This window comes from Athene noctua, chromosome 1 (genome assembly GCF_965140245.1).
Source record: "Athene noctua chromosome 1, bAthNoc1.hap1.1, whole genome shotgun sequence".
In the NCBI taxonomy this organism is placed as follows: Eukaryota; Metazoa; Chordata; class Aves; order Strigiformes; family Strigidae; genus Athene; species Athene noctua.
This window is the reverse complement of record NC_134037.1, coordinates 56,516,090-56,637,985: the sequence shown is the minus strand read 5'-3', so window position 1 is coordinate 56,637,985 and position 121,896 is coordinate 56,516,090. Positions and strand designations below refer to the sequence as shown.

The window sequence follows — 121,896 nt, the reverse complement described above, 5'->3', positions numbered from 1 at the left end:
AGCCATCCCCTTTTCTGTTTTTGCAATCCTTCCAGTTGCTGCTGTGTGCTGTGGTTTTGTGAAACCGCATGCAGATGTGTTTAAATGGTGGCACATGGTCAAATGTTTCATTTGATGAGATTTTATGTCCCTGACTTGCACGTGGGAGCAGATTAAAATAAAATTGCTGGAGTGGGTATTGCCTTGAACTGCTTGGCCTACCTCTTTGATGGAGGTTGCTGCCACTGGGGCAGGGATGATGGCATGGCTCCTGGACTGGGTCAGCTGGGAGCTGCCCTGAAATTTGAGAGCTTTCGCTCTGGAGTATTAAAATAACCTGAAGTTGGCTTCAGTTTATGTTAATGTGTTGAGCTGTAACCTTTGGCAGCCCAGGAGATGCTTCCCAGCCAATCTCTCTGGCTGTAGGGGTAGCACCTTCTGTCTGTGCGCTGGGGTGTATGGTAGAGGAGGCTGCCAACCCGCCTTGAGCCGACAATTTAAGTCTTCTGCTGTAAGTGAAGTGGAGCCCTAAAGCTCTGTGTCTTAGATCATTAGTCTGCTCATATTACACCATTTATCTATACGTATGCACAATCATATGCATGTTCACATACAGGAAAGATTTGTCTTTACAGATCATGATAATTTCAAGTATAAAGAGAATGTTAGTTACTTGCTTTGCTGGAAGTAATAATGTGCATTTTTTCTCCTCAGGATATGATAGCCCATATGCATTACTATCAGGGCTGATAATTTGTCTGTATATATTTCTATTGCTCTTAAAGGAGTTTGAAAGATGAATCCATAGTTTGTGAGGTGCTCTGAAATATACTGCTGTTCAGGTGGGGAATAGTAATAGAGTTTGTTTTTCTCTGTTACTCACTACACTGCTATTTTTCTACTCATTCAGTCTTTTCCCTTGCAGATCTTCCCTCTGTGCTGGTCTTTGGGATGAAGGAAATGATGTTCTGCAAGTAGAACTATAATATAAGGGACAAGGTTTATTAATGATATCTCACAGAATTTGTATCCCTAATTCTGTGCCAGGATACAGTTTTATGGAAGAGATGCACTTAAAAATAATACTTGATTCTCCATCATTTACAGATTTTACGAGCCCTCCCTTTAAAATTTGGTTTCTAAAGTCCATAAAATACTCTTTTCCTGAAGAAATCCTGAAATTCAGGTGGAAAATCCACAGGCTCAGATGACTGCTAGTATTTGTTTGGCCAATGTGTTTAGAAGGAACATAAACATGAAAGGAGACATTTCAGTGTTTTTTTTTTTCTTTGAAGGTTCTGGTTTATGGGATGTTACAGTGACACCTGGTGGAAAACAGTGTTGGAAGTCTAAGAAACATTTCTACATCATAAAATGAGTTGTTCGCTTGAACATGTTATTAACTATCTACATTGCAGTAATGGTTAGAGCCCGTTTGTAAAAGGTATGCATATACTACACATATATGAGTGTGCAAATGCTCACTTTGAAGAATTATCAGCATCAGTAATAGCAAATCATTCCAGTTATATTAAAAAAAAGGTTAGTTACATGTATTTGATAATAACCAAATTTCCTTGCCCTAAGAGCCAAATGCCAACATTTTTATATGGCTGCCAATTTCTTCTTCAGCCTTTTAGATGCACCTTGATTATATTCCTCACCAGATTCTTAACTTGATCCCTCCTTCTCCCCTCACAGAATCACAGAATCATCTAGGTTGGAAGGGACCTTGAAGATCATCCAGTCCAACCATTAACCTAACACTGACAGTTCCCAACTACACCATATCCCTCAGTGCTGTGTCAACCCGACTCTTAAACACCTCCAGGGATGGGGACTCCACCACCTCCCTGGGCAGCCCAGTCCAAAGCCTAACAACCCCTTCTGGAAAGAAATACTTCCTGACATTTAGTCTAAACCTTCCCTGGCACAATTTGAGGCCATTACATCTTGTTCTATCGCTTATTACCTGGTTAAAGAGACTCATCCCCAGCTCTCTGCAACCTCCTTTCAGGTAGCTGTAGAGGGCGATGAGGTCTCCCCTCAGCCTCCTCCAGACTAAACAACTCCTACTAAACAACCCTCCTACTTCTTCTCCCTATACATACCCTAACCAAGACCCAAGACATCCTAACAGTCAGTTAGTTCCTAAAAAAACCCAAACCAAAACAAAAAAGTATAGAATAATTAAATGCAATTAAAAGATTTTTTTTAAAAGCTTGAACTTAGACATATTTGTTTACCTGGACTACATCTAAGCTAGTAGTTTAAATCCATGCCAGTCTGCATTTTTAATCCTGAGTGACCACATACATCAACTGTTAAACTGCTAGAGTTGTCCCTGGCTGGTTTTGGTCCACATCAGTACTAGCCCAAATAATATCCAGGAACAGTTTGAAATATAGTAAACATTAGGAGCCATTCCCCACAGGTATTTCAGTCATGACTATCCTCTCTTGGAGTATGAGTGATTTTTTAAAAAGTGTGTATGTGGGTTATTCCATGCACCTGCTAGGGTATGAGGGTGGATACATTTAATTTACTGGTATAGACCTACTGGTCCTCAAGACCAAATCCTGAGGGTCCTAAATCTCCTAAAGATCTATTCAAAGCACAAAGTGTTCTACCTCAGGAAGAAATTGCAGCCTGTCACCAGCTTTGTCTTCAGTTTTGCTGCTCATGTGAGCTCTGATGAAGCTCTTTGCTAATCCATCTCATCTTGGCTAAAAGAGCTACTGTTTAAGCAGTCAGACTAAACTGGCTTATTTTGGCTGGAGCTAAGGAGTTCCCTCTTGAGCAGCTTTGCTTGTGGGCTGGAGCAGGGGCAGCATCCTTCTGGAGTGAAGTGACAAGCCAATGGGGTGGTAATTCCCCCTCACCTGTGTAGCTGAAAAGCCCTTAGCTGAAAGCTAAGCTCACCTTAGATGAGTCTTACTCTTGTCTCAGAGTTCCCTTGAGTAGTGTTGAGGAGGCTGAGATGCTGAAACCCCAAAATGCTTCCTAGGACAAGTGGAAGAAAAAGAAGGAGGCTGCTCCACAAAGCCCTTCCTTTCTCTAACCACCTTTCCGCCATGTGCTTGGCAATATCCATCGGCTGTCTCCAGCCTGGCTTAGCCTTTTCTCCTGCCTTGGTGCTTTTAACTACTTTCATCTAGCATGCATGGGCACAGCAGCACATTGGACTATGCTGCAGCCTGAATCAGAGAAAACAGCATCAGGTAAATGTTAACCAATTCACTTCCCTCGTTGCTGGGTTAGTATTAATCAGATTGTCAGCCTGCTTTATCCCATGACTGCAGGAATGTTTGCTGGACAAGTGGGTGGGGCTTGGGAAGGTGTGATGGAAAAGTGGGTCCCTTTTTTAAGCAACAATGACAGGATGTGTCAGTTTAAACTGATGATCAAAATGCTATGTTATTTACAATATTATTTTTATAATGCATAATACGCATGCCCCAAAATGACGTAGCATTTTTTTATATATACATATATATATATATATATGTAAGCTAGATCTATTTCCTACTGCAGTTCACAAAATGTCTCTGGGGATAGCTCTGCCAGTACAACAGAGATATGCCACAGACTGGGAGCTGGATGTATCTTAAGCTTGAATTCCCACTAATCTCTTTAATGTGAGTCTCCAACTTTATGTAGGACTCTTCACATCTCTTTAAACCAGATACACGATTTATCTGTCAGCTCCATTTTTCTTCCATGATACGGGTGCAAACTTAATAGTACAATTGTGCCCACTTATGTAGAGACCCCTAGCAGATTGGCTCTGGTTAGCTGTCTCTATGTTGCATCAGAAGGCAGACAAGGATCTGTTTTGAGTGGTATTTTGGTGTGGAAATGGAACATTTGGAAACAGTCATTAAAATAGAGAATTAATTAACATTTTTGTACTGACTGATATGAACTGTAGTGTTCTAACAAGGTTATTCATCATCACAAACAAGTTTTCTTAGTTGTATCTACTTGAAAATATTTAGAAATAGCTTAATCATAGTAGAAATTAGTATTAAGCCAGTTTTCTCTCCTCTTTCCCTGTTTCTGTGTTGCTTGGAGCACCTGATTAGAAGCATTGCATTTAGTTTCCTCTTTACGTTAATGATATTTATGTAAGGAGATACGCTGACTTTCATTGGTCAACTCTTTTGTTTCAGTGGTTTAATAAGAAACTATGAAATAGATGTTGTGCAATTTCAAGACAAGTACTCCAGGAAGCTGAAAAGTTGTTGGAGTGTAAACAAGGATTTAAAAAAATATTTAATAAACTGAAATGCAGAAGTTTCACAGTCGCATCTCCGTCGTCTAAGCTAAGAGGAGTTTGTATGGCCAAGTCAAGGAAAGAACCAGACTGACAGATGAAATTGTTTAAGTTATGAGGAACATTTTCCTGTGGGATCTCCCGCTGAACAGACTTGCTGCTTTTTACTGTGTATGGATTTCTGCAGTGTACTGTACTTTCCCAAAAAATTGTCAAAACTTATGTACAAGTAACCTGGTAAGTTTTGAAAAACTATACTTAATCTTTTGAAACACAGAAGGTTGTTAGCACTGTAAGAATTTTCTATTACAGATGAGCTTTTTCAAAATTATTTTGAAGAATGTTATCTGAGTAAAAGCAGAGTTTGAGAACTAATGTTTAACGTTCGAATTTGTGGAACCTGGTAAGGAGGATATCTCATTAACCAGATTGCATGGGTTTTCATTTTATACTTTATATACTTATGTTCCAGCAGCTCTTGAGATTACTATAAATGCTAAATACCCTGGAGGGTGGAGGAGAGAAACCTTTGTTCTTTCAGTTTATTCACTTATCAGTTTCTGTCTCATCTATGACTTTTCTTATGTAAACCTAAGAAAACTAAATTCACAAGAAATTGTCTGGGAATCTGTGACTTGCACAATTATAATGAACTAGTTTCAGCTTATTTTTTGAGTCTCATATGCTTTAAATTGTGGATATCTCTTTAAGTATTAAAGTAAGTGGTTGGATCCTTAATCTTACGTTTTCTTAGTGTTCCTTTGAGTAGTCAAGTGGAATTTATTATTTTTTCTTCTACTGATGCACAACAAAGATAATCAAAATCTCTCAAATCAAACAATAATTCTGCATGAGGCTTTCAGGAGTTACCTCCTTGTTTCTATTTGCCTGAAATGCTGATGTTGTTTAGAAGACCATGTACCTTTGCTCTGTATGAAGGACATTTTGTGCCTTGGGGCAAACTAACTGTGGAAACCTATTGCAGAGGACTATCACCTGCTCCATTTTATTTCATACGTTTGTCTGACAGTTTCTTTAAAACTATTTCTAACTCTTGCACCAGTGAAAGAGTTAATTGCCTTCCCTGATGGAAGTCTATCATGCAATGATAACTTTAATGGGGATCCTTTGATTTAAGCTTAAATTAATTCAGAATAAGAAATAAGTTGCTCTTCCTCTCAGCTTTGAAAGACAGGAAAATCGCATTCGTGTTCAGTGAATGTGTTGTGTAAGGGATTCAGATGAGAAAAATATAATCTTGGAGTCTGAGAGCTGTAAATCTTATTTTTCACCTCCAGTCTACTTATTGTGTTCACATTTGCTTTGTGACACCTTTGATTCTCACTACTGTCACGGTGTGCCCAGTTTGCTGAAAATTTATTCCTAAGAGTTGTTTTATTAAGGGTGCTCTTACCTGTTTGCAGGACAAAAGTAAGACCTAACATTCAGCTTCTCCAATGTTGTTAGATACATCCTCAAATCATTTGCACTTCACAGGTGGTGACTGGTTTTGCACACTGAATGATGTGGAAAAGCAGGCACCTTAGCTCAAGAGCACTTTTGGCAGGAGAGGAAGGGCGGTCACCATATGGCTGCATAAAATCCCTTCAAAAGGAGGCCAGACAAAAGGCATTTATCTTGAAGGAATGTCTTCCTGCTCCCAAGAGGTCAAAGGCACTTGGCTTTGTAATTTGTGCCCAACATATTTATGAAGCATTTGTTCTTGACTCAGTGAACCAGAATCAGATGAGAGCCAAATTCCTACCTCAGATAATTTAATCAACACCAACTGATTCTGACAATGTCTTCATTTGATGGTACCCTGAAATTTGTCACAAGTGAGAAGCTACTGGTGTGTCAATAATAAATTTCTTCAAGTGAGGAAACATTAGTCAAAGAAAATTTGTTTTACAAGAAACCAATGCTTTTATATATTTCAATCAAAGAATTCCGGGGAAACATTTTCACTTTTTGTAAAGAGGTATGTATTTCTTTTATAGGAAGGAGGACTTGGAATTACTCACCTTTGCATTGTTAGTGACATCATTGGAGCAGTGAGTAATAGTTTACTTTGTTAATTACTGGCATTTTATGTTACTACTCTTTGAATGAAATAGGTACAATGACCATATTGTCAAAACTTCACGGAAATGTGCACAGTTGCCTGTCTGGCATAAGTCAGTAGATTGTGTGCTTAGATTTGGCCCAAATTATTAAAGACACAGGTACCTTTTTTGTTTAAAGGTAATGTGTCAAGGGTGTGGATCTCTACAGAGTCATGTTTGCATTTGTGATCTATAAAGTTCATAATCATTCATTTTTGAGAAAATGAGTCAAAACTAGTGTTCCCTCCAAAATGCAAATCATTAAGGCTGTTTTACTGAGCTACCTTTAAACATTTAAGTATCTTATTTTTTCTCAGTGCTTTGATGGGAGAAAAAATAAGAGTTGTTGAAAATTTAGAGTTCTGTAGGACTTCAAATGGTTGTATCTATCTTGGGGGGCTCTTTAGCTTAACGTGAGCTTTCCACAGCAGCATTGTTGTGAGGTCTTTAGATGATGTTCTGCTAGTTAGGTTTCAAATGCAATTCAAGCTGGTGGTTACACATATTCTTTGAAGAGCAGTGGAGAATTCAGTCATCAATATTTTCCACAGAGACTAGTGGGAAGCAGATTTTCAGCGCCTGGTATGTAGTGAGGCTGGGTCATTTATGGTGCTGGGACTGTAAAAGGCTGTGTTGTCATGACAATACATAGCAAGGTTGACTCGCCTATTTTTGTTACTGTGTATCTTTGCTCAGTGTTATCAAGTCTTACTATTTTTTCATGAGGCTTTGCAATGCTTGATATCAGAGTCTCCTGCTTCCAAAGTTGTTACCTTTAAAAAGAAAAATGTACGTAACCTTTAAGAAGTGGATGGGACAGAATAAACAAGGTCCAACATCAAATTCAAACCACATATTTATTAGATCTTTGAGAACTCATGGATTTAAAGCCAATGCTTTGCCTGTTGGAGACTGGGGTGCTTGTGTTGAATGGCTTTCCATGCTGCTTGGCTGTGCTGCATACTGTATATCTGTTACTTACCCACAGAGAACAAGTGGTAAAATAAAGCTGGGAGAGAAGGAACACTGGCCACACTGTCTCTCTGGGTGACTCATTCCCAGAGCAAAGTTGAATGTGGTCTGTCTTAGCCAGGGTTTCTTCTGCCCCTGGAGCTGTGCATCAGCCCTTTCCCAAGGCCCGTGTAAAGCTGAGCACTCTCCCCAGGGGACAATCACAGTTTGCTCAGGTGTCCTGCAGTCCTTTTAGTGCTCTCAGTACATGCGAGGGTGTCAAGGTCTTTACCAGAGCTGAACAGGTAGTTGGACATCTACTGTTTTGCATAAACCAGTCTCTAAGAATGATTTATTTTTAGTTCTGCTCTATATTTGATTTTCTGTTGAGAAGGGCACTATAGAACATAACTCCATTACTGTAGTATCTGAGTACCTATAATCTTCGGTATATCTAATATTTTTATTTCAGAGTTGTAAGTGCTGTAACTTCCTATTTTATTGCTAAGGAAGCAGAATACAAAGGAGCTAAGTGATTTGGTCATGCAGAATGTTTTACTGTAGCTGGAAACTGAACTACTGTCCTCTCCGTTAGCACTGGAGTATCTCTTCTCTTTAAAAATGTGCTTTCAAAGTACTTTTTAAAGCCACTGTCTGTCTTTGCAGTGTGTACAAGGATGTAATTTCTGGAACGCAACAGTGCAAATCAATTGCCCACTGAAATGTGTGAGTATTGCCTTAGCCTTGGCTCTATAGCACTTGTCTCTAGTCCATCATATGGAAAACCTAAACAGAGAAGTGTTTTTATGAGAAGACATAATCTCCATATTTTCTTTCAGTACATTTATAAATTCTCTTTTGGGAAGTTAATAATTCTTGCTATAGGAGTTATCTGTAATATCAAAAGTTTTCACTGTGTTTGTTAAAATGTGGGGACATTTTACAGTTCATTAAGCTCTACTATTCACCCAGATTTTCAGGCAGAGAGAGAAATAACTAGTTCTTTTCAATATTTTACCCTACTGGGGCCTGTCTCAGAGTTGTATGCAGATGTAAATGAAGCACATGGTCTTTACTAGATTGGTTTCTTACTTTTACTAAACCAGATGAATGAGAATTAACATTGGTGTGGGACAACTGCCATGACAGTTTTCAAATTTTTCTTTTTTCTGGACCTCTCATACACCTGGAACTTTTTCATCCTTGGCATCATTTTAATGTTGACTTTCTGGTTTTTCAAGTGTGGGTTTTCCTTCTTTCATTATTTGACAGTGATAAAGTTTTGTAGTGTACTTTCACTGTAAGAAACTTCTAATTAATTGATACTATCTGTTTGAAACACTCTGTGATTATATTTATGCTAATCCTGCATTTTATTAATTTGTAGAACAAGACATACACCAGAGCATGTGAGGTAAGTTAAATGCTACCAAATCAATTAAAAAAATTACGATCTCTGTGATTACTATGTCCACAGAGTGCTAAGAAATACAATCTAATTGTTTTGTGCTCCCTAAAGCTGAAGAATTAGTTAAGTACCTGAATCCTTTCTTTCCAGCATGGTGGCTAATGACATGTTTTTCTTAAAAACTGCTGTGTAGCAAAGGATATTGCTTTAAAAAAAGCAGACCAATCACACCAGTATGGAACGCAGTACAGACCTATTTAAACTATGTTCCAGGCTCTCACAGGAGTCTTGTTGTATACAGTTTTTCATTAGTGCCATCAAAGATGATCCAGAGAGAATGCTTATTAAGGCTGGTATGGTACCAGCTTGGCAAGAAGTGGAAACAAGAAGTGGGAACTAGAAGACAAAACACACTCTTGACTGGGTAGAGGGTTTGAATGAAGTAAAAATGCGATTTAGTAAGGGGCAATGTGTTGCCCTTTAGAAAGAGATCTCAAATGGGGAGTGCTTGGTCTGTGCTGCAGATAGACTGGTGTTTATGGTGATAAGTATGAGACAAAAAAGTGCTGCTACAGAGATGGTGCCTTTCTGAGGCCCTTTTTAACATGAACATGGAGTGTAGGATGGGATAGGAACAAGAAAATTGCAGGATTGTGTTTGGGACTGTTGAGTCCTCAGTATGAAGACTGTACCCAGATGAGGGCAACATACTTCAAGAAAACAACAGAGAAGCTGGAGGGAATCCCAAGTAGAACACAAACCCATTGGCAAGCTGGAAATTTGATTGAAATGACTGATTTTTAAAATACATTTTAATCTGTGAAATTGTGACCATGACAAAGGTTTACAAATATGCTAAACAGTGGTTTTGGAGTGTAGGAACAGTCCAAAAAGTAACCAACTTTTGTAGAAACACATAATTAATGTGGGTGGTTTTTTGATGTTGTTTTTTGAGGTTAAATTCACTAACTCTGCAAGGGCTTCTGTGGGATTATCTTTCTACTGGATCAGCTGTCTGACTTGACTTCCCACATGGTCAGGCGAGCACCAGGGCAGTGCATGCAGAGGACCATTGCAGGTCCTTTGCAGGTTCTTGCAGTCTGCAGGGGAGAGGAGTGGGACTTTTCTTTGACATTGGCTCAGCTCTGTCATGTGATTACACCTTAGGACTGAAATCTGGTAGCATTGCTCCTGTTAGGTATTACTTTGCACCTAAGAACAGGGGAGTGCCACTGAATTTGCTGGGAATATTCACGAGAAAGGGCAGCAGTATCTGGCTCATACAGAGGCAGTTCTGGCTGATTGAGACTATATGAGGATTTTTTTTTGTTTTCAGGCAGAGCAGATGGCATATTTCCCCCAAAATTTCTAAGGAGTTTCAGTAATCCTCTTATCTCAAGCAAAAGTTCAATTTCTGGTTCAGACAAAGATAATAAGAAGAAACTAAAACATAACAAAACCCAAATGGTCAGAAATGCCTGGGTTAAATGAAGCAGAAGACACCATGAATCAGCATGTAATCTGGGAACAGTATCCCCTACAAACTAAACAAATCTTGGTTGTAAATGAAAGCTGCAGTGTACAGTTGATAACTGATTTATGCTAATACCCGGATGTTTGCCTGCTAACAGTCATCATAATTCACTTGCAAGTATTTATTTTTCTGAATACAAAAAATTGGAAAAAACTTTCTAAGTGCTTGCCCTTGGCACTGAAAGCCTAGAGGTGAGATAATGTCTATAGGAATATAATGCTAAGCAAGTTTTTAAATCCGTCTCAGCTGCAACTGTGTTGTCTGAATTAACATGCCTTATCAGTTTCCGTATGGTGCTGAAAGTGTATATATCCTAGAATCATGGGAAGAGCAATTAAAAAAATTTGCTTACTTAACATAATGAATTGCTTCTGGATGATCGAAAGGTGAATTATCACTTGAAAGGTGGCTGCTGTATGAAGCAAACATCAAGATTTTATAGGCCAAACGAACTTTCAGAATAAAATGAGGCCAAATAAAATGCCTATCTAGAAAAGATCAAATCATCACTCCTTAAAACTTTTGGCTTTCCAGAAGACTCAGTCTTGCATCTACTGAAATCCACCTGGAAAATGTTACTACCTCTTCTTAAATTCTCTACCTATAAAGCAAAGTAGCACTATATCTATGTTTCCTACCTCAACTGAAAACTCTTAGGACTTTTCTGTTCTTCAGATGTGAGTGTGGAAACTCACTGCCCTGGGGTATTATGTTTGCAGCTTGTAGACACAACTGTACCAGAAGGAGTAACTACTAACAAGGAAGGGTGAATCAGGCATGGCTGCTCTTACAGCTTACTAATGTCAACTATTTTGAAAATTCACTGAAAGTACATCTGTAAGAATGTGCCTCATTCATAGGAAATACGTGAAGCCTGAAAGGGTGAAATCCAACACATGGAACATATCATTAACAAGTTCAAAACCATTACTTCCTAACTGTGGTTGTCACTGAAGTCTATTTCCAACTTTAATGTAGCCCCATGTTTGTGCTTTCCACAAAGGGACCGTGTATCAGGAGGAAAACCCTAATTCAGTGCCCAGTGAATTGATGGAAAAGCTCTTGGGAAGCTCTTTGGAGTGATTTTGTGGTACTGCTATTTTTTAGAACGAATGTAATGATTTCCACAAGGTTTGATGTATACAAAACGTCCACAGGATTTGTATATATTTAAAATGTGTCTGCATAATTCTAGGAGAACATTTGCTTTTACACAAAACTAACCAGTGAATTCTGTACCCTATACAGACAGTTTCCTGTAAGTTTGGCTGTAGCCGTGCAGAGGATGCATATGGAGTTGAAGCACAGAGTACGTCTGAATAGAGTCCTGTCTCCAGTTCACAGTCTGATTAATTCAGTTTTAATATTATAGTCTTGTTATATTATCTAGATTTCTTTGAAAAAAGTAGCATTTCTTGAGTATTTTGATTCATCAGAAAATTACCATTCTTCTTTTTTTTTGTTTTAACAAATACAATGAAGTAAACTCTGATAGTAAAACTTTTTTTCCACCTCTTTTTCATGGGCATGAGACTTTCTGAATCCTGTCTCAACTGTTTAAGATGATACTTTGTTAAACACCCACCCTTGACCTGTCTGCTATCTTGAAATCATTGCCAAAAACTCGTGCAATTTACATGGGAACAGTTGGGCCAATACGGTGATATTGTAATAGGCCCCTTGAAAATCTCTTCAGAAATCTCCCATACCTTCTCCTGGTCTCTATTCAGAAGAATTTTACTAAGTACCTGTAACTACAAATGCATTTACACAAACACAGAGTTGTAGTCACATTTGCTCATACTGAGCTTGGCCCAGTTCAGGCTTACTTATCAAACTGTCTTTAAAATGTCTTTAAATGTTTTATTCTACAACATTTTCAGTATATTCTTTTGTGTGTTTTTATTGGCTTCACAGCTTTCAGGTGTGTAGGGTAATAGGCATTTACCCTTAAGACTCAGAGATTGCCATGAAAGGTCTTTCTTGCTGTTGTATTGTGTTTTTCCCTCAGACTACTTGGACAAGCCTAGTGCACCATTTGCATCTACCATTGGAAGCCACAATGTCACATTAGGGTGGAAGCCAGCTAACATCTCTGGGGTGAAATATATTATCCAGTGGAAGTTCAATCAGCTCCCTGGAGACTGGAGGTACACAGAGGTAAAGGGGACACTTCCTTTTACTTTTCAAGGAAGTAGCTGCTTCTCCGCTCTTCTTTTTATTTTAGAAAATTATTGGATTATTGTTAGGCACGTGAAAAAGGTTTGCAAAATCATGAGTAGCATAGAGAAGCTGAGAAGTGGACAATTATTCCCTGTTTCCTCCAGCAGAGGAACTAGGGACCTTGATGGAAACTGGCAGGTAGCAGGTTCAAAACTAGCAAATGAAGGTATTTCCACACAGAATGTGTAGTTAAAATGGTCAGCTGCTTCCTGGCACATGTAGATCTTAAATTACTAACTTTAAACTCCTAAATAGTAAAATTACTAAAGTTACTAAGTGGGGCTTGAAAAGTAACCAGACAAATTAATGAAAGAAATAACAGTTCTACTAAATGCAAACACTGCCATTGTTTTATGTTGAGTCATGCTTATAAAATTCCAGGACTAAGAATATTCAGGAGAAATATCACTATAGGCTTTTTTCTAATACCTTTCCCTAGAGCAATTTTTTTGGTTCTTATCAAAGACACAATACTTGGCTAGACAGACATTTGTTCTGACTCAGTAAGGTTATTCTCGTATTATGTTCTTCTGCGTCAGCTATGCACTTGTTATCTTGCCATCATCTCTATTGGACCAATTTACAGAAATTGGCAAGCTGGTGCCACGAATCAAAGGTAAAGATAATTTGCTAAGCAGGAAGTTCTTCTGAATTAATCATTGGTGAAATAATGGGGAACAATTACTTCAGACCATAAATATTTTAGGGTAACTAAGGAACCTTTGGATCTTAAACCTCTAGTATATGTATAAAGAGTTAAAAATATATTCTCCATAATATGTTATTATTTTAGCTTTTTTATCTAATTCTTCAAATTTACTATTGTATTGCATCCATCCTTCCATCTATGCAGTCATTCTTTAGATTTCGTAGTGTGTTCTGAAGAAAAAAGTTCTAAAAGGATGGAAAATCAAAGTCTATGATGAAAATAACTACCAGAATCTCCTCTTATTTAACCTTAGGATGCTACACTTTTGTATCCTAAATATGTATGTTGTTATATGAGACCTCTTTTGCCATGATAACACTCTGCATAGTAGCTGCACATGGAGGAAGAAAAAGCCTGATTGTGTCTGTGCATTAATCTAGGTAGTATCTGAAACTTCATATATGGTCAAAGACCTTCAAGCCTTCTCAGAATACATGTTTCGAGTAGTTTGGATCATTACATCTCAGCTGCAGCTCCATTCTCCATCTAGTCCCAGTTACCGGACACATGCTTCTGGAGGTAATGAATTGTACTATTAATTGCATCTTTCAGGACTGTGTCAGAAACATTTAGGTTTCCTTGTTGTTTCTTTCATAGAAAACCTTGATGCTTAATCTTCAGAATGACGTGCACGTTGTCTGTTGGGTAGCTGTGGAGACCAAACTGAAATATTACCATCTCTCTTTGTTTGAACTAGATTTAGGCTGCTTCCCACTTTCAGTTTTAAAAATGTGCACAAAAAAGTACATGGTCAAAATTGTGAGGGCACATTGGATACTTTTCTTCATGTTAACTTTTTGACTGAAATACACACATATTTTCCTGGACACCAAAAAAAAGTTAACCATTGCTGAAATTTCGTGCTGTACCTAATCATATTAGTATAAATTAATTAACAAGTGTGAAACTTTAAAATGTGCCTAAAAAAAGAAAAACCGTTAATGTCTTAAATGCCATCCCAGAGTCAGTTATTTTTGTCTCTTGCAGCTCCTGCGACAGCTCCTGTCATTAAAGATATTCAGAGTTCAAGTCCAAACACTGTTGAAGTTAGTTGGTCTCCACCACTTTTTCCAAATGGCTTGATTATTGGATACAACTTGCTCCTGACCAGTGAGAATCATGAACTGTTGAGAGCCTCAAGAGGGCATAGTTTTCAGTTCTACTCCACCTTCCCAAACAACACTTACAGGTATGAAAATAAAAAATAACCAACATGGCCAAGTTTGCAGTAGCACTTCTTGCCCAGATAGTACAGGGTATGCTTAGTATGCCTAAATACTACATCTGCACAGTTAGGCTGTTTCCTTATGTTCTTGACAACAACAAGGGTACCTTAATTGAGTTAACAGAGTTATTCCAGAAGAGTTGACTGCTTATGTGGAAGTCAAATGGGGAGAAAAGAAAAGCAATTTGATATAGTGCCAGAAGGTTGCATTTTCTTAGCTGTTGTTTTATGTTTTTGAAGCTTGTGTAGCATGTTTTCGGTATAATCAGGGAATGATAGACCTCTAGTCCTTTAAGCATCTGGAAAGATTCCTTCATTTTTATTAAACATGAAGGCCTCATTCTGCTTGCACTGGTAAATACAGACCTTTCTTTGAAATGAAATTGATTTGCTCTTCTGAATCTGAAACCCCATTTTGAAATTTAATTTAGAAGATTCTGTTGTTGTTCCAGCTTTGGGGAATTCAGATTCTGGTTGATTTATTTTTATTATAAATTTCCCACAGCATTATATTTAAATGGGTGTTTTCTGAAAGTCAAACATTTCTGTAGCAGCTGCCCTACTTGATAAAATATTTCTCAGGCAATCTTTCAAAAGGAACTTGCAAACTGAAACCTGTCTCTTCGGCTTGCTGTAGGTTCAGTATTGTGGCAGTTAACGAGGTTGGTGCTGGACCCGCTGCTGAAGCCAACATCACAACCCCAGAATCCAAAGGTACAACAGCAGCAGAGTCCTTATCGCTCTCTGTTCCTGTGACAAAGTTCACCTTCACTGGGCTGCTGTCTACCTGGCAGAAGAGAATAATATTTAGACTGTAAACAGTGCATGACAAGGAGTTGTACACTGAGGAGTCAACAGCATATCAGAGTCCTGTTCTTCAGCTGTTGACATTATTGGGCTATACAGTATGGTAACTTGAGATGCTGGTAGGCTCAAACAAATTTGGCCTGAGTTGCACTGCAGATGAAAAACACCTCAGTGGTCTCAGGTAGCGACTCAGAGGACATGCTTCCATTTTCTAGGTGAAAATTTAGCAGCTAACAAACAAATGTGTTTCTTCTAATAATATTAAATATTCACTGAAACTCTTTTGTCAAAACATCCTCGGTTATGCCAAATATGTGATATCATACCAATTTTTGTTGCTCTTTCACGGCTGTATGTATTTTACTATATTAACTAATTAATAAAGAGAGCAATGAGACACTATAGGTATCACTCAAAGAATTGCAGAAATATTAATTAATTGCCAGAAAAAGGTACATGTTGAGATAGAGCACAATTGAGAATGAAATCATTGTTACCGAAATGTATCTTTAGAAAAGAAAACAAAAGACGCTCCCCTCCTCCTGAAGAAATGCAGCTGTCAAACACCTGAAAACTCTTTAGGAAACACTTTAAATCTGTCTCTGAATCTCAGGTCTTCTGCTATGGTTAGAGAAATTGAACTTAAAGCTTCCCTAGTGCTTTTTAAAATATGACCTTTTGTTTTGGTTTGTTTTTGTAATAGCTCAGACACACTGATATGTCCTTATCTGAAGACTCTGTAGAGGTTTGCTCTAGAGTTGGCTGACCTAGAGCCATCAACATTTGTGCCATTTGTGAAATGTCCAGACTGGTACATCTGACTCTGTTTATTAAGTCAAGCCAATTACAACCAATTAATTTAAGGTAGAAAACAAACAAACAATCCTACTGCCCCCCAAAAGCCTCTGGGCGTGGGGAATTATCCCACCTCCCCTCACTAGCTGTAAACTTCAGTTGATTGCCCCTGAATGGCACTGGCATGCTCTTTCTCCCTCTGCTAATGTGAACTGGAGCAACCCTTCCTCATTTATCACGTTCAGAAATGGTGTTATTGCATCAGATACTGAGCTGTGTAGATCTGAGCCCTGAGAAGAGTCAGTGAAAGAATCTGATCTCGAGGCTAGATTGCAAGAAATGTCCCTGGAAAACAGATATGGGGTTGATGTTGGCCTCTTATACTGTGCTCATTACTGTAATGACTCGTGGTTTGTGCATCACGTGAGAAATACATGCAGCTCAAACAATGCAGATTATCCCGGAATAAATTAAGATGGCATTCGACCACAGTCTCATGATACCCCTATGAGAAAATGATATCTGATAGCAGGCAGCTGTTTAAACTAGAGGGAAAAAAAAAAAAAAAAAAAAAAAAAAAAAGGACGAATTGTTTTGAAACCGAAATTAGCCAAATTCAGTCTCAAAATAATGCACCACTTTTTAAAGTGAAGGTAACTACCTTATGTATCAGTTTAACAGGGGATGTACTAGATTTTAAGGGATGCGAGATTTGGAAGCAAGATGAGCTATCTTTCCCAGAGCTATGCATAACCCAGACAGAAGGGGTGGGTTTGATGTTAGTTACCTAGGCCTGAATAAGCATAGTCAGCTTATGTGAACCAAGCTCTCCTCCTGACTTTAAAATCTGTGACTTCATTAAAAAGAAAAAGTTACATTTATCAACTTTGAAGCAGATCATATGCCATTATCACCTTTATCTCTGAAAAGTACTTGTTCCTTGAAAGAATCACTGGTCAGCATGATGAAATGAATGAAATAAGCTTGGTTGCCTTGCTCTTTCCCAGCTCTGTAGGATAATATTCTAGTCTGACTGGGCTTTCAAAGAGGCCCAGGGTGGTTAAATATCCCACTTCTGCTGGATTTTGGAGTCATGTGGATGTCTTAGTGCCTTCATTTCCTCAGGAGTCCGTAGGGCCTCATTTGCTCCAGCTTACTTTCCTCCACCAGAGACTCACTACTGTTACAGGAAAGGATGGTGTGAGATGCGTGTGGTGCATTCTCACCCTGGGTGAGGAGCCAGAAGGCACTGCAATGGTGAATAACTCCGTCCGCTTTCAACACTCAAAGAGTTTTAGTCTGTCATTGCTAGTGTAAGAATATATTTGTACATGTACATATGTGTGTGCATGTGTATATGTAAGTCTCTTAATGATGTATCCGATTTAGCAACATTTTTCTTTGTGCTGCAGTCATCTATCTTAATTCTGAATGTCTCTGTTAGTTAAGGAACAAGCAACATGGCTCTTCCTATCCAGAAACAAGTCTTTAAGGAAGAGATACACACAGCATTTCCTCGAAGCTGCCCAGTGCCTGAATAATGGTGTTATACATGGCAACATTACAGGTAAAATCAGATCGCGCTCTCTCCTTTTCTCTCAAGTATGATTTAGATCTCTGTGTTCCCCGAGGACAGAATGCACCTCACCTAGCCTAAGACAGTATCTAGCTCTCCCTTATAGTGAGTGGGGAGAAATAGGAACTTTCGGGACATGAAATGACAGGCACTGAGAAGAAATGAATTGTTTTCCCCAGTGCAACCTTTGCTTCACAGAATCTAGGAAGATACTTCAGAGCTGGACTTTTACACTGTAGATAGCTCAACTGAAGTAAGATGAAGACAAAACAGATGTTTCCCTATGATTAATGGCTGTATTTTCTCAACATGAATATGGGGAAGTAGTTCAAACTTAAGAATTAAATTATACAAAATGTCAAAAGATACTGGCTGAAGAGTATGCTAGTGTGTTAGCTAGTCTGAGGCACAGAGCTCTGTAATGAGGCATTTAGTAGCCTAAGTCACCAGATAACCATGCTATCTCAAATTACTTACCACTTTAATATTTCTTATCTACACTGGTGCCATATTTGGTCCTTGGAGACAGTGTGGAAATCAGAGTTTATCTACCAAAGTTCACAGAGCCACAAAGACGCCAGAGAATGAAAGTTGCCCCTGACTAAATGCCTTTTGATAGTACAGAGGTGGCACAGATAATGTCTAGCTTGAATTCTAGACTGAATGGTGCTTTGTAAGGAGATGCCAATTGCATCTGTTTGTCCTGGAGAGGGGCAATCAGTGTCAGATGGTTTGCATATTCCATATCCTCTTTTTGTCTGATTACCTTTCTGAAGGACAATTGTCTATAATAATGCCACTTACACAGCAAATGGGAAAGTTTCCTTATTATCTGAAAGACTAGAAGTGGAGGAGGAAAACCGGTTAAATCTTCTCAATGATGTTGAGTTGAAGGCTGACAAATACTTCTTTTTAAGTTAAGTAGAAAAAGTAACCAAAAACCTGAAACTTATTTCTTATTTTATCTGTGTGCACATATCTTCCTATTTTTAGGAATTTCTGTGAACATTTATCAGCAAGTTGTCTATTTTTCTGAGGGGAATTCCATCTGGGTGAAAGGAGCTGCAAATATGTCTGATGTATCTGACCTAATGCTCTTTTATGCTGGCTGGGGGAATATTATGTCCATCTCGGTAGACTGGCTTTACCAGAGGATATACTTTGTCATGAATGAAAAGGTAGTGCTCTAGAGCTTAATTAATTTATTTCATTTGGACCATTACTGTAATTTATTTTACATGAGAAAATCTGATTTATATATAGATATGCATGCACAAAATATAATTATTATAGAAATATAATTTTTACTTTAATAATATTCACATATTTCAGTGTTTTAAAAAAGAAGAAAGGCTTGAATATCAGATCATCTTTAAAGCAAACAGGCTATATGGAACTCTGGCTCCTTGTCTTATTTTTCTTTGTAGGACATAAAAACTTCGGGTTTAACTGCTTTGTTTTTAAGACTTTCTTCACGTTCACCTCATACCCAATATAAGCAACTTTGTTCCTGTTATTTGGTTCTCCATCTAGCCTGTTCAGTTCCTATTCTGCTCAGGAAGGTAGTCAGATAACCTTCCTGGTTAGTGATTATAATGCCCTTCATAACTGGCAAAAGATGTTCAAGAGGGAAAGTGTTTCATACCAGTGATGACAGCTCAGATTACAACTGTTTCAACCTGAAGTAAAAATGTAGATGGCAACCCTGCACTTGATTCCCTACTCATAAAACATCAATAACTCAAATGGTTAGACTTTGCATGTACCTTTGTAGTCCTGCAATGCACAAGGGAGTAGAAAGTTGCCCTAAATTGTTAATGGGGGATTTTTTTTGGGGTGCAATCCTCTTGCAATATCTGATTTTTTACTTAATGCTCAGGGAACAGGGAGCAGGAATAGCAATAGTGATAAAAAGATACAAATGAGCTGTAGACAAACAGATGGATAGCAGGGATTTCTGAATCCATTGCAGGTTAGAGAAGTCCAAAGATATTGCCCCCAGGATCAGAAAAGCACTTCTCTCTTTTATCTTCCCTGCCAGATATTGTTTTCAAAGTAAACTGTATCCCCTAAACTGGCTTTTTCCCTCCATCTTAGAGGTAGGAAGTTAAGAGGAGGATGGCTGACAGACAGCTCTTTCAGGGTAAGCTATCATGGATGCATTTGTACAGGTGGTGTTATACTCAGGTGACTGACAACTCAGGAGCCAGAAGGACCTAGGATTGTGAGAGAGGTGTTTCAGTGTCTAGTTCCCCTGAAGGAATCTTGGGTCAGCTTGTTTGCTCATTAGCAAACACCCTACGAATGCATCACCAGTTTTTCTTCTCACTCCCCAGATACATGTCTGCCATTTAGAGAACTGCACGGCAGCTGATGACATCACTCCCCGTTATGTGACATCCCCTAGGAAGGTTATAGCTGATCCCTATAATGGGTAAGTGTCCTTCTTTGAGCGCTTGGTGTCAAAGGTGCTATAAAGTTCCTCTCTAATTTTCTTCATTAGTCATCTAGGTTCCTGTTTCAAACTCTTGCCTTACTAAAACAAAACTGCAAATGGCAACAAATAACAAACTACAAAACAATTGGAACAAGGATGACACTATGCAGTGTTGTTTCCTGCATTTTGTTCCCTAGGGTGCTAACAGAGGAGATAAAGTATTTCCAATGCAGAAATTTGCTTTTCAGATATTCAGTGCTTTTATGAAGATCTATGCATTTTAAATGTCCATGTTTAACATTTGAGGTATTATGGAAGAATATTATCCAATAATCTGCCAGCCAAATCCCCAGAAGGTAAAAAGTGATGTGCTTAATTCTCCCAGGATATATATTAATAGCGCCAAAAGCATTTTCCTACTGTCTGCATAAAGACAGGCACATCTCTGAGCTGTTAAAATATTTGTGACTCATCTACAGAGTTCTGTTAAAATATTTGTGACTCATCTACAGAGTTCTTGCACTGTAGTTATTTGGGTCTATTTTGCTCCACGACCAGCTATATTTTCTGTCTCCTGGAGGATGGCATATACAGAGCAAACCTTCCACTCTTTCGTGGCACTGCCTCCACAGCTTCACCAGTAGTGAAATCCAGTGCTCTGAGAGACTTCATGATCAACTTCCAATCTAAGAGACTTATTTTCTTCAACAAAACAGAACGGGCGTTTGTGTCAGGTTTTCTTGATGGTTCAGAATTTCACACGCTGCGATCACACGTGCCACTTAATGACATGGAGAGCTTTGTTTATGAGGATAACACGTTTACTGTCACAGATGGCCGGGCAGTTTACCATGAGGAGGTCTCTCCAGTGGGAAGTTCTAGCTTCAATGAGTATGTTGTGGATTGTAATTTGGAGTATCCAGAGTACTTTGGCTTTGGCAACTTGCTTTTCTATGGGGCATCAACTCAGCCTTTTCCTTTACCAACTCCTCCTCGGTTTGTCACAGCACTATTTGGATTGAACCAAGCTGTGATCAGCTGGAGACCACCTGAACGCTCTATTGGAACCAGTAAGTTCAGTTGTTTCTTCCTGAAAGTTCACTCATTTTCTTTCTAGAGGAATAACTTTCTGGTTGCCCTTTTCCTGATGCTGGCCTTCGGTGACTTCAGTAGCCAAACCTGCTGGAAGATCTGAAATTACCTCAGTTTGAAAAATTTAACCCAAGATTTGCCAGTAAAATAGCTAAATTGTCTGGCTAAATTAGTTCAAGTTACTTTGTTAACTCATTTGTCATCTGCAAGGGATTTTAAACAAGGCTGCATCTTAAGTGTGGTATGAAGTAGCTGAAATGTTGGTTGCTGATATCATACGGCAAAAGCATGCCAGAGACATAATGACTTTTGATCAGTGACTGTGCCATGGTCTCTGTCCTCCGTGCATGTGTCTGAGCAGCAGAAAATTACCCGGCTGGGGAAAATTTTGGTTCTTCCAACTTTTTTCTTCAAGGGGGGTTGAACTACTAGTCTTGGTTGGTCCCAGAGCTGGGGAATATAAATTTTTAATTTATCCCTTTCCTAATTCTCCTGATACTGGCATTTTTGAAATGAATCTCCAACATACAGTTTTCTCAAAGAATGCATATCACCTGTTACAGCCATCTACTCTGTAATAATATGATTGTTTGCATCTCACAGGTCTATCTGCCTGGCAGAACTGGACCTATGATGTGAAAGTGTCATCTCAGCATCCATCTGAGGAGGAATGGGTTGTCTCAAACATTAGTGACACTAGGTTTACAATGAAGGAGCTAGCCAGCTTCACGACATATGAAGTGTCAGTCAGAGCTGTGTCTCCTGCTGGTGAAGGGCCATGGTCAGAGTCATTTAGAGGCACAACTTTAGAAGAAGGTGAGAATTGCTTTGTCACCCAGGGGAAATGAAGAACGAGTTATGCATAGAGCTTTCCACCTGGTGAGGCCCAGGCTTTGGGCAAAGACTGTATAATGAGTGGCACAAAAAGGATTGTCTTGGAAACATTAAACAATACAAGATAAGTAAATTTGGTTTTAGGTAAATTAATAAGATTCTCAAACTACAATAATGGCATTATATATTATGCATTTATTATTATAAATTATATACATTTTTCTAATGCAAATACACAAACAAACACATTATTTGATACACTATCAAATGAACAGTTATGAGAGGTGTTACTCCTTTCCTGTGCTCTGTAAAGCACTTTCTATGATGAAGTGGTTTGAGCAATGCCTTGGGAGTTAGTGACAGTTTATGTGAAAGTGCAGACTAACTAAAAGCTGAAAATCCTTGGTCTGAGCATAGGTAATGGGGGAAATGGATATGTGCACAATATCTGAGATTTGTAGATCTTTGGCATGTTTTTTTAAACCTAGTTCATCCATAATAACCCATGTCTAAGGGGAAAATAGCTTTCATTGAGGCACTGGAGTGGCTCTTGAGATTAGGGGTGACTTTTACCTGACTTTGGGAAGGCCAGGTCCAAACCCACCGTGTTTTTTAAGCAGCTCTGAATCTCTGAGTTTCTCAAATTATGGTATTTTCATGCCTTTCTTCTTTGTCCATTATTCCTCAGGACAGGGGCAGTCTTATCTGTGCTTCTGTAACTTTGCAGAAACAGGAACCCCTGCTATTGCAATACAAATATTATACATCAGTGTCTTATTGGTGTGCACAACTGCAGTTTTCTTTCTTTATCAGCTGAAGAAGAACCATATATGTTGGCAGTGGGAGCTGAAGGGCTCTGGAAGCAGCGGTTGGATAGCTATGGGCCAGGAGAACTCCTCTATCCTCATATAAGAAATATTTCAGGTAAATACTAAACAAACTGCACACTGCTGCTACAGACTTGTTGGCATTTATTAGGCCTCCATAAATTTCATCAACACAACTGAAAGACGATTGCTTTCGTTGTAGAAGTGTAGACTTGAACACAGTGCAGTGAAGGAGCTTCACAGAGCCAAGCCTTTGTGTCCATCCACTTTCTTCTACCTTATGGATCAAATTAATCCTTAGTAAAACTCTACTGACATCACCACATTACAGCAGAGCTAAAATCAATTCTCTGAACTAAATAGTTCTGCCTCCAGCATCTCAATACGTTTATAATCATCAAGGCTATATATGTACTATATATGTACATTGTGTTCCTATAAGGAAGTATCATGATAACTGAGCCTAACTGTCCATTTGTATTGTTTTTTAAAAAACCCTGAAGTTTCTGGCTACTTTTTATTTACATGTTTGTGAAATGCTTAATATCTTCCCTTTTTTATTCCAAGATCTTGACTGGTATAATGACACTCTTTACTGGATTAATTCCATGGGCAAAGTTCAGACCTGGTCATTGAACAAAAGAGAGGATATCACTGAGAATACTTATGTATCTGACATCAGAAATGCAAGGATGTTGGCCTTTGATTGGTTGGGTCAATATTTGTACTGGGCTGGCAAAGCAAATACGGTAGGTATAGTTGCACTTCTTAAAATGAAAGAAAAATCCTGAAGTCAACAAGAAAGACTGTAAAACAGTTTGAGAAGATAATCCTTAATTCTTGCAACTTGAGATGCATTTGGACCTTTGCTTTTATAGTGTAGAACAAGGAGGCCTTTCTTTCCTTGTGTGATTTTCCAGAGTTATACAAAAGTTTGGAGTAGAATGTTCACTAATATTCACTAATGCAGGATACTGAATTCCAGGTGCAAAACAAGCAAATCAAACATGCTATCAACAGTTTTGTTGTATTCAACATTGTAAAAATAAGTGAAGATAGTGAAAATGGAGGCTGCCAAGTTGATCTCAGCTACAAAGTAAATGGACTTTATTTTAATCAAATTTGACACAATTTGTTTACACAGTGATTTTCAAGATTGGCCTCTGTACTGTGATATTTTGCAGATGACTGCAGATAAAAAAATAATTATCACTGCACTTTGTATACTCTCATATCAGGAACATTGACATGTGAATTATTTAAAAGGTATCTGACTTCAAAATTGCGGTGCTAATTTATGCAGTGCTGTCAAATTATGCCTTTCATTTCTTGTAAGTGCAAAGTCAGAAGCTGTTTTAAAAACTGGAGCTAGGAGGGCCAGATTTCACACTGCCTTGCACCCTCATTTACACTTGTGAATAGTGAATATAAAATGGGTGAGAAACTCTGTCAGACAGAAGGCTGCCAAAGCTGGGGAAGAGATATTTCAGCTTTTTCTTTTGTTACTTTCTGGAAAACCTTAACTAATAATTTTGCCCTTTTTTTCATCCTTATACTCCGAACACAAAAGGTTTAGGCTTCAAAAGTGTACAGCTTGCATAATCATCTGATAAACGGCTGTAGAAAAGTAACTTATGTATACTCAATTGATCATGGCTGATGGTTTAGGTGTGAGGCTAAAAGCAATTATTTTGTCCCTAGATCTACAGAAAATCACTGCTGGGAGGCCATATGGATGTTGTGGCTCATGTTGTGTTCCTAGTGAAGGATCTAGTAGTGGATTCAGTAAATGGCTATTTGTACTGGGCCACAATGTATTCAGTGGAGAGTGCAAGACTGAATGGAGAGGAGTATCTTATGTTACAAGAGCAACTACAGTTTTCTGGTAAACAGGTGAATGATTTTTTTTTTTTTTTTTTTTGGGGGGGGGGGGGGGGGAGGGGCGGGGGGAATGTTTTAGTGGTTAGATCCCTTGAATATAGTCAGTTTACATAGGTGTCAAAATCAGCGTGTTGTGACCAGAAGAATAACATGCCTTCCTTGCAATATTGTTCCATCATTTTGAGAACATGGTAAATATTAAATCACTTAATAGCTGCACCAAATCTTTGTCCTGTAATCCTAAAGTCAGACCCTTGTAACAAAATATTAAAGATTTTCTTAAGGTTATAATGCTGCTCCTTCCCATATGTTGAAGGTACTTGCTTTTCCTGAGTGATTTAAGCCCAATAGTAATTTCTGACTTTCCCGTCAAAATATGGAGGCAGAGCTCCATAGCATCCTGCCTCCTTTGCAATGTTCCCCAGCTCGAAGGTCCTGACAGGGCCGGTTTTGGGGCTAGACACTTGCCAGGGACACTGGAGTTGCACTTCAGGCTGCGGAGGTGCTGCTGCAGAGACAGGTTTTGCCTGTGCTGATCGGAGAGGGGGGCCGGCAGCTGGTGCCGTACTTGCAGTCAGCAGAGCTGGCCCCTGACGCACAGCCTGACACAATTTGTTGTTGCTGCTGTTGCTAGTGCTGCAGAGCTGGTGAGGGTGTCAGGTCTGCCACCGACAGTCCCCACCCTGCCTGATCCTGTCCCTCGTGTGGTGGCAGGAAAAGTGAGTCCTGTGCTTTGGGGATCTTTGAGATCCTCCATCCCCAACTCGCCCCTTCCCCATCTTCTCTTTCTCCCTTCCCTGAGTCATACACAGGCCTGGCCCTAGCTTGGCCCCTCTTCCTTTGCTCCAGGCTGCTGAGGAGCTCCAGAAGTCTGAGAAGAGGTTGCTGCAGAGCTGAGCAGCTCCTCAGGGAGAAGGGAAGGGGGCTTCTTGCAAGTAATGATAGGGGACAGTATGGGGAGAAAAAAGGGATGGGGAAGCGGTGTTTTAGCTGTATTAGGGTGTATAATGGTTCCCATGCAGCAGTAGGCTTGTAGAGGAGAAATACATTCCCACCTATAGCTCATCAAAGCCCATGAAATATGTGGGAGCCCATTAACTCCCCTTCCTTACTGGGAGACTTTCTGATGTGCTCTGAGGTCCTCACAATCTCTGTACCTCTGCTGACCTCTCTCATGCCTTTCCTAAACATTCACTCTTCTGTGATGTTCTATCAAGTTTCTTAAGGCCTTGGTTCACTGCTGGCTCCTCATAGATCATTATTGCCTTCCCCAAACCCATCCTGCCTCTGCTACCATGTGGGATTTGCCATGCCAGAGACTTGTCCTCACTCTTGCTAGGTAGAATTCAGTGTTGCTTATGCAGTGAAGGAACTCTTGTTTTTATTCCATCTGTTGTACAATTTGTGCTCCCATTTTACCTGAAGCCAGGTTCTCTATTAAAGACCCTTTCTAAACTTTAGAGATCTATGTCTCTTGGTTAGATTTGTATCACTCACCAGAATATTTCAATCTCCCAAAGGAAAAGAGGCTGGTGTTTCTTTGATTATAAAAAAAGGCAGGCCTACTTTAGTCCCTGAAAGGCAATTAACATTCAGAAAGGCCATCTGATTTCACAGGTGTCTTGTTACACTCATGAGGGTTTGGGAAGGAGAGGAAAAGCTGGTTCTGGTGTGTCACCTGCTACACTTGTGAACCTAAATACAGAAGAACTGAAAAACCTTTGTCATGTAGAGAGAAATGTCTGTGCTGCAAAGGGTCATCTTCCAGTACTAGCCTCATACCTCTCTGAAAGCTGGCTGGTGTGGACTGTCTTCATGGGAAGATATGTGCTGTCCAAGCTCAATGGCACTTATCACATATATTCTGTGTGATCTGTTGCAAAGGACTGACAATTTGCAGTTTATTCTAAGCGTCTAATGTCACCTTCATTGCTCTTCTCTTTTGATTCACTACCTGTTTCTCTGAATTGCCTCATGCTAACCTCAGATTTCTTGTTTTCAAGAACCTTGGCAGCAATAAGACTGCTTGTCTGCTCCTGTCATTTATTTTTCTGCACCTTTCTCTATGTCAGTGATACCAGCCTTCAACCATCCACTTATTCACACCTCCTACAAACAAACATCTCTCCTGATTCTATGCTGCCCCTAATCTATGCACTGACTTCCTGAATGCAGCCTCCTGCCATGATGCATACAGGAAAAAAGCCAAGTAAAAATGTCTAGATTGAGAAGTGACCTGTTCTAGCTGACAGGTGTTTGTTTATTAAAATAAAACCCAGAATAAACCCATCAGAAAAAAAAGGGCAGTACAACATTTTTTAATGGTGGCATTATTGAGCTGGTCATTATTGTCCCATATAAAGATGCAAATACATGATTGCATAAGTGCTAATATGTATCTTCCTTGCACAGTGGAGCCGTTTATCCTGAAAAGAGTACCTCTTACCTCAATATTAAAACACAGAGGTAATAGTTAATTGCTGTTATCCAACAGTTAGACCATGTTCTCTACATAACTGGTTCTTACTGGTATTTACTAGCTATTTTTCTAATAAAGAATTGCTGCTCAGCTGCTCAGTACCGGATCTTCAGCAATATATAGCTGTATCTCCTTTTAGCTTGAAATCTGAGTGATAGAAATAGAAGAGACTACTATAGAGATGGCAGTTTTCCTAAATAAATATGAAGGCAGAGCTTTGAAAGTCTAATTCCTTTGGCAGGAATTAGATCCTTTTATGACAATTATTTTATTTTCCAATCAGTTGTTTAGCTTAGCTGGTGCATATTGGCATAGCTTGATTGATTTTGGCAGTGCTACTCTGATTTATTCCAGTTTAGGATCTTGCACAGAATTTCCAAAGCACTTAGTAAGTCATTTACTCTGCACAATATGCCACAGAAAAAAGTAATTTATAGAGAGCAGAAAAGTGCATTATATGCAGGAGGGGGCATGACCCTCTAGGTGTGGTCTCAATATTTTTATTCAAGGGGTATTTCAAGTAGATAAATTTATGTTGCATCTTATGATGTTGAGTTACATTGCATGATCACAACTACATATTGTGTCCAGAGACTAATACTTCTTAGGAAATGGAAAAAGTTTGTCTATTTTTGAAGCATAACAGAAGGGAGGTGTTAAATTACTGCCTAAGTCCTGAAGATGAGTAGTACAAATATTTCTTTGCCTTTTATTAATGGGGATACAGGAATCACGAGAAAGAAGATGGGCACATCTATGGTAATAGCTGCAGAAAAAAAAAAAGTTGGGGCAAGGAAAGAAGACCTAAACATTTAAAAAAGCAAGGTAGATCAGAAAGATGTAATTGATGTTGAGCATGGGAGGGAGAATAGGTAAATGGGATAAAATATCACATGGTTGACTAAATATACACTCAGGCACATATATAGTGTGAGATATTTTTAACAGGAAAAACCTACAGGAGCAATCATTCAAACCTTGATTTTCTGACATACAGTGTCAACAGAAATATGTCAAGAATGTGATTACATAAGGACCAACAGACAACTAAGTGATATGGCATTTGCTTTCCTGTCATCATCTTCTGCAGTTTATTAATGAAGAGTTAAAAAAAAAAAAAAAAAAAAAAAAAAGGCTGCTCCACTTACATCCGTAATGGAAATTTAAGCTTATAAAATAATAGCTACAACTAGTGTTTGGATGAGGTGTTTGAGAGCTGCTGGAAAACATGTTCAGAGAGGCTCCTAACAATTTGTAAGCTGTGCTAATGACATGACATAGACTGCACTTGATAACATTTAGCAGACTAATTTGTGGAAGCAAATTCTTTGTTATTCACAGAACAGATTATTAGATGTCTGATTTCTATTATTGTTGCATATGGCATTGAATCTGTTGTTTACTGCAAAACCAAGAAAGATCTATTTTGAATATTAGATCTTATTAAAAATAAACAGAAAATCTTGCACCTAGCTCAAATGAAGAAGAAATATCGAAGTAATGAACAGAAAGATTGTTTCATTTCCACCCCAACTCTTTATTTCATAAGAAATGACTTATCAAAATATAAATATCTGAATTTCCCATTTAACCAAATGTATAAATAAAATTTTTGTATGCATTTTCCATAAATAATGCAATACATTAAATATTGTATACATAAAATCAAAGCTAGAAAACAAAGACAGAAGATCTGAAATATTCTTTCAAAAGATGATTCTGACTTTCAGACTGGATAGCAACCACCTGTTTCAGACAAAGTATGTTAAAATACCAGAGGTGTTCTGGAAATTTTGATAGGTAATTCTGCTAAACACTTGATACACTCTTGCCATCGTATGTGAAGTACTTGGATACTCCAGGGATGAGCACTGTGACAGGTGCTCATAAAATGCTATCTAGAAAATCATCAACTGCTATAAATAGGTGTCCACCAAGGACCTGATTATTTTCTAGTGCTACCTCTTTTTGTGTTAGAATAAACATTCATGGTAGTAATGTTATTTTTGCCAATAAGGAGCTACTCACGATGCTGCCTAGACAACAGTCTGAGGGCTGTCTAGACAAAAGCTTGAGGGCTTTTACCTCAGAAGTGAAGGTGTGTTCAAATTGCCATTTGGACCTTTTTTTTCCTTAGGTGGTTGGTTTAACTTTGGATCTCACGTATGGTTTTCTATACTGGCTTGTGCAAGATAGTCTATGCCTAAATCTATACAGAGTTTCTCTTTTCAAAGAAGGGTAAGTAACTGTGTAGCTGGGGTAAAAAAGTCTGTATTTTTTAGTTTTTGTGATACGCTAAAAGCAAATTTTGTCCAGTGCTGGGAACACTAATTACTAATTTAACAATAAACAAAAAGAAATTATGATCATAGCTAGCTGATGGCAAACGACATGTTGAGATGGTTGTTAACATGGTTTTACAGTGAGAGAAACACAGTATGGAAGCCTAACTGAACTGAGGTCATGCTCATCAGTATTTAGACTTGGCTTTGGGAAATAATCACCATTTATTGTCTATTTTGTCTTGGCCTTTACAACACCTGACAGTTTTCAAGTGCCTAGAGCTGTAACTTGTTCATCTTGTATGGAGCTTAGGACTTGAACTGACACCACTTTCTCACCTGAGCAATCAGTACTCAGCAGGCTTTCCTCTTGATCATCCTGAGCATGAAACGGCTGCATTATTCCTGAAAGACAAATTTTAAAAAAACAAACCCAAACCAAACCATGTTGATGAGGCAGCTTGAATATATACTAAGACATTGAGAAAAATGGTAATTTGTTCTGTAAGTGCCAAGTGCATGATGAGCGGTAGCTCATGAAACTATGTTTTTGCTCATTTTCATATGGAAAGTGCTTTTTTTCCCCCCAAGCATCAGATTAAATTTCTTGAACTTAATTGAACAGTATCTGTATTTACATGTGCTCCTAATGTTGTAGGCTGGCTTTGAGTGGAGCCAGCTGAATTTTCTGTCTAATTTTAGACTTGCTATGATTAATGGTAAATATTTAAAGAATTAAAAAATGATGATTAGTTTTAGTTAGAACATACAGCTCCATTGTGAACCAACTGGCCCCCATAAATCATTGTCCCTGGCATGCCAGAATAGAGATATTAGAAGTAATCCATCCTAATGGACCTGATGGTGTGTCAGAGCTTTTCCAAATTTGTTTTGGATAGCATGTGTCTAAGCTGAAAGACATTTCTGAGACGACAAAATGATGCCTCTTAGAACATATATAATATCTTACCTAGAAGACAAAATGGGACCAAAAAAGGCCTGTAAATTTTGACATAGAAGTAACAAACAAGATTAAATCACCTGTGATCCCAGTAGAGGAAAATATTAATAGAGTTTAATAAATAATGGAAGGTTATCGTGAAAACTAGAGGAGTCATATTCATCTAGGGACCTGCTCTAATGAAGTAGAATGAATCTCATGCTGTGAAGGAGACTCTGCTGTTTCAGTGGAATTGCTGAGAGAAGGTTGGCTGATTTTTCTAAATACTCAATTTTCTACATCCATGCATCAGAATATTAAGACATTTTATAATTGTTTTCTAGTTAAATCAAGGGAATGAAGGCTTTTTTTTTTTTTTTTTTTTTTTTCTTCAGGTGCTCCTGCAACACTGAAAAGTGTTCCACTTTAGAGAACTTACAGAAAACTTTTTGAATTATTTTCCTGCCTCCTATGTGATTATTAAGAATTTGAATTATGAGAAACTTACTGATGTGTCAAATATTGAATAAAACTTTTTCTCTCTACACATGCGTTTTCAGTTCGCTAATTTCATGTGTGTTTTCACAGTTGTGGTAATGCCATGGTCAAAGAATTTACAGCATGGAGTACTTCAGAGATATCTCAGGGTGCACTGGAATACTACAGTGGTCGTCTGTTCTGGATTAATAGTCTTCAGTTCATTACAACTCAGGAAGTCAATCAGAGCCTTAGTATTCCCTTCTCACAACCAGCAGAGTTTGCAGCCTTTACCCTTGTTCACACATCACTTAAACCTTTGCCGGGTACATTTTTTTCTTTATCTAACCCCCTCAATAAAGGTATTTACTGACAGCCTCTAATTCTTCATTCTTTAAATTCTTTAATCATTTGACAAAAGATAAAAACAACAGCAACTTATTAATAAATATATCAGGATATACCTGAATAATGTAAAATTATAAATGCTGATGGATATGGCTAAAAAAGAATACATGGTAGTGTTATTCATTGTTTCTGTCTCAAAGACATTTTACAGAATTTCCCATAGCACTTTAATGTTTTAAGTCAGGTTTGAAAAGTCTACTTATTGCTCATATTCTTTAAATAATTATTATTTCTTCCTCTCTTTATGGACAGGAAATTTTTCTTTTACACCAAAAGTGATTCCAGATTCAGTACCAGAGTCTTCCTTCAGGATTAAAGGAAATTCTTCAAGTTTTCACATCACTTGGAGTCCCTCCACAAATGTGGAATGGGGAACTGTCTTTTACTGCGTGGGATCAAAAGCTCTACAAGTGAGGAGATACATGCAATTCCTCCTTATTATCTATATGTATTACTGCAGCTACTTGCTGATGTATCTATTTTTAAACAGAAATACAGTTTGTTTCTTCTCCAGCATGTACAAATCGGTCAAGTAAACAAACTAAACTGTAAATATAAAGCAAGCTGTCATGTTTCACCATCACTGAGGCCAGCACAGGATGAACAAGGGCTTAGCAGTAGCTCTGGGCTAGCTGCTGGGGTGTGAAGTGCCAGGCGAGGAGCTTCCAGTGCTCAAAGATGTGTGAGAAAGCCTTTCACAGTAATGCTGAGACGGAAGTGTCCTCTGAGCTGTCAGTGGGACAGCCTTTGCCTGAATGTGAAATCTAGCCTTCATCCACACTTAATTTTAGCACATTTGGCAAGCTTTCCTTTAAATTCAAAGGGCATCGCTACAGTGCCACAGGAGCTGGTGAAACAACGACCACTCACAAGAAGAGAAGCTCTGTCTTGATTTAGTTGACCAGCTTGGTGAGAGAAATTTTGGAAAACTGAAGGCCTTCCTAAGAGGGAAACAAAATGTTTTGTTTTATTTTACTCTGTTTTATTTCATTCACAGTCTTTGGAGAGTGAACGGTGTCTCCATCCCCATAACCTGACAGTGCCATCCTACCGGGTCGATTGGCTAGAACCATTTGCACTCTTTGATTTTACTGTCACTCCATACACATACTGGGGCAAGGCACCAACAACATCTGTATCCCTTCGAGCTCCTGAAGGAGGTACTAGAATTTTAAATCCCATTCCTCACCCATAGTGGTACTAGGACCAGGTCTATCTCAGCAAGTGAAACCCTGGAGAGGAATGAGCAACTTTCAGGGCGAGTCAGCTGTAGGCAGAATTGCAAGGACATGTTCCTGAGTATCTTTGGCAATTATTTATTGGACACATAAATAGACAAAATTGCAGTAATAGAATTTGGAACAAAAAACGCATGACAATATATCCACCATGTGCCTAAAACTATGAGCAAGAAAAAGAAACTTAGATCCATTACAATGACTATCAAAGGCTGCATGTAATATCTTAACCACTTATTAATTTTTTAATAAACCTTATGCACTTTTACTTCAGTGTTTAATTTTGCTGTCATGCAGGTCAAAGTTAAGTCAGCTAAAATGTAGTGTTGAGTGACTGGAGCTCTGAGAAAGTTTAAGAGCTGTGGTAGATTTTGAAGTGGAGATGGGATAGAGTACGCTCAGAAAATTCTTGCAGGTCCATTGTTACCTGCAGGATTTGGCTAAATAGATATGTCCCAATCTGAGCGCAGGAGTGCATTTGTCTCTGTTTATGCAGATCTTTTTTTGCTAAGCAAGTTAAAATCAGACACCTGCGCACCAGTGAAAAACAGAAATCTTCTTCTGTATTTTACACCTCACCAATTGCTATCTGTTTCTGTCAGCACTGAGGTTGTAAAGTTTAGGCTCAAAACTAAAAGAGTGAATTACAAAGTAGAGTTTGTGTTTTAATAGGAGTACTTTGCTCTGTGTTTTTTATCTTTTTTTTTTTTTTTTTTAATACAGTTCCTTCAGCCCCCACAAACCCTAGAATATATGTGTTACAAAATAAACTGCATGCAAATGATGAGAAAGTCCTTGTGGAGTTCAGGTGGGGCAGACCTGAGAGGGACAATGGAGTATTAACTCACTTCAAGATTTACTATCAACTATTGAGTCAGAGTGGCACTGCTGATACTTTAATGGAGTGGAATGTGAACAATGTTAAACCCACCCTGATGCTCTTTTCTCTCAGGGATGTGCTTCCCAGCCTCACAGTAAGGTTTCAGGTATGAAAAATTACTAAGCTTATCTCATGCTAGATGGTAGATGTTATCACTGCAGCTTGATGTGTTTGCCTAGAAGATGGTATTGGGCTTGGGGCAAGAACTTGTGGTTTCTGCTTGTGGAACTGCTGTTTCACTGACTCACCCTTGGATACCTGGCTTAACCTTTCTACATATTGTATTGTTTACTAAATAAGGTGAAAATAATGCTGCAATATTATACAGAAACCTCTAAAGATCTCCCAAAGCCACCGCTAAAAGCTGCAAGTTAAACACAGATTTGACTGAGCTGGTGGAGGGGTATTAAAACAGAGCTACAGACCAAGAGAAGTTCCACTGCTGGAGAAATTAGAGGATTCGCATGGCTTCCATAAAAAGAAACTTCCATATTAAAACTTGTCAGGATGTCATGTTTTCATTGCAATACAAGGTTTGGGACACAGAGAACATGCGCTTGAAAGACAAGTTAAAAGCACGAGAACACGTAATAGAGCAGGTAGTGATGGAGGAGAACACCATGTTGGTTGCAAAATCAGCCAACAGTAGGAATTGCTCCAGCCTGGGGAAGGAGACAAGACTGGTGTCCTTTGAGCTCTAATTAATAGATGCAGTATGAATTGCCACTCTCAGGACCACTGCTTAAAATTACCTTCATAGCCATGGTCCAACCCTGAATATAACCTTTGAACTGACCAGAACAGCCTCAGGTCAAACAGAGCACATGCATATATATTCCTAGCAGAGAAGCCAGGGGATCTGGTTCTGGTTTTATCATTAACTATGACTCTACAGGCTCTTGAATGCAATCATTTATGCTGCTACTTAACATATATAACAATCTCCTGTCCCACAGGTGCAAGCCTTCACCTCTGTGGGTCCAGGACCTTTGTCTGATATAGCAGAGAGGAATTCATCAGGTATTAGATGCCATCTCATGGTTTGTGTGTAATAGCTGGCGAAACTGAGAGTACGGGAATTTGGTAATCTGATAAATAGCCTTTGACACTTTGTGTGAGATTTTTTTCACCCTACAGTAGACACCACAGAGGAAATATTTACACCTTCTGACATGAAATGATTAACACATTTCTTATCATTAGATTAAATTTCAGGAATTTCAAGATTTTCCTTAAAACTCTGTTAAATTACCTTTTCTAAGCAACCCCAAGATAGTCTGGAACAGCAGGTTTTGATCTGTAATCTGCATACTGCTAGAGATCATAGAAGATTTCTAATCAGGCTGTGAGGGTAACCAGGAGAGTTAGACATCCTCTAGGGATCATAGGCTATTTCTAGTCGGGCTGTTAAAGGTAATTAAGTGAGCAAATCTGTTTTTACTAGGTTTAAATTTGTTAGGTAAACATCCACAATGCCATTGAAAAAATCTTAGAAGTTTGCACGTGATATCAAGAAGACACCTCATTATTTTATTTATTTGCTGTGACATAGGACCCAATGTAATTTGTGCAGGGCAATAGTTTACTTTTATCTTGTACTTGATTTACTTCTGAATGACTGCTATTGTCTAGAATGTTTTTTGTAAATTCTGCTGTGCTCTTTTCCTTCCAGACCTTTTCCCTGTCCCAACTCTTATAACTGTTTCTGCCAACAAATTGTTTCTTACTGACATAGACAATAATCATACCATATGGGAACTTTCAGCAAGGACAAATGTAAAGGACATCTGTTATACTGCTAATGATGACAAAGTGTACTATGTCGTAGAAGATTCTCTTTTTCTTCTGAATATACAGACTACTTCAAAGTTTCAGGTATTCCTTTGTTGATTCCCTTGCTTGAGAGAATCTAGGAGAATATGTGGCTGTTATTGTAATTATTTAGTGGCTAATTATGTTATTGAAGAAGTCAAACCTGCACATTTGAAACTGCAAAAAAGCAGCATGATGAACAAAGGACATTTAATGGCAAAATACAGTGGGGAAAACAGAACTGGAAAGACACAATTTTCTTAATGCCTGTCAGTTCATATGACATGTAATATGAAGGAGCTTGGCTGGATAATTTTCCTCTCTAAGCAGTACAATGAAAATATATATAATATAATAAAATTTGGACTTAATTTTTTTTTTTTTTTTTTTTTGTCATCAATAGCTATTAGAATAGGCCAGAGTATGCTATTGGTAAAGTTGTCCTGTTAAACATGTATGATTTTACTGACATCTGCTTTGTTGATATTTCAACAGACATTTAAGTTAAAATTCTTAGTATTAAATACAAGAAATTTATTTTTTGTATCAAATGCAATTTAATTTTATTTCATTCTAATTTCAAGAATATGGAAGCAACATGGAAGCAACATGGAAGCAACAATTGTTACTTGTGAAACAATAGCGTTCATTTGTATAAAAATATCAGAATCTTTGTTCCATGACATCTCTTTATATTTTGGCTTGTACTTGCCAAGTATAAATTAGTTTGGAAACATAATTTCATGATGCCCTAGCATCAGGTGAAAAAATTCTGCTCTCAAGTAGTTTTAGTAATGTTTTTATTTTTTTCTTAAGTTTTTCAAAGATGTATATCTTCACAATGCCACAGCCATTACAGTTGACTGGATTGCAAGACATCTCTTTGTTGCCCTGAAAACACCATGGAATGAAACTCAAATATTTGTTATTGATCTTGAGCTCAAGATAAAATCTCTAAAAGCTCTGAATATACAATTGGGTAAAAGTAATTCAACTGTATCATCTCTGCTGTCATATCCTTTCTTAAGGTAAGGCATATATTACTAATAACTGTTCAAAGTGGATTTAAAAATTATTTTCATGAAATCATCAACAGTTAAGGACTGAAAAGGACTTTTTATAGTATATGAGTTTATAGTATATAAGTGTAAATCTCAGAAATTTCTGGATGTAGTTCTACTTTTATACTGCTAGTTGGTCTTGGACGTTTCTAACTTCAAAAACATGTCTGTGTTTGAGTAAAGATTTTAAATGATCCTTAAATATTGATAGGTTCTATTTAAGTGATGCAAATGAAAGTCAGCACCAGAAAACATTTTTTTACAGTAACTGTTTTAACTAGAATAGTCAGTTATTGTGACCTTCTGTCCAAAAATGTCCTTTAAACACCTGGAATCACTATACAAGTATGCTGCTGTAGTTACTTTGTTTTAAATGTTTGGGAGATTTGTGACTTACAGGTTGTCACTTAGGACTGCATTTAGGGCAGATTGCTCAGATTGAAGTTTTCCTACTGTAAGCAATGCATTTTATTTCATAGCCGCTTGTACTGGATGGAAGAGCTTGATTATGGCAGCTGCATGTTTTATTATGATATTCTGAATAACACCATGCACCACATTTTGGGATATATATCAATGGAGGAACAGATGAGAAACTATTGCACCTGTAATGTGGCAGAAGCAGAGCTAGGAAGACCTATGAGTATAGATGCATCTGACTCCAATAATCCCCAGCTGCTTTTTATCAGAGGAAGAGATGAAATATGGGCCTCAGATGTGGATGGTTGCCACTGCTGGAGAATTACCAAAATACCAAGTTTTCAAGGTCTGAATGCTCTGTTACGTCTGTAGGTAGTTTGTGATTCTTGCTCTCTCTTACATCAAACTGCTCATTTCAGCAAAATAGCATTCATAAAGCACTTACTTTACAAAATTGATTCCTCTGTACGCAAGATGGACAAAATGCTTGTGTTCTGTGTTTCCAGTTGGTACCCTGTTGATACAAACTAAGAAAAAAAGCAGTGTGAGGATATTTACTGATGCACAGTATGTATTCCAGTAAGATGTAAATCAAATGGAGATGCTACAGCCTCAAATGCTACTTGTCAATAGATTTCACTTTTAGTATTAACACATTATTTTTCTAGGGTTTCTTATTAGATACACCTATTACAGTTTAACTCAATGAAAATTTAAAACACCATCTTAAGTTATGCCTGAAAGTGACATTGCAGACTTCAATATGTGGGGAGGGTACCTTGTGTGCAGGTAGAGTCTTGTATGACAACTTATCTATGTTGCACTTCTTTTAACGGTAACAGACTTCATTGCTCAGTTTTCACCTTGATTCCGAAGGAGTGATGGTAAAGCTGTTCTGTTACCAGAGGAGGTGTCTTAATTGTTCCTGAGAGATGGCAGAGTACTGTGGTTTTCATCTTGTAAAAATGATGAGTTTCTACAGACAACTCTTGCTCTTGTGTTTCATTTCTGGTGTTTGTTAATTGAATTGCAGTTCTCATAATTATGGATTTTAAAAAGCCTTCAAATCTACATTTGCAAACTGAAATGACAAAGTGTCTCAGCTTCATGACACCTATTGGAAAATATCAGAAATCTCTTTTCCAGGGGAGGTCTTTGAAGATATGGAATGACCAAGACACTCACCCATAATAATTCACCGTGAATACAAGCATGCATCTATCTGCTCTTGTAAAACTGTCTGCTCAGGGTTTATTCTGAAGCTTAACTATACAATGTTTTCCTACAGGTAAGAAAATTGGTAGCTTGACTGTAGATAAGAAATTCATATACTGGAGCACTGAAACAAAGGAATACACTGAGATTTGGCTAGCAAATAAAGAAAGCAGAAGACACTTTCTTCAGAAGAGAGCAAATCATGAGGTGAAAATCTTTGCCTACAGCTCAGCGGCACAATTGTATCCAGGTAGAGGGAATTTTTGTTGTTTTGTAAATGTAACAAATTTATTCCAAAGCATTTATTTGAGTTGCACATCATGCTATTTGTTTATGTAAAGTATGCTTTATGGATCCAGGTATCTTCTAGAGGGAAACAATTCACTATACACATTTTTAAAAGGATGAATATAAGGACTGGCCTTGTGTTGGATCACATGGAAGGTCATGATGATGAATATTGCCCATGTTTCAAAGGCTCAGGATGTTAACACCAAACCATGCCTAAAGCACACAGAAAGATCAAACATGTCCACAATGTGTTACAGCAAGAGTTTGAGAATGTTCCTTATTATAATACAGATTTCTGGTTTTGCTGACAAGTATGCAAAGCTGAAAAAAAAGGTCTCCCCTTCCAAAGACAAAGAGATAAGAACTTTGCTTATTAAAAGCATTTATAAAGAATTACCTGAGAGGCAATTACATCTTACTTTATAGCAGGCCCAGGCTTCACTTAGAACTCCTACTATTTTAAACAAACCATTGTTGAATGATAATGAAAGAAATAAAAAATTAGTTTTAAGAGAAAGTTAAGATTCGCAATACCTATAGGGATTATCTCTGTAAATGTGGATATTTAGAACAGCTATTAGCATGATTAATATATTCAAAATAATTTTTTAACTTCAGTTTTGCATAAAAACCTGAAAAATATACAAGAGAATATTTTAACATGATGGACTTCTTTGTAATAAAAGAATTTCACATTATTTTGGGCAGCCAGTTGAACTACTCGTGCCTGCAGCTGCTCCGACCAGTGCCCAGGCTATTCTTACCAGCACTTTGGGCAAGTTTGTTCCCATGAGATCTGCGTGGGCTTGGCATTGGTGCAGCAGCCTGGTTTGGCCCTGGTACAGAATGTACCAATCCCTATCCGCAGGGATAGGGTTTCCTGTACAAGACCCAGGCTTAGTTGGTGCAGAAAAGGAAGAACCAAATTTCAGTCCAAAGAGATTATATCCACCCGGAGATCCCCACAGAGTTCTTGTTATTTTCACTGACTGCTGCAAATATATTTGGAGGAATCTACAACCTTGGCATTTGTGGAGGGAGGGTGATGCACAGGATTATTCACAGAAGTTCAAGATAAAAGTAAATTAACATTCTAAAATAAGAAAAATTTTTTTTCTTCTTCTCAGTACTGAGAGGAAATAGTGTCCATGTGAAAAACTGATGTTTGCAAAGGCCAGTTGGGTTGATTGACATGCTTTTTATTGTTTTAGTGATGTGAGCAAGGAGTACTGCTAGGGTTGCCTTTCTTTCTAACCTATTTAATTGCCATCCAGAGATGTGATGTCAGTTGATCATTTAACACATCAGAAGTACTCAGTTAAAATTACTGTCCTGTCACAGATTCTGTGAGAGAATGATTTCTCTTCAGGGTTAGGAGGAAGGGGACTGAATATGTAGTGAAGGATTTTCTTGTCAGAGTAAACACGTTTCTATGGAACTGCCTGACAGAAACTTTAACTCTGAAAATGACTCAATTTTTATTCCATCTGGGACTTTTCCCATAGGAGTTTTACTATTCTAGGTAGCTATAAATTTGACAAAGATTCAACCTTGCATTTATTTCTGTTGAACAGACTTTTTTATTCTCCTTCCCTTATACACACGAATCTGACTTTGGTAGGAATGACAAAGTTGCTCATTTAGGGAAAAAAGATCTCAACAATGAGGTCAGATGTTCTGGCCCAAGACCAAACATTTGTCCTTGTACAATATTCCCCATGCGTGTGCCTTAATATTTTCCTTCTTGGCAACAAGTCCATTTCATGTATTTTTAATTTCTTTTAAAAAGTGCATCAAGAGATGAGGACTTTTGTTACTTTTTATTTACTGTCAGAGAGTAGTTTTCTACTGGTTTTTCCCTATAGACTCCTTTACTTCTTCCAAAATATGTTTCCCCTTTCTCTATTGCTGCTATGAACTTTACACATCAAAAGCTGTTTGGAAGAAAAGAAAGATAACATTTAATTGCTAGAGAAAGCAACTGTCTATTCTGCACATCTGCCTTTCCTGTGACAAGCAGGTTTGGACTCATGAGTGTGTACTGCATAACACAGCCACCAAGATTTAGATTTCCAAGGTATTTAGTACCTAAATACCTTAAAGAAGAAACTAAATTCTATAGTAAATCTGTACATTTAGTAAACCTCTATCTTATCAAAGATAAGTGAGACTTTGATGACCACTATTTTTGTGTCCATGAAAGTAATTCAAATAAAGTACATTCAGGTGGAAATTTTTTCCATTTCTTTTTGTGAAAACAGAGAAAATGCATTGTGGTTATGCTTTGTCATAGGAATGGTGGTAGAATCCCTTTCAAATTTGGACTGGTCAACAGTAATTAATTTGTTTAAATTTTCTGATGTCTTTCCTAGATAAAAGATGCCTGATTCTATTGCTAGACAGTGAGAAACCTACTATCCTTGATACGACGAATATCAGTTTTACGTTAAGCTTGCCATCTGTCACACCACAGCAGCTATGCCCTGGCATATTGCAGCCTACGCCGACATATCTGGTATTTCTCAGACAAATGACTAACAACCACAGGAACTCAAGCTACCGTTTGTCTGCTCTACAACAAAAACCACTGGTATGGCTATTTTGGAACAAAAAAGCACGTGATATCATATATAAACAGGGAATGTGATATCACTTTTAGTTATTTTATAAACCTTTCTGTAACTTTCTATGAGGGAATTTTTCCAATTCTACATCCCCAACAGTAATTCCCCTTTCTGTTTGGTAATTAAGTGGTAAGTTCCTTAGGTTTACTTTGTAGGAGTACTCCTCAACTTTTTAATATGCCTTTGCTAAAATCCTTTTGAAATGGGTCTTCACTTTCTACTTGTAAAAAGAACAGTTGTGGTTGATATTAATCTGTTTAAATAACTCCTGAGACTGTCCAGCAACCATATGGCTTGCCTGGATGTGTTTTGTGGTAGTTGTCCTTGCCATCATAATTTTTTCTTCTGTTACCTTTTTTTGACTTTGCCATTTCCTATTTAAGTATCATCGACTGAACAATGTGGTATTGTAGCCATGCTAATTACACCTCAGCTTGTTTTTTGATATGTGTTTTCTGTAGTGACCCATTACCAAACTATCGTTTTAACATTCTTTCTGAAACTCTAAAGTGTATTAGAATAAAAAAGCACTACTGTATTACTTTTTAACACTCATTTCATTGACAGATGATTGTTGTGACATATGAGTCTCTTTTCTAAGAATACATCTTTATTATCTGATTTCGAATTACAGGAATTTCAGGGTGCTATAGCCATCATAGACAACCTACAGCCATTTTCAAGTTATGTCATAAAAATTGCAGTGAAAAACTACTATTCAGATAAGGAAGTGCTGCCTATGGGAAAAGAGACAATAGGCACAACTCTGTATGGAGGTTTGTTTCACATTTTATTCTGATTTTGAACAGAGTTCTCATCTCAATTAAAGGAAGGTGTATGTAAGTTTAGGTTGCAAATCAGAAAGCAGAGAAGTTTTCCACTTAAAATGTAACTTGTGTAGATTTTCACAAGGTTTTGGCAACCAGACGATGAATCTGTAGGATTCATAAGACTTGTATATATTCTTTAATACTTTTGCTCATTTGCTTCCTGAGAAAAGGTAAACTATGGTTAAAAATGGCTATACAGTTGCAGTTTCTGCCTTGGGCCACATTTTTAATAAGTTGCATTTGAATGTATATGTGGTTACGTGTGTTTAAATATGTGTCTTATATATTCATTCAGCATTAAGATTTTTACCCTTAGCTTGACATTATTCTCATAATTGCTGTTTCTTAGGGTAATTCAAACTTGATTTGTTGTAAACCAGCCTGAGAAGACAACACTCTGTTTTTACTTCTCTTGGCCTGAATGCAGATAGCACATTTTCAGTTGGTTTCAAGCATTTTGATGTGCCCTTCTCAGTCCCTTTCACACTAGAAGATCAAAGCTAGAAGTAGTGCTTTGAACTTGAATGTTCACTGTGTCATTTAGGGCAAAGAGTGGACTGGTTAGGGATTACCTAAAAATAAATAAATACATCAGTGAACTTATCTAAGTATGGCAGAAGGAAGCTAAGAAACTTCAGTGGGAGTGAATGGGTGAGAGGTATGAGTGAAGGCAAGAGGCCAAGGTATGATGGCAAGTGTGGTGGGTTGACCCTGGCTCGATGCCAGGTGCCCACCAAAACTGTTCTACCACTCGCTTCCTCACCTGGACAGGGGAGAGAAAATATAATGAAAGGCTTGTGGGTCGAGTTAAGGACAGGGAGACCATTCACCAATTACTGTCACAAGCAAAACAGACTCAACTTGGGGAAAAGTGAGTTTAATTTAATACCAATCAAATCTGAGTAGGATAATGAGAAGTAGAAAATAAATCTTAAAAAAATTTGCCCCCCCCCCCCCCCTTCTTCCCAGGCTCAACTTTACTGATTTCTCTACCTCCTCCCCCTGAGGGGTGCAGGGGATGGGGAATGGGGGTTGTGGTCAGTTCATCACACATCACCTCTGCTGCTCCTTATCCTCAGAGGGAGGACTCCTCACACTCTTCCCCTGCTCCACTGTGGGGTCCTTCCCACAGGAGACAGTCTTCCATGAACTTCTCCAACATGAGTCCTTCCTACAGGCTACAGTTCTTTATGAACTGCTCCACTGTGGGTCCCTCCCATGGGGTGCAGTCCCTCAGGAACAGACTGCTCCACATGGGTCCCCCACAGGGTCACAAGTCCTGCCAGCAAACCTGCTCCAGCGTGGGCTCCTCTCTCCATGTGCCCACAGGCCCTGCCAGGAGCCTGCTCCAGCGTGGGCTTCCCACGGGGTCACAGGCTCCTCCGGGCACATCCACCTGCTCCAGCGTGGGGCCCTCCCCGGGCTGCAGGCGGAGATCTGCCCCACTGCCAACCCCCACGGGCTGCAGGGCACAGCTGCCTCACCATGGGCTGCACCACGGGCTGCAGGGGAACCTCTGCTCTGGCGCCTGGAGCACCTCCTGCCCCTCCTTCTGCACTGACACTGGTGACTGCAGAGTTGTTTCTCTCACATATTCTTACTTCTCTCTCCTGGCTGCAGTTGTGCACATTTTTTCCCCCCCCTTCTTCAATACATTATCACAGAGGTGCTACCACCATCACTGATGGGCTTGGCCTTGGCCAGCAGCAGCAGTCCATCTTGGAGCTGGCTGGCATTGGCTCTATCAGACATAGGTGAAGCTTCCAGCAGCTTTTCACCGAAGCCATCACTGTAGCCCTGCCCCTTCCAAAACCTTGCCATGCAAACCCAATGCAGCAAGACAGCCAAATGTAACTGTGTTTAAGCGGAGCTACATCTGTACTCTGTGATGAGGTATGTCCTATTGTTGCAATGGAAGAGAACAGGGACAGGAGCTTATAGCAGGGTCTAAGGGACAAGGTAGCTGCAGCCTAGAAAAGGATAACAGGAGCACAACTCACTTTCTGGAAAAACAGGAAGCATTCACAAAATGATAAGCCAAGGCTACGTCGGGGGTAAACCTACACATAGTGCTGTCCATAAGAGACAAGATCAGCACAAGTGAGAGCTGTATTTTAATTTAAAGGTTTTCTCTTGAGTACAAAGTTTCTTTTGAAAAAAAAAAGAATGAGAAATGAAAAAAAAAAAAAAAGAGAAAAGAAAGCAAGATCAAGAGCATCTAAATTCTAAATAGCTTGTTATTCAAGCTGGTTATTATTTGGGAGCTGGGCCTGTACTTCTGTATCATGTCTAGTTTATAAAAGCCAGTTTTCACCTCACATAGTACATGTGTACTATATTACCTGATGATGTAGCTCAAGAAAACAGTCCTCCACTTCCTGCTTTGGGTACATGATTTTACAAATTTTCCTTCTGTGCTCTCTTAGAGAACTCAGTCATGTTAAACACACTTGTTGATTTAGGGCATATTTTCCAGAACAAGAGATGGAGGACTTCTGTAACAGTTCTGCTGTTGATGTGTAGCCTGTGTTACACTATGAGGGATCTATACTCAGCACACAGATTATCCAGCTGACCATAACAAGTTATGGTTTGCTTGATCACTGGTATATTTCTTACTGTTTCTTATGATCTTGCATTCATCCTCCACCCTTTACCTTCACAATTATTCTCTCCACCCTGTTCTGGAGTTTCCACTGCAGAACATAGATCTGATGCTGCCTTAGTTCCCTAACTAAATCGAAACAATCAATGCAGGTTTTGTTTGTGGGTTCAGACCTCTGAGTCCAAAACTACTGACCGCTCATCTTGCCATACTTGATGAAACTTGGAGCATGTCATAGTGAGGAAACAACTCTCTGCTGCACTTTAATGCAGGCCAGGTGCTGCCACTGTGAGTGCCAGCATGTCCCCATCTGTCCTTTAAGACAACATGGCCCAGAAGCTTTCCTCAAATGCCACAACAGCAACAGAGATTCACAGACAGCCCGAGTTCAAGATGTCCTTATTCTTTGAGAATACCTCTAGTCTGAGCTGGATGACCCTGTTTTTGAAATACCTTCATTAGGGCAGGAAGATGCTTCTGCTCATTCCCTGCTTCGGTCTACCTGTTTGCAGCTGCAGGGCAGATACAGCTCCAGTTTCCCTGAAGGTCTTGTTACCTCTGAGAAGGAAAAGGATCATCCAAAGATGGATGCTATGATTTTGCATGTGTTGTCTTGGCTTGCAACCTAACCCAATAGAAGTATCTTGCTCAGCACTTTTTGTTTTGCATGTGTATGTGTTCTTGCATTTGTCTTCATGAGGAGTTGCCTTTGCACTGCTCTTCATATAATTTTCTCATCCTTGGATTGACGTTGCTGGACTCACTTGATGAAAACATGGAAAACTATGAGAGCTGGCTATTCCCTGTAGCACACATAACACCTCTTTGCTCTTGTGCTGTGTCAGATTTGCTCTGCATCTGTGCTCCATTTATTGTGCCTGGTGTCACCAGCCAGCATCAGCTTGATCCACACAAATTTATCACTTGCAGAGCCATCAGGCACCTCTCATAATACCCAAGTCAGCAAGGCAGAATTATAGCCAAGCCTACATGGAAGCCTGTTTGTGTTTTGCAGGAAAGACCAGGAAGATGGCACCTAGGGATGCTTACTGTTAAACCTGCAGTGAAGTGGGAATGCTATAGCCCATACCTTTACTAGTTTTCCTGCCTATCTCTTGTCCTTCAGAGTTGGAGCAGTTCTTCTCTGAGAGAGGGCGAGGGAATGAAATTGAGAGGCACAGTAGCATCTAGTCCTTGGGCATCAGGTCACTTAACCCAGCTACAGCAGGGCTGGCTGTAGCTGACATACAGCTGTGCAGATTGTGCAGCTATGCAGATATTACTGTGACATGCAGCTAGGGCACCACAGCAGGAATCCTAAGGTTTCCCCTTCTCTCTCTTTATCTCTGCTTGGCTTTTGACTGCTTCAGAAGGTGCTGAAGCAACTGGAATTGAAGAAGCACTGCCACCACTGTGTTTTTCTTACTTGTCTGAATGTCTCTTTCCCTTACTGATCAATTGTGCCCCAAGGAAATATTTTATCCAGAATAGCTGGCTACAAGTAGGTGCCAGGGGTCCTGATTTCCTTTCTTCTTTTCTTGGGGATGCACTCTGTGATTTCTTTAAAGTCTCATTCACAGAACAAATAACCCCTCTTTTTGCCACCATTGTTCACAGGAGAGCATCACCTGTGAGCTGCCAATGGCTCCTCTTATGCACAGATCATTCCTTGTTTTTTGTTCTGGGAGCAGTCACATTTTTCTCCTTAAGAAAATGAACCTCTTTTCACATTTCAAGTGAAAGTGGAACAAAAGGTGCAGACACACTTCACTCTTCTTTTGGGATCCAGAAAAGCTATACTTTGGAAGTTCTCTTCCAACCATGCTGTTTCCTCTTAACAGTCAGATCTCTTAGCATCTGCAACGTCAAGCAAATAGGGTCTCATTCTGCGTGGATCTCTGAATGCTATGAGCATATTCCTAAGGAGTCTATGACAAAAATAAGAAAAGCTGGTTTATAGTAAGTAGATTTCAATTCTTTGCATGTGAATCCACATCCATATTATAAAATTTCTGTGATGCTGATTGAGTAAGATTGAATGCCACTGGTATGTGGCAAGAATTCACACCATTGCTTCTTTGTATGATAAACTGAGCCATCCTGCAGCAATGTACACTTTCAGTGGTGAAATATAAAGGTAACATATGAAATGGGAGACTGGGTTGCTCCACTGAAATGGAATTTTTCAGTCTCAAGTTAAAATGAAACATGAAACTCAGAAGGAGCTTCTCTAGTTGACGCAAAACAAAATGTCGGGATCAAAATAAAGTCCTAGATAAAAAAAAAAAAACAACAAAACCAAACCAGACCTCAAACCCTGAGCATTTTTAATATGTATTTGTATCAAAATTCAGAGCTTTTCACAATTTTTTGAAAAATTCCCAACCAGCTGTAAACAGAATGTATATGTGTCCTGGCACTTATGTTCTCAATTTCATGAATGTAACTGCTAGTTTAAATTGTAATCAGATGCTGCTAGAGCCTCTTGAAGTGTGTACACTATTTCACACCTCTGAAGCTGTGTAAATTCCCTCTGTCTTTATCTCAACTCCGTAACAAAATGAAAGAAGCTTGGATTAATTTGCACTTTCCAACAAATAGCAAGATAGAGGGGAAAAAAAAGGAAGACAACTTGGAAAAATTAATGCATTGCTCTTGCCACAGAGTGTCACTCTTACTCCACATACGTTTAGCTAGTGAAATGAGATATTTGTCTTCTTTACGAGTCTACTTTCTGCACATTTCATTTAAATAATCTGCAATTTGCTATTAGGGCATAAATTACCGCATATGTACCCATCATTATGATATATTTGGAACATAGATAGTGTAATGAATTTATGCCTATCTGGACAGTTCAGTAGGAAAAAAGAGCTGATGCAGAGTTGGGGCATGCTATATACCATTTCAAAGTCTGTGATCTCAAAGCTTCAAAGGAAGAACTGATTTTTCCAGAACAATTAGTGAGTAACCAGCTGGCGTGGACATCAGACCAGCCACCCAGTTTCTTGCTTACACAGCTCAGCCAGGCCATATATTTATGAGCAAAATTGTAGGTGATGGCAAGCAATGATTAGTTTTGGATTTTTTCCTTCAGACTTTTGTGTTCAAGAAAAGACTTTCTAATTGAAATAGTGCATGAGTACTGTTTTTAGTGCATATCCAAGTAAGCATCATATTAAACTCACATCTGAGATCTTGATTAGGAAACTAAGAGAGAGCAGGAATTCAGTGATACACCTATAAGGGTAGAGGTATAGGACAGCAGCTGGGGGGTTTCTGTCTACTTGCATGGTAGGATAGCCAAGGAGATACTAAAAAATTCCCTAAAAATATTTTGAGCTTGTCTGCGTCTGCCTGACTATACAAGAATGTTTTACATGTGTAGAGTGTCAGTCCTGTAAATATTCATAGGCTTACATACTTTTTTTCTTTCCTCAGTGACATTTCTTGACTTCTCTAAAAATAAAACAAACCTCTAGTGAGATCTGTACCTAAAAGAAGATTAATTTTTCTGTTTCAGTACCAGAGGCAGTTGATTCCATTAAGACAGTGGTTTTGTCTGACACCACCATCAACATATCTTGGAGTGAACCTCTGAAGCCAAATGGACCTCTAGAATCCATCCGCTATCAAATCTCTGTCAATTTATTACCTCCTGTCCCAGAGACACCCTTGCAAAAAAGTGAATTTCCAAATGGGACACTTGCCTGGTCTGTTAGTGGGCTCCAGTCTGGAACAAACTATTTATTCAAGGTATAAATACAAACAGTTTTACCTGTTTGTTCCCTAGCCTGCAAATCTTTAGACTGCTATTCTGTAAAGCTATATGTGTGTTTTGAAAATGTGAGTTCAAAACTTGGCAGACTTCTCTCAGTCCTTTAGTCTTAAAGAAAATTAAACATCACAGTTTATTTCTACATGGGTTGTTCATATTAAATCCTTAGAACTGAGATCTTTTCTATTTGGGGAGCACATCACAGATCTCAAGAGTAAATAAGAGTTTCTGCTGCAAACTTGCTGTTATTGCCCTGATACCTGATGTAACATGTTAAGACAGGGTCAAATTATGAGTATTCTCTATTCTCAAAGAAGGATGCCTGGAACTTTGACCTGCTTGTGAAGGACTAGTTGAAGTGCAATCAACAGGGCTATGTGAGTGAAAATGGGTCATGGCCAAAATATAAAGGCTTTTCTCAGGAAAGCAACATATCTGAAACTTTCATAAAGGGGAAACGCCTATATATTATATCAAGAGCAGACTCAGCCATTTTGCCAATTGCTGCTTTTCCTTTAATAACTAACTTTTCATTTAGAAAAAAAAACAAAAATTCTTAGTTCAATAAACCAAAAGGTGTCTAATATATCCATAGAAATATAGGTGATGACTGAATTAATAGTTGCCCGATTCTGTCTTGCAGCAGTCACATTTTATATAGAAGTATATTATAAAATATGCATGCAAAGGTCACAACAAGAGCAATATATCAATGTTGACCCTTTAACAAATGCAGAGAACTTAAAAATGCAAGTAGGGGCTTGGCTGTTTAGTGGTCTTTGAAGAAAATTTCTGTAAACAAGGATATTGAAGGGTGGTTGCAAACTCTCTGATTTGGGATTTTGTTGAAATATGGTGCTGTCAGTGCAATAGAAGAAGTAGTTTCTTCCACTGTCCAGGAAAGTCATGGGCAGAGGAAGATCTAGACTTTTGATCTACCATATTGAAATAGGAAATTTATAGAAAAAAGAAATATAATAATAGGCCTGCCTCAGGATAGCTAGCAGAAGCAGCAGAATGAGATATCCATCCCCCAGCTGCTACAGTTCATAAGGTCTCCAACGTCAGCATTGCACAACAGCTTTGGTGGCTTCTGTAGTTATACTGGACTATGAATGGTGAAAATTGAGGGGAAGACACATCAGTCCAACTGCCACCCCTGCTGTCAGACTCACAGAGCAAGGATTTTTGAACAGCCAGGGCCAGTGGGAGTACCATCCTAAAGTAATGCCAGTATTACCTGCCTGTAAGAACGAGCAGAAAAGAGTAACTTAGCATAAAGACAAAATCAAGAAGGTGGAGGAACCAAAGGAGTTCAAAGTAGCAAGGACTAAAAAGGCAGTTAGGAAGGGTCTGTTAGTATGCTGAAGAAGATGACAAAAAGTAGATTGCAGTATCTAGTGCTTTTTTTGTTTAGTTTTTAGAAACAGGAGACCTGTGACTAGAAATTTAACACAACTGCATGAAGCCAATGGTAGCACAACAGATCAGGAGAAGGAAAGATCAGGTTAAAGACTACTTATGTAAGTTATATGTATTTAAGTCAGCAGCATCTGATGGCCTTAAACTACATAAGGAGATTGTTAAAAACAGTCTGTGGATGTTCACAACTGTCTTCTGTAACTTTGGAAGAGAGCAAGTCCTATAGAACTAGCATAGAAAAAGGTGACACTTAGCTTCAAAAATGGAATTATAAACCACTTGATGTAACTTCAGTACCTGGAGTTATTTTAAGGACATATACAGTCTTACTAGGACTATATTAGAACATATATAGGCATTATTAGAAGTATATTAGGACCAAATGGTAAACAATTGGTATACAAGCATTGAGAGGATAACAGAGGAATAAAAATGTCCAATGTGGATTTGTAAGACTAAAACACACTGCTGCTCCATTTACAGATGAAAGGTTAAAAGGAAAATAATAAATGATGTATCTGGACAGCAGGACTATCACCAGAATGAGATTTTCAAAAGCAACCAAGTAAACATGCTGTCTGCAGAACGTACACTGGATACATCACCAATACTGGGTGCTTTCACAGTTCATGTGTGGGCTGGGACAACATTCAGCTAATGACTGGAGGGGATCTGTTCTGGTCTTAATTTGATTTTGTGCTTTTGTTAATAATTTGGATGGTATAATGGGGAATACATATATACACACGTACCCATATACCTATATGAATGTATGTAAGTATGCATACCCAAATAGAGGTCATACTTGATTGTGGCTTAGTGGAAGCCAGTGTGCTAAGGCACTTCCTCACCTTGGGTTTTTGTGGTCCTAAAACACTGCCTAGCATGTGATGTGACATTTGCATGCCTGTGTAAGAGTGTGTGGTATTTAACAAAGGTCTAGAAGGAGAAGAATCTTGGTATAAAGATGAAATGAGAAACTAAGAAGAGTCTCTGAGGAAGGGGACTCTAGGCCATGAACTTTCAGCCTGAAGATGTGTAATGCTGCAGCTGTGAGTCTCAAAATCTTCCTACACCTATATCTACAAAACAGCTAGTCTTCCAAACACTTGGAGCTGCTAAAGCCACCTTTCCAAGTGGTCTGGTACTGTACAGTTTATCTGTTTCTTTACTAGGTTCTTGCTTTTCATCCCAACGAGAACTGGTTTTCTGAAAGTGTCCCTGTTATTGCAAAAACTTTTGAGACTCCACTTGCACCTGTCAACATAGTTCCCAGAAATACCAGCTTTCAGCTAGAATGGAGACCTCCTCTGCACATCAATGAAACTAGCTTCTGGTTTGAGCTGTGTAAGGTAAAAATGCCCCTTAGGTTTTTTTCCAGATTAGAGCAAATTTAACCCATGCTGTCCTGGTGAGCAGGACAGGGTGGCAGGATGCATATGAAGAGTCTCAGTGGATAATTTGGGCATGGTGATGTCAGTCTTAGTGGCTCAGAAGGGGCAGGATAGAGGCAGTGTTTGCCAGGAACAAGAAGGAGTGCAGCTGTAGCATTTAGTACTCCATAGTGCCAAAGGACATCCTGGATGACCCCACCAGAATTCCTCCCTGCTCTCCTGTTTCAGTAGAGTCCCCTCCCTTTTTCCTCACTGCCCTCCCCCAACCTGGCTTTTAGCGACAAATCTTATGTCTGCTCTCCACAAGGAGGAGAAGAAAAGGGTTTTCCTCATTAAATATCAGCTACAACCTAGTATCTGAATTTTATTTGCCTGTGATAGGTTAGGAGAAAATGATGGAGAGAAAAACAGGTCCAGTAGTACAGGCTGCAGAAGTAAATGCTGCAGTGACAGCAGCATGGATGGAAGTTTCAGACTTTAATGTCTGGACCACCGGACACAGAAAATGTCATGTGCTAAACTGGATCACTTAGATTCCTTAATATAGATAATCAGATTCATCAGGCCTACACCAAACATTTCCCTGCTCTAAAACAAATGTCATAGCACAATTCTATTAAATCGTCTCCTTTCAATTACATGACAGCAAGCTGAACTCACAGGCACGTTATGGTGATCCAGAAATACAAGCTGCACAGAGATGAGCAAGGGGAAGGCTCCTTTTGACTATGCAAAGGGGTCACTTAATCTGTTGTCCTTTGTGGCTGCCAAGACTTGTACGCCTCCTGAAAACTAGGGAAAAAACTTAAGTTTTGAGTCCTTGGTCTCTGAGAGGACAAAGCCCTGTAATTGAAGCAACATGTGTTTAATCTCTCCCCTATGATATCAAAGTAGTTAGTCTACCCAGGAATAGAACAAGCAAGAAAGTTGACTACAGTGATGTTTTTCCTTTCTAGTGGCAAACAAAAAGTGACTGGTTTTCTCCTGCAAGTACTACGTGCACAGCAGATCTCATTTACACATGCAATCTCACAGGAACTCTTCCTTCAACCAGCTACTTTGTAAGAGTAACAGTAGTTTATGTTACAGGAGTGAAAAGCACTTCTTCTTCAACAAGCTTTAAAACTACAGGTAAGGACTTAATGTAGGTTAACAAGATTTTAAGACTCTTTAGGACATGAATATTCAAACACAGTATTTTGTAAAATTTAACAGGCAATTTTCTTATACTCAGAGCCAATAGTTGTGTATGTTTGAAAAATAAGTAACACATTACCATATCTGCAAAAGTAATAGGGAGAAAAAAAATAGGTTCACTTCCAAGTGGAGAAGAGGAAAAGAGTGAGGGAAACCAAAATGAAATGCCTGTATGCATGTAAACCCATAACTACTGGTAAAGGGCCGCATGTGAATGAAAATTTTGAAATGTGTCCATTGCAAAGAGAAGGCCAAAGATTCATTCGCCATGGGAATTACTGATATAGATCCTTCATTCTTTTGTATGTCTAAACACCCATGTGCACATCTAAATTTTTCTCTGTGCCTGTTAGCCTTTTGTTTTGCTATAAATACATTTTAAGAGATCTGTTTCTTTCCCCATTTGGCCTAAGCTGGTGTTCCCAGTAAGCCAGGAGTTCCAAAAAGAGCAGAGGACACTGAAAACTCTGTACAGTGGGAAAAGGCTGATGACAATGGAAGCAACCTGACCTACTACATCTTAGAAAGCAGGTAAGCAATGCATGCAGGCACTCTTCCCATAGGGAGCAGCCCAGAACAAATCTGGATGTGCAGGGGCTTTTAGTTTGGCTCTGATGGGAAGAGTGAATTATCTATGATGCAAATGGCCTTATCATGGGATGTCTTTCTTGGGTAAATTAATAGCCATCATTTCCAGGAATTCCTGTAAAACTTAGAAAGAAATATATACTAACAACACTTCCAGTCAACCCTGAAATACAGGGATATGTTTGGATATGTGTTCATGAAGTAGAAGAAGATTTGGAGATATTTTCAAGTCACAGATTTCAAGCATGTAGTATGTATTTTTTGGCTAAAATATATATAGAAATGTCTTAGTGTTCAGGGGACTCATGAAAAGATGTTACAAAGTTGCCAGAAAAAATCATAAAGTATTCCCACTGACATGGGATGACTAGATAATATTTAAAGCGCTCTGTCATCAAGTACAGGTTGCCTGGACTATACATGTCACACTCATTAGGCATCTATAGAGTGCCAGTTCACACTTATTCCTGCACTGGCATTGGAAGGGCTGAATGGACAGGTTAGAGTATACTGCTGTGTGTAGTGACTTTGAAACATCATTATTTGACCATGACTCTGGAGGAGTCTGTTCAAAGCAGCCAGTGCAAGGCTTGATTAATGCATTATTTAAAAATGAGGAGAGTCCATTTTCTGAGATATTCCTCTGACATTGTTTGAAACTGGGCCTGATGGAGGAAAGCAATGTTTTAAACTCAGCTATTATTTCTTTTTGCTCAGTTAACTCTGTGCTTAGGAAAGCTAAGGACTGACAGCGCTGTGGAGCTGGGCATACTTTACCTGTATAAGTTTTCACCCAGACATATTTTCCTGGTGCTGTAAGCTTCCTCCATAGAGTTCTGTGAGTGTACAGCAGCACTGACCTGCATGCTATGAGACCACAATAATTTTAATATGCCAACAGCCAGTTTGTACCTGGCTTGCTGTGGACGGATAAAGAAAGGACAGTCCCTTGGCCTGTGTCAGGGCTGTGTATTATAATAGCTGCTGTGTTCTCCAGGCTCCAGCTTCTTATTCATCTCTGGAATCATAACACATCTCTAAGGTTTTTGGGGAGTTCTTTTGTTGGTTTGGTTTTTGGTTTGTTTTGTTTTTAAATAAAATAAGCTTTTGTCCTGCAGTTTGAATGTGCACATGTTGATGTTTTTGACTAAATTTCACTTTGAGCCTCATGATCCTTTTGCACCAAATGACAGAAAAATGTTAAGTCTATTGCACAGTATTCTACAAAATATTTGCATAGCCTTTTGAAACAACCCCTGGTATTCATACAACTCTGTCAGGGACACACCAAGGACCTGAACATATAATTTTGCCCAGTCTTTCTGGTTTAGAAGTGTTTTACCTTTTTTCTGCATTGAAGTGTGTTGGGAGAATGATTGACATGCTCATGAAGGTCATTTCACATGAAATATTAGTCTTGTGTGATATGAAATGATATTTCATATATGGCCTTTCAAGTTTAAATACATGGTCTTCTTTTGGTTGGTGAATAATCAGCTCTGAATTTATTGTGAGCAATCAATCTCAGTCCAATGGGGAAAGGAACAAATATACCCAGCAGTCAGCAGATACTATGGGAAACTGGCTAGCTAAAGAATTGTGTCTTCACTGCCAATGACTTGCTTCCTGTTTAGCTTGTGAAACTTGATGCACAAGAGCCACTGAATTACTCTGGGCTCAGGAAAGCAAAAACCTCTAACAAGACACAAAAATAAATGTTTATTTTTTTATGAAAGCTAAATAAGTATGCTTTGAAATCTTGGCCGTGAGATGTACACTGAAACAGGTGGAAGAGTGATGGGACATTTTATGTCTAAAACATTCTAGCATTTCATTTCCAATGCCAAGCTAAAGATGTGTTATTCCTAGCACTGCTGAAATGGCATGGTACAACCTCCATGACCAGACTGAACTTTCATGCAGGCAGAGAGATGCTATGAAGGCCATGGAACTGAAGCGAAGAAGTGGGGGGAAAGCAGTAAACTGCTCTCACTGCATTAATGACATACCTGTGTTATTTTGCTGTGCCCACTGCAGGAAGAAGTCTGACAACACCAGCAAAGTGAAGTCCTTGTGGGAGGTGGTTTACAATGGCTCCTGTGACAGTATTTGCATATGGAAGGCTAAGAACTTAGAAGGAACTTTCCAGTTCAGAGCAGCAGCTGCAAATCTGCTGGGACTTGGTGAATACAGTGACACAAGCGAGGATATAATTTTGGGTGAAGGTATGTCCTGTACTTTCTTACTCTGTTAATCAATTTTTAAATTCAGAATAATTATACAAATTTATGAAGAGAGACCTTCTGTTTCAATAATGATGTTGCTGCACAGGTAATGTGTCTAAGAGGTAATGAATGGTGAGATTGATATGATAATCCCAGCTCTTAGTGCTCATCCAGACTCTTTTACATGGAACAATGGGCCGAAATTTGCTTCTGCTGATTTCTACTTGTTTATCTCTGTGACCCTGCACTCTACATCATGCATGATTCTTGAAATAAAGACAAGATCCTAAAGTGGGTAAGGATGTAAGGATTACTTCTTGCCTTCAGCCAGAACGTTAGACCTACAGTCTGTAGGTGTTTTTGGAAATCTCACCTTGAGTGGTCAAACCATTCTGCGTTTTCTCTTCCCATGTATGCAGTAGATCATCACCAGAGGAATGATGGCTCAGAGCTGGGGGAGGAGGATTAGTCTGACCAAATGTAGACATCTACATACAGCCTACAAGAGAGCTTTGTGCAGAGGAAGAGATTTACACAGTAGGCAGCTCAAGGGTTCTCTCAGGTTTGCTCAGCTCCACAGGACTGATATAATTAGTATACACAGTCATTAACCAATATTCTTCCTTTATTTAACAGATACTATGATCTCTCCAGACACCATCATTGCCACTGCTGCTGTGATTGGAACCATTGTTCTGGGCTTGACTGTGGTCATGCTATTTGGTTTTGGTATGTGTCTGAGATTTTGGATATCCTTGCTTTGCCAGGCCTCAGTAAAAGGTAGTTCACATGGCAGGAGATGATCGACCTTCAGGTTTAGGGAAATTCTGAGCAATCCCTGGGCAGGAATTTATACTGTCATCCTTTGAGGCCCTCTAGATGTCTGGTTATGCCTTCAGTATCAAGGATAGGATACCAATTCACTCCATTCTCAGGCATTTCTTGCTGTTGATTCCCTACAGGGAGAGCACAGGAATGCTGAAAGAACTCTGATGTTCCCGTGTATCCTTATAAAAACTTGTACCTTATAAGTCTCAGGTTGGGTACTTCATTTGTACACCGAAGGGTCCCATTTTTTTCCTCTTAAGCTTTGTCCCTGAAGAAAGGATGTAGAGATTACCCTGAGATGTAGATGTCCACGTGTTATGGTCCTGCCCTCTCACACCTCATCCTGTCCCTGGGATACAGCAGCAGACCTTTGGGCCACATACAGAAGTGCATGCTTGACTGATTTCACAATTCAAGGAGAAATTGTCTGTGTTTTGTGGGAAAAAGATGGTGGCCAGATGGAAACATCTTGCTTATGTGAGCTGCTGGGGAGCCATATTGAACAGAATAACAAAAAAAACTGTAGCCTTTCAGCCTGCTCACATGCTGGGATCCTCTCAGAGTGAAATATCTGATGGTCTGTTTTTCTGTTCCAGTATGGCACCAAAGATGGAAATCCAGAAATAAGGCCTTGCCTGGACAGATAGTGTTTATCAAGGAAGATAAAGAATTAGCTCGACTCAGGGGGATGGTTGAGACAGTGGGACTAGCCAATGCCTGTTATGCTGTAAGGTATGTCCTTGGAGCAAATGTATTTTCAGGACAAAAACATCTAAAAGAGGGCTTGCCTGTACTGTCACCAGTGCACTAATCCCTGATACCTCAAGGTGGAGTTAAGGGCTGCATCTGCACTGCAGGGCAGGTCTGCTCTGAAGTATGCCCTGCCATGCTGGCTACCTGGCATGCACCCTGTCCTGGATTGCCCCTAGCCCACCCTGCACGTTCACATTGGCAAGAAACAAAGTGCACGGGAAAGGAAGAAGACCTGGTGTTTTCCAATAGCTTTCAAGACATCCAGGCTTCACCTGAGCTCCCCTTAAATGTATCTGATGAGACAAATCATGACAGATTCATTTGAGGAAGAATTTTAATAACATTTCAAACATTCTTAGGTAAGAAGAAGTGACTAGTGTTGCTGTTTTGTAGCACTCTTCCTTCTCAAGCAGAGATCGAATCATTGCCAACTTTCCCTCGGGACAAATTGAACTTACATAAATTGTTAGGAAGTGGAGCATTTGGAGAGGTGTATGAAGGGACTGCAGCAGATATCCTGGCAGATGGAAGTGGAGAATCCAAAGTAGCAGTCAAGGTAATCACAGTTGTGTATTTCTCTGGCAACAGAATGGGATGGGCAGAGAGATTTGACTCAGAGTTTATACTACAGAAAGAGGTGTTGATAGATTTGGCTATTTGCTTGTAGTATTTCTTGCAAGTAACTTAAAGCTGAGCCCATATCCTTGTAATGATTGCTGGAAAATAATGTGCATTTATGGCATGTCTATGTCTGCTTTACTTGAGAGCTATGTGATAACAGTATTGGTGAACCAAATGTTATTACACTTTTGTTTTCTGCTGAGTAGACTTTGAAGAAGGGTGCGACAGACAACGAGAAGAGTGAATTCTTGAAGGAGGCACACTTAATGAGGTAGGGACAGTTTTGCCACTGGGGAGCCTTCATAAGCCAGTATCATGTGAGGGTGGTGGCCTTCAAGAGGAATGAAAGCAATGCTTTCCTCTAAACAAATTACTGTGGCATTTTTGGGGTGTTCTCCTGTTTCTGCTAGAAAAATAAAACACTGTGGATGAGTCTTATGAAAATAAAGCCATAAAACTGATCAGCAAAATTTAAGACATAGACTGCCAATTCAGTATGCTCATATTATGGATTTATCAGGGTTTGGAGTGATGTATCTTTGCTCCCTTAAAACTATGTTGGTTGTTAAAAGCAACTGGGCAACATTCCCATTTTACCAAAATAAACATATCAAAACCAGCTGATGCCTTGAAGTTTCAGCTTACTGTGGAAATTGGCTTTTAAAATTGTGCATACTTACCACTAGAGGCTGCCACATACCTCTACTATTGAGGTAAACTCAGAAGAATAATACATGTGTCACCAGTGTGAGAATTTCACATAGAAAGGTCTGTGTGTCAGCTAGAAATCTGGTTTTCCAGAGCCTCCACAGAAACAAGTAGAAGTTTAGCTGAAGTTTTCAGCTGGTAATATAAGACTGAGAGTGTGGTTTAGTTTTCAGATGTGCTTCTGCACTTCTCTGACCTATTTCATGAGTGCAGAATCAGAAGAATCTTCTGAGAAATTAATTATTTTATATCCTGAACAGGAAACTGAGTGTTATTAAATTTAAAATTGGTTTTCACAGAATTCTTTTTGTGTTTACAAATTTTTAAGAAAATATCTTGTATTTTTTGCCTTTTTCTACACACTGTACATTGAGTGAGGTAAGAGGCTTGTGAAAACAAAAATGGAACCATGTCATTAAAGTGTAAATTAATGACGAAGAGTAAGTGTTGTGCATAAACTTCCTACAATTTAGCTTCAGTCTACCTAGCAGTCATAAACCCAGTTAAGGTCTCTTTTCTGTGTAGTATGGAAATTATATGCATCCATAAATAAAGTCTCAGAAGTTTCCCCAATTCTCTTTTCTTGGTGCAGCTAAAAATCCAAAACCAGAAATCCTGGAAAACTATATAATTGTAAATTATTACATTTATATATAAACACTAATGTGGGCCCATATGTATACCAGTACAATGAGACACAGAAATGAAGATAATGGAAAAGATTAAATATTATATGTTACCAGTAGTCATTAAACAATAATAAAAAAATTAGTATGTTTTATATGCTTTAAATCTTTCTTTTTTTTTTTTTTTTTTTTTTTAAATGTGAAAAAAAGAATGATTTAGTTCCCTCATGAAGGGTTTAATGATTTTTCTTGATGTTCACTTGTAAGGTCTCATAAATGAAACCAAGGGCAGAAAGGGAAAATAAGTGGACCTGATTATTTACAAACCTTAATGTTAGATATTTGAATGCAACTTTTATTTTCTTGCCTTTTTGGAAGTTCATTAAAATTTGGATTGTACTGTTATGTGTACTGTCCCAGTTAAGTGAGGACTATTTGTTTCTTCTATTATTGCTATGCAGCAATGGGGAAATGGAATTGTCTGTATTTTGAAAAGTCATTTGGTATTGGTTATTGGTGAGTCATTTGTGTATGTGTGTGTGTGTATATATATATATATATATATATATGGAGCAAATACTTGGGTGTATTCCATCACTTGGGAAGTAAGGAATGACAGTTCGGTGGAGAAAGGGCCGCATGAGCTTTAAGGAAAGTGCCAGGTGCTTCTTCCCCTCTTTTTGTTTTTGAGAGTGCCAAGGTTTGTCTGACTGAGAGGTATGTGCTAGGGCCGGAGGGGGGGAACTGTCAAATTGAAAATCACACTTTTTGCTAGAGTCTTTGCCCACACCTAAGATTATGTGAATTGAAAGAGGTTAGAAGGAAAATGTCCCTCCATTTCATTTGTTTGTTTACACTGGTGCATTTGACAGTATTTTGGACACCACCCGTTCCCCCAATAGAGTCAAGTTTCTCTGACTGATGGTGCAAATCCTTTCACACAGCAGTGTGGATGGAAAACCATTTTCTAACACACGAAATGTGACTGTAAAAACACAGGCATTGACAGAAGCAGCAAATATTCTTCATTCTTTGAGAAGGGCTAGATCTGAGAGTGATGATTGCTCTGTTATACTCCCAGTCCTTTTGGACACACACAAGCAATTACTAGTGTATCTGCAAGTATTCCTCATGCATGTTTTGTTTCTTTTGAAAATATACTGTAACAGTTCTCCTCTGAATTGTGAAAATCATATTTTGCACCTTTTGCTTTTACCTTTTCTTGTGCATGTCTCTGAATCAGCAGTTCTAGTGTGAATATATTAGTAAAAGCACTCTATTAAAATACTGTAGATAGCTTTAATGTACAGGTGGCAATTCATGTTATTCCTAGATGGGATTGCCATTTGGCTAATATTCTTTGCTTCCTGGAAATATGATGAAGTGTGCTTTTAATACGCATGCAGGCATTAGAGTGCCCATCAAAGTGCAGTGTAAGCCTGTGTTTTGAAAGGATGTCCCTGACCTGTCCCCATGGCTGAGCAAATCCAGGCACTGTAAATTACTAAATCATGTTGTTGGTAGAGGCAGGATTGTAAAGGCCAAACTGTTCATTCATTGCTTGCAGCTATATGCACTTTATCAGCTATCAACTAGCTGGATTTGTCATATGTAATCTTACAGTCATTTCCTTCTCTTTAGTAAATTTGATCATCCCCACATTCTGAAGTTACTTGGTGTGTGCCTGTTAAATGAACCTCAATACCTTATACTGGAGCTGATGGAAGGAGGAGATCTACTTAGCTATTTACGAGGAGCCAGAAAGCAAAAGGTAGGGTAAAGACCACAAAGCTTAAATTTTTAACCTGTAATTGCCCATAGTTTCTCTGTTTTCCCCTTTCTCAAAGGCCATGCTGGTGTTCAGCTGTTTCTGTATCTGCAAGGTCTGACGTAGCTTTTCCTTAATGCCCTGGGACCTCAGTGTTGAGTGCTGACCTTGCATTTAGTGTTGCTGTGAAGAAGTTTGAATATCATTAAATCACTGACCAAAATTGTGTTTTCAGTCGTGACATGTCTGCTGAGTTTCTCTCTATGAATACTGTGAACAGTCCTTTGAAAAGTGATCACAAGCAATGATGGTCATGTATCTGGTCTATTAGGCCTCAAAGGATTTTTTTTGTCTTTGAATAGCAGCAATATCCTTAGTGTGCTAGGCATAGTCCAGGCATATAAGATACTGTTCCTGTGCCTGTATCCTCATATTCTTTAGAAGGAAAGAGGAGAAAATAATAAAGAATAAATGTTTTTAAGTATTTTTTTCCATATGTTACAGATGCTCTCAAATAAACAAGCAACCACCAAAAATTAAAAATTTATTATTAACACATTTAACCAGCCATCCGCAAACTACAGGTCTGAATGTCTGTGAGAGGATAACAGAACAACTTCCTAGGGTTTAATGACAACCCAAAATGCAGAACAAAGAACTCAGTAGGGTTTAATGACAACCCAGAACGTAGAACAAAGCCCCACTCCCTAGGGTTTAATGGCAACCCAAAACGCTTTATCACTCACCTGACAAGTGAGGACCTGCTCAGGGCAGCGAACCGACTCAAGGCCCCTCGAGGAGTTTCCTTGGGCAGTGTCCTGACCCAAGGGGAGAGTCCTCGACTGCAGCGTGCTGCTCCAGGGGACGAGCTCCAGTGGCTCCCCCAGGGGACTCCATTTATACCTGGGCCCAATCTGACCTGCAGTCAGTGGCGGCTCCCATGGGCCAAAGGCCCCAAGTACTGTGCAGCCCCGATAGCAAAGGCCATCAGGAGCCGCTACACTTCAGCAGCCAAGAAGCTCTGTTTGCATTGAGCGCGTGCACCTGCCACACCACAGTTAGCGTGCAGATTAAGAATATGGATGGTAGAACTGTAGGACAAAAGTGCTCAACACTGAAATTTTATAGCATTATAGCAATTGTCTAGTTCATTTACATGATCAGATCAAATCCACACTCAGTATTGAATTCTATTGAAATGTGTATACATGTATTCTACTAGCATAAGACATTAAACTGATTAACAGAGCAGCAAGCAAACCTGATGTGGTAGTGGGAGGAAATTCTCAGGGTCCCATTTCTTCCATTATAGTGAAGAAACAATTCTGAAAGATATTCTTAGCCCCAAATGAAAGACCAGGATGTGTTCACCTGCCTTGCAGTGCAGTGATTTGGCAGTTTACCCTGCTGGTGATTGACATTCACTCTATTGGCATACAGAGGTTTTGAACCTGTGCTTTGCATGTTTTGGAAAAATCCTACACATTTCAAATGAGGAAGCAATACCAACCTACATAGGGAGGTTGTCATTCTGAGTTTGTAAAGCTGGAAGATGTGTCTAACTTCTGTCTTTGTTTCTTGTAGCTCCAGAGTCCCTTACTGACAGTGACTGACCTCTTGGACATATGTATGGATATTTGCAAAGGCTGTGTCTATTTAGAGAAAATGCATTTTATACACAGGTACAGAACTTATTTCCTTATTCTTCCAAGGTTTACCCACAATATTGAGACTAATTATCTTACCAGGCAAAAAAATGCCTAGAAAGATGTCACAATGAAACAGGGAAGTTGAGAGCACTGGAGTAAAATTTAATGTTGTGCTTTTCTGCTGAAATCACCTACAATTCTCTCACAAAATGGTGGTCTGTCTACTCTAAGACCTGAATCCAGGACTCATTGCACCCTAGGCAAGAATCATATCCTGTACAACAAAGAGAAGGGGGCAAATGGGGAGATCATTTACTGTCTTCATCTGCCTAATGGGTAGCTGTAGAGGACACAGAACCAAACTCTTCTCAGAACTGTACAGGTTAAAAATGAGAAGAAACAAGCAGAAGTTACAAGGGAAATTAGAGAATATTATTCACATTGTGCAGGATCAATCACTGGAACAGGTTGTCCAGGGAGCCTGTGTTATGTCCAGTCTTGAAGACATGCAAAACTTAACCTGATGGAGCCCTAAGCCACTTGATCCGACCTCGAGGTTGGCGCTGCTCTAAAGAGCGGGTAAACCACATGATCTCCAGAGGCCCCTTATGACCTGAGTTATTCTACAATGTTAATGCCATCTTCTTGTTTCTGCCTTACAAATCAGGGACCTGGCTGCTCGCAACTGCCTTGTGTCTGAAAAGGAATATGAGAGCTCCTCCCGGGTAGTAAAGATTGGTGATTTTGGACTTGCCAGAGATATCTATAAAAATGATTATTACAGGAAAAGAGGAGAGGGCCTACTCCCTGTCAGATGGATGGCTCCTGAAAGCCTTATTGATGGCGTCTTTACAAATCGCTCTGATGTCTGGTGAGTTATTGCAGCCACACAGCTGTGGGAATGATCATACTAAATCCCACAGTAAGAAAATATTGGTTTACAAGGGGAATGATAAAGTTGCATACTGACATCTCTAATAATTTTTAGGCTAAGACAGATTTCCCCCTAAGCGACATTTAATGAGCTAATGAATAGTTTGGCACCATGACAGTACCTGCACGGCTATATTTAATGCTTTTATTAAGAATATGATATTAAGAATAATGCTTATTCTTAATGCTTTGAGCTCTAGCTTTGGATTCTGCCTGAAAAGAACTAGTGTCACTCAATCAAATAATTTTGTACTAGGGCCACAATGTGGTTTTTGCTTGATTGGGCAGTGAATTGACTACTTGCATACTGTTCCATTTTGGTTTCCATTAGGTTAATTGGCATTTACTTCCTACAGCCAAATACTTTCCCCTTATTGTATCACCCTCTTCTGGTGACTTTATTTTGAAGCCCAAATTTATCAGCATCGTCAGTGGCAGGTCACAGTACTTTGTTATGGAGGTTTACTTAAAGTGTGTCTTTGGGTGAGTTTGAGTTTATGGTGAAGCCGCAGAGGCCCACTGTCAGGAGACATGGAAAAACCCAAACCAGACTAGATCCATTAAACCTGAGATTCACACAAGTTTAGATTCCTGTAGCCATAGGTATTCATGGTGGGCTATAGCTCACCAATCTTGTCCAAATCCTCAGCCCACAGCCCATCCATTTGACTGCCACTCTTACATTTATCTAAGCAAGTAATTTAGTGCTCTGTGCCAAACCAAATGAGGTGCTGATTGCTTTGTGAGTGGTGCTTAGGGGAACTTGTCTCTCACCATTTCCAAGGACACCTCTAGAGATTTCTAAACACTTAAGTGAGGACATGCTCAATCAGAGTGTTGCCCAGGGAAGCTGTGGCACTTAGTGTCTTCTAAACTGTATCTCAGTGAGTCTGCAAAAGTGTCAGTTCTACGCATTTCTTTTAGCTATTCAAGAGGCTGGTTTAAGGACATAAGAATTATTTAATAAAAAATTAAAACTTTTTACTCCTAGTTTTTCTAACTGAGTCTTAATATTAGGTTAGAGACATTTTAGCTGATGATAGGGAGATTTTTATGATGACTGTGGTAATTAAAATTTTTTATTGGTGTTTCTTAGGGCTTTTGGAGTCATAGTATGGGAAACATTAACTTTGGGTCAACAACCATATCCAGGTTTCTCCAATACAGAAGTTTTACACCATGTACTATCAGGAGGAAGGCTGGAATCTCCAAGCAATTGTCCTGATGATCTGTAAGTTAATGTTGTTTAAATGTTGTTGATAATATTTATAAGAAGCAAGAGGCTTATTGCCAGGTGGCCATAATTTTGAATGTTACTTATGCCCATGCAGAGTTCAACATCCTCCATTTTTTTTCCAGATAAAACAGGTAACACTTTTAGCTGCCAGCCACTATTAATTCATCCAGTAAGTGTGGCCTGTGAGTAAGAACTTGAGTATTGAAGCTGAATGGTGGGTACTGGTCTTTTAAACAGGATTTCAGAGACTATATAGAGTCAGTCTTGGCCATGAATCTGGTAGTCATGTGATAACAGGCTGAGAGTGCCTGATGGTGGAATTGGCTAAAAGTTAAGATGGCTTTAAAAAAGAATTTAGCGGTCCCTGTACACCATATGCCTGGGATAGCAGATATAACTGACTTTCTCAATGGTAGCTGCAGGAACTAGGCTAATGTTATAACCTATGTGGAAAACAAACCATGCTCTCTTTGCAGATATAACTCTTTCAAAAGCCAATAAGAAAAGTTGAAGCAGTACAGCAAAAGGGGTCTGCACTTCTGGGTAGTCTTTAGCTGAGTTGGATAAACAAAGCTTTCATTTGTCTCTTGAGCACAGAATTCAGATTTAATTGCAAAATTCTTGAAATTGAAAGAATAAAATGAATACATGTAGTGGATCAAACCAATACTGTGCAGAGATATACAAAGGTGGAAGTTGAACTTGAGCCCAATGATCACTCAGTATTGTCTAATTTCATGTCTCAATTCCTATATCACCCACTCTGCATAAGCAGTCACTGCCATGCACTTGAGAGTTGGTCCTGCAAATAGAAGGACGGGCTACTTAAAGTGCACAATTCTTACTCCTGGGGCTGAGGAAATGTCTTGAGAAAAATTCTGTGGTTGACAAGCCCAGATCTCTGTGATAGGTCTCACATCAGTTACCATGCTGAGTTTCAGAGCCATTGTTTATCATTACGTAGGTATAGCTGAAACACCATATTAGCTACAAAAAAATGGTAAACTTTAGCACTTGAAGGAACTTAAATTGAAGAGATTAGGATTTTATTTTAAGAATAGAGTGAAAACTGGAGGTCACAGAACAATTGAAAACCCAAAGCAATTTCAGTTTCAATATTTTCTGCTGAAAAACGTTTCCTCAGAAAAATTCCTGACAGCTGTTTTGTGAATAAAAAAGCGTAGGAGGTAATGTATATCCATGTGCTAATTTGATATTCAAACTCAAACAAAGGCTCATAAATTGCCTTTAAAGCGAGTGACCAGATCTCCAGAAGAATGAAGAAAACTGCTTGAAGTAATTTTTAAGATCCCAGATCTTAAATTTAGCATAGCAGGTAGGTCTTAAACGTTGGTCTGCCTGCTGTAACTTGTAGGATCAGGGCCTAATAGCAGTAACATAGCTTTTGAAAGCCAAGGGACTGAATGAGCTCTTAGACTCTTGCACCATCTTTTATCTCATTTGGTGAACACTCAGCACCTGCATGCAGCTTCTGTCAGTAGCTAAATAGCTTTTTGCTACTTTGTTAGATCATTAATGGCATGCTGGAATTCTTGACATTCCTGCTTCCTTCCTTGTGGTTTTGAACCTGCATCAGGACATCAGCAGTCAGTAATAGTCTCCTCGGTGCTTTGGCTTGCTCATTGTCATTTGACAAAACAAACCATCACTGATAGGAAGAGAGTTCAAAGGCCAAACTACTTCAGCTGAGAAGTGTTTAGGAATCTGTGGTAGGCTTACACTGCAAGGACAAGTAGGGCTGATGCAGAAACCTTGGGGTGTAAAAGCACTAAGGAAGTGGGGTTGGTTTTTTTTTCAGCAGGGGTGAGGAATTCTCCCCTTCGCCTCCACGAGACACTGCTCCAGGGAGAAATCTGCTTTCCCCCAAAGAAGTGTAGATAGATAGGTTCAACTTGGTAATGAATTGGAAAAGAGGCTTGGAGATCTATAAATGAGCCACATTTATTGAAATATGAATTAGATGTATGAATGGCACTACTTTTGCAGTCCGAGATCCACACCTGGCACATCTACCTGAATGTGAGGCTTGCACACAAGAGCATGCCAAGGTTTAGACTGAACTGAGATAATTTAACACAGATCCTCAAAGGCTGTGGATTAGTCAAGAGAAGATGTACAAGTGTGGTGCCACTTGACACTTGCTGACTTGAAGCTGCAGTTCCACCAAATGCTCACTCCCACACAAAGTTACACAACAGTTTGATGAAGAAACTTTAGTTTGGTAACTAAGAACTTTTGCTCTGGGAATGCCCCCTGAAGGGATTTGGAGGGTGGGAGAAAAGAAGGGCCTGCTCAGAATGCATCAGATGAAGGCAGGGGCTCTTCTCCATCCCAGCAAATTTTATCTTTTTTTAAGAAAATCCCCACATCAATTATATTTTCCATATCATGTGAGAGGAAATTGGTAATGTCCTGTAGCTTATGTGCACTAAAGTGCGTTTCAGGAATTGTTCACTTTCAGCCTCCAATGTTACGTACTAAATATTAGTTATTTAGTTTTCCAGACTCTACAATTCTTATTTGCCCCATGTATGCAGCTCTATTGGACATATGGCTGCCAGTTGTCCTACACATATAAGACATAGTTTTGAAGCATAGGTGTGTAGGTGTACCTCTAGGTGTACACTCTAGTTCTTAAATCTAACACAAACCTTTAGCTGATGTTGTGTTCAAATCTGTTATTTTTTCATTTCTTCTTGAAAGTCTTTCCCCATAAAGTAGGGGAATTCTCTGAGTCTATTCCTCATACTGAAGTGGTACACTATATGATAGCCCATGTTTGGCTCCCCAGAAAATATGGGAATGTGCTCAAACTGTCATTCATGTACATCTTGGCATATTAACCTGGCTTTCACCCTCTTGACTGGTCTCAGGCTGATGCATTTCTGGGCTAGTGAAAGTTTATGCCATGTGACCTAAAACTTTAGATGTCACAACATACCTTGAAAGCTAAATATCATGTCACAGATAGCTGTCCATGCAAAATTTGTAGGTACATTCTGAGACAGCATGAAAGTTTTTGCTGTTAGAAATCTAAAACCTATCTGAATTAAACACTTTGTGAACAATATCAGTTCTTCTCGTATTAATATTTTAAGCCAACCAATAAGTAATTTGAATTAGGAAATAAGAATATAGACTATAATTAAAATGAGAACATTACAGTTCTGAATGTTTTGGTAGTAATGATGTCCCCACTCAATAACAAAATTGAACAGCTTTATAAAGCAGATTGTCCAGTGAATAATTAGTTATTTAGACAGACAGAGATTGGTTTTAGGAAGATAAAAATATTCAGATGCCATATTTGTCATATTCTTGTTTCATAAATGAAAAGAGGAAGAAATTTTTTACAATGAGGATGGTGAGACGCTGGAACAGGTTGCCCAGACAGGTTGTGGATACCCCACCACTGGAAGGCCAGGTTGGATGGGGCTTTGAGCAGCCTGACTTAGTGAAAGATATCCCTGCCAATGGCAGGAAGGTTGGACTAGATGATCTTTGAAATTTCTTTCCATCCCAAATTGTTCAATGTGTCTATGATTTATGTATAATTTCCTCTTTATTTCTCTCTCTGTTGGCTTGTGACTGTCTGCTTCTTCCTTTCTGTAAGAAAAGCATTGTACTCAGTCGGCTCTTCATTGCTACATCTTGCACAAAGTTCTGCTCATGAGAGCCCATGTGCTAACCTGGTGGAGCACAGCATTTCAGCTCATGTATTTTTTCTTGGATATCCCACCAACCAGCTTGCAGAAAGCAGACTGTTTGGCTTCCAGCATCCAAGACTGGCTTTTAAATTCAATGAGACAGACACTTTGCTGGCAGCAGAAGAAAAACTAGTTATTTCACCTCATTTTGAGCCCTGTTCAGTACTTTTCCATCTATATTTTCAGTGTCATCAATAACCAGTACACCTGAAAGTAAGCAGATGAAGTGATTTAGAGCCTTAGGAAGTTACTACCACTTTTTAGATTCTTAAAATGGATTTTCAGGATTTCACTGTATCCTTCTGAAAAAATGGGATCACTCTGTCCATCTCCACAACCACATGACACAAACTGATGAAAAGGGATTCTGAAACAGTTTTTCTACTCACATTTCTCACCCAAAATCAGTATTTTAATGAAAAATGTCATTGAAAAATCAGAAGCCAAGAGATTTCTCCCACCTGTCACCAAGGGTTTTGTAAAATACCCAATTGTGATGAAGGACAGCAGTCTCCTTTTTAAGATGGATAAGCAAGGATCTGAGCAAGCCAATTCATTTCACATAACTCAGTAATGCCTGGTATCACATAGCAGCAGGTCTGGGAGGCTGTTTGTCAGGGGAGGATTTGAACTTAGGGCTTAGAGGTGAATACTCCACATTCCAGTAACAGCTTCCTGAACCAACCTTTCATGGGCTGCTCAAACGCTGCTCTCTGGTTTTGAGACTCTAAAACCTCTCTCCACTCCCAACACTTAGCATGTCCAGGTGCTGACTGTGTTTTGTTTTACAGCCTGGCTCCCCCTGGCTTTTGTAGGATTTGGTTTTGTGTAGCCTGGGCTCACCTTGAATAAGCAATGTAAATTGTCCCTGTCCTTTAGACAAATGGGAGGGGCAGTTTTCCACTGATTGGTACAGATAGTGTTGTGCAAGGTGGGCTAGGACCCCTGCACTCAGAGGAAACTCATACCATTTTTGCCTTTGATGGGAAAACTTACTCCTATTTGTTTTGGTCTGGAGGCAAAAGTATAAATTAACACCCTCTGTGCTGGGGGCTTTGCCTTGAACTTCCCCTAAATTTGAGGTAGTGAGGTAGTGTGAGTTGAAGGAGAATTAAATAAACTGATAGCTTCAGGTTCATTTCTGGTTTTAGACATACTTTTTTTTTTTTTTTTTCTCTGAGAAAATTACTTCTTTGTCTGCTTTCTTAGAAAGTAGTGGTGACTTCCTTGGTGAGAGCAGATATTAATGGCAAATGTGTCTTTTTTTTTTTTTTTTTTTAATGTTTTAGCCACTCCCAATCTCAAAAATACCCATTTCTGAAAAATTAAAAGCATTCATAGTGATTATTCTTGACACCTGATTTTTATTCTGCTTTTCCTTCCCTCAGTAGCTGATGATAATCTTTGTACCACATACAAAGTTTTTGGAAGCTGAAAATCTAAGCCAAACTTTTCTCTCAGATGATTTAATTGTAAGTGTTGAGAAAAAGGATTCTATTATTTTTAATGTTTGCATTTTAACAATTTTTTTCCAGATGTGATTTAATGACAAGATGCTGGAACCAAGAACCTCACAACAGACCTACTTTCTCTTACATCCAGGACAAACTGCAAGAGATAAGACACTCTCCACTGTCCTTTATCCACTATCTTGCAGAGAAAGAGGCAGTAACTGGAGTCATCAACCAAGCTTTTGAAGGTGAGTCTGGGCCAGCACCTGCTGTCCCCATGGCCTCTTCCCCATGAACAAAGTGGGATTCAGCAGTTCTTTTCATTGCATTTGTCACTGCCTCAAATTATCTGCCTATAAAATGGAAATGGCAGATTAACCTCTCCTGTAATGAACTTGTAAATATTCATTAGGTATGATGCATTTGGTAAAGCACATATAAAATTACAAAGCAAAAGACCCCTATGAGGTTGCAACTGAGCCTGCCTCACAGAGGCATCCAGCTTGCCTCTAAATTTTTGATACTTCATGACCCTGTTCTGCTAAAGTAAATGCTTAAGTTCCTTGTACGGCCAGGAGAGCTTTAGAAGGCTTCTGGGTAGAAATCTGTTCCAATTTCAAAGGCACCTACTCCCTCTCTATCAGCTGAACATGGCAGTTAGGCACTTCCTTTAGGAATACTGATTCCATAGTTGCCTGAAAGTGAGGCATAAATTAGATGCCTAAGTAAGGCAGCCTTTATCCTAGCCTGAGCTGTGATAGCTAAGCCAGGAGTCACATCACACCTGTGCTCTGCACACTGTGAATGAATAAAGCTAGGTGATATTAGGGAATATATACTTAAGACATGGGACACAACAAAGTTCAGTTATCTAAGAACATTGTTAAGATTGTGAAGATAGGAATTTAAAAAAAGGCTGATGCTAAATTTGAGTTGTTTGTGTAACTATGATTCAAATAATCTAAACATGGAAATGAACATCCTGACTGGGCCAGAACAAGAAGTTTTCACATCCTGTAGTAATTCCTGGCTGGCTAAATCTTGGGAAAAAGTGAAGTCTTAGTAAACAACATGATCTGAAAATCTGTAAAAAGAAAGTTTTTATCATTTGAAATATTTCACTTTTATTTCACAGGGTGTGTTTTGGGGTTTTTTTTGGTTTGGTTTTTTTTTTTTTTTTTTAGTTTAACCTGTTTGCATTCTATGGTTTTCTACTGAAAAATATTTCCTGTTAAAAGAATTACTTTCCATTCTAAAAAAGCAAAACTGAGTCGTTTCTAAAATGTCTGAAGGCTTTATTTTGTTTCATGCTTTTTTTTTTTTCCTTCATTAAATATTATTGACCTAGGAACTCACCCTGCTTCATAAACAGTTTTGATACATCCGTATCTTGTGATTTCCTAAAAACTTAATGATCCATTCCAGGAATGATGCAGAACTCAATTACATAGTAATTTTTCTGCAGGACTCTACCTATATTCAATTCACTGGCATTGTTCAGTGCTCAGTTAATGAGAGTCTACTTGATATTTTGCTAATCTTTATAATTTGGTGTAGCTTTACAAATGTCAGCTTATCCCCATCGTGATTTCTTTCTGTCAGATCCAGTCTGTGCATGACATGTTTATATGTCATGACAAGACTAAAGACTTTTATCAAGACAAGATAGATCCAAAGTAAGACAGCACTGATAACCTCACATTTCATGATTTTTAATAGATGATTTTGCATCCTTATTCTATAATGAAAAGCTTTGTGTATTTGCATGTAGTGTCATTTCCTAGTTTCTTTAAGGGCATCTTTGCCCTGAATAGTGGAGTTCAGGAAAGAGATACTTAATCTGGCACAAATCTAAGCCTGGCATTAGCTCAGGAAAGGAGTACAGCCAACTAATTAGTCACTATGCCCAAGCTAATAGGCATTACATTTTGGATGGACTTTATCTCACCTACATGCAGCTGTCTAGAAGCTAGGAGTCCCATCTAAGATACTCTTCTAGATATCTCTGTAGTCAGAAGCAGAAACAGATATGTCCAGAGAGTGACAACTCCAATGTTTTAGGTGTGTATCATAGCACAAAAGGGCTCACCTTTTGCCTTTCTCTCCACTGATGATGGCTGGAATCTAGGTGACTTGCCATAGTTAACATGGATACAGCATCTCGGACTAGATGTTTAATTTTCAGATGGCTACAGGAACACAACATCCACTGGACAGAGGGCTGTACTGATTCAACTGCTTGCATCTACTCCTGAACTAGTGTGGTTTCTTAGCTCAGACATCTTTGTTCTCTGTTCCCTAACTCCACGAGCAAGAGAGACGTGAAAACTAAGGCAGTTAAGAAATTCTTGTGGCATTACATCAATATCTGTTAAAATCTTTAGCAGAACTGAGACTTAAATTTGAGGATGCCCTTCTGCTGTTTGGAGCTGGGGAAAGAGGCTGGAATATAGGGGTCATCCTTTTGGTGGAGCAGGCCTGGCACAGATAGAACATTCAAGGACTTCAGTTTCATTGCTTAACATGTGCCAGCTAAGTATGGCTTTTCCTCTGCTGTTAGCTTGTTCAATCTAGGCAAATCATTACTTTCACTGGGATGACAAATATATATTCTTAATGTAAAAAAAATTATATTGCCAAAATTTCAGGTTCTGTCACACAGCAGAGGTCACAGAGAAAAAGCCATTACTTTGTTTGTGAGGGGCAAGAATAGCATTCTTAGAAATGGCCAAGTTCTTGAAATGGAAAATATGGATTGAAGCTTCCATGAAAAGTTTCACTTTGAATGGTTAAAATTTGAAAAAATATTTTAACACAGAAAATGTGGTTGCATAATGGACTTTTAGGGTAGTCAATAATAGTGGTACACCATAATATATGTTTTATTTAGGAAATCTGTTGGCAGTGGTCACTTTTTAAATCACACTCCATTAAGCCTGTTCATAATCTAGTTGGTAAAATCTAGCTCTATTGTAAGCAAGGCAATTAAATACAAGCAGAGCTTTGACAATAGCTCTCAGAGCCGCCTGTTTTGCTCGGCACACTCTCTCATTGAGCCTTTGCCCACCAGCTGCCCTGTTCCCTCTTGTGGCTTTCCACCATTCTTCCCTTTCCATAGGGTCTGCTCAGCTATTGTTGCCACAGACCCACTACTAGATCTGCATTGGGATGGGAAGACAAACCAACCCTTTTCATGGTTCTATTCAATGTTTTCATGCTTCAGTGCTCAAAACTACTCCTGAACTTCTCCTATGGCTCACTTGGTGATTTTCAAACAGAGAATGCCCATCAGGAAACAGTGTCACTTGAATTTTATTCATCCACATATCATTCTTTCATTTAAATGTGTTTTAAGACACTAAATTATTGATAAGCTCTTATATGCCTCTATAATGCACATACTTATTTCCCCATATATTCATAGTTCACCTCTTACGTCCCTCTTTCCCCAAGGACAGTCTTTATAAGCTCATTAAAATGTTATGCTGAGTACTTGACTGAAGGCCTAGAGTCCTGGTGATGTCTTAATGTTGCTGGATTATCTGATCAGGGATACATACATGTCAGTTTTATGTAGCTCTCCAGCCTTAAATTAATTCAACAGTTTTTCTACCTGCAGAGTAAATCTTGTGCAGCAGACAGAGTTCAGTGGAACGTGGGCTCCAGAAGTGCGATTGATCTAAGCAAGAACCAGCAATTTGTGTTCTAGTCAAGCTTCCAGACTAAAATGCGTGTTCCATTATGTCCCTGTCATAAACAGTTCAGGGCATGGAATACATTTCACTCTGTGATTTATAAAACACTGTATAATAAGTAAGCTATTTTATAAATTTGTATTCATTTTTAGCTGGGACTAAGTGAACTACTTCTTGTGTTTGTAGTAGTAGTAGAAAGAATACAGCCGAAATAAATAATCCAAAAGACTGTTCCATGATGGATTGTCCTGGACAACATTTTCTAAAAATGTTATGCGGTCATTGGCCTTTGTGTGTAATGAAACTCCTGTCATGAGCCTCCCGCCAAGAAATGCTTGCTCTCACCAGGAGAATTGCTTCCAAAAGAAAGAGCCAAATGTCAAGCAAAATGAAATGACAGGCCTCAAAATAACTATGATACTTAGCCCTGTGTGGAATCATACATCTTCCAAATTCTGTTGAGCCTTACCTACTTGTCAGTAGTCACAACTTTAGCAGGTCCATACATGCTGTTGGTGCTATTTCATAGGTGGGAGAGCTGGAAAACGTTAGTTTTTTCTCAACAATAATGCCAGTGCAGTATAACACACAGATTGCAAGTGTGGGTAAACTAATAACGGCAGTATGTTAGTGGTCTGGACAGCATGCTAACAGGATAACATGGCGATGGCAAAGGGGACACTGGATTCATTATTGCAAGAGCTACACTTCTAAAGGAGACATCAAGTGGCAATAAATATGCCTGAACAATACCAGCAGCTCCTGGCACTGCTGCTTTGGAAGGGAGGGAAGCAAACTCTGGGTAAGGAATGGGTCTATCAGTTCAGAGTTTTTCCTTCTTGCCCTCACAGACTTTCCCAGGACACTGGTCATGGGCATTAAGTAGCGTTAACAACATGGTTTTGAGTCAAGGAAGCACTATTCAACTGGAAGACTGAGATACCAGTGGGTTTTGAATCCAATGGGAATTGACTGAGCAGAGGTCCAGTCACCAGAGTCCCCATTCATTGCTGAAAGATAGGCTCTTCTTCCTCCAGCTTCGAGAAGTGCAAATGAAATGTCCTGAATCAGCTTGCTAACAGGATGGCCCTGCATTGCTGTAAAAATATCCAGTCCATCTATTTTCAGACATAACTTTTTACATTTACACATACAAGACAGCACTATATTTTTTCAGGTCCCAAGCGTGCCCCTTTACGGATGGAAACACCTGTTTGTTTTGGCAAACGTCTTTGCCGACATCAGACAACTGGGCATTAAGCAGCTGGAGCGGCTCCTTGCCTTTATGACCCAGGAGGACTATTCTTATCAGGACTGCTTTCCACAACCTCTTTTGGACCTATAAGGAAAAAATGTCTAATTGCTCAGAAGCTGTATCAGAACACCACATTCTTACTGCTAGAAGTGACTCCTCTGACAAGAGGACATGCAGAGCAGTTGAAGGGAACCTGAGAAAATCCAGGGTAAAAGACTGAAAGGAAACACATTTGGCCTCAAAAGCATCATTTTTAAATGCCTAAGATGGAGATGCTGCTTGAAAAATGTGGGAAGATCAAACAGTTAGAATTTTGTCATGTTTTCTCACTTTTCTTTCCAAATCCAGTCACTTGGTGCATTTATTTTTTCCAGCAATTAAGTTACTTGCTAAAAATGTCACTTGTTTGTTTTTGTTTTTTGTTTTGTTTTGTTTTGTTTTGTTGTTGTTGTTGGTTTTTTTTAATCCTCTGTGCAAAACTTTGCATTGAGAAGATTTGATATTAAAATCTGGAATCAGCTATTTCAGTGTTAATTAGATGTCTGCCCTTTCTGCAAGCTGAGTAATACTGGTTTGCTGTTCTCTGTGTAAAAGTCATCAGTTTATTTTCCTAAAACCAGCTGCCTTTTAAAAACTATTCTGCACACCTCTCTGAACTTAATCACTTGGACAAACGGAAGCTTCTCTAAAGCAGATGTGTTGATAAGAGACATTTTTAAAACCTTGTATCTAGTCTCCTTTGTATTTTTCTGAAATTCAGTAATCCTCTTCCCCACTTAGCTTAGTGAGTGGCTGACCCAAAGCCAGCGAAGGTCAGAGAAAAGACTTCTTCCAAAACAGTGAGTGGTTACAACATTGCAAGAAAAGGGGGACTTGGTGGAGGGATTATTTCTTATTTGTCCCCTAGACAAATGCTGTTTGATTCCAGAGAGCGCACATGAGCCATATGATACTGCAAGGAAAGTCATGCTAATGCTTTGCCTTGGATTGGGGGAAAAAAAAATATTGGTTGGTCTGATATTCTAAGAGCTGACATTTGTGTAGTATGTGTGTATAGATATAAGCAGTTAAAACTTAGGCATTTGCTTATGCTAGCTCTCTAGGCTGCTTGACAGTTCGGAGGATGTTATTATGTAAAGGTAAGGATGTGAAATAAGTATCTCCACAAAGCAGCTCATTTCTCCTTTCTCTCTGCATTGAGTGTAAAGGCAGCCTGGGCAAGGAGCTTAAATTGGACACATAAGATCTGGGTAATTAAAACTTTGTAAAATGAATCCTGCTTTATGACTTAGAGAAGGGGGGGTCCTTTCCTATTTATATAGTCTTATTGTATTGCAGTAAATGTGGAACTGGCCTTTTTTGGTGCTCTTATATTATCAATGATAATAAATAAGATAATAAACAGGTTTGTATCTGTATTTCCCAAGACAGCTTTTTGTACACAGAGGTTTCAGTCCACAGATCTCTGAAAAATCTATTAAAATAAAAAGAAAGACAGGCAGTCAATGCTTCAAGAAGTTTAGTGCAGTGGAAACGTGGGATGAACAAAATTCTCACTTTTAGCACCTTTATTGTCTGACAGAGTAGCAAAGCTCAGTGAGTCACCCTCAAATCATGCAAGATCATGTGCTTCATTAGACAGGAAACACAGATATATCTCCACTGATATATAATACAGAGTGGAGTATTAAAACGGATATATATTTGTTCTATTTATATTCCTACTGGCAATGTGCAGAAACTGAAACACAGCACCTCCAGCTCCAGGTGGCCAGCAGGTATCAGGAAAATACTCCCTACACAGGAACTATCTCCTTGAGCTAATCAACATATGTGAGGTGCAGAAGTCAGGGTTCAATAGCCACCTTTTTCACCCCTAACAAAGATATGTCATCAAGCGCATCTTTTGACTGTGTTCACTGTGGGGTACATCTTTCAGCCATGCCAGTAAGTCAGGCAGTTGCTTGTTTGCTACCACATACTTTGTGTGGCAGAGAAAAAGGGCAGGGTATTTTATGAGAAAAATAGGAGGATATTAATGGCAAAAAGCAAATGTGGCTGCACTTCTAAATACCTTAGCATATTGAAGGTGCTAAGCATCATATGGGATTATGTTACCCAGGATTAGTAACAATTTAGGCTGGCTACTTAGCTCGTGTAAATCAGTGGCATCCCACTGGTTTCTATGGAGCTTTGTTAATTTGTGCTAGCTGAGGATCTGGCCTTCAACTAGCTGTAATAGAAGACCAGAATCTCTAGATCAGTTTGTTCAGTCTCTACCAATCAGCTTTTCTACTGACATTTTTTTCTTCTTAAGAGTTGTCACCTTCTGAACTTAAACACCCAAAAACCCATCTGCTTATCAAGACATCACAAAAATTTGCACCCTTCCAGGCAGGACTTCAAAACATGCTATGAGCCCACACAGCCTACCGAGCAGGCAAAGACACTCTGCGATTGTGAAGCAGGATACGCAGCCGTCCTGCAGCAGGAAGCGGCCGACTGAGATGCTGAGATTGGGAAGGGGGAAGCATCGATTTTATCAGGTTGGGACATGTCTCCTCAGAGGAGGCTAAGCAAGCAAACTCCATCCCTTGTTAGTATGAGTCAGGCGATCATAGTTTCTTCTGTCAGTTAATGTGGGGCTCTCTAGAGTAAGCTTCTGCCTACCCCTGGAAAGATGCGTTGTAATTGATTTACCTGCAGTCTGGCTCAGATGTTGTGATTTAAGCACACCACTACTAGGAAAAGTGTCCATCAAGGTCAAAGCTGCGTTCATTGAGGACCTGAGACAGGTACCTATGCAACTACAGTGCTGAGCTTTGAAGCTGCCATTTCAGTTTTTGGAAACAGTCTACCTGAGAGAGCACAGAGCTCAGTGGGAACCTGCTTCTTAACAGATTACTTCTCGGCCTGTACATAGCGCTGGACTGCCAGAGCTAGCTTGTCTCATGCCCTGAGGTAGGTGGTTTAAAGCAAATGTGGGTAACTCTGCACTATGCAGCAGCCCACAGCGTAGACAACCCTTCAGGGTTTAAGCATTTGGAGTTGACTTCCCAGCACAACTTCAGATTCCATGAAGGTGTTCCTTGGATGCCTCCTCTCGGGGTGTTTTGGCTTCAGCCAGGCTTTGCTTGTGAAATCTGAGGGGATCACATCACATGATTTATCCTGCATTTACTCACGTATAACCCAGCTTGACTATACATCAATCAACTAATTTTAGCAATGTTAAAACTGAAAAGAAAAGAATATCTCATTAATATACTGACCTGCCTCCCCAAACCAACTTCTCTCTATCGTCCTTCAAATTCTTGGCAATTTTTGAAGGGGCTTCCAAAGAGTATTCAGAATTTTCTGCATTGGCTTATGGCATCCTAGGACGTTGGTGGTGCTTCTAGTCCTCACATTTTGGGGGGAATTTCAGAACATATAATGATTTTTTTCCCCTCAATTGCGCATTTTCAGTATCTTCTGTCTCCATCCATCATATAACTAAGTGAGCAAAAATTATTTGCCTGCTTTGCTGTATTTCATGAGAGGCAAACATTGTACTGCATAACTTGACATCTTTGCATAGATTTTTTGGCTTGTACAGCACAATGGTGCTAAGCTTTCATAGGTGCCGAACACTGCACAAAGACATGACGCAACAGTGAAGGAAAGACCACTTGTAGTCAAAAATCTCATTGTGAAAGTGGCCATGTAGCTTATATGTGTCATGGCACAAGAGAAAATTAATCAACATTATATTCTTCCGTTATCTTTGGATAGGAAAAGAATATTTTGCAAAAATAGTGTTTCTTGCTTATTTTGTTCCCAAAGCTTGAAAAGTAAAACCAAGGCAAAGTATTTGATTTTTTAGCTCTTTTTCTCTATAATGAGAAACACAGGGGCACATAGGCTGAAAAAGGATTATAATATTTTATATATTCTGTAGTTCTTCAGACCTGTTGGGGAAAGAATTAGTAATGTATCTATATATCTGGTAAAAATATCTCAGTGACCTCATACTCACATTTGTGTAAACATCACCTCATCAGTTCCAGATACTTATACAGGAAACAAATCTGAATGCTCCTCTAGTGTTCTATACTTAGGCAGGTCAGCCGGCATATGTCTGGTCTGTAAATACCCAGTTTTACTTGGGTCCTTATTTTAAGGTTTCTCTCCTAAGAGTTTGCTGCAAACATGCCCTCAGCATTTTCCAGTGTGCCTGAGGGCTCCCATTAAAAGCTTTATTAAACAAAAACAAAATACAAAGAAAAGCTGTACTGGTTGGTAAAAGCTTGTTCGGGATTGAATTACTAAATATTGCCATAATAGTCCAGAACTGACAAAGTGAGTATCAAATGATTTTTCATAGCTGTCAGTCACTGTGGAATGTGACCACAGTTTGCTCTATGTCCCAATCCCCATCTTGCTAACAGGTTTCTAAAATCAAAATTATTCTGCAGAGTTTTCCTGTTAATCTTTCCTAGTGGACTCTAGCATGTGGAACAGACTTCTGACTTCATAGCTTGGGGGGTGTGTGTGATTATAGTGACATAGTAAATTGTATGTTGCCTGGTGCAACAGCACAACGCTTGCAATTATTTTGAACATATAACCTTGAATGTCACATGCTTAATTTTCCAGTTGTGAAGTAAAATAAGGAAGGAGTGTAATAAAAGAAGGCACGTTACAAAAGTAAATGAAAAAAATAGCAACAATTATAACTTGAGCCTTTAGTTAATAATTTTAACATTTTTAAAGATATATGCCCTGCAATAGATTTCAGGAAACTCTGTATATGTGAAAAACATCAAATTAGGGAAAAAATATGAAGTTTTTAGAAATGGGAAGAACCCACTGGATTGCCAAGTTTAAGTTTCTAGAAAGACAGAATATTACAAGTCCTCTAGAGAGACAGTATATAATGATTTAGTAGATAGAAAACTGCCTATTATACAGGACTCTAGCAGTATTATTAGCAGGGTTACATGAAGGTACAGATTAAAATCACTTTGGCTTTATGCAGGCTATCTTTACTACCAAAAGAAGCGAGTCATGTATTCATAACTGTAATGGTGCCTGTGGAGGTATGGATGGTGATGACCAGCCTTCCCTAAGTGATCTGCTTAAAGCTATAATCCACACAGGCAATAGCAGAAAATACTTTTGAATCACCAGTCCTTCTTTACGCAGTCACTAGACCAACTTTCTCCAACAGCTATCTGATTTTGTTTGCTTTCTAAGGCTACATGTATATCACTGTGCTGTTGTCTTTTCTTGTTTTTTAAATGTAGATAGTGATGTTCCGTGTGCAGATTCGGACAGTATTCTTTCAGCCATGATAATGGAAACAAGGAATCAAGAGGGCTTAAATTATTTGGTATTAGTCAAAGAAGGCAACAAAGATCAAGAAAGCAACAATTCTGCTGAAGTTAGTTAAGTCTGGTTCCCTGTGTTTGAAGGAAAGAGGGAAAGAAGAAAAAAAGCTCTACTAAAGAAGATATAAGCCAAGGAAAATATTCTGCACATCGTCATACTTACAGAGATGTCTTAAAAAACCCAGCAACTTTCTAAAACACTAAAACTACCAGAAAATATCATAAGGTACTGAACGATGTGTAGCAGAAGAAGACAACAATTACTTCTCTTTTGATTTTCTACATGTTATGGTTTGGGTGTTTCACAGTTTAAGGGAATAAAATTCAATCAGACAGCGAGTGGTTTTATTGTGGTGTTGATTAAATTTACACAATCACATATGCCTTAGACACAGTAGTCCTTCCAAAAAAGAGAGTGTTGGTATGCTGTTACAAAGAAGGAACCTATTTGCTCATGAAAAGAAAAAGCTGTTGAAATCTGGCTTCGTAGTGCACAAATAAGATTTTAAAAATTGAAAAATTAACATAAATCCTTACTGTATTTTTATGATCTCCAGATCAGAAAGCAATTGAAAAAGGGTGACTGGGGTGACTTGTCCACTGCTGGGAATGGTCTATTTCACTATGTAATTTAAACAAATGCTTGCAGTCATCTTGAATGTTAAGTTGCACAGTGACTTATCTGTGAATCTAGACAGCCCTGTTTTCTTACATTTATTTTCCTTTCCTTTCTAATGCTTATCATCCTTGCTATTTTTTATCAGACTGGGTGAAGTGAGATACTTTTCATTGATATGTTTGGAGATCACGTCAAAGTATGTAATAAAATGATATATAAATCATTACTAAATAAAAGACAGCGATAAGCTTTTTGGAATGTTTCATCATGAGCAGTAGCTTGCAAATTATGCAGAGTTATTCACTGATGTATAACAGGAAGCTAGAAACATGTTCTGTTTTTATGCAAATATTTGATAATGGGGGACACTGAAGAGTAGTAAAGGCACTATCTGATGTCAGAATGCATACATTTTTAAGATGCAACTCCACTGAAATTAAGCTTCAAAATTAAATGGAGATCCAACACAGATGAACAAGAAATTTGTTTTTTGACCGTTTTACTCAAATGGAATAGAAATTGAGAGCTTTTGTATTAGGATTCTTCAAAGTCCCTGACAAAGCCCATTCAAGCAGTCTGTAATTATATACATATTTTTTGTTCATCTACAAATGAGTGCAAAAGCCAGATTTCCTAATGGCAATTTCAGCACTTCACTATGCTCACCAGATCATGAGTGATGGATAAATAAATAAATGCTGTATAATGTTTCCTTCCTCTTCAAGTGCTGCTTGATTGTTTATAGAACCGTACCTTCCATTTCAATAACTTAAGCAACATTTGCTAACCCACAGCATGTGCTAGCCAGCAACCAGGAAGATCCCAGTCCTCTAGACACCCCACCTAGATGACTTGATGCGCGTGTGCAATTCCACTTAACTGAAGAGGATTACTCAGTCAGCAAAAAACAAACAAAGGTTTTGAAAATGAACAGGACTTATATGATATCTTTTTCTTTAGCAGGAGATGCCTTAAATACTGACAACATTTTTTCTAGACAACAGCTTTCACAGGCCTCATGACCACAACTGTGATGTGATAACCCAAGTCAATTCATTATGGTGTAGGTCTGAGTTGAAAAAGAATCATGAAAGATCCTATCCAACATGGGTAAACTGGGTTAGTGGGCAATAAGCATCAGTGACAGTCAGCAGTCAGAAGCAGCACCCCTGAGGTCTTGAAGTAGTCACAAATATACAAAGTGGCACAGAAAGAACGGTGGGGAGGTTAAGTCTTGGTTTGTCCACATTTTATAAGTGTTGCAAGACAAGACTAGTTTTAATGGAGGATTTATCACAGTGTGATGAGAAAGAAAATGTCAAGTTTAACACATTGCAAACAAATGAAAGCTCAGGATATTGACCAGTGATCTATGCCTTTTGCATCCAATAGTATGAAAAATGTATTGGACTGGATAAAACACAAATCTCTTGATTCAGATCTAAGAATCCTGATCTATAATTTGCTGAATTCAGTGGAGGACACGATACCTAACCTTCCCCATAAATGCAGTGATCTAAGGCATGCTCAGTGATACACTGTCAGCTCTGAGCAGGGTCCCACCCATTCTCCCTCTCTTATTTTCCTGCCTTAGAGAAGTATGCAAATGCAGCTATTCCACTGAGTTATGGTAAAGCTGAATTCGACGTGTGCAAACTTACCTCACTTGCATCCATCCGTGATGCTTCTCACAGAGTTTCTTAATTCTTCACATTTCTGTATCACCTTCCTCTTTATACATCTTCATGATTTCACCTTCTCTCTCCTTGAAGTGATGCTTCCTCCCTTCCTTTAAACTCTTCATGATGGTTCATGTTTTATTCATTCTTATTCACTATCAGGAGGACAACTCTCACCTTCAAGCAGCCAGCCTCTCATGACAGTTTCCATAGGCACTTTTGGAGAAAGTAATCTGCACATGTAATCTGTCACATGTAAGAGGTGACAAGAATGAAAGACCTTTTTAGAACATTCTTTCTTGGGCCTGTATATGTGTCTGATAGTTGGTAACTCCTCCTGTGGCAGATTAAAGGAAAGAGGCAAGAAAGCTTTGAGTTCAAGTGTCTTGACTTTCAAGGCTACAGGTTCTTAAATGGGTATAAGAGTGATAATGTAATTTAAAGGAAGTATGTGTTTAGGGGAGAAAAGAATCTTGACATATCAAAGAGGTTAAATGTGAAGTAAGGGCACAAGTGAAGCAATTGTGGTGACCACACTTGTGTGGCATACTGCTGAGACTCATCCTCAAATGTAGAAGCAATAATGTGCGTTTTTACCTTCTTCATTTAAGGTGCACAGTGATACTGAGTCTAGGGTGTGATATCTATGTAGTAAGAGGAATTCTGTCTGGATTCTCTTGTAAGCCAGAGGAATCTACCTAAATAAGAGGAGAAACATGTCCTGGGAAGATTCCCTCTGCAAAAGCTGGAGGAACCAGAAAGTGATGTCTGAAGTCTGAATCATAAATGCATGTGGGTTCTTGTCAGCAATTCCAAAAGCTTAACAAAAGCATTATTCTTAGGTTAATATAAAGCAGATGGATCCAGTCTTCACCTGCTGTAAATCAGGTTAAGTATGTTAAGCTATGCTGATGTACAGAGGTGGAGAAACTGCCTCCAAGACTTTAGCTTCTCAAGATTTGGCCTAATACAGGTAGACCTATGCCCAGCCAGTTCCTGAGCAAAAGATGGCTAATAGCCCTAAGCCTCCTCCTCTCCACTTTATTGATGAGCATGACATTACATGGCATGGAATATCTCTTTGGTTCGTTTGAGTTATCTGCCTTGTTGTGTCCCCTCCCAACCTCTTCTGCACTCTCGGTCTGTTCAGTGTGGGGGCAGAGTGAGAAGCAGAGAAGGCTTTGATCCTGTGCAAGCACTTTTCAGCACTAATTAAAACATTAGTGTGTTACCAGTATTGTTTTGTTTGCAAATATAAAACATAGCACAAGACAAGCTGCTATGAAGAAAAACTCCAACCCAGTACAGTCTCTAACCTGCCCAAGAAAAGGAGATGTGTGCACTCCAGCACTGACCAGGGGATGCCCTAGTCTCAACAGTTACTCTCAGGCTCTTTCTCATTCCTTGATGCCAGCACAGACGTTTGGTGAGATCACTGAGCAATGACGGTGAGCATACTTCTGGATGTGATACCACACACAACCCACTAGTGCTGGGCTCTCAAATGGCACTGACTGAACTCTGAGCCATGCTTGGACAGACATGGACATACTATGTGGCTTTAGTTGGCTTATTTAATCTCTCAACTGCAGACCTGACATCCATATGAATAGAAAAATATTTATTGCTACCTATGAAAAGTATTTACTACAACATAACACAAATGCTCTGGTGATTAATTAAAGTCTGTAAATTGTTTTGTACATGTGAAGGGCCAGGATAGATGTTACTTATTTACTAAGGAAGCATTTTTGGTGGCATCAATTCTAGGTCTGCTATCTTCAGTCCCCTTGGTCTACAGCAGGTGGTAACACCCAAATGTCAGTGCATTTCTGTTTTTCAGGGTTGCTTGCAAGGGCTTTTGAGCTGCACATACTGACAACAGATCTTTCCAAAACCTGTGTACCTCATGCTTTCCATTTGGGACTATGATAAAGATCCTACAAAGGAAAAACCAATGCTTTATGACAAAAATATTGAGTCCTTATTGGGTCAAAGATAAAGTTATGGAAAGTTTGCATGTAGCTGCTGCTGAGAGATATGCCAGGCTTCAGTGGGATCACTCTTATCCCCATGTGTCACAGAGGGAGTGCTCAGCAGTTTGACATGAGCTATGGGAACATGGCCGTCAAGAGCTCTGGAGGGAAAACTTACACAACTTGAAAAGAGAAATTTTTGAGATATGAAAGGCAAAAGACATGTTTGCTTGTATCACATAAGACTGAAAAACGTGGGGTGTCAAGATGATTCATTTGCCTTTTTTCCTCTGGGAGATTTTATTGTCAGTCATTCAGTAGCATCATTCCAAGGTTTGGGGAACTTAAAAATGACCACCAGAAAGGCAAAAGGTTGTGCAGCTACATTGCTAACACAAATATTTTCTACTAGTCTTTCTTACCTGCAAAAACAAGAAAGGGGCCAAGAAAGGCAAAAGCTGAGTTCACCACAGCCTTGCTTATTTGAGAAACTTGAGCCAGGACTCAGGGCTGAGACCAAAATTGTTATTCCTCAGGTTTCCTGGTACCCTAGATAACAGAGACTGGTAATCTCCTCCAGATTGCAAGGTCCCTCGGAATTCGATTCCCTCACCACTTGTATGGAAGTCACAAAAATCCTTACAGCAGGGACACGGCACCCTTTCTTCTCACAGCTGTTTTCAGCAGAGAAAGCTTTACCATATATTTGATTTGACCATTGTCTCCAATTTTTATCTTTTTTTTTTTTTTTCTTTGACTTCAGCAGCATGGTGCTTATGATGTTTTGAGTCCTGAAGTGTGGCTTTACTGAGCATAATCGGGTGAAACTGACCCTCTGTGATTCAGGTTTAGGACTATGCATTTTAATAATAACTGTGAAGGCAAGCTCTCCTCTAGATTTAATTTTACTTCTTTCTACACAAAGCTGATCTTCATTCAGCCTATAACAGATGTGAAAATAGTAATTACAGAAAGGAATGTCTGTAAAATAGCCCTGACAGGTCTGTTAATGATTAAAAAGTTCTAATTTATCTTAATTTCTTTTAATTGATTATTGAAAGTTTTTCTTGCACACACACACATTGGAGTGAGTTGCAGGAGCTTGCATATCAGGTGGATTTTTCAAACGATCATGGGTCTATTTATAATGACACTTGGCACCTCTAACTGACATTATGTTTTAACTCTAATAAATAACCAGAAACCCAGTGCATCAAAGCCAAGTGATGATGCCAAAATATTGTCATTATTGCCAGTGACATGACTGATACTGCCGTATAAAATAACCTTTTTTATAATGTGTTAACTTCTTCAGATGATGTCTTCCATTTGGAGGACGTTCATCACTGCCTTCTATCTTTTACGGTAAGAACAGAGCTGTAAAACAGCCACTCTCTGTTGGATATCAATCCCTTTTGCAATGCTGTTGACATAGGTGGATCTTCATTTTCCTGCTTTTTTTTTCCTCTCCTGTTTTCTCAGGCTGTTCTAGTGCTCATTAGGTATTAGGCCACTATACTGTCCTATGCAGTACAGTAAGCAACCACGGTTGCCTCTTCATCTGTCCTATAGGAAACTCTGTGGAGTTTCAACATTGTTTAGTAGCACCAAAATCTCACGACACTGATTAATATCCTGGTGTATTTCTCTACATGTATCCAATTTTCACACCTTTCCAGGACAGTTGACCTGTTCTCAGTAATTTCCAGTCACAAATGTATTTAGCTTTCTCTCACAGAGAAACAGGAAAGGCAGAACTCTGTGAGTCACAGAATTAACCTTTTATGAGAATATCTTCTCTCACATCTTCATATTTCTTCAGTCTGACATCACCACATACCCAGGGATGGAAACCTACTCACACAGTGCAGCCTTGTGTTCTTCAAGTAAGACCATGCCAGCTTTGTGTTTTCCTTGGTTTGTCTGCTGACATAGGCTTTGTTATCTTAACAGAGGTATCACTCCATAATTTTTGAGTCTGCTGCTTAAAGCATGAAGAATTATTCCTACCTGAGTCTACTAAAACAAGGTTAGTGGCCATGATAAAACACAGTGAGTTGTCAAACACATCCTCTTGCTTACCCCACTCAGAGATGACTCTTGGACTTAGTGGCAGCATCACCAGGTTAGACACTGACATATCACAAAAGCAAGCTGAGAAGGGACTATTGGTTCCCTTCATTAATACAGGTATCAAAAGTGAGGGAAAATGAAACATTTCAAAATAATGTCTTTGTACACTTAATCATGTCGTTTTGCAGCAGTTAAATTTAGGGGGTCACTAAGGGCTGGGTGACGTGTCACCAGGAAAAGGGTTTGAACTTACTGCAATTCAGTTGCCAGGCCTGCACGCAGTAGTCACGCTGCCACCAAAATCAAGCTTTCCCACTCCTCACTTTTGGGTTGCTCCCAATTTTTTTCAGAACTTTTCTCCATGGAATGCTTTCTGAAATGCCTACCTGTTTCCATATAGAAATTTATTTCTGGGGAAAAGTGTTAGTAAAATCCTCTTCAGCATTCTTTAATTCAATTTTATATTATATGATGAGTAAAGTACTTAATCTTGATGGAAGCAATATAAGAAAAGGTAGTGACAAACTGACTAGACCTGCAAGTACCCTTTTGCTACCGTGTTTGCGCAGTTGTGTTTTGGCTCAGATCACAGACTCCTGCAACTTCAGTGTAGTGTATATGTTTCTGGGGCATGAGAAGCAAAAAAAGAAATGCAAGCAAGAAGATGTCTTTTAGAAGACAGGCCTATATGCAAAGAGGTTGGGCTGTGACTGTTACTCTGAGGACTATGCAAATATAAAATGTGCAAATTCTTACCTGATTTACATGGGTTTTTTTTAAATTGCAAGAGTGGCAAGTTAAGTGGCAAAGCGAAATAGTAAAGTGCCCTGGGAAATACACTCCCAAAGAGAGTAAACAAAACCAAATACAAGTGCCCTCTTAAACACAGGATTTGCATTTTCTTAGCAGAATAAACTCTCTGCCTTGACTCTGTGCTCTCACTGAAGTGGAGGTCATGGCTAGTGACAACTGGGAGCTGTTCCTGGAGGCTCTCTTGCCTTTTTAGGTTATGAGGGTCTCTGTGAGTTTAGGATAATATGATTGACGGCTCCACTCCGGCCCCAATTAGCACCCTATAATTTATTAGCTTCTGCTTTCAGATTATGCGCTAACTTCACAAATATTTCAACCACGGAAACAGCAGCTATCAAGTGTCTCTTTCCTGATCCAGCTCACTGGGACAGCAGTTAAATACAAGGAGGGAGCTGTGCAGGTCTGTCAAGAGAGAATAATCATTTGTGTCTGTGCAACTGGGGCTGTCGCAGCTCTTTAGGACTCAGCTTGTGGAAAAAAACGGTTGTTCAGCTGTATAGGGGATTAGGGCTTGGTTCCTACCACAGGAATATGGTGCGGGAATGAGGCCAACGTGTAGGCTTTTCCAGAGAGGGTCTATGTTTGTGTAATTCTGTTTATCATAGAAATACTGATGTTTCAACTCCATGCAAATAGCACTCATAGGAAAGTTTGCGTCCTTCCTAATGCTGTTCCTTTGCTCCTCGTTGCTGCAGCATCAGGCCAGAGTAGTAAATGTAGGAGGGAGGAGACTGGGTGAGGCAGGAGAACAGAGATGGGATGGTGAGATGGAGAGTCAGGGCTGGGATCAGAAGTTGAGGACACGTCAAGAAGTTGGGAGGGTGTGATGAACGAGGAGGGCTCCTTACACCCATACCCAGACCAGGTCGGCAGTGGGGAGATGAGGCACCCTCAGTAACGTCCAGCGTGGTATTACATCTCTTAATGTGACAGCTCTCCTGTTTGGTATTTATCCTGCCTTTACCATGAATGTGAGGAGGCAACTAACACATCCCTAATGACACGCTCCAGTCCTCTGTCAGCATGTGTTTTTGTGGGCTGCAGGCAAAGGGAGGTGCTCGTGCATGAGTGGGGCTCAGGGATGTGCACCCCTGCACCCTGCACTTCTGCTACCTGAACCGCTGCACCCCACACAGGCTCCTCCAGCACCCTCTTCCCCTTCTCCTGCAGGACCTGATGCAGAGAGTGCAGGGGCAGGAGAAGGGGGACATGGCACCTTGGTGCCTCTCTGTTGCAATCTGCGCGAACAAGTTTGGTGCACGTTATTCACGGGTTATGCCTGACTAAGGAGGCGGTACAAAGTGCACTGCAAAGGTAACTCCTGTATGATTAGAGATGGACATGAACAGGGGACCCCTGCTAGCCGGAGCTGCTTGTCAGTACAGTCGGTTTAGAGAACAGCCTTACTGTGCTGGGAACTAAATTAAAAATACAGTTCCCAAGACTGTAGCCCCAAAGCTTAGTGGCTAACTGAAGTAAAGCTTTTTTCTTTTTTCTTTTTTCTTTTTCTTTTTCTTTTTCTTTTTCTTTTTCTTTTTCTTTTTCTTTTTCTTTTTCTTTTTCTTTTTCTTTTTCTTTTTCTTTTTCTTTTTCTTTTTCTTTTTTCTTTTATTTTCCTTTTCATTCTTTGTTTTTCTTTGAACCCTTATTTGCATTTTCCTATGCAAAATTCCCTAGCCTACAAAATTGATACCCCACTCCTCCAAATAATCACAACCCAAGTCTCTCTCCTTCCCCTGCTGCAACTGCTCCTCTGGGTGGCAGGCCAGGGAAGCCAGCCAGGACACCACAATCCCGCAGAGGAGCTGGCTCACCCTTCTGTAATCAAAAGGGCATGTTAATTACAACCCTTGCCCAGAAAAAGATGCACAAGAACTGCCAGTCAGATAACCCTGGTGCATCCAAAACTACCAGCACCATTTTCCTCTCTTCCAGGAAGGGACCAACCTTTAAGCACACGCTAGAGCTTGTCATGAACCTAAATAGGACTTCAAAGGGAAGGCGAGAAGGGACTGCAGTCCGTCCTGACCCAAGGAGGAGACAGGGCAGATACATTTCCCCAGAGACGGGCAGCACACAGTCCAAGGGAGGCACAGGGAAGGCACAGGGGATTACTCAGACTCTCTTTCACTCTCTCTCTCCTTCCCTCCTCCTCCTCCTCTGCTCCTATGAAAACATGACTGGAAAAGGAGGTGGGAAGTAAGCAATGTCACCCTAAAGCTCTCCAACATTAGACTGTAAGTGCAGGGGCACATATATATGTCTAAGAGCTCCGTGCTACATTCTTGCAACTGCAGCTATACTGAAGCAAAACCCTCGCTAAAATAAAGTGGAGAGTGTGACTACAAATATTACGTCCCATCCCGTGTCCATCCTTCCCTTGACAGATCACTATTAACCTCAGAGTCCATCAAACCAGTATTTTAATCTTTGTTCCTTCATGCTTTGGTAGTTTTCAGTTCTTTTCAGAATGGGAAATAAATGTCTGCAGTGATTAAGCCCAGGGCTCACTTTGCGAACTCCTACAAACTGCTCTGGCTCAGCAGCAGCGGATACTCTCGCTATGCCCACTACTGCCGTGCTCTGCAAGCAGATCCCCTCCCTCTGCCTCCTGCCCTACACTCTGCACGAACAGGCCTGGAGCTGTGTTTGTTCGTCTGTCCCAGACGGGCTAGTCTGTCAGGTGGGTAGCTAGAGAGCACAGGCCAGTGCTAACCTGAGTGACACTCGGAAAGGGGCCGCAGGAGGATCTGCTCTTCAGGCTGCAGGAGCAGCGACTCACAGCCCTGCTCTTTCGGTGTGTGACAAACAGGTGACAGATAAAGCATATGTAACATATAGGAAGGGTTTCTTTTGTATTTTCAGATTTCCTGCAAGCATTCATGATTAAGCAAGAAATAACCTATGATGCAAAGAGGAATAAAACAGACTTGAGAAATGGCACCAAGGTTATTTGCACTTACTGCACTAGGAGCTGTGGCTCCAGTCCTGCAAAGACACATGCCCAAGTCTTAAAGGTAGGTGCTGTGAGCAGTCCCATTGGAGACAGAATAACAGAGTGAGCAAAACTCTGCGAGGATTAGACAAAATAGGGCAGGTGTGCTTTCAGACTGCAGTCCATCTGGAGTAGGAGCATTTTTAAAATGCACACTTAACCCCTTAAACCACAATCTTGACTTTGCTGTTTGGATGCTTTCACAATACAACAATAAAAAAGAGTACCTAGAGGGCAAATATTGAAACCAATATTCATGTATTCATTGCATAAATTCTTGTGTTTGAAAACATTCACAGACAAAATGAATTGTAAATACCAATGAAGTAAATCTGGTTTGTGCTTACATGAGCATTTCCAAACATATTTGGGCTGTATTGCCCAGCACTCCTCATTATGGATTGTAGAGGTGATGGGGAAAAAAGAAAGAAAAAAGAAACTATTGTAGTGAAGCACAACCAATGATAGAGCCATATTAATATTTTTAAAAAAAAAAAAAACAACTTTAAAAACAGCCTAAGAAAACCCACAGGCAAACGCTCACAGAATGATCCTGTTATCTCCAAGCCTCTGCAGCAATAAAGTTAAATGCCATTTTTAGTTACTTTTCTCCCGCAAAGTGCTGCTGCCTTCTTGAGAGACACCTCAGAACATTTTTGGTTTAACCAGTAATATAAATTCTAGAGCCCTTCCCTTGCCCTTTACAGCTTGCTGGGGCTCTGGCTAATTGGAGGCTGAGGGCGAAATGCTCAGGGGTATGTCTGGCTGAAGAAATCATGGCAAGTCACCTCCTGCCATTTGCCGAGCTCTGGCCGGGGATGCTCTGCACACATTGCTCCTTGCCAGCTTCTCACAGTATTTACTCACACTGCTTTATCATACTCTTACTATTAGGACTCCTATACTTTCCCAGAAATGGAGTTATTGCTGAGCTGAAACCTAGGAGAAGTGAGTTTGGGTTATTCATAACTCCATTTCTGACACATGATGAACATTATGTCAGATTATGTGAGAGTGTCAGAAGGTAAAAACTCTCACCACAGAATGGAAGTCCATTCTGCTGCTTCTCTTAGTATGAGAGGGATAATGTTAGGACTCTATCCTTACATGCATAAAACTTTGTTAGCCTTTGAAGACATTACATTAAGAAAAAACAGAATAAAAACAAACAAAACAAACACGGTTGTGTTGGGATCCGATATTTTGCATGTAAAAAAGTTAGCTTTAAGTCTAGGGGGAAATTGAAACTCCATTTCTGCACTGTTTCATTAATTATTCATCACCCTGTAATAGCATTTTAATATTGCACTAATAGTGCAATAGCAATGCTAAATGCTACAGTTCCCTCTTCTATTAGCTTCATGAAGAACCATCTGTTATTATAGAGCAGCACTCTTACTTTAACCCATCTTACAGACACCATACACTAAAATGTAGCACTGCAACAATCTTGCATTTTCTTAACTTTTGTATTTATCACTGTAGTTTTTACTCACTAAGGAAATATTTTCAACTGCTAGGTTTTCTATTTATCTTTACTGCAAAGTAATAAAATAATTCACTTCATCCACATGACGGGTATTTTCCCTATTTCATCCTGAAGACTCTAGTTTGCCTCATTTCTCTTATTTAGCTTTAATTCTTCATTAAAGCACACAGGGTGAAAGAAGGAGATACCTTTAATGCAGCTTTCCTACTGTTAAATAGATATCTTATCCCGCCTTTCAAAACAAATGAAAAAATTATTAAAGTGACAAAACGACAGCGACAAGTAGACAAAGAGAAATGTTAGAGGCAACTCAGACCTATCGTCCATCATGTGCCTTTCCTTCTGGTGTTCCCCTTAAAGGCTGTTGGGTTGAGGGCATGTTGTTCTTCACGGGTTTCCTTCCTCCCCCTGCTTTAAGAGGGTTTTACTTTCACCAGAAAATGTGTCTTGTAGAAAAAAACAAAAACAAAAACAAAACACAACCAAACAACCGTTATATATCCAATACAAATGTTGTGCCAAACTCTGAGAAGCGCCACGTTGGTTTTCGTCTTTCTGGGGTTTGAGCAGTTGTGCGTGGAACAGCTGCATCTCTGTAAGCCCAGGGCAGGTGGCCCCAGCCACACACTTGCCACTCAGAACCACAAAGCTGAAAAATCTGACCGGTTCCTTAATAGTCCAGAAATGTTCACGAGTTCCAGTTTCTTCTCCTTTTACTTTTCTATAATGTAAACTAAAAATCCAGTTCAAAACTGCTAAGTAGCTTTCCCATGTTTGCATTCGAGAAATAATTTTCACTGTCATAAAAAAATATTCACACCCTAAAAAAAAAAACCCCAACCACAATTTCCTCTGCCCTCTGTATGAAGGCCAGTGGTTTTGCATCACCATCCATGACGTCATTTGACTCTTTTAGAGTAGTCTGACCGCAGTTCTGGGTGTGGGGTCTGCTTAAATAGAAGTTCAATGTCTTTGGCTCTCCTCTTGCAATGGAAGGATTTTCTTCTCCAAAATAAGTTTAAAGTACCATCCTTGAAGTGCCAGGTCCTTTTAAGTCCTGTTGTCTTTCCCCGAGCTGCAGGGCCATTGTGGGCTTGGAAAAGGGCAAGGGGGGATCTGAGAGTCTTTGAGTCAGCACGTCAGCTCAGAAGGGATCCGCCACAGAAGGAGTAACGGCGAGCTGCAAACCAAGATCAGAAGCTGTTACAAACTGACTCGATTTCAGCTCTGAATGCCACCTTGTCTAACAGGCAGAGATCTACAGGGGAGAGCCAGGGGAAGAAGAGTGAAGGACAGCTCTAAAACCAGTATAGATCCTTGCTTTTATCCTGAGGCTGCAAACCTGAAAACGGAGAGAAGAAAAAAAGGAAAGAAGAAAAATAGGTACAGGTGTTTAAGGACAGAGAAAGACAAACTGCATATCTGCCAGCTGAGATCAGAAAATCAGTCTAAAGCATGGGCTCCCTGGAGCCCCAGGAGGCTGTGAAGCAAGAAGAGCCCAAGCTAGACTGGAGAGAGACACACGTCCCTTCTGCCTAAATTGAGGCTACTGTAAGGAGACATTTGTGGCTGCAATAACCCAATTTCAGCACAGAGAACTGTCACCAGATCAGGCTTTCCTTGCCCCCACAGCCACTGACTCAGGAACCACCACTGCTGGCTATGCCTGTGTCACCTTTTTGTCACTACTATGGCCACACAGCCTTACCTCCAGGCACCACATCAGGCATAGGGTACCACTACCAGGGGAAAACCATTGTCCTTTTTGTTCACCAAATGCAATTGTGCTTTCCTCTCAAAAACTGGGAGATAAAAATAAATAAGGAGAAGAGGTAGTTCATGAACGTGTGTGGGGTCGAGAAATGACTTGCTCTGCTGTGGCTGCCCACACTTCTGCCCTCAGGGCAGCCTGTGGAGGGAGCCAGGCAGTGACCTTTGGGGCAGTTCTGTTCTGCTCCCAGCTCTCACTGCTCAAGGCAAGAGCAGGGCCAGAGCCAGGACAAGAGTACCTCAGAGCAACCTCAGGGCATGTTTGCAGGTGCCAGAAATTCAAAGGATGTTGCTGGGAGGGGTGTATGTGTGTGCTATGTTGCCCTGTCCCATTCTTCCCCCTTCCTTTCCTCACTAGCCTGGCCTGAGAGCCCCAAGAAGGTTACCCAGGGCAGAGCTCAGGTGTCTCCCATGGGCCTTCCATCCCCAATTTGTTCCCCCACAGCAGCACCCCAGCGGCCCCACCACAGGGGTCCTTCCCTACTACTACGGATTGTGTGAGGGAGGCAGGAGTGCAGCTGAGCCAGGGGATCTGGAAGAACCAAAGGCAACTCTTTACCTGCATCCACATTGAGGCCGAGGCTCTGTGCCATGTCCCCCGCTGCATTGGGGAAGGGTCCCGGCGCCGTCCAGGCTGCGGCAGTGCCCGTCTCACTCTTGCCCAGTTCGCAGGGGGGGCTGACCGGCGTGGGCACGGAGGCAGGGGTGAGGCGGTGGGGGCGGACGGAGGCGGTGGGCACCAGCAGGGAGCCGTAGCGGGGGTCGAAGTGGGGCCCGTAGACCTCGTGCATGGTGGCGGGGCGGGCGTAGGCAGTGCTCTGTGTGCCGATGTAGGGGTGGTGGTGGTGGTGGTGGTGGTGATGGGCATGGTGCCAGGGCTCGGGGCCACCCTGGTGCAGATGGCCATGCAGAGAGGCCGGCGCATAGGGGTCAGCAGCAGCAGCGGCAAAGGGCAGCTCGCTGTGGGCGGCAGCTGCCAGGGGGCTGCTCAGGGTGGCTGGGACCGAGGAAGGCTGGTATGTGCTGTTCCAGAAGGATGGTGGGAAGCTGCGCTGGTTCATCGGGAAGGAGCCATCTGGGTGAAGGGAGTGGGAGAGAAAGGAAAGGCAGCAGTGAGCACACCAATCGAGCCCTGATCTCCTTTCCCTAGGGCTCTGCCCCTCCCCAGATCCTCCCAGACCAGCTCTCGCATTCCCTTTATCCCCCAAACAACTGCCAAACACAAGAAATTGCTCCCAACAAGTACAGATGCATTTCCAGCTAAACATCTAACAGCCCTATCCCAGGGCTTACCCATGATCTTTCCCATGATACCGAAACTATTTGTTTCAGGTTTCTTTTAGTACATATTTAGGGGAAAGGCTGTTGTCTAAGGTGTGGGAAACATCTCTTTTCCTCAGTAGTGGAAACTGAGGAGTCAGAGCTTTTATGCACCACAGCAATTTCCAGGGCTGATTTTTCTTGTTTGCTTTTGTAGTAATCTCCCAGTTTAAGTACTTACACCCAACACCTCGGAGGATGCACAACCCTGCCAGAAATGTGGCTGCTGCCTCAGTGTGGTTCCAAAGTGGGCAGGAGCAGCACGAGATGTGACTACAAACCAGCCTGAATTTTCTAAACATCTGAGGGCAATTTCCCATCTATTACACAGGACTTAACACCTGTTTCTTGGGTATATTGCTAACATATTTCGGAAGTGCTCTGCAGATCTTTGGAGACTGGCAGGGCACAGGACAAGGATCCTACATTTTCTTTGCCTGGTAAGCAACATGCAAGGTGGACTAGTTATTATTAATAGCACAGATAGACATTACACATTATTAATTGGGAATGCACAGTGTTCCCGAGACAAATAAAAATGCGCTCCTGATACGCATTTGCCAGGGAGGTACGTCAGCTCTGCACCCTGGTATTACTCAGGAGAAAGGGAAGCAGTTCATGACAAGCAAAGAACTCTCCTCTCCTGCCATCAATTCCAGCGCTGAATATCTTTCACCCGTGAAATATTTAAACTACTATTTCATTCTTAGAAATTGCTGACAGCAATTCATGGGGGGGCTGGGAAACTGGCTCTCAGCTGGGCGGGTGTCCCTGCGAAGGAGGGTCCCCAAAACTGCCCCAAAAGAAGTGTCTGCCCTAACTCCCTGGTGGGCAGAGGGTGGGGAATGTGATTTCCCTCTGCCATGGGTACCCCCAAGGGCTCGTCCAGAGTAAATCAGGCATGGCTACAGAGAGCTGTGCACCTTGCCAGTGCAGGGCCGCTGCCGTGGGCAGGTCTGAAAGCCCTCATTTTCAGAAAAGTAGGGTCCTTGTCTCTGCTCCAGCAGCAATCAGGGTGGTGATACATGTAGGGCGAGACACAGGGACACGCTATCTGGTTTTCAGTGGTGGGAAGCTGGTGAGACGGTTCCCAACCTTGGTTTTTGCTCTGTCCCCATCACTGATGATGACCACTCCAAACTTAAAGCTGCCCCTGAGAGGTCAGCAAGGGAGGTGCTTGCCACAGCCACAGCGAGGGGGTTCCTTTGCCACTTTTTTGGTTGCAGCCCCCACCCGCTAAATCTCCTATAAAGGCGAGATTCAGCTCCCCGGAACGCCTCCCAGGCTGCTTCCTCCTAGATCCCCGCAGCCCGGTGCGAACAGAAAGGTTTATTTTTTGCCTTTTTTGCCCCCTAAAAGGGTCAGCCTGCTGGCGGCTCCCAGCCCGGGGCTGCCGGCTCCTAGGTGCTGCCCGCCAGGGACCCGTGGCCGGCGGAGGGGAGGAGGGTGCCCCGGGGCGGGAGAGGGATCCGCCGTCCTGCGCGCCCCCGCCGCGCCCCCCCGCGCAGCGCTCCGCGCTCACCCCGCCAGGAGCCGGCGCTCCTCGCCGCCTTGGCACTGCCGAGGGAGAAGCTGCTGGGCTGGCTGAGGGCCCGGCTGAAGTGCTCGTCCACCACGGCGCTGATGTCCCCCTGGAAGTAGGTGAAGAGGACGCAGCGGGAGTTGATGTACTCGGCCTCGGGGGGCCGCTCCTTCTCGGGGCTGCAGTCCTCCTCCTTGATGCTGGCCGCGGGGTGGCTGGAGAAGGAGCTGCTGGCGCTGGGGCTGCTGCCGCTCTCCGGGGCTTCTTGCATTTTGGAGTAAAAAGCGAGTTTCTGGAGGGGAAAAAAGAAATAAAAGAAAATAGAGCGGGTCACGCAGCGCAGCAAGGAGCGCTGGCCCTCCCCGTGCCGCCAGGATGCAGCGCCGGGCCCTCTCCCGCGACCTTTCCGAGAGGATGCACAAGTCTGGTCCTCGGCTGCCCGCCGCCCCCCGGCAGCACCCCCCACCCCTCACCTGCATTTCTGCCCACCCCGAGGAGGCAGCAGAAGGGCTGCAAATAGGGCTGGGGGCCCCCCGAAACCCAGAGATGCCGGCCGGGATGGAGCAAGCCGGCCGCCAAAGTCCCGCACACGAAGGCACTTTGCAGGCCGGGTTTTGGGGGGGATGGCGGCCGCCAAGAGGCTGAAATGCGGGAGGTGTGGGTTCCGAGACGGGGGGGCGCAGCGCCGGCAGGGGGGGGGAAGGCGGGCGCCGCTCGGTCCCCGGCTCGCAAAATCTGCCACAAAGAGTGTCCCGTAACCCACAGCGGCGAGGAGGAGGAAGGGAAAAAAGAAAAAGAGAAAAAAAAAAGTTGGCAGCCTCAAACACGTTTCAGGGCAAAAAGAGCGTTTCCCTGGCCAGCGAGAACCTTCAGGTATTTCCTACAGGATTGTTCTGTTTTTACTGGATTCCGCTGGGTGGGAAAACAGCGGGCGTTGAGAAGTTTGCTGGATGCTTCCCATCTTCCCTTTATCCGCGTTAGCGTGTCCGCAGCTGCTGGGAGTTTCTTAGAAATAAGCGAGGGGACGCGGAGTCCGGACTGGGCCGCTGCGGGCAGAGCCGTGGGGCGGGCTGCGGGGGAAGCACCGAGGGGACGGGGCAGAGCCTTAGGCCAAGACACGCGAGATATTTAATAATGTCACTCCTTCATGACGGCCGCTTTTCCACTTGGCTCCCGGCTCGGCCATTGAGGTAATGATCATCCCCCTAAATAATGTCACGGAGCCGTGTGCGGGGGGATGGGGTGGGGAGGTGAGGAGGGGGGGGTGGGGGGGGAGGGTAAGGCAAGGTGGGGGAAGACATCATCTGCTATTTGTAACAGGTATTCTGGCCCCGCTGCCAGGCGCTGGAGGTGTCACACGGGCCACCCCGCCGGGGGCTGCGCGGAGCCGCGGGGGGTGTGCGGAGCGGGGCCACTCGCCCCGGCACTGGCCCTGCACGGCGGGGGCTGCCGCCCGCCCCGCTCCCCGGGCGCTGCGGTCTCTATCCATCCCCTTCTTCGTTTTGTTGGAGGAAGAAGGAATTCATTTCTGGGAGGAATAACGGGGCGGGAAAAAAAAAAAAAAAAAAAAAAAAAAAAAAGAGGAACACAGAGGGCGAAAGGGAACGCGGTGTGCTGCAGGTGCAGCCCGGGGAAACGGGCTCTGACCCACGCGGGACAGTGCGCGTCTGTGCGTGCCGCCAGACGTCCCCGCGGCCGGCGGGAGCCTGTTATCGAAATCCGGGGATTAATCGATGCCCGCGACAGCCCGGGCGGAGCTGCAGGCAGCGCGGCGGCGAGACGTGGCTCCCGGCCACGAAGCACTCGCGGGTCCCGAAGGCGACCGCCGCCGGCGGGGCCCGGTGGGACCAGGGGACGGGCCGCGGTCCCATCGCCGAGCGGGAGCCGGGAGCGGGGAGCGGGGAGCATCCCCGCGGCCCTGCCGCACCCCAGCCTTGCCTCCGCCTCAGGGCCGCGGGGCTTCCTCCCCCCGGGACAAACCGGGGAAACCCTCAGGCTCCCGGCACCCTCGCCTCGCCCCCTCCCAGAGGGTAACCCCGGAGCACCCCCCTCCAAGGCGGCTGCTGAAATACCTGCCCGAAGCGGCTCCCGGGATGCCGGCGCACAGGAGGGGGGAGCGATGCCCCGGGCAGCCCGGCCTCGCCGCTCCCGGTGGGCCCCCGGCGGACCGCGGGCGCTCGGATGGAGCCCGTCCCGCCAAAGGTGTGTGTGGGGGGGCGGAAATAAAAAAAACCCAACCAAAAACTAAAACCTCTAAAAAGCCACCGCAAGGTTAAAACCGCGCTCTCGCCCCCAAGGCACCCCGCAGCCCGCCGGTCGCCGCCGGGGTACGTACCCTGCCGAGCCCCGCGCCAAGGTGGGATGCGGTTCTGCTCCGCTCACCATCGCAGGCTCCCGGATCTCCCCCCCACCCCCACCCCCCCCCTTTCTCCTCCCCTTCTCCTTTTCACTTTTTCCTTTTGGTAAGGCCCCAGACGGCCATCCTCCGGCCGACACCCCTCCCACCCCCTGCCTCTTCCCCGCTGCCCCCCGCACGTACCTGGTGATAGGGGCTGTAGGCTGCGGCGAAGTAGGGCTGGGGAGGACCGTAGACTTGGTACATAACATCCAAACAGCTCATGGCTGGCCGCGGCCGAGAATTATTTTTTCCCTCATCAACTCGTGTTCCGCGAAGTGGAGCTGTGCTTCGCGGGAGGGAGGTTCCCGGGGGTTAAGAGGCACCACTCATTGGTGGGAGGAGTGAGGGGGGATGAGACCGCGCTGGGCTGAGATGACACCCCCTCAGCGCCCTCCTTCCCTGCCTCCCCCCTCCCTATAGCGCGGCTCCCTCCGGCAAACGCACCGGGGCCGGAGGGACTCCGCGGCCGCCGCGGGAGCTTCAGCCCAGGGGCCGGCGGGAGCAGGGGAGGGGGGGGGGGGGGGGCAGGGAGAGCCCCCTTCTGCAGCCGGGGCTGCCGGGGAGCGGCGGGGCGGGAGGCGCGGGGGGAGCTCCGCACCCGGCCCCCGGCCCGGCCGAGCAGGGACCCGCCGGCAGCCGCGGGGTTCGGGGGGGAAGCGGGGGGGAAGCGAGCGGCGGAGGGGGGGGCAGACCCTCTCTGCCTGCATTTCATTTATTTTCATTTATTTTATGTCATGTGCTTACGGTGCCCGGGGGTGCTGCCCCGCCTCCGGTGCCGGGTCCCTCCGAGCCCCCCGCCCTGGTCAGACGCCCCCACCGCCCCCCGCCTCGGCGGGTCCCGCTGCCCACGGGGGCGAAGTGGGGCTCCGGGAAAGAACGGCAGGGGTCTGGGTAACCCCCCCCAAACCCTACGGAATCTGGCGTCCGCCTGCAAATGCCGCCACCAAAGTCACGGCAACTGAAAGGTCCGATGAAGGAAAGGAGTAAAAATCGGTTGTTCCCGAGGAAGAATCTCCCCAGAAATTTTGAATCATTAAAGAAGCCGGGAGTGGCGATGCTTTGGCATTTAATAGCAACTAAAACAACGTTGAGGGCAAAGGCACGTGAAAAAAAACAAATTATCGTGAAATTAAACTGGATTTACTCCCTAGCTTTCTGCCGAGTACGACACACACAGACGTAAAAGAGTGGATGTTTCTTAACTGCTAATTCTGACGGCGGTATATAGGAGGGAGATTAGTTTCTAACAGAGAGATGTAAGTTCTCATTTCCACCTCAACCCTTTGAAATATTCAGCTTCATGGTATGGGTCACAACTACTGTGAAAAGAGACCCGTTTTAAGTTGTTTTAAGCATTTGCAATGAAGCCAAAAACTACAGAAAATATGAGAGAAAAAATACTACTTGGTTTTCAAGTGCTGATTATTTACAAAACTATGGGGAAAAAATCTAAAAAGAATGAGCATTTTGAACTCTGAAGACCTGGAAATCTTTCATTGAATTTTAGCAGAAAATCCTTATAAATAAAAATTAATATTTGTTTTGTTTTCCCCAAAATGTATTTTTTCTATTTCGAATGCTAGGAATAGTTCTGAATGCCTGTTTCCCAAAATCATATTTCAGTGGCTAATAAGCATAAGTTTCAATTCTCTGTACCGGGCACAAGGTTTAAAATTCATATTTAAACAATTTTTTTCTCCCTTTTCTGGTTTGGTAAATTTGTTTTTCATGCTGCAATGCAGCCTGGAATGCTGTGGCTGTGGGGTTCAGGCCCAGCACCACTCCCCACCAGAGCAAATTTTGTGTTGGTGGTCAAGAAGCAAAGGGGGAGAAGAACTGTGGGTATTAGGCCTTAAAAAAAGAAATGTATCTTGTACTCTCTCATTTTATTTCTCCTGAGTAGCAAGCAAATAGCCACCGTACAGGGAAGGACTCACTCTGTGGCTGGCTTCCAAAATAAGGCAGTCAGCTAAGGAACGCCCCTCCGCCGCACCGCCCAGGCAGCAGGGGAGGCTGAGGGACCTCACTCGGGGCGATGGGATCCCAGTTCTCCTGTGTGTCCCTACTCCTGAGTGGTAAGGAGCTTTTTCATCACTCAGAGATACGTGCCTATTTCAAAGGCGACATACAAAATAGCTCGTTTCTCAGAAGGCGAGTCTGATTTGAACATGTACTCCAAAGATACAGCACACTTGCCTACTGTTCATACAAGCTCTTCACCCATGACTTCTTGCAATGGCAGAGGTAGGAACTGACATTTGCAAGGCTGAGCATTTGCTTTGTATGAAGAAAAACCCGAACTGAAATAGCAACACGTCCAACTGGGTGCTGAGGTGCGACAGATGGTTTAGATTTTGACCCCAGGACAATCTCCCCTTGAGGGCTGAATTTAGGGGTTTTACCTCACACTCCAGTATATGTCAGGGATATCAGGTCTGATGTGGCTTGATATGAACTCAGTTTCTTTTATAAACATCTATTTGATTGTAAAACTGTCCAAAGTAAGACGCAAGCATACTTTAGTGCCTTAATACAGAGCCATACAAACATTAATGCGAAAGTGCTGACATTGTTTTGACTTCTCGGTGCACTTTGTGAAATCAGCCCTGGTATAGGAAATTATCCTCGAAACCAAGGGTGAGAAACTATATTCACTAATGATCTCACTGCGTATTTACAATTATATATAAATAGTTTTTCTTGGTCCTAACTAAAGAATTTTAGGTGGGTTGAGTCACACAAGGAACTACAAAGGCTTGGAAAAAAACAGCTGAGATATCTCAGAGAGAAAATTATGACAGCAATGAAGGAAAGCACAGTTTTAGGAAGGGCATGGGTTAAGAACTGGCTGTGTACCCTTAAAACACTGGCATGGGCCTGCTCCTACGGTCATACACTGGTAATGTTTCACAGCAGTAATGCAAAAAGACAGTCTTGTTAGGAATAAAGAATGATGGGTTCTGATACGATGCAGAAACAACTTGCCTCAGAAAACATTTCTATAAAGCAAGTCAATGTTACTTTCTAACTAAGCTGGAACCTTTCACAAAAGAAGAATTGGGTATTACTGTAAACAGTTGACTGGGCAGGCAAATGGATCATCAAACAGAACATCAACATTCAGAAAGACTGAGACAAAAAAGTCACATAAATGTGGTAGCACTGGCCACATTTGTTGCTCACCTTCCCTGGAAATCCTGCACCCAGTGTCATCCTGCCAGCATCCAGTGTGCAGAAGTCTGAGCAGTGAACATCATCTTCAACAAAAGAATTATTTATTAACCAGTACTTATTTCTGTTTATTTCTTCAATCTGACCACATATATACTTAATGCTGTTGATAATATACTTTTTTTAGAAGCTCAGGGAGACTTTTGCTGTTTCCAGAAAGGCATGCTTTCCTGACTGGAAGATACCACGAGGTGGATGTAGAATCCAGCCCTGGCAGCAGCCGTTTGCTGCTGTGCTTAGTTGCCTTCAGTGCTTCTCACTTCCAGCTTGAGTTGGGCTGGCTTCAGCTTCCAGCTGTTGGTTCATGTAATGCCTTACTTCACTTAGCTAAACAGTCCTCTCATATGTAATATTTTCTCTTACAAAACTTACTTTATTCCACATAATAATCTCCCCCCCTCCCTGCCAAAATAGATGCAGCTCCGTAATTTTCTGCAGGAATTTCTCCAATCCTCATAAATTTTTTGTACCTTTTTTCTTTGTACTCTGCAATTTTTCAACATTTTTTAAAAAATATTGATGTAAGAACTTGCTATTATACTAACATCTCTCTTGCTGAAGGTATACACAAAGCAAAGTATCTTCTTAACAACTGATGCTTACAGCTGCTGGTTGGTTGGTTTTGTTTTTTTGCCACAGAACAATTTTAAAGACATGTCATGCTGATGTGCTTTCCCACTGCGATCACCACAGTATTTTCAGGATCACTACTGTGAGTTTATAAAAAACCATGGACTGCTTGGTGGTGTGGAGCTGTTAGTACGGGGATGTTGCTGGTGCTTCTTCTGAGCTCATACATAGCTGACTGAGATTGCAAGCAACCAGGCTGAAAGCTTTGGTGATCCCGTGCAAGCCTATGACGACTTGCAGAATCATCCTTTCCAGGATCCTTCCCATCACCTGCCTTCCTCAGCCTTAGAGGTGCAATGCTGCAAACAGCTCCATTCATGTGCTGTTTGTTCTTAAAAGTGCCAAGACTTAGCAACAGATTCACGTCTTTCCAAATGTCCCCACCTTACTCACCAGTCTTCTTGTCACTATATTACCTGCAATATTTATCAATGTGATTTTATATCAACTTTCAAGTTACCGATGAACATCTTGCACAATTCACAGAATACTCCTCTGTAGTGTTCATGTACTATGCTCCTATACAGCAGTATTCATACTCCTAAATACCGAAGATTTTCTGTTGACTCCAGTTTCTTGCAAGTTTTGTCCATTTGCTGTGCACACCTTTTATATTGTGCAGTGCCTCCTTTATGAGATGATAACTTCTTTTTCACTAGGTTTCCTACTTCTGCTCTCTATTTTATTCTCTAATGCCTCAATCCGTCTGTAGAAGTCAGCACATACTTAACTTTCAGTTGAATGCACTACTTGTGGGTTTACATGGGTGAGATTTGGCTGAAATGAATTAAGATCAATACTGCTGTTCTTTCTTACCTTGTCAGTTTTTGTGCCCTGTCTCCCTAAAAGCTTTTTGCTTTTTTTAGGGCTTGGCAACTGTTACCATGGTGTTCCCAGGGATGTTTTTGAGGTGCAGCCTCTGGGTCTGTATTGATGCAGAAGACTTTAGACTCAAGAGCTGCTGGCTTGGTAGTTTTTACAGACATCGAATTAACTGAAATTAAAGATAAAAATCAGTATGGTAAAATAGAACAAAACCATGTATCACTGAATTCCTTGTCTCCTTCACTGTCCTGAGGAACCCAGTTTTATTTTGGTTTTAATTTTCAATGTCAGAGACCTTGTAGAGTTAATTTTAAACTTCCTTCAAGGGTGTGATTTTTTTTTTTCTTTTCATTTTTTTCCCTGTGGCTCAGAGAATTAACTGTTAGCTGCTAATTAATCACACGTACAGCTACTATTTGGTGTGCATTTGTATATGTGACAACACGTCTCCTCCAGTGACACGCTCTGCAGCAGCTGGAATGTATGCCACGATTTTTACTCCATGATGTATTTACAGGGGAGCTGCAGCCCAGCTCAGGGCACAGCATCTGGCGTGTGTCACTCACCCGTCCTACCCAACCCATACGGGCTGAAGGCATCACCTGTCTCTCCTCTACTGATCGCGGCAGATGAAGAGATCATTATGCAGGGCTGGAAGGGAAATCTAGAGCTGTCATGAGGGAATATATTAACATGTGTGAGAACACATTGAACATATCGAATTCAGGACTTGATTCTGCAAAATGAAAACCCATGGAAGTTTTTTCATGAATCAGCATAGGAATAGGCTCAGTTTTGCTCTCAGAGGTAGAGCCAGCATTTTTTTCCAATGTGCGTGTTGTGGCACATTCAGATCTGAGCTGAATCACTGTGCACCTCTTTTCCCCCCTTGGCACTGAAACACCAGAAGGTGAATCTGGCTTGTTCTGAGATTCGTTCACCAAGACATTCTACAGACATCTTTGGTTTGTGTATAAGATATATAATACATATTTCCTCCGTGCTCAGGATAGAGAGGCAATTTCAGACAAAATGCTGCCTAACAATCACCCCCCAAGCACAAAATAGCTTTTTTCTGTTTTATTGTACTTTTTTTTTTTTTTTTAATTGCAGTGATGTAAAAAAAGAACCAGGCTGTGTCTGAGCTCTGCTGAAGTTTCTTAAGCACTAGTCCTATTAATATAGGCACTAAATTCTTGATGTAATTGTGATATATGTCCTCTGCAATATCCAGTCTCAGTGATTTTGATGGCACAGGGTCATACATTTGTGTGCTTTATTTTGGAAATGAAAGCGGTTTTATGTGATGGCCTTAGTTCCAGTAAATGTTTTCATTTTAGAAGTGTCTTTCTTTCCACTTTTGTAGATAATATTTCAGACAGAGGGAGGTAGGTGGCAGAGAAAGACTGCAGCTTGAGAGAGTAAGTGGCTTGATGCAAGGAAACAAGACGATCAAGTTTTCAATAGAGCACTACCAGGTAAGCTATATGCTTTTTTTTCTGTACAGACTTTCATATAATACTGACAATATGAAACTGGGGTGAGGAAAAGAAAGACTCTCATTTACTTCTTTGATTAAATCTTCCTCGCGTGGAATCTATTGCTGAGAGTGGGCAACGTTATATCATACTGGAGGTGTTCACTGGTTCACTTCTATTTTATTCAACGTATATTTGCCTAAGCCTCGGGAAAATGTCACTAGAAAATGTTAACAGAGTATATTTTAAAAGTAAGTGCAAAATAAAGTAAAAAGAAAATTCATAGAAAAATACTGGAGGTGGAGCCATGGTACAGGGAATTGTGTTCTCATTGCCTGGAATTGCCCCAAATAATGTAGCTCCTGGGTTGAGTGTAAATAAGTGTGATTTCAGGGACTGGAAAATATCCTACTTTCTGAAACTGAACAGAACCCACATTTAATTTTTTTTATGAGCATCCTTAACAGAGAACTTACTCTGGATGCTTGCAAAAGCGAACGCCATCTTTAGAAATCAAGTCTGAAAAACAAACAAGAAAGAGAGAGGAATAGAAAGGAATAAAAGAAGGTGCTGCCACTGCAGGTATAGAAGGGGACAAAAGAAAGTATCGTTTGATTTTCTTAATAATATCTCTTTATTGTAGCTCAGTCCACTGGAAACCAGTGTATACATAGCCATATTGTAGCCCAGCTGGAAACTCCGACTTAATTTCATATTAGTATCTGCGTAGATTTATCTCATTTAATATGGAAGAATAAGAAAATAGTGTGCATATTAATTATTGGTAATAAATAACAATGCTCCAGACTCTATTGAGGGCACATATAACCTGTGCCCCATGTCCTTTCTGGTAGACAAAAATACTAGAATAGGGATGAAATTACGAAGTCCCATACAATAAACACACCTCAAAGGGCAACCATAAAGTGCATACTAGGGATCATGTGTTGGGATCTTCACACAAGACAGCTGTACATTTTAAAGAAAGATCTTTTTGCATGCAGAGGTAGGCACTTTCCTGAATTGCCTGTAAATCAGTTAGTGAGCTGACAGAGGAGGAAAGAGCCATCAATTTAGAGACAATAAGCCATTTCATACTTATCCCATGTTTATGTTTTCTTCCTTAAAGAAGGCTTGTGTGCATTAAAGAACTTCTGGTCTATCGAGTTAAATAGGTGGAGATACTACCCTAACAAATTAAGGTTTTGAAATGCAGGTCCAGTTTATATATCAAGCTAAGAGATCGCAATTTTCAATTCAGAAATATATCCCAGTTGAGGAAAACTTTAAAAATTACCTTTAAGTTTCTGTTAAGGTTCTGTCTTAGCTGGTAAGAGCCAAACACATGGGGTAGCAAATACTTGGAGTTGCTGCTTCACAATAAATGAATAGGCAGGATTTCATTTAGGCTCAGAATTTGGCATAACTTTTTGAATAACAGTTTTCAGAAATTGGTTTTTAACTCACAGAGAGTTCACTGCCCAAATGGGAGGATGGTTTATTGTAGAGGAGAGTATGAAAGCTGAAGAGCTGGCTAAACACAGGGTGGAATGGGAAGGCAGCTCACAGATATTTCTGTGTCCTGGCTGTTGAAATAATACAACGGCTGCATTAAATAAACTGGCTTGTCTGCCATTAAGGCATTAGTTTTTGTTATACTGGCTATTGCTGGTCATGGGGACAATTTGTCCAATCTGTGCGACACTTGTCCTGATCTGTTCCTCTACTGGAGTATTCCTCTACTTGGGAATAGACTGGGACCTGGTTTTACTGGTTTGCTGCTGCCTCTGGGAGCCCTCCAGTACCCTCCTGGGGCAGACTGTTAGTTGCCTGCAGGGCAGCTGAAGCAGGGGCTAAATTTGATTGCCAGAGAAATGAGAAACAGGCAAGAAAAAGCTGTTGGGTAAAGCCTGCCACCAACTCCACACTCCAGAGGAAGAGCAGGAGCCTCCGGAATTCCTTACAGCTCCTTTCTCTCCCACATGCCCCATGCTGTGTCCCAGCCTCCTGCACACCCGAGGACAGAAGCATGTCTTTCACTATGCCGTATCTTTCCAGCCGGCGCGTGCCAAGCCATATTTCAGTCTCTCGCCTTCCAGCACCAAGCAAACTCCACAGTCCTCACATTCCCACAGCATGGGACACCCCGCTCCTGCCCCTTCCTGCATGGCACACAGCTTGCAACCATGCTCCAGGGAGAACCACACGATGATTAATGGGTGTTGTGCTCCTTTTCAGGTAAGCATCTTCTCATGGGGAAGGCGAACTTTCATTATTCAGCAAAACACACCCAGGTGCCATGCTCCACTGATCTGCAGGTGCTGTTACACTGTTTGAACCAGTGTTGGAGAAGATGCCATATAACCTCTTTGCCCCTATGCTTTCTCTTACCCTGTAGTCTGCATATGTAGAATTATGGGTATGATGCTTCTCTTCTGCTTGTGGCCTGTTTGGAGTGTGTGCTCTGCTCTTCACTGGAGCTTCAGAGTTTGGCCAACAATTCTTTTTCATGTTACTTTTGTGCATTACCCTGGCACGGTGTCCAAAGTCAGTCACCCCATAAAAATAGGTTAGTATTCATCAGTTCAGTGTTCTCCAGTTTGCCCACCCCAGGGATCCCTCATGCAGATCACTGGAAAATGCACATCCTGCTTTCAGTCTCAGCAGCATCCTAAAAGTGTCTGCCCCATGGCACCCTTCTGTACACTTCTGTTATTTGAGAAAAGCAAGATGACTCCCGTTCCATGAATTGTATCAGTGTTAATCTCCTAAATCAGTGATGCTGCCTCACAGCTTTTAGGTAGATGAGAGAAAGCTGGCACAAGAGTAAAATGAACTTTCCAAAGGGTATTCAGAGCATCCTGAGACTGCATGTTTTCATCCAAGTAGTATACATGCTTTAGTCAGAAGTTTTCTTTCGCATCTGGGAAAGTGCATGCTAAAGTAGTGATTCCACACATCCAAGAAACACTAAGCATGAGAAAATACTCTACTGTCCTCATTGATTTAGTAAAAAGACAACTATCTCTAAGTGAACACATTTTTTTTCTTCAACTATGTTCCTCTGTACTCACCATTTGTCCTAAAATATCAGTTACATGTTTATCAATACAAAGAGTAAATCCTTTTGCTTTTCAGAAAGAATAAAACATATTTAAACATGTATGAAAGCATTCACAAAATATATAGTGTCTTTCACACTGCAGATCCCCAAATGCTTTGGAAATTGTACTTTACATGTCTGCTAGACTGTTCCTACCAAGACTACCCTTATCTATCTATCTATCTATCTATCTATCTATCTATCTATCTATCTACTCACCTACTAGCCTATTATACACACTCCTTACAACTATCAGATAGCTAAACAGAGACCATGTGAAAGGGATTTCATGGAAAGGGAAGGCTGAGAATCTAATATATAGAAACCAAGCTTCAGATCTAGAAGATGTGATGGGGCAACTTCTAAATCGAGGACTGGGAAGAGCACTTTGGCTTACCAAGGTTGGGCAGCCTGAAAGTTAATATGCAGCAGATTTATGGACAAGATTCACCTCCAGTCTTTTTTAGGGATGCGTAACTTTTCCAGTTTGCTGTTGCCTTTTGTGGAAACACTTGGTCCAAACCTAAACCATTAATTTCCCACAGTTCTACTGAGTTAATATTTTTCTCCCCCTTTTTTAAAAAAAAATCGATGTTCAAGAGGACTGGAAATCAACCTGTAATGGGAACATTAAAACCCTAGCACATATTAACAAGCGTTCACCTATACAATAAGCACTAGAGCTGATCACCATTTAGTTCTGTTGTACTTCATAGTTTTGACAGTTCTTTTCCTGCTGCTGCTGCTTTCTAGTGCTGATCCCTCTGTCATGGGAGGGAGCTTTCATCTGATGCCCCCCTTCTCTGCCAGAGTCATCCTTTCCACCGTTTTTGCTGGAGTCAACTGAAGTCTCAGCCCCTGGAGACCCCAGTGTGGTTCCTTTGGTTTTCATGGTGAGAGCTCACTGCATGTGCGCCTTTAGCAGGTGCTCCTCACTTCTGCAGGCCTGGTTTGGATTGAGACATTTTCCTACGAACTTGCATCCTCATCTCAGCCCTGTAAGTCTAAGTCCTGCCAGTATAAGCAGCATTCCCAGTGTGGATGGCCAGTCGGCAGTTACACCCTTCTCTGACAACCTGTTATGTAAACCTACTCAGGACAGGTCTTGTTGATGCGTGAAGAATGCTTCTAACAGCCTGCTCCCACCTGCACTGAGATTTCCAGCTTCACAGACTTGCTGACCAACAGTGAGCAACAACTGGGAAAACAAGAAAATGGTTTGCTGTAGGCAGGAAAGGGATAAAAAAAAGAATGGAGGTTTTCAAAAAAACAGAAATTTTCAGAAGCACGCTGAATGAGTGTTGGCACTGTGGGCTGACAGCAAGTGCAGTAAGAATGAGCCTGCAGAAACACTTGTTACACACACAGCTCTTTCAAAAAACTGCTTTATTGATTAGTTTATATGTATTGACTGCTTTCCACCAATCAACTTACATACAATACATGTACATTTGGCTTTTCTGGGTAAATGGGGTTTGTGACTGCTCAGAATGTTATGCCACTGGCATACCAGCCACTTGGGATGTACTACCAGATAAACATATTCTGACACGCTGTCACAAATAGACAGTTTATTGTGAAGAAGACAGTAAAAGTGGTTAAAAAGTGTATGCATGCATGTGTATACAAATATACATGCCCACACGTATGTGTATATATACATTTTAGATAGATAGATAGATAGATAGATAGATAGATAGATAGATAGACACACACACACATTCTTTTTCATTCTCTGGCAGCCATAATGAAAGTCTGGAGATGAAACTTGTCAGCAGTCAACCAACTGTTCACTAAAAACTGCAAAAAGGATGCATTTCTTAAAAAAAATGGTAAAACCTAGTATTCAGTTGAAGAACTGCCTCAGCATAAAGCATGTGGTCAGGCCAGTAGATGATGCTTCTCTGAAATCAGAAGATGCCAGAAGCAGGTCCTTCTTTCTCACCTGGAGGTCATGGAAAGTGGCTGTTCCCAGAGAGCTCCTACAAAGGACCATTTCCCCCCTCAGACTTCAGCTGCTACTGCATCAGGTACCATCGGGTTATAAACAGTGATTGGAAACATTGGCCAAACCTACGGGGAAAAAACCCCAAATCACTGTTCGTGTTCATGTGGCAGTGTTTGGTGGAAGTGTAACAACTGCCCATACTTTGGAGGAAAGCTAGTCTCTGTCTGTTTTCTACGGGTCAAATCAAATGTCCACGCCACAAAAAGTGTAATCTCACAGCCACTGTTAGTTGTCTGTGTTATTTCAAAATCCAAGGCAACAGGGGTTGGGAATATTTACAGCTGTCCATGAATATTCTGGACTTTAAAATGCCATTAAACTGTCTTGATAAATTTTTGTTTCTTTTTCCCCAGTTTTTTCTTACCTCTAGAACAGGTTGGAATGCTCCAGGTTTTTCCTGTGCCCAGTTTTTGAACAAATAGGAAAATACTGAGCAAATATGGAAATATTTTGGAAAAATACTCCATCTCCATTTTACCTCTGGAAAACTCTTTCACTGGCCAGCCTCACCTGTACTAGAAGATTACATCTGTTAGTGAGCAAAGTTCTTGGAAATAAATTCTCATTGCTTATGGCACAACCCTAATCCAAAAATGAACTATTGAGGCAGACACAAGCTGGGTTAGGAAAAAAATGGGATTCATTAGGAAAGAGATAATTTAGAATTAATGCCGTGAAAAGTCATCAGGCTATAAAAATATTTTTTAGCCACTTTCCCTTTCCACAATATTCTGGATCTGCCTGCTTGCCTCTGGTTGAGTGTGGTATGAACAGACTTCCCGACACAAAACAGGGCAGCTGGGCAGTTGGGCACAGTATGGGGTGGCCCTCAGGGATCTGTTCCTCCGGCTAACCTTGATGGAGAGACTATGGTTGGATTACAGCCTCTCATGGTCTTTGGTAGCACTCTTGATTTGTTCTGAAGTGCTTCTCATGGTGGGAAAATCACCAGCTCTAAAGAATAACTATATTTTTGCAAACCTCCCCAGTCCAAAGGAGGGTTTGATCGGGTAGAGTATCTGTTCCAATCACCTAGCACAGCATCTCCAAATACTCACGTATCAGCTGGGAGCCATGGAACATGATTCCATTAGATTTGGGTGAGCAGTGGAGACAGACCTATTGAGGATGGATAGGGAGTACACTGCGTGGACCATAGTCAGGCCTTGTTATAGGCTTTAAAAAAAAATACTATGAGGAGATTTCTGTTTATTACTACTTTGGGAGGTGTTGAGAATGAAACACTTCTGACTCTTTGGTCTACTTTTTCCATTGGGGCAAAATCTAGAGCAAAGAGCTAAAAATTAATCTAGAATTAAATTAATTTGAGATACCATCCAGTGGTTTATAAACTCCTGGTCCTAGCAGCCTGAATAAAAAACATGGAGCAGAAAGCAATCCTGTAGCCTTGGACTTACCCCCAGTGATCAGTCTTGTCTGACTCTCAAAAGGCTATTTTAGAAATAAATGCTTGAAGCAAGATATAGAAATAGGGATCTCTGTAAAATGTACTTTTAAAGACAGTCTTGTATACATTGGTTTCATGTTATATAATGGCATGTCAGGCATGCTCTGCCCCCATTGGAGGGCTCAGCCCTTTCCACTCAGTGTGGTATGGAGCACACACAGTTCTGGGCTGGTAACAACTCCATGCTTAGCATGGACAACATATTTTGGAAGACACAGAAAGACTGGATTCAAAACAAGTATAGAGAAAATGAGAAAGACGTAATGTGTAAAAGAGTATTTCACGCACGTCCAAATTATGCCCAGACAAAATATTCTTGTGAGAAAAATAGCACAGTGCAGGAAGAAAGGAAAGTGCAGTTTGATGAGGTGGACAAAGAGCTAGCTCAGGCAAGCCTGGCTGAACAGCAGTTACTAGGCTGTAAAAAATGGACATGGCAAATGTACTGCATTTGCTAAAGGCTCCATGAAACACCAGGGAAAACAGAGAGTTCACAGAGTGGCTCCACCGACAGCGAGAAAGTTTCATTATTATTAGTCATATGCTGAGGATGTCAAGGAATTTTAAGGCCGCACTCTTTGCATTTTTAGAGGTTATTAATGAAATAGCATAGCAAGGTGAATTACATTAAAATATTTTTCTAACCATTCCAGAAATCTTGGTCCAAGTTGGCATAGGGGGGCTGGCAAGTGGTGAACTTTTGACCGAAGCTCGGATTGCCGGGAGACACATCCTCCTTGTTAGTTTCGGGTGACAGTTCACTGTACTAGAGGGATCCACTTGTGTGTAAAGAGGCGAGTGGGGGAGGAAGATTTAGCGCTGCATTTTCACAGGGGCAAGAAATTCCATCCAGCTCAAATGTGTTTTGGCCCACTGCCCAGCTCCTTGTCAAACACATGACCATCACTTGGCTTCCTATTTCTGGCCCGAATCTGGATCCCGGGGATAAGTGAGCCCCATTAGTGGTTAAAATTAGGCAGCCGCGCTGTGACAACACATGCTGACTCTCCAACAGAGGGTAGACATATTTAAAAACCAAAAAGGAGCTAGACGCACCAAGATTTAATGTCAGCGCCATGTGTAATTCATCAGTTTGGGCTCCTATTATTCCAATAGCAGCTGATCTACTTCATGGACAGGACTTAGCAGGATTTTCTGGCTTCCTCCTGACCAAAGACTTCCTATAATGATTGCTAAAGATAAGATTATGTCATTAGTATTTTCATGGTAGAAATCCATAGCCATGGCTTCTCACCCTGTCATGATGTAGTTTTATGACAGATGACTTCTCCTGACCTGAGAATGACAAACTGGGACATCTGGTTTCTACAGGACTGCCCTTTAATTGAGAAAGTTTATTTCCAGTTGAAACAGCAGCAGACTAGCTAGTTAAAAAAGTAGGCATTTGGGTTGCTCAGTAATCAGAAGTTTCCATTTGCCAAAACCAAGTCAGTCAAAACATTCGCACATATACGGATGATTTCCTTGGATGCAGCACTCTGATAGCCATTACACTTGTTACTGCTCCTATTACACCTACCTCCGCCTGCCTGGGCAGTGACACTGGCCATGGCAGTCCGTCTGTCAACGTCCCACACAGTTCTCTGGGCTTTATCATACCTCCCCATAGCCTGAGATGCCCTCCTTGAATCAGTTCATGAAAGACCATTATCTGTCCTTGAAATCCCTTCCTAAGCCTTTTCTGCATGTTGAGATATATCCAAGAAATCAGCCAGAGAATGTTAGGCTGGGTGAGCAGGCTATTGTAGTGGTTGATGTTTTAATTATAGAGAGCTTAAGAAGTGGACATGAACTTCCACATAGGCACTGTATCCTACTTAATCACCACCGGCATCTGTCTTGCTCACTGATGACTCTGAACTGAAGAGCCTGATGGTGATGTGTTGCCAACCAATCCTTTCTGTTGCGTAATGAATCCTTGCATTGCACAACTACCCACTTAAGTCAGCCTAAAAGCCCTGGCCTCCTCTGCAACACCAGAAAAGACTGAATGGGAAGTAGAACTGAGACTCATTATCCAAACAAAATCCCAATATTCACAGAATCATCTCCATTGCTCTGCTGAAGCATTGTCCATAAGGGTAAAACTACAAGCATGTGTAAAATTTAGGTCTTACCATCCTTTCAATGACCTGAGAGCTGCATAGTAGTATCTGCCAGTTATACTGGTGAGGAGTAGCACATCTGGGTGGAACTGCCTTCCTGGAGATGGACACTGGGCATAACAGCCTGGGCTGGTATGAAATACCCTTCTGCAGGGACACACACACCCTCACACAGCAAAGAGGCTCAGAGAGCTCTCTGGGATACTGGGCACATGGGGACAGGAGATGACCCATCAGGTCTCTGCTGACTGCATAGAGAAATATCTAAATTCTAAGGGAACTAATCCCCAAACTGCTTAAAAATGTGTATGTTAGAAACAAGAATAAAGAAAAACTTGGTAGATAATGCAGGCTGGTGTAACATACTCATTGTACAGAACTACTCAGACAGCCTGAGATATGTTGCTCTAACAGAAATTTCCAAGAGGTCTTCAGTTATAGCATAAAGCAAGATACTTGAAGTTAATAAGAAATACACTTACTAAACAACAGAGCGGTAAGAAATGTGCCTGCTGTGCTTTTGCAAATGTCTGCTGCTATTAACAGTCTGGTACTTTAAATGCTTCCAGTCTAATGAAAGCTTTGAAGCCAAAGGAAATACAGCTGATACTCGGGGGCTGATTACCCTTTGTGGGTATGAGCAATGCTGCAGAGGCAGAGAAATTCAGATGCCAACTCAGGTGTGACAATGTGTGCTACCTTCTGGATAGGAGTATGCTGAGACACACCACATCAGACACCTCAGTACAGTGTTCTTAGCCCTACCTTGGGCTCAGGGCACAGTGAAGTGCAGCTGGCTCCAGGTCTGCACACAACGTAGTGCTCGTGCTACCTAAGCCCACGCAGAGCCAGATGGGGGGATGTGGGGACTGAAGCACTAGCCCCAAGCCCAAGGTGGTAATTTAGACTTTTTGATTATCTGGGATATTCCTGCCATCTGCTATCTGGCACCATGGAGAGCTGGCTGTGCCTGTCGGCACCTGAGTTTAGCCATCACTCGGCATGTGTGAGTGTTTTAACACACTGCCACTGCAGTCAGGTTAGTCAATATGGTCCAGGAAGAAAATGGCACATGGAGTTGGTTACTGTTTGAACAGAAACTAATTTAAAAACTATTAGACCTTCAGGTCTAGTGCAACAACCTCCTTCCTTTTATTTCTCTTTCCAGTGCTCTTCGCCCTCAGCAAGCAGGGTCTCAGCTGGCTTTTCTTCTGTGCTCAGGCGTCCACTGTGCCTGATCCACAATATGCCAGCAAATTCCCCATGCTCACAGGGTGCCAGCAGCTGCCACTCAAGGGAGAAGATCAAGAAAATTCCAGGCAAGGCAGAGCTGACCTGTCCAACTGGCAAAGGGGCTGTCACCAAGGGGAGCAGAGTTAGAGGAGCTGCTGGAGTTAGACCTGGTTCATGATTATACACACATCCTCATTAGTGAGATGTTAACTCTTAAGCTTTAAATCTTTTGCTTGATATCTTTCAGTCAAGTTGTAGGAAATGTTTTAATAACAGAATCTAGAGTTTCAAAAATTGTAAAAATCCACCTTTAACATCCTTTATTTAAAAGATGCAGGGTCTGCATCTTTTAATGTACTCTGAGTCCATTAAAACACACATCATTGCTTCTGTTCTCTCAACTCTGAATATTTGACTCCCTCAGAAAAGTGATGTGTTTGCTCATTAACATAAATTTAAATGCTGACCTTCCAGGCATCACTCAATGGCTTCTGATTGTTTGGAATGATAAGCTACTACAAGAGGTGCTACAGATTCCTCTCTCCTGGAAAAGTACCTTAGAATTTTGAATTGTTCATCAAGCCATCACTTCAACAACTTTCTCAGAATAGATTTCCCTAGTTCTTTTATGATACAAAAGCAAGCTTCCTACTTAATTTTGTCACTGCTGTCATTCTACTTAATCCAAGAGAAAAGGTAGTATTCAAGAAATGCTTTGTATGTTCTCTTCTGTGAACATGATGAAAGAGAGATAATGTTCATTTGGCTTAAGACTATGGAAGAGCAAGGACCCAGATCATAAATGTCTGGAGGAGGCCAGAAGATTGATTCACCCTTAAATACTCAATCATCTACACTAATTTGAGTTGGGCTGCTAAATAATTTCAAATACATGAGGAGAGCTTTCTGTTCAATTTTTTTAATCCATTCTTGTTGCTCCTGGGTCTCACCTTTCTTCGTTGCTATTGCTACCTGACCTAAGCAGTGCTGGCCCAGCTGCAATTTCCAGCCACCCCCAAGTTGCTTACTGCTTCCTTTTGACAATGAACTTCCTATAGCAAGAGTTTAATGGAGTTTGACTGTGCTGTCAGTGAATTAAGCAGCATGCTGATTGTGGATTTCTGAAAAAGTTTAAAAATGTCTATCAGCATAGATGGTCAAATTGTCATTAAAGAGCTCTTATGCAGACATGGAGAGCCCGTGGTCTGAGCCTGGTCACACACAGCTATTCATCTCAGTCTCCACAGTAGTAACAAATGTCATCTATATACAGAAGCTACTCACATATCTCTTTTGGCTGACATTATTGATGCTTGTTTTTCTGGATACATGTATTGACTAATTGCAACTGCCAACGTTTTAAGAGTCAGATCAAATAATAAAAGCTGATGGTGACTAAGTGACACTCAGAACTCCCAGGGCCCCTGGAAATATGGAAGAATTATTTCCCTTGATTTGATAGAACAGTGTATTAGACTTATCACAGAGACAATATTCCAAAATGTTCTCCTCTACATTTGTTCCTGTAAATATGCCATTAACAGCACCCTTCCCTGAAAAGAACCTTCCTTGCTTCCTTCCTAACAAAAGGAGCTGGTGGAAAGAAGGAAAGAAAAGCAAAAGGTTTAATATGGCACTTTGCAGATTTCTGTGAATTATTATCACAGTTCAATTCCTGCTAAATCTTGTTCAGTTCCTGCTTGTAGACTGGAGTTACTTAATCTGTCCTTGACCTTGCCCACTTCATGAGGAACTGTTCCCAAGAGGTGGCCAGTTCAGGCTGACCAGAAGAGCTTCCTCTCCATGGTCAGAACTGTTGGTGAACCTTTCTGGTTCTTCTTCCACTTTGCCACCCTGAAATGTTAATGTCACTTTTCTGGTTCTTGAACTCTTCCAAAAACAACTTCAGAGTTAGAAAGCTAAAAAATATTTCCAGTTTGGAAATGGGGTCAGCAGCCTTTCCCTCCTAAATATTCCTTTTGGTAAAAGAACCCCACCACTCCGTAGGGTGAGAAGTGTGGGTTATTCATGAGCTTACCAGGGTAATGCAGGCTTTTTAAAGGAATATTAGAGCAATGCATCTTTGATACTAGAGAGCAGGTAAGGATGAATGAAGAAACGATACATTCCAAATTCCAGTGAGCAGAGAGGCTAGTCTAGAGGTAATCAGGTCCTCGACTGTGTTTTGACTTAGGGGAGAATTTGTTTCTTCACCCGTTTTCCCTTAGGCTACACACACATGCCTATATACCTACATATGCCACATTTTACATAAGTTTGGGGGTTTGATTCATTTTCCTCTGTTACAGAAGCCATCCAAGTCAATATTCTGACTGCATTAATTTCCTATTCTAAAATTTCAGTGGTTTTCCTTGTTTGTTGCTCATAAGGACTAAATGTGTCTCACAAAGGCATTGTAACCATCACATCATGCAGACCATGTCTCTTTTCCTAAATGTCCAGATGATAGAGGCATCTTGTTCAACCTCATGTAACTGATTTTCAAGAGCAACTGTAAGCGCTTACCCATTTTGCTGAGACAGGCATAATTAATTAGCTCTCACCTGACCTGGTGTAAAACACACTTTCATCCACTTGACATTTAATAACTTGTTACCCAACACCTTGCTTGTGTCCTCCTAGGCATCCTGTCTATTCTAAGCATCCTGTATTACTAAGACCACGTGAATATCACGTTCATATAGTCCTGACTTCTAACATCTTCTCTGCCAGCCTCATGCAGCAACTCCATTCTTCCCCCCCTCCTGTCTACTACTTGCTTACCCTGAACATGACTTCTGAGTCACTGCACATCATGACCTTCTCATGCCCTTTGCTACAACACAGTGTATCTGGTGAGATGTTTGGGAGGTGGTATTTTGAGTAGCCCTTGTCTTTTTGCATTCCCCAGACTATAATGAGTACAAGACAGTTTTGTGCCAGGTAGGCACTGAAATGGGTCCACTGTCACTGTGATGTGACTGTCCTTGCTTCCACATCACTTCTCATTCACAGGACTGCGGTTGATGAAAGGCAGAGGCTTGGTCTCTGCTTTTCAATAGACTTTTTTTTTAGCAGAAAAAAGAGACGGTGTGATCTCTTTTTCTCTCCTAATAAGCTGCAGCTAGCAGCAACTCATCAGTAGTACTCGTAAATTTTGAAGCAATAAAGATGAAGAGACTTTACCCACTTGTTAATCTCTTGCTTCCTTTTCTCTTGCCACAACATTGGCAGCATTAGGGTTGCTCTTCCAGAAGGTTGAATGGGCAGGAATTAGGAGAAAACAGGAGATATAGCTGATGGGGAAAAGCAAATTGTCTGCCCATGACTGTTTCTGCAGCTCTTCTTGGTCCACTGTGGCTATACCTCCAGGTGGCTCTCTCCTTTCTAGCCTGCAGCCCAGTGAGCACATCCTTTCTTCCCACCTGAACGTTTGAAAGAGGAGGGCTTCACCTCCTCATTTGCAATGGGTTTGTCTGTCCCTAAACCAGACAGTCTTGATCTGGTGCTTATCTTCCACACATTGCCATTGAGGAGTTACCACCACCATTCAATTCTGGGATATAGCCTCATCTTCAAATTTCTGGAAAAATGTTCTTTCCTCATCTATCTGGTAAATAAAATAATTAAAATCACAAGTATTTTTTAATTTACTCTGCTCTTTCGTTAGGCCTCATGTACATTCACAGCACCAAGGCTTACTGCCAAGGAGAGGAACTGCAGTCCAAATCTGCACACATAACTCCAGGCTTACTCTAACAACACCTTTGTTTTTCAAACATACAGTCTAAGCTGGCAGATGTTATTTAGTTACCCTCCATCAAGCACCTGACTCAGGCTTGCAGCCTGGAAAAAGTAACCTCATGTTAGGCTTTGTGGGTTGCCTAAGAACCTGATATTCCTAAACTCCCTCTGCAACCATTCTAGTGAGATCTCATGGTGGTGACATATACTTATTGCTATAGAAAGAGGGAACACAGGACAAGAATTGAACATGGCCATGGTGGCCATGCCTCTGGGATGTGAAAGAGAAGCCAAGAAATGGCAGAGTATCTGTCCTCCTATGGAGATTACAGGGGACTCTTCCCTCCCATTCATCATGACATAACTTTTCTGTGGGGATTATAGCATTTGTTGACAAGGAAATGCAATAGTAGGAAATGATCTGATGTATTTTGATATGTCTAAGTGATATAGAGCAGTGGAAATGTGAACAAAATCTTCCATCTGCAAAACCAGAAGTTCCGTGTTTGGCTTCTATTAACACTTTATTATTTATATTCTGCAAGGACAACAAGTAGAAATGTCACATCTAGGCCAGGGCTAAGGAAATCAAGTCATCCAACTGGGCAAAGGACAGAATACTTGATCAGTTAAAGAGGGTGAGTAGGGGTAATGTGTTAGGGAAAGTTTCGAAACAAATAACAAGGGAGAGGAATGGAGATCATGAGGCAAATATATCCAGAAAGGAAGGTAGATATTCCTGGTTCATCCTGGAAAAGGCAAAGATGACCCTCAGTGAATTTAAGGAGTGTGGAAGCTGCCTGTGTAATTAAGATAAGTCACAAAGTTGCATCTATGAGTTAATTCAAAGTTCCTACATAAGGGACTGCAGCACGGCACCTCCCATACTCAGCATGTCCACTACCAAGAGTAAATACTGTCACACAGTTAAGTTTTTACATCATTCTCAGTAACCTTTTTGCTTTCAGCCTCTGATTAAGGTTAGGACAGAGTACAGAATACACAAACAGATGTTTCCAGGCCTGGAAGTGAATAGCTCTGTCACTGAGCTACAACTTCTTCTTGCTCAAAGAATCAGAAAATATACAGAATGATTCAGTTACATCTAGTAAATTTATCAACAACTGCTTTGTGATAGGAAGAGTGCCTCATCCTGGATATTCTTGAAATCCTGCTGCTATGTACATTGCACAGCTTTTGTTTTCATTATTTCTTATCATTTTGTTTTCATAATTTCATTCAACTGAATCCAGAGTTTACCCCTGTTGCAGATTATCATGAAGTGGTCTTCTCTGATATGTGGATTAATGTCACAAAGCTGAGTGCTGGTAACCTCAGTACTATGACATAGAAAGCTCAGTTATTTCAGGTCCATTTTCCAGGCAGATCACGTAAAATCTTTTAATGCTTTTGGAGCTTCATTTTATCTTAAAATCTTAACATTGTAACTTTCACTGAATCAGGCCTGAAGATGAGTTTGGTTAGGTAAACAAAATTAACCTGTTTGAGCATGTGGGATAGCAGGCTTCTCCATAAGGAATGACATCACTGACTTGGTGGTACAGTGCTATGATGGCAAAATACCCTTGCTTCACAGCAATAGAAAAAGCTCTTTCCACTCCAGAAGGTGTGGTGTCAGCTGTCTTCCTGCAAGCAATCTATAGCTATGTTTCCAGTACTCAGTGTTGGTGTGAAAATATCATGGGAAAATCTGACATCAAGCAGGGGCTAGACCTGGCGGTAGGGAAACAGGCTGTACCTCTCCATCAGAGTGAGATAGAGGAATGGCAAGAATCCCCAATGATCTATGGTCTGTTTACTTCAGTCTCAGGATGCTCATTAATGTCCCGGGGAATGTGCAAGAGCTCAGATATTTCTTCACATTAAGTGGCTACCGTTGAATACTGTCTGTAGATTTGGGACAGAGACACATTTTCACATGTAGACAAATGGATCCACTCCAAATAACATCGAAGCACTAGCACTTCCGGTCAACAGTCTAATTCTCCAGGTTTTTAATTTTGCCCAACCCTGGAAATGTTATCCTGCAGTATCAAATGTGGTGGAAACGGAAAACCTTTAATCTTGCATCTAATTAACAAAATATTACAAACACACCTGTCTTTGCAAGCAAATATGCCTGACATGAATTGTTCTTTATTAACAGCTAACTGTCTTGGGATGTGTGCAAGGTAGAACATTTCCTACAGTTACAATCATACAGGCTGAAACTACATAACTAGAGACTCTAGCCCCACTTCTCCAGAGGACAGGGTATTAGCTTTCTCTCTGCAGACTCTGACTGCACGGCCCAATGTCACATCACAATTTATTGACCCTATTGAAGTTCATCGTGTTTTAAACGCATAAAATCCTAATCATATCTTTACATGAGTATGAGCATAAACCAAACCACAGTTTGGCTGGCACTGCTTACACAAGGAGGCTCATCTCTTCATGCTTCCAATGTGCACCCAAGGTACTACGGGTGTCTGTTTCACTGTGAAAGTGAAACTAGACAGAATGCCGTTTAAAGAATAAAGTGAGGTGACATCACTCTGTTCGCCTACTAAATTAGAAGTTTGCTCATTGCCTCTTCAGGTCTCAGCTGACCCGATTTGGATTTTGACCAGCAAGTAAACAAGCCCTATTAACGACACTATTCAACACCACTCCTAGCAAGATGCCAATACGTTTATAGTCAAACAGTATTTCAGACGCTCAGCACCCAGTCACTAATTTAAAAAACTGACCTTTTGCATTTGCCACATGGATGAACCTGGTAAGTCAAAGGGCAAGGAAAAATTTTATAAAAAAGAAGAAAGACAGCTGCTAAGGGTGCGATGGATCAACTTCAGAGTGAGTCTGTGGAACAGAGTGGCATTTGCAAAGGCACTGAAGCTCTCTCATGGCATCAGGCTGGTGGTGGTGACAGAGCCATCTGTCCTGTCTTTTTTGCCCTTTCCTGTCTGCCATTAATTTTCCACAAAGGCTCCAAGCGACAGTCCCCTCATAGTGACCATACTTGGAAACAAGGTGTATGACAGGCAGGGGGAGAATGGCAATAATCTCTAAGAGCCCCTGTGTTACAGCTTGGGAAAAAATAGCTGAGAGTTTGCAAAGTAGCGTAGAAGAAGTGAAAACCGAGAAGATCTGCTGACAGGAGGATTCAGCAGGCACGCACCCCCTCGTTACATGCGCCTTTGAATTGCGGTGCAGGAGTGGAGGCGTGCGCTCCCTGTGCACGCGCTGCCGACAGTAAACAAGTGAGTATTTCTGGAGCAGCTGCCTGTGTAAGAGGAGAGGTGCCTGTTGCTGTCCTGCAAAGTTACAGTTTTATAGGAGCGCGTATCTTACACTTCTGAAACGCTCTCAGTTCTTGCACAGATCATGCCAGGCCTTCATTCAGTAAACCATTCCTCGGGGCCAAAGCCCGTGTTTAAAGTTAAGGTATTTTGCTGAGCTGGATCTATAAGTAAAATTGCATGACATACCTTGCCTTCTAAAATGAACAGCCATCAACATGATCTCAACCAAAGTATACTACAGAAACTAATATAGTTTGCATTATGTTCAGATTGATGCTATTCTTAGCAGCAGACAAGTCTAGACATGTTTTACAGCGTTTGATTACACAAATTCCAGTTCAGAGATATTATGCTAAAATTCAGTTCTACTCCCTATACATTCAGTTACCATGTTCATCGTTAGACTGTCCAAGTATCTTACAGTATTGCTTCAAGCAATGCAATTAACACATATCCCATATTTATTCTCTCACCTTTTGCCCCAGAAGGATATGTGCAGTGGCAGGTTTTTGTTTTGATATCTTAAAAGTAATGCGCATGCACACACCCACATGTACACACTGATGCATGGTCAAGTGTGTATGAAATGAGCTGTGTACTTGGAGCAGAGACTATTTCATTCAGTGTTCATCGGTTGTT

General features: G+C 40.9%; 2 protein-coding genes across 3 annotated transcripts; one reads left to right on the top strand and one right to left on the bottom strand.

The window, feature by feature from the left end:
• Window positions 1–4,369: 4,369 nt before the first annotated feature.
• ROS1 (ROS proto-oncogene 1, receptor tyrosine kinase) lies at window positions 4,370–79,511 on the top strand. Its single transcript, XM_074923741.1, has 44 exons — window positions 4,370–4,492; window positions 6,256–6,309; window positions 7,978–8,037; window positions 8,699–8,725; window positions 11,502–11,562; window positions 12,265–12,413; window positions 13,566–13,704; window positions 14,173–14,374; window positions 15,048–15,124; window positions 17,457–17,579; window positions 18,582–18,766; window positions 19,925–20,022; window positions 20,584–21,095; window positions 21,721–21,933; window positions 22,765–22,875; window positions 23,346–23,527; window positions 24,480–24,671; window positions 29,276–29,376; window positions 30,949–31,163; window positions 31,498–31,655; window positions 32,243–32,405; window positions 33,207–33,469; window positions 34,320–34,383; window positions 35,036–35,238; window positions 35,992–36,203; window positions 36,716–37,002; window positions 37,945–38,121; window positions 40,535–40,752; window positions 41,421–41,562; window positions 47,745–47,977; window positions 50,597–50,773; window positions 51,772–51,946; window positions 52,426–52,543; window positions 54,638–54,825; window positions 55,462–55,554; window positions 56,250–56,385; window positions 56,800–56,962; window positions 57,234–57,298; window positions 60,003–60,132; window positions 61,714–61,811; window positions 62,446–62,649; window positions 63,808–63,942; window positions 69,212–69,375; window positions 79,366–79,511. The coding sequence occupies exons 1-44, from the start codon at window positions 4,370–4,372 to the stop codon at window positions 79,509–79,511; spliced, it is 6,936 nt and encodes a 2,311-aa protein (XP_074779842.1).
• A 12,721-nt stretch (window positions 79,512–92,232) lies between these two features.
• On the bottom strand, window positions 92,233–98,332 carry VGLL2 (vestigial like family member 2). 2 transcript variants are annotated; one of them, XM_074923719.1, is made up of 4 exons: window positions 98,245–98,332; window positions 95,706–95,997; window positions 93,423–93,938; window positions 92,233–92,273 (listed from the first exon to the last, which is right to left on the bottom strand). In XM_074923719.1, the coding sequence occupies exons 1-4, from the start codon at window positions 98,323–98,325 to the stop codon at window positions 92,233–92,235; spliced, it is 930 nt and encodes a 309-aa protein (XP_074779820.1). In that variant the 5' UTR covers window positions 98,326–98,332. The 2 variants fall into 2 exon arrangements, with proteins under 2 accessions (XP_074779820.1, XP_074779829.1); XM_074923728.1 differs by lacking the exon at window positions 93,423–93,938.
• Between the last annotated feature and the right edge of the window lie 23,564 nt (window positions 98,333–121,896).

What these genes read in the sequence shown, in the direction of transcription:
- ROS1 (XM_074923741.1), top strand. Translation starts at nt 4,370, where the DNA reads ATGAGGAACATTTTCCTGTGGGATCTCCCGCTGAACAGACTTGCTGCT. An exon ending in ATATGGAGTTGAAGCACAGA is followed by an intron (nt 11,563 to 12,264) that starts GTACGTCTGAAT and finishes TTTTTCCCTCAG; the next exon opens with ACTACTTGGACAAGCCTAGT. An exon ending in CAAAATACCAAGTTTTCAAG is followed by an intron (nt 37,003 to 37,944) that starts GTCTGAATGCTC and finishes GTTTTCCTACAG; the next exon opens with GTAAGAAAATTGGTAGCTTG.
- VGLL2 (XM_074923719.1), bottom strand. Translation starts at nt 98,325, where the DNA reads ATGAGCTGTTTGGATGTTATGTACCAAGTCTACGGTCCTCCCCAGCCC. An exon ending in CCTACAGCCCCTATCACCAG is followed by an intron (nt 95,998 to 98,244) that starts GTACGTGCGGGG and finishes TTTCCCCTCCAG; the next exon opens with AAACTCGCTTTTTACTCCAA. An exon ending in CGGCCTCAATGTGGATGCAG is followed by an intron (nt 92,274 to 93,422) that starts GTAAAGAGTTGC and finishes CTTGGTTTGCAG; the next exon opens with CTCGCCGTTACTCCTTCTGT.